We start from the raw sequence: 121,896 nt of genomic DNA on the forward strand, positions 1-121,896 counted from the left end.
TTTATGGTTCTACCACTTACCCATGCTCAGGCTCTAAGTCTCACTACCTGTTTGGGGAAATGCATTAGCAGTTCCGTGTTAATCCGGTTATTGATGACCTTGGCTATTTGGCTAACATTCAATTCCCCGGCCGATGTTTGAGGCAGATTTATTCTCCGGGTCACTTCAGCTCTTGGTTTTTGATGTGGTGGTGGCTACGTAGTGGTGAAGTAATCCAGACCGTGCCGTGTGTGCACATACGGAACTTACACTGCACCAGTATACCGGCTCCCAAAGGGGTGGTGTAACCTCTTCTGGGTGGAGGTGAATCTAAATTCACCACAAGAGGTGCCTGGATCCTTCTCTGCGTCGATCATGCTCTGAGTCAAGATACCAAGCTCTTCCCAAGAACAGGGCCCCCCACTGACAACCAGTGCGACCCCAGCTGGGAGGCAGAGCCCGGGTGCCCCACCTGAGCCTAGTCATGGAACATACTGGGGATGAAGGCGACAGTGCAAGTAATTTGAGCAAAATACTCACGGCAGCTGCATTTATTACAGTAAGAAATTAGACATCCCTCACACACCCAACAAACAAGGGAGTGACCAAACCAGGTGATGATGGGACACCATGTGGTCATGAAAATGACAAGACAGTGAGCTCTGCCACCCTGAAGATATCTGCATGAGTGGATGTTAGGTGAAAGCAGGAAATCCAGAGGGAGTGAGCCCTGCACCAGCGCAGGGGAGAACTGGGTTCAAATCCGACCTCATCGGTTAATGCTGTTCATAAGCCTCGGTTGTTGCATTCATAAAAGGTGATCAGCGCCCCTGCTCGCGGTGTCGTGGGAGGGTTAGATCAGGTCCCAAACCTCCAGACCTTTCAGGTAACAAAAAACACCCCCGAAGGAAGTAAAAATCCAGAAAGAACTGACCAGAATGTGACCATTTAGAAATTAAAGTACTTGGAATTCCCTGGTGGTCCAATGGTTAGGACTCCGCACTCTCACTGCCTAGGGCCCAGGTTTAATCCCTGGTCCCTGGCTGCGGAACTAAGATCCCACAAGCCTCACAGCGTGGTCAAAAAAAAAAAAAAAAAATTAAAGTTCTTTAGATCCTTTTTGGAGTAAGTCCATTTAAGAAAAAACACAGAAAAAAAAAAATGAAAAAAGACAGGACATGGTTTGGGAGGAGGGGCTCTGGAGCTTTGAAGATTCCCTGTGGGGGACTGGAGGCCCATGAAGGATGGACTGGGTTCTGGAAGAAAGGAGGGAGAGAGAAGTGTGGGCTCCCTACCCACCCCCTGGGCCCCCAAAGAGGACCAAAGCCACACTCAGTGGCTGGGCATGCGCAATCCCAAGCTCCGTCTAAAATGAGAAGGAACAAAAAATCATCTCCACCCCGTGTAGCTCTCAGGAAGCACCAAGGAGCCTAAGGAGCCACCTGGGAGACGGGAGAGAGAGGCAGAGAGAAGGAGGGCGCTAGAGCCGGAAGCAGGGAGGGAGAAGGGCCCAGCGCGTCCTCCAGTAGCCCACGTTCTGCCTCCTGCCTGCCGTCCGTTAGGGACAGGCTCTGCCAGCCTGCTCCAGAACAAGAAATAAAAGAGCAGCTCTGGGCTTCCCTGGTAGCGCAGTGGTTGAGAGTCTGCCTGCCGATGCAGGGGACGCGGGTTCGTGCCCTGGTCCGGGAGGATCCCACATACCGCGGAGCCGCTGGGCCCGTGAGCCATGGCCGCTGAGCCTGCGCAACGGGAGAGGCCACGTCAGTGAGAGGCCCGCGTAGCGCAAAAAAAAAAAGGAGCTCTGCCAGCTGGCCACCGCCTCCTCGCCCTCCTTCTTCCGTCTCTGCTGCCCAAACACCATCTCCTTCCTTGGGTATCCATTTGAAGAACGAAGAGGGTAGCAAGCCTGGTTTAAGGTAAATCACTCGACCTGCGTATTTCTGGTAGAGAAACAGGGTCCTCCCTGATGTGTATCTGCCGTGGTGGCCCAAGGAAGAAACGTGGCCCCGGCCATCTCCAGTGCTAGGCTGTCCCTCCGTATTATCTGAGGACAGCTTGGGGACCACCTGTTCCTCCCCCCATCTCCCTCCTGCACCACCTTCTTTCTTCAAGGAGTGGGAATGGGGTTAAAGACACAATGTGAAGCTGAAGGAGACGAGGACAAAGAAGGGAAACGGATGTTCTTCGGGAGACATGTTCCTTCATTGTTGTTTTTTAAGCCTCCATTCTGGAGGGAAAGGGGGAAAAAAAAAGAGGTGGGTCACCTTGACGGAGCAGATTCCTCAAATGCAGGGATTTGACAGAACAGTTTAGTAAGTATCCAAATAATGCAGCCTCCTACTCTCTTCCCAAAGCATTCCACTTCTGTTTTAATAATCCAGGAACTGGGGACAACGTCCTTTCAGCTTCATCTCACTAGCCCTCTGCCCTAGGAAAGCAGCCTAATTTGCAGTTTGGTGGATGTGTCCCCAGCTTTTCAACCTCTAGGCCTCTGCCCACGCTAATTCCCTCCGCCAGGCACCCCTTCCTTCTCCACCAGCTGGAGTTTCATAGCACTTCCTCCTTCACAAGCCCAGGTAATCTCCCAACCAGAAAAGCCCTTTTTCTTCTCTGCCACCTCAGAAAGGAAACACACTCTGGGATTTTCCGCTGCTCACACCCGATCCCCCAACTGAATGGCATCTTGCTCGTTCCCCACGATGCCTTTCACCTAATTAATCAATCAATGAGCTAAGAAAAGTAATTGGGGCAGGGGGATGGGAAGCCACAAAATTGCCCAAATCCCAGTTAACTGACCCCATCAGCGAAGCTTGGATTCACAGTCTAAGGCACGTCACACAGGTTACCCCCTGAAAGTTGCATCTCCCCCTTACGGAGTAGATCCTACCGCCATCCCACCTTGCCCAGCAGGTAAAGGATTGGAAGCTGGACTGGCTGACCCCAACATCCATGTTCTTCCTACTCTTCCACACTGCCTCTTACAGCTCATTTCCTGGGGGAGAGGGAGCTGCCCCCAATCCTAATTCTCTCAGATGGGAGACTCCTCTCCCAGTTCTTTGCTTCTTCGGCCCCATCCAAGCTGAACCCTGACCAACTCCAGCACTCAGCCAGCTGTTGGGCAGGCGGGGTGGGCGGGGGTTCGGGAGCCCACAGCACTAACAGCACTAATGGAAGTGACCAGGCACCTTCTTATCGGCACAAGGAGCTGGGAGGTGCAAACATCAAGAACCTCTGGGATAGAGCCCCACTGTATTATTGATATGTACCCCTCGGTCATTCTATAGTTGGGCAGCAAGAATTAGGCCTGGAGGGAGAAGTTAGTGGGCGGAGTGGGAGGTTCACTCAGAAGAGGATGCTCACAGAGTGGGGAGAGGACCCCCTGACCTCGGCAGACAGGCCCGCCAGGCCCCAGCCCAGAACTGGGGCGGGGAGAGGGGTTCATCCTACCTCAGTCTCTGAGATTTCTCTCCTGACTTCCCTAGGCCTTTGGAGAAATGCTGCAATTCTCAGCCTGGCCCTCATCTCTACATCTCCACCCGCACCTCAGTCCCAGCCCCAAGGCTCCAGGAACAGATGTCCTGACATGAACTGCCAGGTACCACGCAGCCATCTGATGGCTTACCTGAGCTCCGGTGGCCTGCAGGATAGATAGAGCACAAATGCTGGGGTCTCTGATACACCCACCCACATACACACACACACAGTTTAAACTGACCCTTCCGGGCTTCCCTGGTGGCACAGTGGTTAAGAATCTGCCTGCCAATGCAGGGGAGACAGGTTCGAGCCCTGGTCCAGGAAGATCCCACACGCCGCGGAGGAACTAAGCCCGTGCGCCACAACTACTGAGCCTGCGCTCTAGAGCCCGCGAGCCACAACTACTGAGCCCTCATGCCACAACTACTGAAGCCTGCATGCCTAGAGCCCGTGCTCCTCAGCAAGAGAAGCCACCACAATGAGAAGCCCGTGCACCACAACGAAGAGTAGCCCCGGCTCACCACAACTAGAGAAAGCCCACGTGAAGCAACAAAGACCCATAAATAATAAACAAACTGACCCTTTCCCATGCATTATCTTAGTTGGTTTAAACCTCACAACAGGGTCCTGGGAGGTGGGCAGAGCAGATGTTTTGAACCCATTTCTTAGATGAGGAAGGTTCAGGGAAGGGAAGGAATTGAATCCAGGTCACACTCTCCAGAGCTAGTGACCATGATAATACCGACAATCCCACAGTCGTTCGTATTGATTCCGTGCCCGGCCTGGTGCTCAGCACTTTCCAGGCATCTGACGTTCACACAGTCCCATGGGGGAGACGTTATTATTATCCTCATCTCCCCATTTCACAGATGATGAAACAGGCACTTAGAGATGTTAGGCATTTGGGGGAAGCCACTCGGAGCCAAGCCCCAAGCCGCCTGACTCCATGGACCCTCCCTGGGGTGGGTCCCCTGAATTCCTAGCACCTGTGACAGTGCGTGGCCCACGAAGGGCCACTGAACATTTGCAGCATGTTCCTTGACTGAATAAGTCCGCCCCCACTGCCCTTGCCCTTGGCTGCTCCTCCAGGACCGTTCCTGCCCTCTCTCCTGGCTCCTTGCATGGCTCCAGCCAGATGGTGACGCATCTCCCCCAGGAGGTTAGGGTCGCAGAACCCACAGGCCCCCCAGGGAGGCTGGGAAGTTGATCCGCCACCTCCCTCTCCACACCTACCAGCTTTCAGGGATTTGTGCTTTGATCCAATGGCTCCCCCTTGCCTCAGTTTCCCCACCTGTGCCAGAGCTGAGGAAAGGAGGCAACCAGACTACCCGAAAGGAGGCCCCTTTACTTCCTTCTGCCCCAAGGGGGTGCTGGGGATCCCCTTTCTCTCTAGATCCCACAGAGCCCCAGACACGCAGTGAGGGGCCTGCAAGGGGAGAGACACAGGACAGGTATGTGGAGCAGTCAGGCCCAGCTCTAAGGTGTGCATTCCTAAACAGGCAAGACGCTAAAATCTATGGGCAGGGGTCTCTCAGGGGTGGTCCCCCGAGGGGTAAGGTTTGAAGGCCCCTTTGGAACACTGCCAACTCCAGCTGCCTCCAACCCCAGGCGTTAATCAACCAACATCACTGAGAATTTACTGGGCCTTCAGACAAGGAAAGGATGCAAGATGCCACTCCTGCAAACCGACAGCCAAGAGGGACACCTCACCTGGGCACACTGAGCGCCTCTGCGTGCACAATCTCGTTTAAGCTTCCTAACAACTCTGAGAATCATGCCCATTTCACAAAGAATGAAGCAGAGGTCTCAGTGGCCTGCCCCTAGTCCCATGGCTAGGACACAGATAAACAGAGACCTTTGAATTCAAGGCCTTTGGTCTTGTGCCTGCATCTTGCCCTGGAGCAAAGCTGTTCCCTTGCCAACATCTCTCAAGGCTTCCCTTTTTTTTAAAAAAATATATAAAATTATTTATTTATTTATGGCTGTGTTGGGTCTTCGTTGCTGCTCATGGGCTTTCTCTAGTTGCAGAGAGCAGGGGCTACTCTTCATTGCAGTGCGTGGGCTTTTCATCGCAGTGGCTTCTCTTGCTGCAGAGCACGGGCTCTAGGCACACAGGCTTCAGTAGTTGCAGCACACGGGCTCAGTAGTTGTGGCGTACGGGCTTAGTTGCTCCGCGGCATATGGGATCTTCCCGGACCAGGGCTCAAACCCGTGTCCCCTGCATTGGTCGGCGGATTCTCAACCACTGCACCACCAGGGATGTCCTCTCAAGGCTTCCTTTCATAGAGGCTGGAGGCCTTAAACATACTGCTTCCTCCCCAGCATCTTACCTGCCCTGGGCTCCAACGGCAGGTAAGGTGGGCAAACCCCACCTCCAGGTGGGCCCTGGGTTTAGAACCCTGGGCTTTAGTGGTCAATGACAGGACACCCAGCTCAGGTCCCCCCTACACAGCTGGGCTCCTCCGGCCTCACCCCCTGACCTCCATCCCCACACAGCACCTCTGGTCTCTCTGTCCCTCCCACTGCCACTGTTCCAGTCTCTACCGCTTGGGGCCCCGTGCATGACCAGGAGTCACGAGTGGGAGGGACAATGCTCCTGACCCCGAGCCTGGCTTCTGACTTCTCCAGTGCCCCTCGCCTAGCCCTAACACCGGCGTCAGGTCCCGTGTGACCTGTTTCCCCCTCAAAGTCACTCCTGCCAGGCCCTCAGGCCACAGCACAGCCAGGAGCTCCGAGGATTGACCGATGTCAGAGCGCCACCTAGTGTGCCCGGCGGGCGCCCTGGCCTCGGCCTGACCCTGCCCTGTCTATTCACTTTGTCTGGAGCAGGGGCTCTCATGGGGGCAGGGGTGAAGACCAGGAAGGGTCTCTACCCTGGGACTCATTTCCCAAGGGCCTCAAATCCAGCCTGCTGACATTCTGTCCTGTGACACTATTCCTCCGGTCACAGAGAGACCCCAGAACCTAGTGAGAACCTCACAATTCGAAAGTTTGCCCCATCACAGGAGACCACTGCCCACAAAGCCCTGATCTGATAATTACTGTAAAGCTTTAAGCGAGCTTTCCAATAGCCTAATCACGTTGCATTATGTTGTGTTCACTGGTGAAAAGTCCTAGCCACCATTTTGGTAACCCCTCTTTATTTTGAACAAGAGCGTCACGTAATGAACAGTGTATGGAAACCGTGTTCCACCTCTCTCTGTCTCTGTCTCTGTCTCTGTCTCTCTCTCGCTGATAAAGTCGAACGAGCACTGAGCATGGGCAGGGAGGTCAGGCAAATTTGGGTTTGAAGCCTTGCTCCATACCAGCTGTGTGACCTTGAAAAATTCACTTAAACTTTCTGAGCCTTACTCTTCTCACCTGTGAAATGGGGTTGTAATGAGCATCATGTGAGATGACAAACCTGAGGCATTCGCCAGCGTCAGCCACTTACCAGAGGCTCAGCACTGGCCAGTCTCGTCTTCCTCGTCTCCCACGGGGACTCAGCACCTCGAGCTGGGTCCCCGCCGTTTTCTTGGTCTCAGAGCACGTGTCACATGCATGTTGCATCTCTGTTTTCTGTGGATGTGTCCATCTCTGCAGCCCGGTGGCAAGCCAAGGGTGTGTATCGACCAGCAGCTGAACTGAATGTCCCCAGGCCAAACGGCCACACCTGTGAGGACAGCCCATTCTCCAGTCCAGGGGCAAGACCAACCCAGATTTCCAGCCCTGTCCAAACAAACATTTCCTCTCCGAGGGCCTCAGTCTTCTCCCCTGTGAAGCGGTACTGAAGCTCCTGGCTTGATAGGGAATAAAGAGGACATATTTGGAGGTACTTGTAAAGTGTGTAACACCCAGCAGGCCCTCCATGAGTAGCATTTATTATGCTGATAGTTGGGAGGGCGGGTTGGTGTTCAAAGCTATGTCGAAGGAAAACAGAAAGAGCAGTGTCATCTCAATTCTGCAACAGAGACATCGGGGCAAGGAGGCTGAGGGCAAGCTAGGGAGGGTGAGATGCTTAAAACAGGAAAAATTAAAACCAAGTCAGGGTCTGGGCCAACAACTTATCTACCAATAAGGTGTCCCACAGGCCAGGGGTAACTGGGTCCGGGAGGCCTCTCTTTCCCCCAGGCTGGGAATGGGGAATGGGCCAAAGCAGGGTGGGGGACAAGGGGGCGAACAGCCTCTTTATTAACACAATTATTTTATTTGCTGAAAGGTAATCATCCTAAGTGAGGTCAACGGCGGCTGGACCGAGTTGCCATGGCAACGGAGACCTATCACTTCCAGCAGCTGCAAGGGCTGGAGGTTCCTGAGGAAGGAGCCCCCCAGACCTCTCTTCTCCCCCCAGAGAAGGGTGGAACGAGACCTGCAGGTGTTTGCTCTTCCCCCTCCCAGCTCCAGTGACAAACCAAGAGTCCCTGGGAGAACATCCCAGTGCAGGTTCGCGGGGGGTCCATCCTAGGGGAGAGGGGCCTCTGCGTCCATCATCTCTTTGCATCCCATAATAACCTTGCAAAGAAGTGACTAAGCATCGCCTGACCATTTCACAGATCGCTGTGGATCAGAGAGGCTAGTGACTTGTCCAAAGACACACAGCTCTTGAGGATTTGGGGGCTGGAGTCAGAAGACTGAGGCACCATTTGCAGTTGCCTCAGAGACAGGGGCTGTGACATTGACAGGGAGGGATTGGACCAGAGTCTTGAATGATCAGAAAAACTGGTGTGGAGGAAAAGTTGCTAAACTAGAAATCGAAGACGTCTGGGTTTGAGTTCCAGTTCCCCCCTCACAGGTCACGTTACTCTCAGCAAATTTGCTCTGAGCCTCGGTTTATCCAAAGCGTTCTGCATCTGTGACTTGTCAGACTCTGAAAGATTAAGCAATGACCAAGACATGTTTCCCCATCTGTAAAATGGGCCAACAAAGGCCTGCCCTGGGGACCCAGGACGTCAGTGGTGCCTGGTAAACTTGTCCCAGTGTACAAACAAATTAAGAAGCTAGTTCTGTCATTTTCATCCAACTCGCAAAGGGTGTTAGCTCTGCAGAGAAGGGCACAAAACACGCCCTGCCCCCAAATCCTCCAGCCCTGAAGTCCAGGAGACAGCACAGCAGAGGTAGGCCCAAGGAGGAGTACAGCCAGGGCGGGAGGGGGGCGGGGGTCCATTTGGCTTGTGCCCACGGCGTCTATTGCCCCCTGGTGGAGGAGTCTGACACAGCTACAAGGGACAACTCTGCAACCAGAAGGAATTCAGATGGGGGTGGGGAAGGGACAGACAGGTTCAAAGGGAGCATCTGGGCAGGATCTGTGGGGGCCAGGGGCAGTGAGACTCGAGCTGGGTCTCCCAGAAGGTGGACCCAGGGATGGGAGCAGGAAGGAAGACATTTCAGGTAGTGGAAACCGCCCACAGTAAAAGCCTTCAGACTGTCAGGTGCCACGGGGGCTTGGGGGAGAGGGTTTGGGTAGGGGGAAGGGGTAGAGCAAAGGGACTTCAAGGGGCCCAAGAGGACGTGGGAACCAGCCTGGGGCAGATTGTGGATAGCTTTGACCTTGAGGCTAGGAAGTCTGCACTTTCTCCTGGAGGCAAGGAGGCGCCATTGAAGCTTTCTGAGCCAGGACAAGAAAGATCTGATTTGCATTTTAGGCTTATCATTTGGACAGGAAGTGGAGGCAAGAAGGCTCTGGGAGCCACCTCCTTCCATTAACAAAAGTTAACACCTCATGGCCTGACTGGAGACCTTACAAGCCCTTTTTTAACCACTGCACACGGGCCTCAAGCTGCGTGGGTTCCCTGCCTGGAGGCAGGTGCTGGGGAGGGTGAAGCTCCAGGATCTGCTTCCCACTCTGGCCTCCTTCAGTCAGGGCCCCACCATTGACTGAAGAGCTATGTAAGTCCCCTGAAAGACGAAGGGGGGCAGGGAGGGAGCCCCCTTTACTGAGGGTCTGCTCAGCTCCTTACCTTTTACCCCAGGTCCTCGTGACCGTGGGGCAAGTGCCCTGAAGTAATTATCTCTGCTCCAAAGAAGGAAACCAAGACCTGTCCTAGTTAGGAACAGCCCAGGACCCCCAGGGCCGGGACACAAGCCCAGGTGGGTCTGACCTCAAAACTCCTCAGACCACAAGCAGGAAGAGAAACCGAGGCCTCAAGGAAGCAAGGCCCCCTCCTCCCGGAAGGAGGACCACGCTGGCCCAGCTACCACGGGGAGGCATTCTCAAGACCCCTGTCCCCCTCCTGCACACCCCCCAGTCTCTCCACCAGCCACGTCAGGATCCCAGCCTCCCATGGACACACGCTCACACACGCTCATGCTGAGTTCTGGCGTATCGAAGACATTCACAAAGAATGTCACAGTTCACCCAACTTCCCGGTTTAGATGCGCCAACCTCGTCTAAGGCTACCGATCGGAGTCCCTGTCCTGTGCCAGATGACATTGATAAAAGCAGGAAACAGCAGAGGGGCCGCCCAGGATGGGGTCCATGCCCCACCAGCCCTGGGGGACCCCGAGTGGGGGACCTGGCAGACAGGAGAACCTCTGAGGAAAGGGTGGGCCCCTGAAGGGGGACAAGGACAGCAGGTCTCAGAGAGGCATCTGGGCAGGAAACAGACTCAGAGGCGAGGAGAGAGGCAGAGAGGAAGCAGACAATTCTAGTTCATAGCTGAGCCTGGCAGCAATGCCCAGGGCGCTGGCCACACTCCAGCCGGGTAAGAGCGCCAGCTCGGGCCTAAATTTTAATCAGTGGATCTAAGCCTTGGCCACAGTCAGCAGCAAGGAAGATAAGCAGACACCTGGGAGGGAAGGAGGAGGGTGCACATGGAATCTATCTGGGGGGAAGGGGGGCTCAGCACCCCTTCCCACTCCCTCAATCTCAACAAGCCTCAAGTGAGACACCAAGAAGAACTTACCAACCAGTGAGACCCAAGGATGCCTGAGCAGGGGAGGCTCAGAGCGTTCAGGTCGTCCTTAGCTGAGGAGAGAGGTCTCAGCAGGGGAGCTCCAGTGTCCCCATTGTCCCCTTCAGGCCAGGCTGTTCCAGGGGTGGAGAACACATTCCCGCCCCCCAAGTGCTCTGGAGACGGGGTGGAAAGTAGGAGGCGACAAAGGGAATCAGCTGCCCAGCATAACTTATTAGCATCTAGGTGAGATTAATCAAGCCCAGAAACCTCGAGCACACCCCTAATTAGTTGCTACTGATAACTATATTTGTCATGCTCTCCAATTATTCCACTGTAAATTTCAGAGTTTAATTGCACCTTGTTCTTCATCGAGGTGTCACTGTTTGCACATGCTCCCCTAATTCTTTAGCAAATTTGACAAAATTCAGCATTAAATATAGATTATCTTTAGATTTCCATAATTAACACAACCAAACTGTCTTGGGCCTAAATATTTCTCCCAGCACCATAAATCTGGCCTGTCCCCGGAACCCGGAGAGCCGCTCCCAGCTCTCCTGGCAGAGGCCGTGGTGAGAACACACATGCACATCTGCGAATTCACGTGACATGCCTGTGCAGGGCTGGGGCAGAGGTGGCGGGCGAGGCTTCATTGAGGGCACACACCCAGGGCACGTTCCACCCCCAAATGCGTAGGAGGCCCCATCGAGGCTGCTCGCTGGGGCTTCTCAGCTTTGTCCCAGGGCTTAGAAGGCCAGTCCAGCACCACGGCTGACCTCTGCCCCTGGCAGGTGGGCTAGAGGCCAATGGCCCAGTCTACAGTCAGGCCATAAGCCACTTTACCCCACGAAGGCCAAAGGGCCCCTGGGTGACCTTTACCCCCATTGAGGCCATCCTTGACGTTGGATGTTGCGCTAGGAACATGGCCCCGGCAGACAGAAATGCCCTCTGTGCCCACCCTCTCCCTGGCACCCTCCCTGCCCAACCTTCTCTCCTAATCCACTCTCTCCAGACTCACCAGGTGCGTATATGTCCATTCAACGCTAAACATTTACCTGGGGCTCTTAGTTCAGGGGGAAGGGAGGGGAGGGAAGAATTCATGCACCGCCCCCTAACATCAGGCTGTGAATCTTTTCTACCAGCCCCCCAAACCGCAAATCTAACACCCCAACAAAGCCAGCAAGGTGTCCCATTTCCAAGATGACAAAGGGGCAGCAGGGGTAGGTAGGAGAGGACAGGGAAGCCTATGCCCGATTCAGAGCCCTCCCGGCCCTTGGCCCCTTGGAGGACCTAGATCCATATCCTGGGTTTACCCCAAGTCAAGTCCCTTCCCCAGGTTGCCTGGCTCATGGGCAGCAGAGCATCAGGAGTTCAACTGCCAGACAAGCATCATATCCCCTGCTGCAGCCACACACACACACACACACACACACACACACACACACACACACACACACACACTTAGATCTATACACAGATACAGAGACAAATGGACACAAAGATGCACAGAGACACACCACCGACACCCAGGGACACACACAGACACCCAAAATCACACACTGACACACAAAGACAGACATACACAAACAGAAACACACACCCCTCTGCCCCAGCCTTGTAGGAAGATGGGGGCAGCCAGACAGAGAAATGACTCCCTCCCCAGAAATCAGTGGCATATCCAGAACCTCGCTGTGCTGAAGGGCAAGAGCGGGCTGGGGGCTCTGGCAGACAGCTCTTCAGTCCTCTCACCCGCTTAAGAATCCTCAAAGTGTACTAGCAGCAAATTTGCAGGAAAATCAATGGCCTTTAATGAGATTTGATTTTTTGCCCCAATGGTGGGTGCTGGGCTGGGGGTTACATGGGGGATCTCTGGGTACAGCATACAAGGAGATGGGCCCAGGCACAGCTTGCAGGGCTGGGAGGGACCAGGCAACCAGCCCTGAGGAGGCTCCAGGGCCAGTAGACATCAGGACAGGCATTGACAGAGGACCAACAGAGGGGAGATGAGGCTGCCATCCAGCCCCACCCAACCAGGCTGAGTGGGCCCCTGGGCCGGCTTGGGCGTCTCCAATGGCCAGGCTGGGTTCTGGATCTGGATCCAGGAGTGTGGATTCCCAGCCTCAGAAGGAATGAGGGGCCGAGGTCCTCCCAGGTCAGAGGGGCTGGCCAAGGCCAAGAACAGTGGGAAGCAGCACCGGAGGGTGGTGGTGGTACAGCCCACTCAAGGTCATTGGCTTTGGAGGGTGGTGAAAGGCAATTACGGAGCACCAGCCAGCCTCCAGGCACTTATCGTCATTCTGCAGAAAACGCTGCAAGAGAGGCAATGGCCCCTTGCTCAGCTGAGGAAAGGGAGGATCACAGAAGTTAAAGAAATTGCCCACAGCCACCCAGGCTGCAAGTGCCCAAGGCAGCACCGGACCAAGGTCTGCCAGGCCCTGAACTCTGTGTTCCCTCAATTCATTCTGCTCGTTAGCAGCACCTCGCAGGTGATGAAGGTGCCACATCTTCACCTCTCTTCTCCTCTTCCAGCCCAGGGCTCCAAGATCCTTGGGCCATCCAGGTCAGAGCTTGGATTCAGGCTCCAGGGTGACAGGAACTCAGGGAATCTCCTCCACAGCTCAACCCCAAATTACAAGACTTCCCCAGACACAGAAGAGAGGACACTTGTCAGGTGGAATCCTGTCTACCCCACCCCACAGGCTGAAGTTCCCTCCTTCCTTACTGAATCATAGAAGGGATCAGAGGCCAACAACCCAACCTTAACATCATGTGCCTGAAGCCCCTGTGCCACATCCCGCCTGAGTGGTCATCTGAATGCTTGCACGCCTCCAGTGACGGGGAGCTCACTACCTCCAAAGTACCCCATTCAACCTCTGGAATCCTGTTAGATTGAGCTGCTATCTGACTCCCCGAGCCTCCTACTGGGCCCAATCCTGCCCTCTGGGTCATTGCTCTGCTCCAAGAAAGCGCTTCTGTAATTTGAATACTACGGCCACTGCTCCTACCACTACCACCCACGTGCTTCCGCTCTCCTGGCTAAACATTTCCTCATTCCCTCAACTGTTGCAAACTGTCCTTCCCTATTCCCTCCCACCCACCCACCCAAAGGTGTCAGCAGAATTGTTGACTGCAGAGAGGAGTGGCAATGGATTCTTGGATATGACACCAAAAGCACAGGCAATAAAAGAAAAAATAGATGAATGAGACTACCTCAAAATTTAAAACTTCTATAACAAACTAGTGATATTGCAGAAAAGAAGCAGACTCAGATATAGAGAACAAACTAGTGGTTACCAGTGAGGGGAGAGGGTAGTCTAGGAATGGGGGAGTGGGAGGACAAACTACTGGGTGCAAAATAGGCTCAAGGATGTATTTTACAACACAGGGAATATAGCCACTATTTTGTAATACTCTAAAAGGAAAGTAGTCTATTAAAAATTGTATAAAAATGACATTAAAAAAATTTTTTTAATGTAAAACTTCTGTGCATCAGAGGACACAATCAATAGAGTGAAAAGCGCCTACAGAATGGGAGAGAATAATTGCAAATCACTATCTGATGAGGGATTAATATTCAAAATATATGAAGAACTACAACTCAACAACATCAACAAAAAAATAACACAGTTAAAAATTGAGCAAAGGACTTGAATAAACATTTCCCCAAAGATGATTTACAAATGGCAACAAGCATATGAAAAGACGCTCAGGGACTTCCCTGGCGGTCCAGTGGTTTAGCCTCTGCGCTTCCAATGCAGGGGGCGCGGGTTCGATCCCTGGTCGGGGAACTAAGATCTCACATGCCGCCTGGCGCGGCCAAAAAAAAAAAAAAAAGACGCTCAACATCACTAATCATTAGGGAAACACAAATCAAACCCACAGTGGGATATCACCTCACACCCATCAGAATGGCTACTATCAAAAACAAACAAACAAACAGAAAATAACAAGTGTTGGTGAGGATCTGGAGAAACAGGAACCCTCATGCACTGTCAGGGGGATTGTAAAATGGTGTGGGCACTGTGGAAAACAGTATGATGGTTTCTCAAAAAATTAAAAACAGAGCTACCATATAATCGAGCAATCACGCTTCTAGGGGTATATCCATAGGAATTAAAAACAGAACCTCAAAGAGATTTGCACACTCGTCGTGTTCATGGCAGCACTATTCAACAATAGCCAAGAGATGGAAGCAAACCAAGTGTCCATCAACCGATGAATGGATAAACAAAAGGTGGTATACACATACTGTGGAATATTATTTAGCCTTTAAGAAGGAAGGAAATCCTATCACATGCTACATGGATGAACCTTGAAGACATTATGCTAAATGAAACAAGCCAGTCATAAAAAAAAATACTATATGATTCCACATATATGAGTAAAGTTGTCAAATTCACAGAAACAGAAAATAGAATGGTGGTGGGGAGAGGAATGGGGAGTTGTTTAACGGGTGTAGAGTTTCAATTCTGTGAGACGGAAAGCTCCACAGATCTGTTGCACAACAATGTGAATATACTTAACTACTGAACTGTACGCTTAAAAACGGTTAAGGTGGTAGGCAAAAAGGAAGGAAAAAGCAAAGATTTTGGAATTAGACAAAACTGGGTTTGAGTCCCAGCGCTGCCGTTTCCTAGCTGCATGACCTGGGGCACGTTGCCAAATGTCCCTGAGCCTCAGTCTCCCCAACTTACCAAGGACTGAGAGATTCTTACTGAGAGGGCTGCTGTGAGCATTATCTGATTGACAAAGCCCATGAAGGACCTCGAACGTGGTCACCGCTGGAGGGATAAATTAGGAGGGTGGGATTAACATATACACACTACTATATATAAACTAGATAACCAACAGGACCTACTTTATAGCACAGAGAACTATACTCAATATTTTGTAATAACTTATAAGGGAAAAGAATATCTACCTACACACACATATATATGTATCGCTGAACCACTGCGCTGTATACCTGAAACTAACACACTGTTGTAAACCAAGTATACTTCAGTTAAAAACAAAAACAAAAAAAGAACAAAAAACCCCCCAAAACAAACAAACAAAACCTCCGGGCATGGCTGGAGCATCGGAATCATATTCTAGAAGCTACCCTTGTGTGGGAGCTGCTCGGACCTCTCAGATTGGAGCTGGGGCAGCTGACAGCCCTGGACTGACTGTCCACCCCCAGCCATGCACACGCCTACCCACCCCCCCCATTCTCCCTCCCACCCATTTCCTCCTGCTCTCCTTATTCCTCACTCCACCACCAACCTCCTTGGGAGCCTAGAGCACACCAAGCCTGCCCCCACCAGAGGGTCTCTGCTCATACTTGGTGTTTCCACTGCCCAGAATGCTCTCAGAGGGCTCACCCCTTCTCTTTCTTCAGGTCTTTGCATAAAGGTCACCTTTTCAAGGGGGCCTATCCCTAACTACACTATTCAAAATGGAGCCTTCCCCCAAACTACTTCCATCCCCCTTCCCCTGCTCTATTTCTTGCATAACACACTATATAATTTTACTTATTGATTTTTGCTGACTCACTCACTGCTGTATCCCCAGCTGGCATATAGTAGATGCTCAATAAATACTTGTTAAATGACAGCATGAGCTAAGCCTTGGCTGTCTGTCCTCAGAGGCCCTCTGCCCCGCCCTCTATTCCCATCCTAGCGGCAGGGTCTGCAGCTTTAAGGACTCCCACTCCCAGGTCCTGGCAGGAGAGGTGGGAGCCCTTCTTGCCTTGCAGCCCCAGGTTCTACAACTGCCACTCCATCAGCCTGGGCACCGATCCTGTCCGTCAATGTTGGCCTCCGGCAGCCACACTTGGATGCCCACCCCAATCGATAACTAGCGGCTGCCATCGATCTGCCCTACAGGGTAGAGCCAGAGGAGAGGAAAAGAGAGGGACATACAGGATGTGGAGACACAGCCCCAGAGAGGGAGCAGCAACAGGGACCCCCCCAGTGACAGGCAGACAGGATGGAGATCATCAGAAAACAGAGGCAGAGCTGAGAAGGAGAGAAAGAACCAGACCCTGAGCTAAGAAGGGTAAAGAGGCTGACACAGAGGGAGGCCCCCAAGAGAGACAGAAGAGGGGGGCAAGGAAGAGTTCTGAAGGCCTACCTTGTACCCAGGGCATTTTTTCTCAACTCTGGGAGAAAGCCAGTTTGGGCACCATTTTACAGGGAGGAAACTAAGCTGAGAGGTTCAGAAACTCAGCTAAGGCCTGAGCCTTTAGATGTGGGAGCGGAGCCAGGATTTAAACCCAAGTCTGGGTGTCTCTAGGACACATGCCACCCACAGCAGCCCTGGGCTGTTACTCTGGCCTCCCAGCCTGAGCATAACACCCACAACTGAGCCGGGAGCTGGTGGAGGTGCTCCCGCACTGGGATGACCCACTGAGAGCTTGTCGAGATGGTTGGGAAGAGGTGGTGTGGGGAGACAGGGTGGGGTGCTGCATGGGGGAGGGGCCTGGTGTTGGGGTGAGGGAGGGTGGCTGTGTGCAGATGTGGCTTGGCCTCCTGAGCAGCAGCCTGCTAGCGGACGCTTGGGCTGCAGGTCCTCTGCTGCCAACCCCAGCTCCCCACCCTCTCTCCCTTCCCTCCTTCCCTCCCTCCCAAACCCTTCGGACTGCCACACCAGGACCCTGGGCCAGTTACTCAAGCCCTCAGGGTCCATTTCCTGTCTATAAACCAAAGGTAGTAACAGCGCCCACCCCAAAGCATCCTAAGGATTAACGGAGATGAGGCACGTAAAACTGCAAGCGCGTGGCACATACATACTAAACATTCGTCCCATCACCACCATCATCATCATCATAATCATCATCATCATCACCCTGCTGCCAGCACACCGCTTGCGGGTCCCATACTCACCATGGCGAGACTGTTGTGTATGTGTATTGGTCTCAGGGCTCTGACTTAAACAAGATCCAGCCCCTGGCAGTGCCTGACCTGCAGCTAGTACCCCCATCTACGGGAGGGGCATCTGTGCAAGGCCTGGATGCAGATGGGTCTCAGCAGGGCTGAGGGCTGAGGGGTTCTACAGAGCATCCCCTCAGCCCTCGATTAGCTTCTTTGTTTCAGAGAATCAAGAGCAGCTGTGGCTGGAGGACCATTTGCATCTTGCCTCCTCTGAAAGGTGAAAGGTCAGGACCAGCTGGAAACATGCTGAGAGATTTGCCCCCCACCCCACCATAGAGAAGAGGAGGGGGAGGCAATTAGTCTCCCATCTCAGGACCTATTTGCTTGTTCATTCATGGTTTTTAAACCCCCAGTATGTGCCTGGCCCTGTGCTGGGACCCAGGAATACAAAAGGAGTAAAGCTAAATAACTCCTGCCCCAGAGTCTAAAGGAGGGGAGTGGGTGTTCCTAGGCAGTGGGAGGGGCTTAGTGTCTGCAGAGGCCTGCGGGGAGGTCTGTGAGGCTGCTTGCGAGAAGGGACCAAGCCCACTGTCTTACTGTCTCCCTCGTTCGCTGACTTGTGTCTCATTTTCTTCTTTCTGAAGGAAGCTGTTTAGCCCACTGACGTTTTTTTGAGGTGACAGATAAACCACAAAAGGTACCACTTTTTAGAGTCTCCCTTCTGACACCCACAAACGTCAGCAAAAGGCAGGGTGTCTGAGGCGGACCAGGGTAGGGGCGCAGAGGTAGCAGGAGAACGCAGGAGGGGCCAAGTTCAGCCAGACTGCTGAGTTTGGGGGCGGGGGGGTGGGAAGCCCGGGCCCAGCCCCTCCTCCCGGCCCGCCGAAGTTGGCGAAGGGTGTCCTCTGAAATGGAATATTGTGACAGAGAGGGCACGCAGGGGGCAAAGGACAGGCATTTCCATAAGAATCCTTCTTGGAGTGTAGTGGAGGGGAACCTTGTTTAGAAGCAGCCTTCCCAGAGCCCGAGGTATAAATCTCCCCGTCCCAATTCAATGACCAGCCCCACTCCCTTTCCCAGTCTGGGGAGGAAACTGGGACAATTAACTGGGGCAAAGTTCACGCCCTTTCCTGCTTCTTTGAACCTAATGGTCCTCGGGGCTCCTACCCCAGTTGGCTAAACAAAGTCCTGCGGTTTAAAATGATAATTCTGAGAGCAGTTGTTGCTCCCTGTAAAATAACAACAACGACTGCCATTGTAGAGAGTTTAACAATTTACCAGGCTGTGAGTATCGTGTCCCCATTTTACAGAACTGAATAGATGTCCTACAGGACGGCCACTTGCCTTAGGTCATCCAGCTAGGAAGAGGTGGGTCAGGATGCGAACCCAAGATCAAGCTATGTTCACACCGAGTCACGGGAGATTCGAGATTCAAAAGGAAGGAAGAAGCGGCCAGGCTGGGATGCAGTGGGGATGAGAGGTTGATGGGGGAGGGGAGAGGAAGGGGCAGCTTCAGGTGCTACACCCCCTGACCAGGCCCCCAGCACCTTGGGGGGAGGGGACAGTGACAGCCTCCAAGCCAGTGGACACCTCTCTCCCACATAAAACTCTCTGTATGTGGGTCTGAACACAGACCCAGGAGTGGGGAGCGGGGAGCTCTAGGAGGCACCTCCCCCAGCAGGATGAGCTGAAGACCACCAGGGAGGTGTTAATGAAACAGAGAAGCTGCGAATAGACCCAGGAGTGATTCCAATCTGACACCTCCACCCAGCCCCCACCAGTAATGAGCTGGGACCTGCCCTTCTCCCCAGAGAGGGGGACTCCTTGGGCATCTCTGTGGCCTCTAATGCCTCCTTTGATCATCATCATCATTATTCTTATCATTGTCATTACTTTCACTGACATAAAAAAGTTCACATTTATTGAGCACCTACTGTGTCGCCGGCACCGTGCTAAGTCCTTTTTATACATCCAATCGTTAATGCTCACAGTGACCTCTATGATAGGTACTGTTCCTATCTCCATTTCACAGATGAAGAAACTGCGCTTCAATCAGGCTAAGTGATTGGCCTGAGGCCAATATTTGGACCCAATATTTGGACCCAGGACTGTCTGATTCAGAAGTGTGTGATTTTGTTTTCTTTTTTTTAATTGATGTAGAGTTGATTTACGATGTTAATTCCTGCTGTACAGCAAATTCTTTCCCATATTCTTTTCCATTATGGATTATCCCAGGACATTGAATATAGTTCCCTAAGAAGTGTGTTCCTAACGCTTTCGCCACCGGGCCTCTGACCAGACCCACACAGTCCTCAGCAGGAAGGTGGGAGGGGTGTCTGGGGAGAGGCTGGGAAGGCCAATCCTTGGGGCACTGGGGACTGGCCCACACCTCCACGAAGGGAGGTATGTGTGTGTGGCCCCGGGGCTAGAGCCGGCCTGGTGAGTAAAGGCAACACCGTGTGTCCTGGAAGTTCCAGAACTGGGAAGAAAGAAGAGCAGGATCCCAGCCTCCCTGGGCGCTCTCGCTGGGTCTCCTTTCCATCTGTGTGCAGTTAAGAGTTGGGCCAGGGGGCTCTGAGGAAGGCCCTCCAGCCCTGCTCACTGCCTGGGGAAGGGGATGGAGAGGGGTGTTGGCTGGGGAGGCCTGAAGTAGTGGGCTGGGGGTGCTAGGAAGACCCCTGCCTCCCGGCCCAGGAGGGAGGGGCTGAGCAGCTCTGAGAGTGGAGTCCCATGTTTGTAAACATCATTAATCAGGGATTAGCAGATGGGCATGCTAACTGCACCTGTGGAAGCCAGAGACCTCAAGCTTGATTACATTTGCAAACTGTGGGGCCCCCTGGTGCCTGGCCCTGCAGGAGTGGGGAGGGGGTCGAGTTTAGGACCCCAGCCTGGGGGAGGGTACTGGCCATTTAAGCTCCTGCCAAAAAAAGAAAAAGATGCCAGCCCTGGAGGGGGGCAGGGGTGCTGGCCACAATTGAGCTGCTCTGGGAACACCAACCTTCTGAGACCTGTCCCCTCTTGGCTGGGGGACCCTGACAAAGGAGGGTCCTGCAAATGTCATTTCAACCCCCGCCCCTCCCCCAACTCCCTCTGTTCTTGGCGGTAAACCATTGTGTATTGCAGCTGAAAGGGGCCCTAGAGCCTATGGGGAAATTGAGGCCAGGCTGGTAGGAGGGCAGAGCCCAGTGCCCTGACCTCTAGGTTGGCCCCCAGGTGCTGTGAGAACACCTGGAAGTCTGAGGGCGTGGGGCTGAGGGCTTTACGTGCACCGTCTCATAATGATCCATACCACGATCGTCCAAGGTGGACACTACTGTCCCCATTTACAGATGAGGAAAACCAAGGCTTGGAAAAGTTAAAGGACAGGTCCGCATTTACACCACTAGCAAGGGTCAGACTTGGAACTCAAAGCAAACACTGCTGAATAGCCAAGGTCATGTTCTCAGCCACCACCGTGCTCTCCTCTGGCTGCATCCTGTCCCTGCCGCCCTTCATACCCATGGCCACAGCCACCCCAGCTCCTGGGCTTTTAACCGCGCTTGCTGAGCTGAGCAGCCTCTATGAAGCCAGCACAAGAGGCCGCGTGCTAAGAGAAGCAGGCCTCATCCTCGGCCTTAGGGCCTCAGGTGCACTTTCTTCGTCTTGGGAGTGCCTGGTTTGCATGACATAACTACACACCTGTGTGTACCTGGCAGGTAATTAGGGCCTCAGTTCCCTTTGGTCCAAGTGAACCTGTCTTCCCAGAGTACAGCCAGCCTGCTGCCCAGGGGGTGAAGCAGGGAGGAGCCGCCTGGGCCTGGCTGTTTGCCCAGGGGAGTGGCCCTCTAGGTGGCCCAGACCACTGGGAATCAGAAAGCTGATGACAGCAGGCCCAAGGCAGGTTAGATAGGGTTCCAGACACCACGGAGGAGTCCGTGGGAAGGAGGGGGCTCTGGACCCCAAGGACACCAAACCCCAACTTCTAGGTTCCATGCTGGGTTTAGTTCTAGAGAGCAGAACTAAATTCTGTACCCACACATGCAGGGGAGCACCAGGACACCTCAGTTTGTTTTCATCAGGTCTATTAGTCTGGGTTCTCCAGAGAAACAGAACCAGTAGGATATATATATATATATATATATAAACATCCACATACAGATACACACTATGTATGTTATAAGGAATTGGGTCATGTGATTACAGAGGCTGACAAGCCCCAAGTTCTGCACGGTGGGGCTAGACACCCAGAAGAGCTGATGATGTAGTCCCCATCTGAAGGCCAGCCAGCTCGAGACCCAGGAAGAGGCCATGTTTCAGCTCCAAAAAGCAGGGAGAATTCTCTTACTTGCAGAAGGGTCAGCCTTTTTGTTCTATTCGGATCTTCACCTGATTGGATAAGGCCCATCACACTGGGGAGGGCAATCTGCTTTACTCAGTCTACCAATTTAAATGCTAATCTCATCCAAACACACCATCACAGAACCACCGAGAATAATGTTTGACCAAATATCCAGTCACCCCATGGCCCAGTCAGGTTGACACATAAACTGAACCCTCACATCCAGGTTTATTTTTACAACCTCCCTATTAGGGAGGGGGTAGCTGGAGCAGGTAGTGATGGCACTATCCCTATTTTACAGATGAGGAGACCAAGACACCATCCAGATAGGAAGCTACAGAGTCAGGGCTGGATCCAGCATCTTCTGAAGAACCTTGGGGACAGGTGAAAGGTTGCTTGGCCCAAACTCTCAGGCATGCACTCAAAAGCATAGGTGTGAATGATGTGGAAGCAGCTGGACACCTGCAGGTGGTTTGAGAGCCAGTGATTCTCGAACTGGTTGCACGCTGGCATCAGCTGGGGAACTCTTAAGAAATCCTGGGGCCTGACACCTTCCCCAGAGATGCCAATCCAATCAGCCTGGTGCCTCTGGGTACCTGGACTATTAAAGTGATGCCTCCACCCACCCACTCCCTGATCCCAGGACACTACGGCACAGCCACAGTTAAAAACCACACTAGGCTCTTGGTCAAGAGTGCAGCAGGGATATGGGAGGTGGTGCAGTACAGCCAAGATGGACACGTGCCAGCAGAGGTCAGAGCCTGTGTGGCAGTCAGGGGCAGAGCTCAAGGGGGGACCCGGGCAGTGGAGATCTATGGCGTTTATGAAGGGATTTCTTCCTCCTTCTTGAGAGGAATAACTTTGAATTTAAAGCCATCTAAGGCATTTTTAAAACAAATTCAAATGTCTTTCTAAACTGGCATCACCATTAGAATCCCAAGATAAATCCATCCCACAGAGAAAAGGGCAGTACTACTTACCAAGCACCTATGATATGTAAGGCACTGAGTTCCTATGACCCTCTATATCCTCCCGGCCACCCAAGAAGGTACGATTATCCCCCTCTGACGGAGAAGGGGGCTAAGGCGCAGGTGGGTAATGAAATGGCCAAGGTCACACAGCATCGGGATCGGCACCTAGGGCTGCTGTCCTCCAGATCCATGCTCCAGAGCACTGGTTCTCAACCAGGAGCGATTCTGTCCCCCAGGGGACACGTGGCAGTGTCTGGAGACATTTTTGGTTGTCACAACTAGGGCGAGAAGGGTGCTACCAGCATCTGGGCCTCTGGGCAGAGGCCAGAGATGCTGCTAAACATCCTACAATGCACAGGACAGGCCTTCACAACAGTTACCCAGCCCAGAACGTCAGTATTGCTGAGGCTGAGAAAACTAGTGGTTCCCAGTCTGGGCTGCACATGAAACCCATCTGGGAAGCTTTAAAAATTCAGATGTTCATGTTGCACACTGACCAATTACATCAGGCTGGGAGGGGTGGGTCCCCGGTGTCACTTGTTTTTTAAAGTTTGCCAGGTGGTTCCAATGTGCAGCCAACACTGCTCTAAGTTACTTATCCTAGTGGCCTCTGCTCCACTTGTGGGACCCTGGGGGAGGAGTACCAAAGTTGTCTGGGTTGTACAATAAACAGCAATGCTGCGAGGTCCTCACCACCTCCCAGAATCAAAGGCCAAGGCTCTGGTTCAGCGGGTCCCTCCACAGAGGCAGACTGACTGATGACTCACCCATGGGGGTTATTGGTGGGCCAGTAGGGTGGGAGATATTTGTTAATCGTTCCCCTGCCTCTGGGTGGGGGGGGGGGGCCGGGAGGGCCACAGCCAGGAATCTCCCCAGGTGGCTGTGAAAGCGGCCCGAAGACTATGGACCAAAGAGCGAGGCTGCCACCTAATGGAGAAATCAGATATAATGGCTCACTGGTTGAGGGCCTGCTGGATACCAGGTGATGTTTTATTGGATTCTCACAACAGCCCTGTGAGAGAGGTGGAGTCAAGGGCCCCGAGACACAAAAAGATGAAGCCACGTGCGCAAGGCCCCAGTAGGGCAGGGTTTGAGCCTGGATTTGCACCTGTCTGGCCCGCAAGAGAGCCCCGGGCTTCCCTCTACATTCTCACGCTGGTCCAAGAAGAAGAGGACCCCTGGACTGGGCCACTTGATTCCCTTCTGATGTCTGAACTTCCCCTTGACTTCCAGGCAGGGCCTGGAAAGAAAGAGACCCTCTGTCCCAGCACACCCTGGAAATTAACAAGCTGCCATCTCCAGCTGCAAGTCCAAAGCCAAAACGGGAAACTGAACTTCCTCTGGTCTCCACCACAAAGCTCCCAGCCCCGGGACAGCGGTTTCTAAACATGGGCCTGGGTGCACATACTCAGGCAAGAAGGCAAGCGTGTGGATGTGTGTGCCCCCACAGCACATACACACCTCGGACGGTCCAAGTCACCCCCGTCTTGCCTCTCCTCTTCTCATCCCGAGGACAGTCCTGGGTGCTGAGCCACTCTGGGCACTTCAGACGAGGCCGAGGGACCTTGGGGGCCTTGAAGAGGTTGCTCTCTCTTCCCTTCCACCGGGAAACCCGTCCTCTGGCTGCAAATGGAGTGAAGAAGAATTCCTGCACAGACAGAAGGACGACGATGGAGAAGAGGAGGGACCATGTGCCAGGCACTCCCTCACCCCATCCTCAAGAGGATGTAGGTATTTTCCTCATTTGGCACATAAAGCAACAGAGACACAGAAAGACTGAGAAACTTGTTTAGGATGAACCAGCTGTACATGTGTGATTAAAGGGAGAGAAGTAAGGGGAGGGGAGACTCACCTGCAGCCACGGAGACATTTAGAGATTCGAGTCCAGGAGGCAGCTGCCGGCCGGGCCGGATGCTAAGGAGAAGCTGGCAGGAGGCCTGCACCTCCCGGGACAGACCAGAGCCCTCGTTCCCTGCAGGGTACGGGGGCCAGAGTGTTAGGGAGGCCCCAGCTGTTCACACAGGCACTCAGAAAATGCACATCTGAGCACAGAAAAGCAGGGGCATCCACCTACCCAGCACTAGAAGAGTAGGCCGGTCCCAGAGGAACTCCAAGCAATTAGTGATGGGGATCTCAGAAGACAGGGAGATCTCAGGCCCCGGGCAGCCCACCGTGCCAGCCACGAGCCAGCCCTGCCGGGCTTTGGCCTGAAACAGGGAAGAAGATATCATGCTCTAGCTTACCAAACCTTCATTAGAGCCCCGGCCTTGCCCATATATTCATTCCCTCGCTGAGCCACTAGATTCAGTCAGTAGTTATTAAGCACCTAGAACGGGCAGGTTCTGTTCTAGGCACTCACATAAGGCAATGAACAAAACAGGCCCAAATCCCATCCTCGTAGAAGGGTGGTCAGGGAAGGCCTCACTGAAGTGACATTTGAATTTAGACCTGAAGGAGGTGAGGGAGCACCACGTAGACATCTGGGGGAGGAATATTCTAGGCAGAGATCAGTAAGTGCAAAGGCCCAGAGGCAGGTGCTTACCTGGCATGCATGAGGAACAGCAGAACAAGGTGGCCAGTGGAAAGGGAGCCACTGAGACAGGAGAGGAAACAAAGGGCCACGTGAGGTAGGACCTCAAAAGCCACTGGAAGGCCTTTGGCTTTTACTCTGAGAGATGCAAAGGCTTTGAAAGTTTTTTGAGCAGAGAACTAGTAACATGGTCTGACTTATGTCTCTACAGAATCACTCTGCCTATGTTGAGAGCCACTAGCAGAAACAAGCAGACCAGTTAGGTTTCTGCAATGATACAGGCTAGAGATGATGGTGGCTTGGACCAGAGTGGTAACAGTGGAGATGGTGAGAAATGGTGAGAATGTGGAAATAACATCAAGGTAAAAACAAAAGGATATGCCAACAGGTGGGACATGGTGAGAGTAGGAAGAATCAAGGAGGGTGCCAAGGTTTTGGGGTGTAAGCAACTGAAGGCATGGAGGAGTTGCCATCAATTGAGCTGGGTAAGTCTGCAAAAGGAACAGGAACAACATTTGGAAATCTTGTTTGAAATGACCATAAGACACAAAAAAAGAGCTGTTGAGCAGGCAACTACATATGTAAATCTGAGGTTCCGGAGCAAGATCCAGGAGGGATACAAGTTTGGGAGGCATTCGAATATACATGGCATTTAAAGCCATCAGATTGGATGCGGCCAACAAGAAATGAATATATACAGAAAAGAGATCCAAGGACTGTGACTTGGGAGCCCTGGGAGAGGATGGTCAGGGAAGCTGCTAAATACAGGGCAGTACTGCCCCCTTGTGTCCATCAAGGGAAGCACAGCTGAAGAAAAATGTGCATGGACCAGGAGAGGGGTTTTATTAATACTTAGGTTTGCCCCTTCCTTCTTAGGTATCGAAGTGGTGTTTTTGGTGGTGGTGGTGGTTTTGAGGGTTTCTTTTGTTGCTTTGTTTCTTCGCTTGTGGGAGGGACGAGGGGAAAGGCATAGACTAGTCCCTGTTCAGGTTGCCTTTCAAGCCGCGCCCCTCCTGGAGGAACCAGGAGCCATCTGTTCCTCACAGCTGAGCATTTACTGAATACCTGCTTACTGGGCAGTGAGGCACTGCGTAAACCCGCAGGAGGCGCAAAGATGTACGCCTCGTAAGGGAGTGCAGTAAAAGTCCCTAACATCGGATTCTGCTCCGTGCGTGTATGCTTTCCTTTTTTTTGGCCGCGCCGCGGGGCGTGTGGGATCTTAGATTCCGACCGCGGATGGAACCCGCCCCCCCTGAATTTGAAGCGCGGAGTCTTAACCACTGGACTGCCAGGGAAGTCCTACCATGTGTGGTTTTTAAAATTCCGGATCTTTCTCTTCCTAAAGGGATTTAGAAGGATGTAGGAAGCGATACCGACACGCCCTCTTCTCTCCCTTTCGTCCATCAGCTGCTAGCTGGGGGCCCTTGGAGAGACTTAACTTGGCTCATTTCTTCTCCTTTACTGACACCCCGCCTCCCCTCCTTCTCCGCGCCATTACCTGTAAAAAACCGGCCAGGTCATCAGTGGAGAACACGTCCATCACCTCCATAGCCCCGGCGCTGGCCTTGCTGACTACAGGACTGAGCGGGCAGCTGCAAGGTTTCCCCATGCCACCGTATGAGGCTGGGTGATCTCAAGCCCGGTGCCGTGCCCTCCCCCCAGCCCCCAAGAGTTAGGGGTGAGAATTTTGGCGTTGGGGAGGCCTGGCTGAGGGACCAGCCAAGGGTCAAGGTGCTTAGGAACTCGGCTGCGACTCCAAATTGGGGCACACGGGGAATAAGGGGAGGCCATGCCTGTTTCTCCGACTGGTGATGACTTTATCCACTCCGAGAAAGTGAGCGGAGCGCAGCACGGCCCCAAGATTCCGGGGATCCTGTAGCCCCTCGAGGACGAGCCACAGCTGCTGGGGGTCGTCTCCTGGCCGAGCCTCCCCGGCCTCAGCCCAGGGCCGGGGCCGCAGCGGGCTCACTTCCATGCAGACGCCCTGGTGGACCTGGTAGCGGCACAGGACGTCCAGCTTCCGCCGACTGGGCCGCAGAACCGGGATGTCCCGCGCCTCGGCCGCGCGCAGCAGCTCGGCCCGCTCCCCGTGCAGCCTGGACCTACCGGCCTGGAGCAGGAGCCGGGCCACGCGGCGGCGGGCGGCCCGCAGAGCCAGGAGACACGGGGACAAGCCAAACAGAAGCTCCAGCCCCCCGGCCGGCCGCGGAGTCGGCGCCAGGTCATCCAGGAGCAGGCGGCTTAGCTCCTCCCCGCCAGGCCGCTCCCCACGCCCCGACGCTTGGGAGAAAGGACGCGTGACGAGGCGACCGCAGCAATGCCAGGTCGCGCCCCCGACGGCCGAGAGCAGTGCCATGGTCGATGCCCCAGCTGCGTCCTCAGGAGTGGTCAACCCCGCCGGGGCCCGCTGTCAGGCCCCGAAAGCGGGTGAAGGGGACCCGAAGGCTGCTCCCGGCCCACCCCCTCAGATACAGGAAAGGCCAGGATTCCCAGTCGTGTGCTGGCCAGAACCCGGCCGCGGAACCTAGACAGGCCCCTCCCGGCCCCGACGTGAGCCACTCTGCTTCCGCGTTCGGACGGCCCCGCCCCCGGCCTGGAGCCGCACGGCGCATGCCCACAGCGCCCTCTGCAGGGCCGGCTGAGCGACGACTACCGCTCAGTCACTGGCCCGAGGGGTGCTCGCCGGGGAGCTGACCCTACTGTGGGCTGCGTTCTGCACCCTTCAAGGTCCCAGGAGGCTGGAGGACCTCACTTACCCTGGTACCAGCAAAGGACACTTTAAGGGGATGTACTGGCTTTCCTATTCAACCTGGTTAGTCGTGGTGACTCCCTCCCCACATCCGGTCCTCCACCGGGCGCTGGTGACTTTCCTCAGAAGATTCTCCCACATCCAGCCCCTCCTCTACACCTCCATTGCCTGTCAAACCATCGGCACCAGTCAGCAGGACCCCACCAATAACTTGCTGTGCCATGGTGCTGATTCTCTAAGTGACAGCTCTGTGCCTGACCTGCACCTGCTGACAAACCAACCGATGCCCTTGGCCCACAGGTAATGGCCAGACTCCTTGCTCAGCACTCAGGCCTCCGGGGGATCCAGGCAAGGAGCTACCTTTTCAACCCCACCTCACTCCTGCACTAAGTTCTGTGCTGTTCCCACAACACCGCATGCTCTTCCGGGCCTCCCCGCCTTGCAAGCCCTGTTGTCTTCTTTTCTGGCAGGCAAACTCCTACCCATTTTCAAGACCCAGCTCAAAGGTAATCCACACTCCAGGAGTGATGCCCCCAATCCATCCACCTTCCCACTCTCCTGGAAGAAACTCTGAGACACAACCATTCCTGATCACAGCAAGGGGGAAGACCTGAAAGACACTTCTGAAGCCAAGGCAGGTTTTCGTAGTTTTTCTTTTTTAATGATCACAGTGAAACCCACATGGGAGGCAGGCCCTGGTACTCTGCTGCCATAGGGTGGAGTGAGGACCCCACCGGGGGCTGAGAAGCCACAGTGGGGCTGGAGAACTGGGACGGGGAATAGATGGGGTGGGGGGTGGGATGCAGGGAAAGGAGGAAGCCCAGAGCCCCGAAATCCATTCAGATGGAAGGTGAGGGCTTCCCTCTGCCGCCTCATCCTGAAGGGACGGGGGTGGGGTGCAAGAAGATAGGGGAAAGCCCACTTTTGGCCACAGCCCCTTTCCCAGGTCAAAGGGAAGAGACCAAGGACAGCAAACAAAGGCCAAGGAGCCCAAGAAGGAGACCAAGAATGAATCAGTAGGGAAAACAAACACCTCCTCTCCCCTGCCCATTTTTCAAATTCGGTGGAAACAATTTGACAAGATTATATGAAATCTCAAACAAGTTTTCTAGCCCCTGCTGGGGGTGGGGAAAGGAAGTGGAATCCAAGGGTCCAGAAATCAACACCCCAAATCCAGAGGCAGGTGCCAAGCCTTGAGGGGCAGGGAGGGAAGGAGGAGCTCCCCACAGGAAACTAGGTCACCTGCTCCGTGGGCCTCATCTGGATGTCTCCGATCTGCAGAAGGCACAAGGCTTGAGGCAGCCAGGACCCTCTCCCCACCCCCTTAAAGCCTCCCTGCTCTTCGCCTCTGGGGACGGTCGGGCTCCTCTGGGGGATGGACATCCAAGGCCAGACTCACCTGGACATGTGGCGGGGTGCTGAGGACATAGATGACAGCCTTGGCCACATCCTCAGGTTTGAGACACTGAGAGCACCAGGGGAAAGGGGTGAGATGAGGGCAGGATGGATCCAAGTCCCCTCCCACCACTGAGGTCCTCTCCAGCACCGCCATTCCCATCCCCAACCTGCAGGAGGGGCGACAGGCTGGCTAGAACGGCGAGGTCTAAAGGCCAGGGTTCCCTCTGCCTTCATTTAGGAAGTGAATGGCTTCACTGGGCCCCACCTTCATGTGTTCATAGGTGGCAGCTGCCTTCTCAGGGTCCTTGTCATGGAGTTTGAAGGCGAATTGTGTCTCCACCACTCCTGGAGAGATGCACTGGACCAACAGAGACAGCCTGCTCAGGAGCTGAGCCCCAGGCCTTGGGGAGGTTGCAGAGAAAGGATGGAAGCCAAAGGGCCCCAGCTTCACAGTGATGGCTGCCCGATGTCCAGCAGCCACCTCCTCCCTCCAAAGCTGCCACTGGGGATTATCAGAATGATTCCTACCAGCTACAGAGCCATTACTATAAGCCAGGTCAGTTTTACAAAGTGGTGTCCCTTAAAACCTCAAAACCTGAGAGGTATTATCATCTCCACTTTACAGATGAGAAGACTGAGGTTTGGGGAGGTTGAGCGAGTCACCCAAGGTCATACAGCCTTCAAGGGAAGAGCCCAGAGTCCCCCTTTCCAGCCGTGGTTTCCCACAATCCCTTGCTTTCCCTCAGTCTCACCCCACCATGTTCCCTTCAGGTCACCCGCCTCCCACCTCAAAGTCTGAGAAATGCGGGAACTCGGGTACTCAGCAGGGCCATGCAAGTAGCCGCAGAGCCCAGTAGATGTGGGCCCAGTACAGACCCGGGAGCTCTAAGCAGTACAGCCAGGACATGGGCCCCCGGGCCGCGAGTGTGTGGAGTGAGCGGGCCTGTGCCTCTCAACCCCCACCAGGACCAGGCCACCCCTCACCGTGGCTCGGATGTGGGTCTGGGCCTCCCGAAGCTCTTGCCTCAGCCCCTCTGTCAGCGCAGTGACGGCATACTTGGTAGCACTGTAGAAATGGGCCACGGACTGGGGTGGCACTTGGTGGCCAGACATGCTGGGTGGAAGGAAGGAAGGGGAAAGGAGAGAGTGAAGCAGTGCCCCCTGCTGTACCAGCCAACCCCACCCCCTGGACGCCTTCTAAGCGGGACCTCCAGAGGCCATCCTCAGGGCCACTGGCCCAGCTCCTGTAATTCAAGCAGCATCTGTGAGCCCCACTCTTCCTAGAAGTCCTCCCTACGCCGACCACAGCATTCACTCTCCAGTCCACGCAGGTTGTCAGAACGCTCTCGATTTCATCTGTGTGTTCTCTGATGTGGTTCTATTGGGAGATCTGTGGGACAGAGGCCACGTCTCCGGGGACTCCCCAGTGACACAGACTGTGCAGTCTTTGTGCCACAAGGTGAGGTTCATGCTGCGGCCTGAGCAATGGAGAACCTCAGTCCCAGGAGAGCCCCCAGGCTTCAGCTGCAAAGGGGCTGAGCTACCCCTTCCAGCCTACTAGGGGCTGGCATTTGACACATACTAGTCTTCCCCTCACCACAGTCGTGCCATTTGGATATTAACTGGGTGTTAAATCCCTGTTCTACCACCCAGGAAACTGAGGTCCAAGAGGTCAAATGAGCCGCAGCAGATCACCCAGCTTGGAGGGTGCGTGGTGATCTGAACTCTAGCCCTCGGCCACCGGCCTCACCTGTTGATGTTAATGATGTGCCCGTCATCCACCTTCCGCTCCCTCATGGACTGGTAGGCTTCCCGTGTGCAGATGCTGAGGGCCAGCACGTTCACCTGCAGGCCAGAGGGGCAATGGGTTGTCTCCAGCTTGGGCCCATCTGAGCAGGTGATGGAGCCACAGAGCACCCTGCGGTTGGGGGGGCAGGTGGCATCCAAAACAGAGTCCACATCCTACCAGAGACCAATGAAGGGGACAGGGCACCTGGCTTTAGGTTCCTCCCCCTCAAGTCACCAGCCCCAGCTGACAGCAGAGGAAGCACCTCTCCCTGGACGATGCCCCCCAAACGCACCCACGACCCAGGAACCCTCCCTGTCTTGGCCGTCTCCTGTGCAAACAGCAGGACCTCTACCTTAGGGAATCATCTTTCTTCTCCAAGTGCCCTACTCTTCACTGGCTCGCCTCTCTCCTAAACAGCCTAAAATCCATCCAAAAAAGACTTTAAAAACCTCTCTCCTCAGGACAGATCTTAGCCTCTCCCCACCTTACCCACTAGTCTCTGTGCCTTTCCTGTCCCTCCCCTGAGACTACAGTGGAGAGGAGAAGGCCTGATCCTCCTTCATTCCACGCCTTCCTTTAACCTCTGTTCCATCTGTAAGACTAGACACAGAGACTCTTCAGAGCGTGGGGTAACTTGTCACAGGATGGCAAGGGACGTCCCAAGGGCATGGGGGCTTCCTGCCTTCCTTGGCCCCCTCCCACTCCTGCTCCTCTGGCAGAGGTGACCCCAGATCCCCGCCCTTCCTGGAGCAGAGGCCTGAAGAAGTGTCGCTGCTCTAAACCTGCTGCCCAGCCCCACCCCTTTAGCCTCACCCACGAGGACAAGCTGCGATAAAGCTTTCAGCAGCTCTTCGCTCTCTCCTCTGGGGAAGAGAGGAGACCAGCCGGGAGATTAGATGTTTCTCTTTATCGGGTGTCAGAGCCAGGCATCAGGACAAATACTTCGGTGTAAACCTGCCCCAGCATTCACGGCAGGACATAAGAGGTTTCCAGCCCTGCTTCTGGTCCTCTTAACAATGTGGGTTTCTGGGGCAGAGAACTGAGCTCCTGAGGACAGATGGATGGAGTAAGAGAAACAGATCCCCTTGGGCCAGGGGAGTGGATTCTCCTAGGTACAGGGGTCAGGGGTTCCCTGTGTGTTCAATGATGTGGTTCTATTGGGAGATGCCTCATAAGACGATCCTAAGAGAATTACATAGTGTTCAAGCTGAAAGGGGTCTCAGGGATTTAATATATGTGCCTCGCTTTACAGATGGGTAAGCTGAGGCCCAGGTTTAAAGACTCCCTTACTGCAGGTGACGACCGCAACTCGGATCTCCCAGAAGGCTCTCTGAGGGCAAAGAGAGAGAGCCTTTATTTATTGTTTCAACTTCCATTGCATATTTCTGGGCCCAAGCCCCTGTTAGGTGCTAAATCTATTGTGAGCACATGTGAAAAGGATTGTGAGGGGAAAGAAGCATCCCATTTACACAACGCTTTCGACGTCTCGGAATATTTTCTTACCCCAATATCGCCTCACAATACAGTCTAGAAGTTGAAAACCCACGTCCTGAAGGCTGTGTTTGGTCCACACATGGTTTTGAAACATTTTAAAATTCACTTCCAATATGTATTGGAAGGTTTCATATATTCAAAAATTACCTGTGGAGCGTTTGCAGGCTGAGGCTATGACAGAGAGTACAATAGACAAAACTCCTCGCCCTCCTGGAGCTGAGGTTTGGGTGAATGGGTGGGGTGAGGTTCCACATGAAAATCTAGGTCCCCTCTGCTCTCAGAGAAGTCACAGGATCTGCCCGCACTGCCCAGACTGCAGCGCAGCCACCCCCAGACATCCATGTGCTTTCCCATATGACCCGCCTCCCTCCTTTATGGACCTACCCAGCCCCAGGGGACACTGGAGTTTGTGACCCCGGATATTGATGGTCTAGGTGTGTTTCATCCCAATTAAATGTGACAAGACTGAAGCTCAGACAGCGTAACTACCTGCCTGAAGCCACATAGTTACTGGCAGGGCTGAGTGAGATCATCATCTTCTTCATCTCCTGTCTCTCGGTTCCTTTTCTTCCCATAAGACCATGGTCCCAAGCACTCAGCACAGTGCTGACACTTGGGGACGTTCATCCCCTATCCATATCTCTTCCAATAGAAAGAAATCAGCCTAGACTTTAAGAACTGCCCCCAGGGGCTCAAAGGAAAGAAGAATGAAAAAGATATGGCCATTCATCCACTCTCTCTCCTTCAGGGGAGGAGAAGCAGGGGAGAGTGCCCCAGGTAGGAAACTGAAGGCCCCTCTCAGTAGATGTCTATCCCCAGCAGCCCCCTGGCTCCTGGCTCCCCGCTCTTCTCCCAGCCTCTCCCCCATCCCTGTCATCCCCAGCCACAGGTCTGCAGCCCTTACATTGAACATGTCCTTCCAACCGCTGGTGCTGCCTGAGAGCAGGGTGTCAGGCCGGGCCAAGCCAGCGTTGTTGATACAGATGTCCACACCACTGTGCTGAGAGCGGACCGCCGAGAACATGGAGAGGATGTCCTCCTCATTTGACAGGTCACATCTGTAGGGCATCAAAGTCCCGGGGTAGCCTGCACTCTTACATTCGGCAGCCAGCTCCTATGAAACCCAACAGGGGTCTAACTGAGGTGAGCCGCTCACTCCACGCCTCCCCACCCGGAGATAACCTCCCACCGGTGTCACTGCTCACAGAACTCTCGCCTTTGGTGGCCAACTTGCAGCCACAGAGATGTTGGGACTGCCCATCCCCAAAGCGTGTCCCCTTTGGTCAAAGTCCCGGGGGTGGGGGGTGGTGAGAGCACTCCCTGAGGGAGGGAGGGGAGGCTGAGACCATCCATGGAGGAACCTGAGGGATAAACTCGAGTCTTCAGGTCTAAAAGGGGAGAAGGGCTGAGGCTGTGTGTCAGGGAAGGGGCCCAGGGATCCTGGGAATGGAGTGATATCTCTTTTCTGACTCTCTCCCGATAGGAACACACCTCCACTCATAGGGGAGATGCAAGCCTCCCCTATGTCCCTCTCCGGACTCAACCCCCTGCTGCTTCTGCCAGTGCCAAGAGTCACTGAGCTGGTTACACCAGGGCCTCGATTCTCTTCTCTCCCATCACTCCATCCAGTCCCTCCCAGAAGGGCTTATATCTAAACTATCGCCCTCCCTCCACAAACTGCAGCCAGTTGGCTCAGAGTCCTCACACGTACTTTTCAGTTGAGCCCAACTGCCAGTCTCCCCTCATTCCGTCTATAGAAAGGGTCAGGAAGTCGGGACGGATTCTTTCTCTCTGACCCACGGTGCACCACCCTCCACCCCAAAGTTTCTCTGGATACCATGAGCCAATCCAGGTGGCAGGTGACATTGGGTACCCCTGTGCATTGCCAGGGTCCTCAAGACACTGAGGATCCCTGAGAGAGAAAGATCTGAGAAAGACGGGCCATTGAGAGATGGCTATGAGGGAAGCTGCCATTCAGAATCAGGAAGAATCAGGAAGAAAACAAGCTGTGTGGTAGCCTTGGAGGCCAGTGACCGGGCACCCGAGCCTCGTGAAGGTGACTATGTACATGTGTGAGAGGGAGAGGGTTGGCGGGTGCAGGGTGCCCTAGAGGAAGGCCGGCTTGGCCAGCCGCCCTGGAACACCTTCCTTCCCCCAGACCAAGCTGAGAGTAAAGGGTCGGGTCAGGTGACATAGGAAATTCTTTTCTGCTTTAACTTGCCAAGAGCTTAAGAGGTACAGTCCTCAGGGACCCAGAAGTCCCCTTTCACCTGATTTCACCTACTCAAGACCACCTCACGAAATAGGGCTTCTCACTGTAGGAGGCCAGAGCTCAAATTTTGTTTTAGTATCGATGAATGAGTGAATCAACCAATCCATAGAAGCAGACCGTGGCCAAAGAAGCCTGGAATTCTCCCCTCCGCTGGCATTCAACTTCTCCCTTCCTCCTCCGGACTCAAAGCCCTGCAGGAAAGCCAGAATGGAGGGACTCCCTGTCACTGCCTTCTATGCTCTACCTGTCCTCATCTATCCTCAAAAATGACCCGAAATCATGTCAGTCCCGTCACAGCAGAACCATTCTTCCCTCATTAAAGGAGATACCCTGGGGCTGAGTGATCAGCCTGGGGATCTCCTTTGGGCTCAGGAACCCCTTTCCTGGCTGGTTTGGGGTCGGGAAGTGGTAGGAAGAGAAGGCAAGAGTGGCTTTAGAATTAGGGAATCAAGTGGTCTAATCCCTGGTCTGATCCTCTAGGCTCCAAAGTGCGGGCTGGGCCCTGAGCGCCTCAGGAAAGGAGAAAGGGAGGGGCAGAGTGGGGCAACAGTATAGCCAGGTGACCTTGGGACTATCTAGGAGGCTATAAAGTGCACCTTTGGTCAGCAGCAGGGCGGCGGGGTGGGGGTGGGGAACCGGGGGGAACCGTCCTCCTTCCGGTACACCTTCCCGCTCTGCCCCCACCCAAGGCCTCCTCACCCTCTCCCAGCCCAGGGACTTCAAGCAAGGGTGGAGAGAAAGCTAAGCACTAGCCCAATCCCTGAGAGGGGTCTTGCCAGGGGCAAATCCAAAGTGATCCTATGATGGAAATTGCTTGTATTCTTCCTCCCTGCTCCAACATAGCCAACTTCATTTCAGTTTTCTCTGAGCTCTTATCGCTCACAACTCTTGGGGCTCCCAACCCATGTTAAGACAAAAAACAGGAGGTTCAGTTCCACAATGCTTTGTCCCCCAGGGCTCACATGTTCAATGCCCCATTTCACCTAGTCAGTCCCACCTGGGACAGTGAGATTGCAGAAAGGTCTACCTATATATCCCATTTGTTCCTTATGTCCATCGGGTAGGGGCTAACCCTCACATTTCGGGGGAAGATGGAGCTGAGCCTCTTCGGAAAAGTTCCACTCCCACCCCAACCCCACTCGCAGTCCTGGGTGAAAATGATCATGATCAAAACCTGCTCACTTTGCTTGGCTTTGCGGGCTAGGTCTGGGGACCAGAGGAAGCAATCCAGTAGCCAACTTAGCCACTGAGGCGGGAAAGCTTTCTTTCCTTCTCCCTGGCTTAGCCCCTGATCTCTGGCTTCTCCTTCCTCAGCCAACCCGGGCATGCAGGTCGGAGAGAAGGAGAAAGATGCCAGTGAGTCAGAGATTTGGTATACTGGAGTAGAGGCTGTCAGGAAAAAAGGCTCCTTAAAAGACTGGACTTTGAAAAGCGAAGGTGGAGTCCTGCCCTGAGGGGTCCAAAAGCACCTAGGTCCCCTCCACCTAGGCATCCGTCTCTCTTGCCCCTGAGCCTGCTGCAAGTGACCCTGGGGTGGCGGGCAAGTGAGGGCAGCGTGACAGCTTGGCTCCGACCACTCCCCATCCCCCACCTGGACCCTAGCGCGGCCTAAACGACGCCACCCAGAGCGACCCTTTCCCCAGCAGGGCCTTACCTCGATGTTGCTCACGGTGCGGGCACAACCCACCACCTTCAGTCCCTGCTGGACCAGGGCTCGGGCCACAGCCGCGCCGACGCCCCCCGAGGCTCCCGTCACCAGTGCCAGCCGGTCACGCCACCGCTCCATGCCGGCCCTGGCCAGGGTCCCGAGCCACCCGCCCACCTCTCTTGGGGAGCCGAGCACTTGGATCGCAGAGCTCCGCCCCGGGTCGTAGGGACCCGGCCACTCTCTTGTCACCACCGCGGCAACCACCCCCGACCTGCCCCAGTAACAGCTGCGCCTGGACCTGCCTCCACTCTGGCCTGCCTCCGCCCCCGGCTCCACCCTCCGCTGCTCCGCAGTTGCCAGAGGACCAACAGCGGCCTGGCCACCCCGCCCCCTGCGCGTGCATTGAGGGCACGACCCCGCCCCCTCCGGCCCCGCCCAGTCTGCGCCGGGAGGAAACCGCTCTTCGCGGGACAGGGCGGGAGGGTGCTGGGAGCTCGCGGTCCTGCTTTCCTGGTGAGCTCCTACCCTCCGGGGAGGAAAACGAAGTTTCGCGGGGGCTTGCACGAGGCCCGAGAACGCACGTACTCCTGCCTCCTGCTCGGTCTGCCTTCCCTGTTCCTGACCCCTAAGGCCAGGAAGAGAAATTAAGGGCACTTAAGGTGACTCCAACGCCTTCCTAAACCAGCCGGTGGCTGATGGGAAGGATTCAGCTCAGAAAGGGCTGAGTGTCTCAGCCATAAACGCTGGGTGACCTTGGGAGGGGCTTTCAACCCTACCTGACCCCTTGGCCTTACTAACCAAGGAGAACTGATGGTTAAAAATGCAAAGACCCCCAAGTACACGGGTATTGGGGGGGTTGTGTCCCTAATGGCCTACAGTCTACGACTTTCCTAAGCCTTCCCACTCCCATTGGAGCAAATGTATCACTGTGTATGTAAGAGATTAAAGCAATAGCTAACATTTATTGAGCGCTTACTGTGTGACAGGCACTTTTATAAGCACTTTAAATATATTAATATGCCCAAGAGCCATATGAGACAGTACCTATTAACACTTTCATTCTATAGACTATACTGAGACAAATGTGAAGCCTGGCTTGGATGGCAAGCAGTCCAGTATTAGGCCAGGGGATGTGCTCCTAAACTGCCTTCACTCCACTCTCCTTTGTCTCTTCTTAGGTTGTTGGTTCTGTCCAAAGTAGAACTCACTTTTCTGACCACTAAGGATATTCCATCAAAGCATGAAAACTGCTTCACTTCTGCATTCTTTATATAGCCATCCTTCCAAAGAGAAAACATCTCTGCATAACTACTGGAATCCTGCTACTGCAAGCAATGGAATAATCAGTGAACGTGGCTGGTTTATTCATTCAACAAGCACTCCTGTGTTTGGCCCCAGAGGCAAAGATTAAAACAAAATAAAACCAGCCCTTGCTTAATTTAGGGATCTCAAGAGAACCTGACTGCGACAGGGTGGTGGAGAGGGGTATGGGCTCAGAGCCAAGGGCTGTGGGAGACCCTTAGTCATTTTTTATGGATTCCAGGATGAAAGCAAACAAGAGTCAGAAAGAAATGACTCACTTTATCTGCCCCAATCCCTATACAACACTTTGATTTGAAAAGACAACTCAGGGGTGGATCAAAAAAATGCCACCAACTACAAAAGTTAAATCTCACTAAGCTTCTGCTGTTGCCCATTTGAAATCTGATTAGTAGTCTGATTAAGTGGTAGAAAGCCTATAAAATTCACTCCATCCCCACCGCACAGAGGTATTGGCCGTCCCACTATTTGTCTGCTGCCCACCAAGTATCAACCTGTAGACACAAAACTCTAAGCACATGAGTTTACTGAATTATTGACTCAACCTTTTAAATGGCAGCCAAATGCTACTCCTAGGGGAATCTCTCCTCCTTTAGTACTCACAGACAGCTTGTGAAAGCAGTAAACTGTAATGCCACAGTGACCTTATTGTTGGAAACCAGATAAGGAACAGGCACTTATACAGACTGCAGTGTGGTTAGCCCTCAGTGCTCTCAGTTCTCTACATGCTGAGTAATTACTTATCAGCAAACCTTTGGTTGAAATTCTGCCAAGTTTTGTTCTCATTCTTCTAGTTCAATATGAACCTCTGAATTTAAGGTGCTTTGTGTTATGTATCAAGGAACTTTATTAATAACAGCAATTAAAAGTCTCATGAGGAAGTAAGATGCTAGCCAGTATTTAAAGGTATCGCAGCAAACTTATTCTTTCAAAGCAGAAGCCTGGAAACTGCTTTTCTCGGTTGTCAACTCTGATGAAGGGAAGATTTTGTCTTCAGCAATCTGTCTCTCTCTCCTCATTTGCTCCTCATCCTCTCTAACATCAACACTGGCCAAGTACCAAGACCACAGGTGGCAAATTAAAATACTGCCACACATTAAGCAGAAACATGTACACCAAATTTTACTATGCGTATTAATAAATATTCTTTATTTTAAATTTTGCACATTGCGCTTTAACATTACATCCAAACATTTCGCAAGTGGATGTCTACTTTGTAAAACCATATATTCAGCTCATTGTCATTTCTGTACAGAAGTATAAGTACAACATTACTTTTTGCCACTAAGTTGCTTTTTAGTAAGTCTCACAGGAAGAGAAACATTTAATGAAAAGGGATGGCTTAAATCATACGGCAGGCCTGCGCAGCCACACAACTAAAGACACAAGCCTGAAGAAAGAACAAACTAAGGAGGTTACCTCCACCGTCTCCCAAAACAAGAAAGAATCACATTGATTTAAGATAAAATTTTGCCATAAGTCACTAAGAGTTTTTTTTGAAAGAGAAGGCGCAGTAGTCATCTTGAGTGTTTCATTGAAAGACAGAGCTATTTTATTTATTTAATTTGCTCCAGCTGTTGTCAACCAACCACTACAAATGGGGCTCTTGTGATCATTTAAGCGGCAGTATTTATTAAATTTCTCCTTCAGATGCTGTCGGTATTGTTCTCTATTGCTGTAGAAAGACTGGTTATTAGCCATAAATGACTGTATTTCATCTTGTGAGATAAAGATTTCCTCATCTGAAGTACATTCAGACTCATCCTGCAAATTAAAGCAGTAGTTAAGACTATGACTTAAATTAAGAATGCAAAAGCTATGGTGATGGAGGACAGAGAAAAATTAAAGCAGTCTAACCTTTAGTTTAATTGGAATGTTTACAGGATAAGCATAATGTCATTCTGTCTTAGAAAGTACTAAGTAAGAATAAAAGGCAACTCAACTTGGTTTAAAACTCTGGATCTGTAATTTGTCTTAGAAGCCTACAAGCAGACTCCCAACACACTTCAGCCTTCAAAAGTGATTAGGGATGGTTACAAATAGCTACCAAACTTTAAATAACCTGACTTATCTCTGGCTGGTTCTATGTTGAAACTTTTATCTCTACACATTAAGTAAAATATAACGTTTTTTAAACTTATGAAATACATAGCATCACCATTAAACTTTACAACCATATAAAAAAGAAAAAACCTAATATTCTAAAGGATTTGGTTCCCTTGGGATCCCATAATGACTACAGAAAAGATACCACCCTTCTCCTTCTTTGCCCCTCCTCCAAGTCCCACACAAACTATGCACTGGGTCACTTGCAATCAGGTATAATTCATCTGAAGTATCAAGAATTGGAGTCAGTAATAAAAGATTTTCCAGGTTCAGTTATATGCTTTTATCCTACATGACACCTAAAGGAAGAAACCTAGAAAGTGGGCTCTAGTTCAGATTCTATATTCTTTCCTGGTCTGGAAGGGTAGCTACCATAAATTGCCACTCAGAAAGGCAGTCTGCTTATAATAACCCTCGTCAAGGAGTCAGACTCCCGGACATAATGCTAACTCTATCCCCGTCTCCCAAGTAATCTTTTCTACCTCTGAGACAAAGGAAGACGAGGAAATGTGCTCCAGAGTAGTTAAGTGGTAGAGCCGGAATGAAGTCACCAAAAAATAATAAAATACTGCCCTTAACTGCTTAAAAGCCTCCTCCCATTCCCAACGTTAAACCCTCAAATACGTTCCCTCCCACATCTACCCCGTGAACAATCAGTTATCCACAAAAAGATAATCATGGCTTACTTACAAGGAGTTCAACTAAGCTCTTGGCACCTTTTCCGGAATCAGGACCAAACGACGTTTCTGTATGTTCTGCAAACTGTGGTACATTTTTCCTATGCTCAAACCAAGGCAGTGGCTGCCCACCCTTTTCAGAGGTACAACAGCTTTCAGGATGTGTATCTTTGGTCTTGTCACGGTGAAACACTGTGTGCACGGTATTTCCTGAGGCCTCTCGATTACCTGGATCTGTAATACAGCTTCCAAGCTTTTGGATCTGAAACCACAGCAAAAGGACTTCTCAGGTAAAAAGGCAGGGAATAATAGCAATTACTATTTTTTAAAGAAAAAAAATACCCTGAGAGTGTGTTAAGATTTTAGCAGGAATACTGAATAACAGCAACAGCTGGCAGTTACCAGGCATTTACTGCACACCAAACACTATGGTAACCCACCAATATAATTTCACTTCATCTTCACAGAACCTAATCTGACAGGGACTATTATCTACATTTCACAGATGGGAAAACAGATCAAGCAAACTGCTCAAGATTACAGAGCTAAGGGGCTTCCCTGATGGCGCAGTGGTTAAGAATCCGCCTGCCAGTGCAGGGACACGGGTTTGAGCCCTGGTCCGGGAAGATCCCACATGCCACGGGGCAACTAAGACCGTGTGCCACAACTACTGAGCCTGCGCTCTAGAGCCCGTGAACCACAGCTACTGAAGCCCACGCACGCAGACCCCGTGGTCAGCAACAAAGAGAAGCCACCACAATGAGAAGCCCGCGCAGTGCAACAAGGAGTAGCCCCCGCTCACCACAACTAGAGAAAGCCCGCGCATAGCAACGAAGAGCCAATGCAGCCAAAAATCAATCAATCAATCAATCTATTTTAAAAAAAAGATTACAGAGCTAAAAGATTAAAAACTATTATGAAAAGAATGAATTGGATTTATGACCCACATCAACTGTTGGACAAATGACCACATCAGACATACACATGCATATAAATTCACAAGATGAGCAACCAATGGAACTACATAAGTACTCATTCTTAAAAAAAAAAAAAAATCCTGGCAGCTAAGCTGCACACTTGCCACTCCAAGGAAAAGAACAAAGGTTTAAGGATTCCAGGTTATGACACTTACATGTTCATCACATTTCAACATCTTGCTTTTCTTTTTCTTCTTTTTATTTTTTCCTTTGGTGGTGTTCTCTTCAGAATTTGCCCAACATTCAACACAACTATCGCCATCATCCTCTTTATCTTCACAGTGATGAACACAGGAGTCATCACCTGCAGAAATCAATAATCTCTTATTTGGGTGTTTAAATCAGCCATGTAGCAGAAATAATTGGGAGGCTTAATCTGAACCTACCGTGTTCATCATGATTACAAATGCCTTCAGTGCAGGCAACGTCCGAACCCTCCCGAGAACCAGTTTCACTCCCTTCCATGCTAGATGAATATCCACAATCACTACCATTACAGTGTGGCGATAAGCCTGAGTATAAATCAAGTGAGAGTTACAATTAACATGCCAATAAATATATTAAGACAAAGAATGAACCAACTGGGGACCACAGAAAAATTTCAAAATTGATGGCTTACTGAAAGTAAAAAGTGCATTAAATAATGAAAATATGATTGGAGCTTTACAATTTTTGATTTTGTTATTATTTAACAAATCAAACACCATAAAGAAAAAGGAAAGACTAAGTGTCTGACTAAGTTTTATGATATTCTTAGGGCTGTAAAGCAGTTCCTAAGTTCTAGGTTACAGGATCTCTAAAAGCTCTTATACTAAAAAAAAAAAAAAAAAAGAATAAAGAGTTAATTTTTTAAAACTATTTACTTACCTTTCTTTATTTTAGGAGACCCCAAAAGACTGCCACTGCTAGGACAGGTACATGATGTATTTTCATTGGTAACAATTACTTCTACACAACTATTACCATCTTCAGTGCTGCCACAGGCTTTGCAGCTGTTTTCTATGAAGTCTGTTTCCTTTAAGGATCAATATTAAGAGATAGTAAAAAGCTTTACCTCCATAATGGCTATATTTTAATTTTCTTAACCTAAGATAGGAGTTACAAGGTTAAAAATTGAAAAAAATTATTCTCATGAAAAATCACTAATTCATTTCAAGACCAAGAACCAACAAAAGTAAGTTAAGACTTAATGGTATCAGGGAAGTCTAGGAGAGCTATTCTCAAAGTGCAGTCTGCTAACCCCAGGTCAAAACCATTCCCTAGGTCAAAACCATTTTCATCATAACACTGAGATGTGATTTGCCTTTTTCATTGTCTTGACACTTACACTGATAATATAAAAGCAATGGTGGGAAAAGTTTCTTTAGCACAAACCAAGGCAGAGGCAACCAAGTATGTACTAACAGTCACCGTATTCTTCACTTGTCAAGCACTCTCATCAGGAAATAAATAGATAAAACGATATTTCACTTATGAATGTCGTTGATGAAGCAGTAAAAATGCGAATTTTATTAAATATGAACTCATGGCGTAGAGGTCTTTTTATTACTCTGTGATAAATGGGAAGAATGCTTAAAGCACTTTTGATGCATACCAATGTATAATACTTGTCTCAAGTAAAAGTACTTGTGCAACTGTTTAAGTTGCAAGCTAAACTAGCTGCTTTTTCCTGGAACATCAATTTCACTTGAAAGAAAGAATAAGAGACAAATTATGGTTATTCAGACTTGGATATTTAAAAGACATTTTCTCAAAAATGAATGAAATCAGCCTATCTCTTCAAGGAAAAAAATGGACAGTCAATGATAAAATTCAAACTTTCAAACTACAATCAGAATTTTGAAAACTTGCATACACAAGCACAATGAGCTTGAAGCTTCCCAATACTTAAAAGACCTTTCTGATCAGATGAGTAGTGGTTTTAAGATGATTATATGATATTATATAATGAATGTCAATATCTGGAAAGATCTGCATAACTCAGTGAACCATTATCTTTCAAATGACCAATGCATGATGTTACAGAATAATGCATAAATAAAATCTATTCAAAGTGCCAAGACAGACCAATGGGTTTTAATTTAAAAGTATGAAAAGGTCACTGATAAGGTGTCATGTTCCACATTGCAACTAATCTTTAAGAAACTACCACCTGTCAAGTTATAATGCCAAAGAAGAATATCCACAACTATCTGAAAAGGTTTATATTAAAATACTCCTCCCTTTTCCTACTATATATATCTGGGTGAAATCAGACTTTCTTCACATGCTATAACCAAGCAACATATGCTAACAGACTGAGTGAGAATTTACCTGATTCCTTTTAAGCCAAATATTAAAGAGATTTACAAAAACATAAATTAATGCCACCCTTCTCAATTTTTTCTAGTTATTTTAAAAAAAATGTTCATTTTAACATATAGTGGGCTTATTATTTTTAAAAGAATAATAAATAACTTTAAATTTGTCCATTTTAATTTCTAATACACTAAATGCTGATAAGTATAACCCACATAAACAAAAGCTCACTGGGCTCCCCAATTTTTAACAATGCAAAGAAGGGAATTCCCTGGCGGTCCAGTGGTTGGGACTCCACACTTCCAATGCAGGGGGCATGGGTTCGATCCCTGGTAGGGGAATTAGGATCCCGCATGCTGCGTGGCACGCCCAAAAAAACAAAAACAAAACAAAACAGAAAAATGCAAAGGCGTCCTGAGACTGAAAGTTGAGAACTGCTCTAGGTCATGCATGGAGTTAACTTTTCACATTTGGACTATGATCTAGCAGAATACTAAGGTCATGTAATAAGTTAACTAGCCAACATTGTCTCTAGAAAACAAACAAACGACATTAAAGATTTTGGTTTATACAGATTAGAGTAAGAAAAAAGCCAATAAAGAAGCCAAAGGAGCCACATTCTGGGAAAGCACAGTAAAAGTGCTAAAATCTAGAAATAAGCTATATATTTATGAGTCAATATCAAGAAATACTACCTTCTCTTGGCTTACTTCCTTTTCATCTGCTGTTTGTAAGGGAGTAGGAATATCACATACACATTTATTTTTTCGTCTATTCTTCCGTTTTTGGCGTTTCTTTTCTTGCTTGAGTTCTCTTACTCGTTCCTCCTCTGAAAATTCTTCACAAAGTTGTTCCAATCGACTGATACCCTGTACTTTTTCCACAGTCATCTATTATAAAACAAAGCTGAGACTGAATACTGGCCCAAACTTCCCTTTATTTTCCATGGAAATTCTCACTTGTTAATTTTAAATGATATCACACACATAGAAACTGGTATTTCATGCTGCAATTTTGTCAGGTTAGTTTTCTCATTGTATGAAGAAATGGATGAATATTTACTTTGCTGTGTCTTGTCAGGCAGTCCCCACAAAGAATTTTAAATTTTAATACCTTAAATGATGACAGTCTTAAAATCTATTCAGTAAATGAATATACAACTAATTCCTACCGGAAAGGTAGACTTACACATACTCCAGTTTCAAACCAGAAATATTCTAGTTTCAAATTTCAGAATTTTAACACAGCAAAGTAAATATTCATCTATTTCTTCATACAATGAGAAGACTAACCTGATTAAATGATCTAGTTTCTGAAGACACAAACATTCAAAGAGAAAAGGAATAAGAAATCTGTTCAGCAAAAACTAGCACAAACCTCCTCAGACTCCCCAGAACAGTGTTTAAAGTTCATGGATGGGCTTTTGAAAAAGGGTTTATAGCTTTCGTACCATTTTCAAAAAGGACTGGTGACCAGTTAAAGAGTTACAACCATGCCCTAGAATATAACAAAATATTCACTAGCCAAAACTTTATGTTCTACAGAGTATAACTGAAAATAATGTTACCAAATGACAAACATGAAACCCAATACCAGCATTATAAAGAGCCTTCAGTGTGCTTCTAAAAAGTAGCTCTTATATCATGGCATTCAGACACCATTTACTCCATATGATTGGAAAGAAGCAGGCAAACTGGGACTCATTAAATGTTTCTAATTTTGATGCTTATTTTTGGGTTGCTTTTAACTTGTCAACAGTTATGTTTCATAGCAGCTTCTCATTAAATAATCATCAATTTCAGTTTTCTACTTTCAGAATGTCTAAAAATCAAGGCTGGCAGAGGAACAGGATTAAAAAACAAAGAAAAAAAATCCATAAACAACTTCTAAATTTCAGTTCCCCAGCAAACTCCTCTCCTAACCCCCCAAAAGCCATGACCAGTAGATCACAGCTAAGGCAAGGTAAGAGTGGTGATTAAGATTCAGTCCAATAACTTAACTAAGCAATCTGGACACTGAAGCAGTCCACTGTTCTTACCTCAAAACTCTTGCGTAAAGCATCAACACCAAGATAGAAAAGCATCTGCCACGTCTGCTCTTCTGCCCGTAGTTTTTGCCAGATTCGATGCAGTCTTTCATAAAGATGAATTCCCAAGCAGGTCAGAACTTCTTCTTGAGCTATATCTATTGTCTTAGCATGCCTTTCTCTTCTCCTATAAAGGAGAATAAATCACACATATTTCCTAATACCCTTAAGCTGAAACAGTAAAAGATGGATAACACCTGTGCAAGTTCAAGTTTTAAACACAGTCTGCATGCCTAGTAACAAACTAATAACAAGACAGTTATACATTCAAACTCAATGTATATATAAATACACGAGCACACATATATAAAACCAATGAGAAATACACATGCAGGTAGAACTCAGCCTTAACATTGCTAAACATAAGGTAATTCAGGAACTGGCCCTAAAGAGATGTTTTCCGGAGCACAGAGAAGTCATCATATGTTAAGTGTCCAGCTCAAGTAGGCATGACAGTTCACCTTCCAATTACCGCAAATGCCTGTTTGGTTTTTGTTCTTTTTTTTGAGGAGAAAGACAATACCACCAAAGTGATTCAATCATGGGCAAAAGCCCTCTAGGCCAGTCTTCAGTAGAAGTGTTCATGAACTTCAGTGATAAAAGGAGTGTTTGTATTCTGAATGCCTAGCAGAAAGTAGGCACTCAAATGAGAGCTGATACACAAAACACAAGGGGAGGTGGGTTCAATTTATTGTGAATAACTTTTTTGATTTTCTTTTTACAACAAAGCCAGAGATAAAATTTCAGCTTCCTATATAATTTAGTAATAATATACACAGTTCATGAATTACATTCAATGAAGTATTTCTTAACCCCCTGCTGCAAAGATCTCACTTCCTATGCAAAAACCATCATTATAAACAAAATTTAAACATGGAAACGCATGGATGGAGGGGGAAAAAAATCCCTTCTAATCATTTTCAAGTGAAAATGATAAGCTATAATAATGAAAGCCAAAAAAAGCCTGCCTACTTCAAGCAACAAGGAGAAGACAACTGATCGACATTTTCTCCCTGTTTTTACTCAGTCAACTAAATGCATATTTTAAAGAAAGCAAAATCTTTACAGGCACACTTTAATTTATACATGTATCATATGTACTGAGGCAGAAGGATAAAATGAAGCAAAGCGCTAGATAGCCCATTCTAGCAAATTACATACTCATACCCTCCTGCGAACTCTGGCTCAGCACGACCCAAAAGATGTGCAATGAAGTCTGTCTCACAGCAAACATGTATGTGTCGCTCATGTGGACAGCACCGCAAGCCTTCATAAAGTGCAGCACAGTAGCCCTTCTCTTTGCTGCAATCAAGTTCACCAATAAGGATATTGTATGCTCGGAGGACTTTATTTTTGCAATCAGTGCAAAACCTGTTGAAAAGAAAAACCTCAAAATTAAGAACTGGCTGTGTAATTATTTCATGAGGTATATGACAGTGTACTAGACAATGACACTCCCCTCCCATATAGAGCATTAAAAAAAGCCTCCATACACACATGGAAAACATACACATATAAGGTAAATACACATTTAGGAATTACATGGGTATAGCTAGATCTCCATTTGCAAATGCTTTTTAAACTAGAGAAACACATGGGCCTAAAAGAATGAGGCAGATAAATACCTGTTAGTGCATAAAATACATGGCCAGAAAATATTAGTTGCCAAGGACTAGCTTATCTTCACTTCAAGAGCTATTTGTGCAGGTCAGAAAATAAAACAACAGAGGCTACCAACCAATGACTCTAGGATCCCTCTCCTTTCAGCCCCTGAAGATAGTTGGTATCTTCAGCCAGTACACCTTGATTCAAATTTTTACATTTTAATACATCACCAGCTAAGTATGTGGGGTGGGAAGGGCAAGAAGAATGGGAAAGTGGTACATGTAATTTTTACTTTACTGGTAATTTCCAAAATGTCAAATTCTTTCCTCCAAAAGAAAATGCATGTTTCTCAACACTCAGTCATAATATAGACAACATATATGTAGAAATGTGGTTTAAACTTGACTGTACAAAATGTGGTAAAAGTACAGAAGAGCATGTGAATGTAGAAGGATGTAGAAAAGTTTTCTTTTAGAAACCATTTTTTTTTAAATACAACTTTATAAACAATTGAAAATAACTCACAAATAATAGAATTAGGACTACGACCGAGCAATTTACAGAGAAGTAACTTAAGGTGGTGGGCAATATATTCCACTATAAAGAGCATCAATAGTAATCAAAGAAATGCAAATAAAATCAACAGTAACATATCATATACATATAATTCACTATTCAATCAGAAAGAAAAAAGAATAAAGCCTGGTTTCTTTATTTTTGAATTCCTGAAATAAGGAAGAATTCGGTCTGGCGAAAAAGGCAGGCTCACAATATTCATAACTCTGAGAAGATCAGCTGTGGTGGAATGAGGAAATTTTGCTCTCTTTGATTTAGATTCATCTACCCACATGAGCTTATCTATTCCCATAGCTTCAGTCAACATGTCTGACTCTCGACTCTACAGCTCTGCTCAAGTCTCTGTCCTTGCCTGAGGACCAGACCCATATAGAAAAAATGGGCAGCAACACAGATGTCCAAAAGGCAACACATTAAATTTGTTGTCCAAACCCAAGGGCAACACGGTTCCCTTCTTATGTTCCCTTCCATCTGTGTTAAGAAATCACCATTCAATATGGGGATATATGTATACATATAGCTGATTAACTTTGTTATAAAGCAGAAACTAACACACCATTGTAAAGCAATTATACTCCAATAAAGATGTTAAAAAATAAATAAATAAATAAAATAAAATGCAATACAAAAAAAAGAAATCACCATTCACACAGTCACCCAGGATGAAACCTCAATTAATTCCAACTCCTCCTTAGGTCCTGCTTTTAGGGGTGGAGCCAATTAGTATCAATTCTTTCTAAAATTCCCTTGAAGGTCAATTCTTTTCAATTGCCTAGACAGTTTTTAAAAATGCTTAACAGGTTTCCCTGCTTCCACTCTTACTAGCTCTAATGCATCTCTCATACCAAAATAATTTTTTTAAACAAATCTCATTACCTCAATCTCAGCTTAAAAAACTCCCCACTGTTTATGAATAAAGTTCAAACCCATTAAGGCCTTCAATGACTTCTCTTACCCAATCTACTATTTCCAGCCTTATGTCCCAAGATTCACCTCTCCCTTCATGGTCCCTCTACTCTACCCCGCCCCCCTATACACACCAGATATATAATGGACTTTTTTTTTTTTTTAATTGAAGTACAGTTGACTTACAATGTTGTGTTAGCTTCTGGTGTACAGCAAAGTGATTCAGATATATAAATATATATATTCTTTTCGATTATGGTTTATTACAGAATATTGAATATTGTTCCCTGTGCTAGACAGTAGGACCTTGTTTATCTATTTTATATATAGTAGTTTGTATCTGCTAATCCCAAACTCCTAATTTATCCCTCCTCTATTCCCTTCACCCTTCGGTAACCATAAATTTGTCTACGTCTGTGAGCCTGTTTCTGTTCTGTAAATGTTTCACTGTATCATATTTTAGATTCCACATACAAGTGATATCATATGGTATTTGTCTTTCTGATTTACTTCACTTAGTATGATAATCTCTAGGTCCATCCATGTTGCTGCAAATGGCATTATTTCATTCTTTTTTATGACTGAGTAGTAGTCCACTGTGTGCGTGCATGCGTGTGTGGGTGTGTGTGCATGCACGCACACAGGAAAGTTGAATTCTAGTTATGGGAATTGCAGAAGGCTTCCTTAAGGATGGACGTGAAATGAAATGAATATATGTTAAAACAGAAGCTCTAAGCCCATTTTGTGAACAGAGGCAATAATGTTGACAAGTAAAGTTAAATCATTATGTTTCACTAATGCTTAAAAAACAGACACAGAAATATACAAAAATTAACCCAAAATGGGTTAAAGACCTAAACATTAAGACCTGAAACTATAAAAGCCCTAGAAGAAAACATAATAATGGAATAGATGATGATTTCTTGGATATGGCATCAAAAGCACAGGGAACAAAAGAAAAAATAGACAAATGAGACTATATCAAACTTAAAAACTTCTGTGTAGCAAAGGACACAATGAATAGAGTGAAGGACAACCTATGGAATGGAGAAAATATTTACAAACCATATACTGGATAAGGGGTTAACATCCAGAATAAATAAAGAACTCTTACAACTCAATAACAAAACAAACAAAAAAAGAACCTGATTAAAAAATGGACAAAGGACATGAATAGACATTTCTCCAAAGAAGATATACAAATAACTAATAAGCATATGACAAAATGCTCAACATCACTAATCATCAGGGAAATGCAAATCAAAATCACACAATATCACCTCAAACCCACTGTATGGCCACTATCAAAAAATTAGAAAATAGCAAGTGTTGGCAAGGATCTGGAGAAACTGGAACCCTTGCACACTGTTGATGGGATTGTAAAATGGTGCTGCCAGCATGGCAAATATTATATTGGGTTGGCCAAAAAGTTCGTTTGGGTTTTTCCGTGACATTGTACAGAAAAACCAGAATGAACCTTTTGGCCAATCCAATAGTATAGCATTTCTTCAAAAAATTAAACACAGAGCTATCATATAATCGAGCAATCCTAGTTCTGGGAATATATACAAAAGAATTAAAAACAGGATCTCGAAGAGCTTTTTGCACACACTCATGTTCACTGCAGCATTGTTCACAATAGCCAAGATGTGGGAACAACCTAAATGTCCACTGACAGGTGAATGTGGTGTATATATACAATGGAACATTATTCATCCTCAAAAAGAAGAAAATTCTGTCATCTGTTACAACGTGGATGAACCTTATGGACATTATGCTAAGTGAAATAAGTCAGACACAAAAAGACAAATACTGCATGATTCCACTCACGTGAGTTTTATAAAGTAACAAAAAAACAGAATGGTGGCTTGCAGTGGGTGAGGGGAGGGGTAAATGAGGAGTTATTGTTCAATGGATGTGGTATAGCTTCAGTCATGCTACATGAAAAAATTCTAGAGATCCACTGTACAACAATGAGCAAACAGTTAACAATACTGTACTGAACACTTAAAAACTGTTAAGAGGGCAATATAAGTTATGTTTTTTTATCACAATTAAAAAAAATCTTCCCCTTGGTGGGAGAAATGGTCACGGACACAGAAATAAAAATACTTCCGCGTTTTCAAGCTATAATGTAAGTTTAGATTTTTGAGTAAATAAATGGTTAAATGTCATACAGTACCAATAATGAAACTTGAAATATTTTCCCCATATCTTACTGCTTTAAATCCTCAGTCTAATATGTTTGTATGTAATCATAAGTAACATAAGTAAACAGCAATTTAAAAATTTATATGTAAGCCACAAGAATGAAAGTGATTTTTCCTGTTTTCAAAAGTAACCTTGCACACAAATTTAAAAAACATTTTCTTAATTCAGAGGTTTCAGTTTCCTAACACCTCATTTCTAATAATGTACTATCATAAAATTTAACTGGCTAAATAGTGTTATAAAATCTTTATTATAAAGTGCTCAGAAAAGTCCCCTAAATATAGTAGAAGTGCCAAGAAGGTCCATTATTCAGACGTTTAGAAATCATTTTCAACTGACTGTAACTCAAAAACTCAACCTGTACCTAAAACAACTAGATACACAAGATTAACAAGGACTTGCAAATCTGGCATGCAAAGGTTCACTGATGCGCTTACTGTGTGCCAGATACTGTTCTAAGTAAGTCTTATTATGTATCATCAATCCTCACGACAAATTTAATCTTATAATAAATCCTATTAAGACCATTTCAATCATTATTTTTGTCTTAAAAAAGAAAAACACTGAGGCACAGAAAAGGAACTTGTACAAAGTTATAATCAGTAGAACCCAGATTCAATGCAATCTCCCTTAATTGCTCTCTTAATTGTACTTCTCCCCTCATCCTTAACATATTTATAAAATGGACTCCACCTTTCTTATAAATTACTGCCCCCTAAACACAGGAAATATCTAAAACCAATATAGGAAATTCCAAAACATTAGCTATAGTAACTAGTAATTTATCACCCGAAAAAGCTATCTTTTGGGGACCAATTCATATTGAATACAAGGATCAATTCATATTGAAAGAGAAAGGAATCTATAACAGACCTATACCTTTATGTTTTACGGCTAAAAATCCCCCTCCCAAACTCCAAATAATTGACATATTCTCTACTCTCTTGGGTATAATCAACTAAGGCAAAAAACAAGAAAGTTTGTAATTCTAAAAAAAAAAACACTTAATAAACTTAGTATGCAGGTAAAGTCATTAGCTCATTGCCATATAAACATCAGTGTTGATAATGCCAGTTTTTATTATTTACATGTTTTCTAGAAGTATCCCCAAAGTAATTGTGTATATCTCTCCCAAAGTCAAAGAACACACAACTACAAACCCAACATGTGACAAATTTATATGAAAACAGTACAACTCCCCCCCAAGAACGCCATCTCTAGATGGCTCCCTTACCAGTTTCCTTTCCTACTGCACTCTCCCTCCCTATGAATTTCCAAATGTTAATGACACTTAGAAAATTCCTTTGTAAAGTAGTATTCTAAAAAGAAAAATCTGAAGTTACTTTTATAGTACAGGAAGCACATGAATTCCATTTTTAGGTCTTTCACAATTAAAGAAAATTAATTCAAAATATTACTAAGTAAAAGCTGCTATTTTAACTTTAATTTTGAAAAATGACATCATGAAATGCTTCTATCATAAAAACAAGGAGTACTAGAATTTCCACAGTGATTAAGTACACTTTACTTGATTTACAGTTATTGTGCGTTTCTTGAAAGGCTGGCCTGGAACCAACAGGCAGAAATTACAAAAAATGGAAATGCTGGCCTAACACAAGTCAGCCAACACTGAGAGTCATCCTATAAAGGAACTGCCTACCCTAACATTAAACTCCGCCTCATGTCAGGTATTAACGGGAAGGCTGGAGTACTATTATGTGAAGGAGGTCAGTGACAGGTCAGTCTGGAAGACTTGACAGCTAAGGCGCCTTCCAACTACACCATGATGATCTTTGGACTTACCTGTGTTTTCGCAGATACGTTTCTAGTGTTTCCAAAAGACAACTAGAGTCAATTAAAACTACTTCATCCCTGCATTCTTGGGACATTAGTTCCCATACGTCCATCCAACAACCTCTGCAGAAAGAATCAAATCTTAGTGAGAAGAAGGAATATACAAGGGTAAAACATTTAAAAAGGTGAGTGAAGGATTGCTTGATTTTACCTGGCTGTTCCCTGGAAAGGTCCATAATGGAAAATGATCCTACACTTGCTGTCCTTCCTGTGGTCTTCACTACTTCTCTTATATGTACTTAACTTCTCTGAACTGAAACTGCTACTGCTCCCTTCACTGTAGTACAGTACAGTACAAAGCTTAGTGACACTGAGATAATCTGAAGGAATAATTTCTATAGTCTAAATTAAAATCATGAACTCTTTAATACATTAAGATATTAGTACGGTAAGTTTGCAAATTTGTATATAATTACATATTTAACCATATTAAAATGTTACTTAGACAGGTGCTCATATCTTTATACAAAAACTTCTGCTCAACTATTAAGTTTACCTGATATAATTTAACAACATTTACACTTATCAAGATAGTAACTGGTTAAAATACTAAGCATTTTATGAGCAAATCTACTTGGAATGTTTTAAAGTCAAAAGGGCTGAAAAAAAATAAAATATTTTCACCTATAAACATGGATCAATCTTCCACAAATTGAAAATACTAAAAAGTGTTGATCTACTTAATGCGATTTTATAGCCAGCCCATGGCAACAAAATTCTTATCTACCTTCACATTTACAAGTAACTGAGAAAGTCACAGATTAATCTAATTATAGTAAATAAATTTATTATAGTAAATAAATATAGTAAATAAATTTATATAATAATCTAATTATATAAATAAATATTTATAGTAAATAAATAAATAATTATAGTAAATAAATTATAGTAAATAAATATAGTAAATAAATTTTATAGTAGATAAATATAATTAATCTAATTATAGTAAATAAAAACTTATTTACTATAATATGTTCATACTAAGTTCATACTATAGTTCATACTAAGTTCATACTATAAATGTTCATACTAAGATGAACACTTTACACAGCCTAAATTAGTAGGAAGTACCATACAAATAATTTTTTGAAAACTTACTAAAAACTTCCCAGACTCTCCCTCCCCCACAGGTTGCAATGTGGCACTGGTCATGCATTTTGCTTGGCTGCAGATGTGCATTCCAAGAGAAATATGTTTCTATATTCCATTCAATGATAGTCTGCTTGATTTTTCATGATTCTGAACAACTGGCTCCTGCCTGTTCTTCTGCAGGGTCTCACTACAGTCCTAGAAATTCATTACCTGGGATGCTTGAGATGGAAAAACTTCTGAATCTTTACTTAACCTACTCTATATACCTAAATAAGTATTTCTCAACCCCCTGCCCACCCTATAAGGTCATACGTACAATTCAGCTCCCTACTCCCATCGCACAAGGGCTCAGGCCAAGGATCAATGTTCCTTATTTTTGAAACAAAAACCTCAACTCCTGCTCTGCCCTGCATCTTATATCCTTCTATTCTCATCTCCCAAATTTGCAATTTTCTATGCCTGAGTGATCCATAATCTAAAACTGAGTAACTCTCAAACTCAAGTTCTCATTATTGAGGAAAAGGTTCATGAAATCAGAGCTGGAGAATGATTATTATACCATCAGAATGTGAAAGCATTATTCTAAAAAAAGCTTGAAAAAAAATTCTACAGCTCAAATCAAGATTTTATCCATAATCTCTCCAGACCAAATGTCTTTATATCACTCCTTACTTTCAAGATCAAGCTCTCTAAAAAAGGAAGTCTTTTCACTTCCTTGTTCTACTCCCACACCTTCCACTCATAGTTTAACCCATTACAACCTTGCACTGCATGCACTTTTCTACCCATGCTGATCTAGATTGTTTCCATTCAACCACAGATCTGCTCATCAAGATCACCAATTATCTCAGTGTTGCTATATCCAACAGACACTTTCGGGTCCTTGATAACTCAGCAACCTTCAACACAGCTTACCAACCACCGCCCGCCCCCCCGCCGCCCCACACTCTTTTCCCTTGGCTTCCTCCTACCTCTCTGGCGATTCTTTCTCGAGTTTCTTTAGGCTTATTCTTTCTACCATTAAACTGAATTCCTCAGCATTCTTTTCTACTACTCTACTCTTCCTCTAGGTGATCTTATACAGTTGAACAACATGAGGCTGAATTGCGCAGGTCCACTTATGCACGGATATTTTTCAGTAGTAAATACCACAGTACTACACAATTTGCAGTTTGTGGAATCTGAGGATACGAAGGAACCATGTATACAAAGGGCCAACTAGAAGTTACACAAATTTTCCATTGCGTGGAGGGTCGGTGCTCCTAACCCCTGCACTGTTCCAGTCAACTGTAGGGACTTCCCTGGTGGTCCAGTGGTTAAGAATCTGCTTTCCAATGCAGGGGATGCGGGTTCGATCCCTGGTCGGAGAACTAAGATTCCCACATGCTGCAAGGCAACTAACCCCGCGCACCACAACTACTGAGCCCAGGCGCTCTGAAGCCTGCGTGCTGCAACGAAGATCCCACATGCCCCAACAAAGATCCCACGCGCCGCAACCAAGACCCGACGCAGCCAAATAAATAAATTAATTTTTTTAAAAAAAGAGTCAACTGTGTATCATTCATCAGCTACAGGCCTATAACTCTGGCCTAGACCTTTCTTTCAGACCTCGCACTTACTCCCAGACAGACAATAACTTGGGTTTACTTGCATGAATGTGAGAATACTCTCAAGAAAACTGAACTAGATTGTTACTACTGATTAGGCTAAAAGCTAATTAACTGTATTACACTTTCCCCTGAAGAAAATCTAGAGAGAGAAAGGAGGGAACAACACAGGGAAAATATAAAAAGAAAAGTCATAGTAGCATAGAATGGCAGTGACCATCCAAAGTGGAGGAGAAGTCTTGGCTAAGCAGACTAAACTCTCTGGCCTGCTATCTACATGGCTTGTGGGAATAACTGAAGCTACCTTAGGAGGTGTTGCTTAACTAACTCCACTCACACTGACTGCATAACTCAGCAAACAACCTTGCAAAACATTTGTCTTCCCATGTGGTGGGGCTAGAGCTGAAGCAGGATGTGAAGTCTGTGGAGGACTGTTTTTTATTTTTAAGCTGAAATATAGGAAAACATAGCTGTATGTCAATTTAATAAAAGTAGATAACTGATGAAGCAAAGTCAGAGAGAAAAAGAGAAGAGGTGGAATCCGGAGCAAAAGCGGAAGGACTGGTCTTTGAAGGAAGGTGGCAATGAGCACAGATGTTTAAGATGTTGGGGTAGCTGTTGCTTTTCAGCTCCTCAATGAAGAATATTCATAACAAAAACACAGAAGGCAGCCTTTGTATTATATCATACTACTCTGTGGCTTTAGTCAACAGGTTATTCAGAAAAGGTTACAGTCTAATGAGAAAATTAGAATGGATTCTGCATTCAGAAAGTCAGGAATTCTTTAAAGACATTGGTAAATCAGGTATATGAAATAATTATCCTTAGATAAGCACTTTAGGTTGTGTAGAGCTTTATTGGGTTCAGAGCTGTCACACTTAGAAATCATATAATGTGTGGTTCTTGTTTAGATCTTGATTCTAACAAATCAGTGTAAGAAGACACTTTTAGAGAGAGTTGGGGAAATCTGAATATGAACTGGGTATTAGATTATTATAGTTAAAAGTTTTGTTAGGTGTTACAATGGCACTGTCATGAAAGAAAATATCACTGCATTCAGAGATGAATGTGGAAATATGTAGTAGTAAAATAACATGATGCCTGGAACTTGCTTTAAAATACTTCAGCAGGGCTTGCCTGGTGGCGCAGTGGTTGAGAGTCTGCCTGCTGATGCAGGGGACACGGGTTCGTGCCCCGGTCTGGGAAGATCCCACATGCCGCGGAGCGGCTGGGCCCGTGAGCCACGGCCACTGAGCCTGTGTGTCCGGAGCCTGTGCTCCGCAACGGGAGAGGCCACGGCAGTGAGAGGCCCGCGTACCGAGGAAAAAAAAAAAAAAAAAAAAAAACTTCAGCAAAGGAAAAGGTGAACAAATGAAATAAATGTGGCAAATCTTGATAACTACTGAGTCTGGGTGAAGGTATTTGGGGGTAAGAGGGTCCTTGTATAGTCTACTTTTCTATGTGTTTGACAGTTTTCATAATAAAAGTTTAAAAACTTTTTTGTTCCTGAGTATAGAAAAAAAAAGGATTATTAACTATTAACACACCACCACCTGGTCATCTAGGTCTTTTTACCAGAGCGGAAAATGTCAATTTAACAATGGTGTCAACACTACTAATGAGATATCCAAAATAAACTAATTTTTAAAATTAATTCAGAAGTATAGTTTTACATCATCTCATTCTCTCCCCAAACAAAAGTTACTTCTTAGAAACTCCCTTCAAATTCCACTGCTTTTCCTCACCACCCCCAACCCCAAGCAATTTTGAAGGGGCAACTGTGACACTGTGCTAGGAGATGGGGGAGAAGCAGCCTTGGACACTGTAGCTCCTAACCAAGAAGAAAACTGCAAGTTAGTTACATAAATTCACATTGCTATAACTGATTCAAGATTTTTTTTAAAATCCTTGATAAATTATTAGGGAGACCTAGAGACAAGGAAGACAAGAAAAATAATTTATACATTATGACTATTACATAGATTAAAAAAACGATACCACGACTTTGAAAAATTTAATATTGGCTACATAAATTTCCACAAAGATCTCAACCTCCTTTCTCTGAAACATATTTAATACAAGGAAAAAAAAAACTTAAAAAAAAAAAATCAAACCTATGTAGTCCCAATGCAAAAAGGCCTACAGAACCAGGAGACATTTATTTTGACCAATTAAATGGTTTTTATGTTACAGTGTAAACAATTAATGAAATAAAACTAGCAGGGCTTCTTTTCTTTTCACCAAATGTGATCAACATTTATAATCTTAACACCGACAAAGCATCCTGATAATCATTTCTACTTACCCCAAAGGTTTTGGTTTGTGCGTATCTAAGGAGTGCAACTGACATCTCTTGTTCTTTTTACTTTTTGGAATAGCATCTATCATGTCATTTAGTTTGGACCTAATTAAAAATAAAACATTAAAGGTTTGATTAATATTAACTTTTCTTTAGAATTTTCAAAATCTCTATGCCTTTTAGTGAGAAGTATATGTAAAGGATTAGACACATCACTTACTTTGAAAATTTCTCATCAAACTCTAACCAAAGAGTCAGTACATTTATATTCCCTTTCCATTCCCAGCCTATCGAAACATTGAAGACCTGCCCTATTCAACATACTCTTGCCCCTAGACTACATGTGTCTCATTCATCCCTGCATCTGCATTGTATCTAGCAGTGTGCCTGGCACTCAAATATTTTATGACTGATTGCTACCTGACTCTCAGCCATACTCCCTTGTCCAAACATTAGATATCTAAACATACACTATCCTTGGGAATTCCCTGGCAGTCCAGTGGTTAGGACTCCGTGCTCTCACTGCTAACAGCCCGGGTTCAATCCCTGGTCGGGGAACTATTATAAAATCCCACAAGCCACGTAGTATGGCTAAAAAAAAAAAAAAAAGGAAACAATAAAAGATACACTATATACACTAAAAGATACACTATAAACAATAAAAGATACAGTATATACACTATCCCTGATGAGGAGCCTTCAACAGAAATTTTATGCAAATATAGAAATACATAAGGCTAACTATCCAAACCCTGCATCCAATCAGCAAAGCTTGTCAACTCTAACTTTTAAATATATTCAGAATCAAATCATGTCTCATCACCTCCACCGTTACCACCCTTGTCCAACTCGCCTCTCTAGCTTAATCAACTGCAACAACTGGCCTCCCAAATGGTCTCTTTGCTTCTACAGTTTGCCTTTACACACTATGTTTCACTTAGCAGCTGGAGTCATCTTTTCAAAACAAAAATCACATTATGTTACTTCTCGATTCAAAAACCCTCCAAGGCTTCTTTTCTGAGGGAGAGTAAAAATCCAAAGTCTCTACCACCACCTCAAAGTAGGTTTGGTCTTCAGACCTCTTCTCTTTTCCTATTTACACTTACCCTTTGGTGATCACATCTCATCTCATGGGTTTAAATATACATATAAATACTATATATATGTTGATGACACCAATTTATATCTCTAGGCCAGAACTCTCTGAACTCTACCTGGACGTCCAACTGCTATCTCAAATTAACACATCCAAAAGTGAGTTCTGCAAAAGTGCTCCTCTCTCCTCCAGGCCTACCCACTTCAGGAAATGGAAACCATCTGTCCTGCTCTTTAGACCCCAAATCTGGGAATCATCCTTGATGCCCTCCTCCATATCCAATCTACCCAAAAATCCTGTTGGCTCATTCCTCAAAATATTTCCAGGATCCAACCATTCCTCATTATCTCCGTGGCCACTATACTGGTCACTATTATTTCTTGCATGGACTATATTAAACAAGCCTGTTTCTCCACCCTTCCATGACCCTTCTACTTATTCTCAACACAGAGGTGACAGTAAGCAAAACTTCAAGGGAGATCATGTATTCCTCTGCTCAAAACCTTCCCAAATCTTCCCATCTCAGAGTTAAAAATACAAAAGACCTCAAGATGGCACTCCATAATTAGGCCTTTTAGTACTCCTGTGACCTCCTCTTTTATTACCATTCCCTTCATTCATCTGGCTCCAGCCACAATGGCTCCCTTGCTGTTCTTCAAACATTCCAGGAAAACTCCCACCTCTGAACCTTTACACTTGCTGCTCCTTCTTTGCCTTCCCCCAGATATCTACATGCTTCACTCACTTCATTCAAGTCTATATTCAATGTCATTTTATCAGAGAGGCCTTCCCTGACCACTCTCCATATGAATTCTACCCACTCATTGTCTATCTCCCTTACTGGTTTGTCTTTGTAACTTAACATCCTTGACAAATTATGTATTTGTTTACTGCCTGCCTCTCCCCACATGAGAAAAGAAACTTTACAGTCACTGGCACATAGGAGTTACTCAATAAAAGTGTTGAATCTGGACTCAAGCTTTGCCCCAACCAAATTTAGAAAAAAAGCTGCCACTGTCACCAAGTTTAAAAATTTAACAAACTCATTGTTTCTTAATTGATTATACTCACCCATGTACATAAAATAATGTATAAAGCTTCTTTGCATCAGTCATGCAGCTTCGAGTTACAGATAGGACTCCCTTGGGCCCCACAGTCAGGGGTTCAAGGGCAGGATTTCCAGACTCTACAAGCTGGGAAAAGAGGCGCTCCACACTTCGACGACAACCAACACATGGGACAAGCTGAGAAAGTGCGCTCAAGACTTCACGCGATGTCACCACCATGGCAATACTTAGATCTTGCTGCTTAAGCATACTATGTCGCTGAGAGAAGAGGGAAAGAAAAATAGAGTTTGTAAGAAAGACATGAAATGACTCTTTCACCACTCTTTCTGGTTCCTATCCTTGTGCAGTGAGTACAGCCTGGGCAGGGCTTGCCATCTCTATCTGCAACTGAGTCAGTAAGGCAAGGCAGTCGGCCTTGTCCATGCTGTACTGAGTTTGCTGCACAAATCCCCGTTCTAGAATCTAGGGTATAAAAAACTCCACTTAGGATGACAGGGCTATGCAGTATGTGACCCAGCATAGGAAAAAGAAGCCCTGCATGTGGAAATTTAGTGCCTGTCAAATGTGCATTAAGTTTAGTACTCTCACTTAAAATAAAAAATTTCAGAAAGGAAAGAAAGAAAAGAATAAAGACACAAAGCAGCTTTACCATGTCTTTTTCTCAACCTTTAGCAACACACTACATTTAGCTACACAAGTCAAGTCAGGATAGTGATCATGTAGAGCAGCAATTCTCAACCTGGAGGTATGGGCAGGTATGTCATGGATTAGTGGGAGAGAACAAGGCCTATCTTACCTATGTAGGAGCCTGCAGTGAGTAACTAAAATGCTGGTGCATATGAATGTTATCTGTTGGTTATGACAAGGAAGAGAAATGACTGAGAACCATAGCTGTAGAGAAATGGGCAAAACTCATAAATAACTTCTACTTAGATGGAGTTATAGTTATACTACAAGTAATACCTCCAGTTTACAAAAAAAAAAAAACAGATGAGAAAGTAAGATAACTCCCAAAAAGGATATTCTCACATTTACTATTAACCTTTAATTCAAAGTTTTCTCCAAAAGTTGAAATAGAATTTTGAAATAAAGTAACCATTTATCTTCCTTTACCTTGATCATATATAGTGTATTTACAAAGTATCACACTGTTTAATAATGAAATAAGACTGGGAGTTTTGGGTTAGTAGATGCAAACTATTACATTTAGAATGGATAAACAAGGTCCTACTGTATAGCACAGGGAACTATATCCAATCTCCTGGGATAAACCATAATGCAAAAGAATATAAAGAACATATATATGTGTATAACTGAGTCACTGTGCTGTACAGCAGAAATTAGCACAACATTGTAAATCAACTATACTTCAATAAAAAATTAAATTAAATTAAAAAACAAATAAAAATCAGAAAATTCACTATACAAGATTAATTTTTTTTACTGAACAAAACAATTACTACAGAAAAAAACGAAGTTCTCAATGAAAAGCTGTCTGCTCCACCTTCTAAAAACAGGGAAATTAAATTTAAACTAAATTTAAACTGGTGAAATTAAAGCCTTACAGACATGTAAAATGATAACACACCACCACCAAATCTTTCACATCACAGGTATGTAAATATACCTGGAACAATAGTAAAAGAAAGCAACCTCACTGCAATCTTAAGACCTAAAGAGTCCTAGGTAAAACAAAATTAATACTTACAGGTAAAATTTTAAATGACTCTTTAAAACACACATACATACATACACACACATGCGCACATGCGCACACACACACCATTTAAAACATTAATTTTTAAAACTATTACCTGAATGAACTGCTTTAGTTGTGCACCATTATTTTGATGCCCATCGAGATTTAACACATTGTCAGGAAATTCCATCACCATCTTAATATGCAAAAAAATAAAAATCAATTATTTTATCCTCTTTGAGCACATGATACAGACTATTTTATAGTCTCCTAGGATAGAAATAGACCCCTAAAGCCCAATTTGCTCCCTCCCACTTCCATCAAAAAGTTAAAAAAAATCCAAGTTACAGTTTCTAAAGCTAGAAATGGTATAGTCATTAAAATCAAGGGCACTGAAGTCAGGCAGACTTGAATTCAAATCCCAGCTCTATCACTTACAATTTATGTCATAATTCTGGGCAAGTTATTTAACCTGATTTTCAGCTTCCTCATTTGTAAAATGAGATTAAATAATAATTTTTCGTATCTCTCATCAAATGGGTTGTGAGGATTAAATTATATTTTAAAATGTTTGTTGCAGTAGTTAATAATAGCATTTAATAAGTGAAATAACCTGATATCTTACATTAAATATCCTGATATTTTCAGTTATTCCTCAACTACAGAATATAATAAATCTTACCATGTAAATGACTATATAATGACTTCACTACACACACACACACACACACACACACACACACACTCAGAATAATACCCAGCACATAGTAAATGTTTGCTCTAATCATGAACCGAAAAAAATATACTGTGATATTTATTCGATTATCAAAATTCACTACCAGAGGAAGAGGGATACATAAAGCTTAAGGATGTCGCAGGATGTCAGATAATGGGAATTAGTAATCAGCACATTTCACTGATTTGTGACATCACCAAAGTACCTTAGTTATGTACCACTAGAAAAGAGCCATTATAACTGGAAAATGTCACCAAACGAAAGAAGCATACCAATTTCAGAGATGTTAAATGTGAAAAAAAAATATGCCTTCAAAACAATGAAATAAAGTAACACATTTGTATCTTAACTAAAACACTGTTAAACATATCAAACATACTGTGCTAGAACAAACTTCTATTTCCAGATGACAAGGGGCACAAACTCCTACACACCCAAAGAGTGAAGTCAGGATAAAGAGACCATTTGAGGCAAAACCAGAAAACTAAAAAACCCCACCCACCTGAATGTGATCTTAAAAAGATTCCTCCCTTCACCAACCAGCACCACAAAGACCTGCTTCTTTAATCAAGTGACCATTCTTTCCCCTCCACATTAGAAATGAGAGCCTAAAAACATGCTTGTTCTAGCAGTAAACTGAGGACTAAACAAGTAAGGCAAATATAAGCAACAGATATAAGACATTTTCTTTATTAAGAAGGGACTACTGGATATGTGAACTAGAAAGACAAGTGGATACTAAGGATGGACAATGACGCCAACACCGATTCAACAATCCAGAGGACTTCAGTGTATTTCACAGGCTCAAAAACTGCATGTACAATATGATTCAAATTTTTATGTGTATATTTTCTTACAGAAAAAGAAAATACATAATATATTAGATGTGGCTATCTCTAGGCAGTGAATAGATACATGACTTTTTTCTTTACATGTTCCTATCTTTCCCAAATGTATTATAATACACATATACCACTTATTACCGGGGAAAGAGCTACTGTTCCTTGTTTCCAATTCTATATTCATTATACCATATTCAGAGACATGCTTCCATTTCAATAGCTTTTACTATTCTGGAAGTTTCTTCTTCCATACATACAGACTACATGTCCTTATCTCACAATTTTAGGATCAATTATCCAGTTTTCAGGTTAATCAACTTCTCTCCAGTTTTCCCTCTCAGAGTTGTCTTATCTCCAAAGAGTGGTGGTGATAATAATAAAGACATTTAATGTAGCTTTATGCATACTAGCCATTGCTCTAAACACTGTCATATATTAACTTTGCCAACAGTACAAAGTAAAACTGGTCATCTAGTCATCTTAATAATCCTGGTATTAGAAATCCTGACCCATGAAGACTGAAAAAAGAATAGTGCAATTAACTCACATTATGTTTTCTGGAATCACCACATGGTTTAAAACACAAAGAAATTAACTGTCAAGTCATAAAAAAGGTATAGGATAAACTTTTAAAGCCACATAGCTCAACAGAACACTGCAGGTCACTCCACATCTACCATTTAAGCAACTAATACCTTGATTTGCATTTCCACTTGCTTTATACAAATATACACCATTTCACCACATATTAACTGCCACCATAAAAAAAAACTGAGACAATTACCTATACTACTTTAAGATCAAAGCTACTCAATTTACCAAATCAAGGTCTCTCCAGTCCAGTTCATAGGTGAAATCCTAAATTGACTCCATGTAAGTGAATTATTTTTATTCTGATCAACCATATTTTATTGTTTTAATAATTAAAGCAGGGGCTTCCCGTTGGCGCAGTGGTTAAGAATCTGCCTGCCAATGCAAGGGACACAGGTTCGAGCCCTGGTTCAGGAAGATGCCACACGCCGCGGAGCATCTAAGCCAGTGTGCCACAACTACTGAGCCTGAGCTCTAGAGCCCACGAGCCACAGCTACTGAGCCCACGTGCCACAACTACTGAAGCCTGCACGTCTAGAGCCCGTGCTCCGCAACAAAGGGAAGCCACCGCAATGAGAAGCCCGCGCACTGCAACGAAGAGTAGCCCCCACTCACTGCAACTAGAGAAAGCCTGCGCACAGCAACGAAGACCCAACACAGCCAAAAATGAATAAATAAATAAATTTATAGGAAAAAAAATTAAAGCGGAGGTCAAAAAATACACCTAACATACTGAGACCTACCAGCTGACCTTTAAAATATATATGTATGGGGCTTCCCTGGTGGTGCAGTGGTTGCGAGTCCGCCTGCCAATGCAGGGGACACGGGTTCGTGCCCCGGTCCGGGAAGATCCCACATGCCGCAGAGCAGCTGGGCCTGTGAGCCATGGCTGCTGGGCCTGGGCGTCTGGAGCCTGTGCTCCGCAACGGGAGAGGCCACAACAGTGAGAGGCCCGTGTACCGCAAAAAAAAAAAAAAAAAAAAAATATATATATATATATATATATATATATACACACACACACACACACACATATATATATACGTATATAAAATTTAATGGATAATACCTACTTTAGGAATCCTTTTTAAAAAGTCTATAAACAGGGTTAAAATTTAAAAAAAACCAAAAACCCCTCATTTCCAATCATTTCATTTTCACCTAACTAGTACAGATAAATGTCAAGATCAGGTCTATTACTGCATCTTTCCTGGGTTTCACTGGCTTGGATAATAATAAATTTTCTCTTGTACATACTCAATACCACTGGGTTAGAAACTTTGCACTCACACTAAGTAACTACTGTCCTTGCCTTTCACTTAGGACAATGGCTTTTTACCTTGCTGTTTACTGGCCAATCACTATATGCTCTTCAATGATGACACCACAATAAGAAAAAGGGAAAAAAGAAAAAGAGGAAGATAGAGGATAGCAGCACTATTTTTCCCCATTCTTTAAAACCACTTCCTTGACTTAATCTTCAGATTCTAGGTTACCTAAAGGAAGATGGTCATGTAAAGTATTTCAGGTGTGGTCTCACAGAGGAATCATTAGTGTTTGGCTTCATGATGAGGTTGCCTATCCCTAGCAAGCCAAAGATAGAACAAGTCATTGTCCTGCAATTACTGCTTTATAAAGTGTATTGAATCCATTACCCACTTTCACTCTTAAGTATCTGTCCTGGTTTCTCCTGACCACAAATAATCTGTTCTTAGCACATTCTCACAAGCTCTAACCCAACAATACTAAGCTTGTATTTATTAAAAATCATTGTCCCTTTAGTTTTAGTTTTTTACTTCCTTATCCTCACAGCCACCTGCAACATCTATCACCTTTGGTAAATTAGTTAAATATTTAATCAAGAGTTGAAAGCAAACAATAAATACTAAACTTCTAACTGATGCTAAATACCTAATCCCCAAAAGGATATGCTACATTTTAAAATCTTTTTTAAGTCTCAATCAAAAAACCTTTATCAGAGTTTCTAGTCCCTTTTAGATTGGTTTGAATTAGAAGGGTAAACTGTGTTCCAGAAATATTGTAGCAATCTGACAGTATGCATCAATAATTTTATAAAAGGTTTTTATCCTTTGACACGTAATTTTCCTCCAAAACCCTGAAAAAAAATTGTTAATGCAAAGATTTATGCATTATTTATATTCTTAGAGTATTATTCATAGTAAAAACTAGAACCACCTCTATGTCCAACAAAGGGAGAATGATTACATTATGGAATGTCACACAACAAAGTATTACATGGCCACTAAAGCTGTTTAAGAATGACAAGAGAAAATGTTCTCAATATTACATTTAGTGAGAAAAAAGCAAGATATAAAGTGTTACAGAAAACGATACATCTCAACTCTGCATCTGTGTCTATGATGGGAACTACACCAAATGCTGCTATATTCTTAGCTATCTCTTGGAAGTAGGGTTAAGGATAATTTGTTTTGCAATTATTTTTCAAGATTATTTTATAAGGAGTATATATTTTGACTATTAATTCCTTTAAAAATACTTTAAAAATCTTAATTCTTCAAAGATGTCTTTAAAATAAAATCAGTATTCTGTCCATCTGCTATTCTATAATTCTAATAACACTGAAAAGCATTTTGGCTACATAGCGTACCACTTTCCTGAATATTCCACCAGTTTACTTATTGGAGATTTTCTGAAATACACCTACGTCAGCACTGTACTCAAGTATTCAAACCCACTAAACTGCCATATGAGTCTTTTAAATGCGGCTACAACATACCACATGAAAGAGGAGGCTACTTCCTCACATACAAGCTTGTTAATTTCATTTTACAAATCCAACTTAAAATTGCCCAGTTTACCTAAGTAGAGGTTTCAGCTTCTGTTACTAAAACGACAAATATTTGTAACTGATTGTAAACATTACAACTAGACTTAACATCTAGAAGCTAACAAGATTCTAAGACTACTGGAAATAATGATCACACAATGTTTCCTCAGTGCATTACCTATGGACCCTAGGAACAAAGACCAAACCAAAAGTTAACTTCAGGGTGACAATGCCATCAAACTAACAATGGACCCGTGCATAACCCTCTGCTGCAGGCTTCTCCCCTCCCTCTTCCCCAACAGGTGTTTGCTCTACATTATTCCTTTCAGTAGCGTTTGGTAGAATGGTTCTGAAACTTGTTTCCCTAAATATGATGCATTCTTGACAAGATTTTTCACTAACCAGCATTCAATGACCGTGCATAAGTTCCATAACAAAGCAATATATAGTCTCACTCATTTCCTAGTGATAAAAACCCTTCCACAGTAAAGAAAAACTGCACCTTTTCCTAAATAAAATGCTATTTTAAGATATTTAAGTTGAGTAAGCCTAAATTTTATTTGCCTGGGTCACAAGTCCACAATACAATAAAAATGAAACTCAACCACCAGGTCAGTCCAATCCCAACTTCTCTAGAGAAATAAGTACAAAAACAAATCACAGGGCAGGTTACCTCTTTTTCTTTGGAAAATTTTGGAAATTCATCATTGTATAGAGAATAGAGTATAAAACCCCCCAAGCTGACTATTTTAAAGCACTACATGATGGATGTATCAATGCTACATTCACATTAAAGGTGATTACGTGAGCATAAGGAGAATCAGTGTCTTTTAAATTTTTGTAAATACTCAAACTTATGTTTGATTTCCCCTGTTTTGATAGTATACACTCAATAGTAATCTTATGTCCAAACAAACAGAACTTTTTTTTTTTTTAACTTCAAAGGCTTTCTGGGACAATAAACATAAAAGGTTGATACCAAACTATGTGCTCTAGAAAAGTGTCTGTGTTGGAGGGAGAGAGAAGAAAGAAAATATCAACACATGAACTCATATTAGTTTTCAAACTGAAAAATGCATCATTTAATTTGATCAGTGTTAGTTTTTTAAAAAACTACTTAAAATACAAGTCCATTATACTTTTAATGCAAAAAGTGCAGAAATCATGACCACGGCATACAAATACACTTTCTAATTCAACAACACAAATTCTATTTACCTTATATCAGCCCAAATCATTCTACCTTTTTCCATGAAAAAAAAATGCACGTGGATAATTATAGATGCTTTCACTTAAAAAGTTCTAACAAATTAAGTCATTCAATAGCTCTTCTAATCCTTTTAAAGGTACTGCAGCTCAATTAAGTCTTAACTGAGACTGGCAAACAGAAAGGCATAGACTGGCATCTCTACAATGACTTGCATTTTATACAAAATTTGAAAAAAGTTCAGTAGATATTTGCAAAAAAGAAATTCAGGAACAAAACAGATCAACTGCCTTTGAAAAGGAAAAAAGCTAAAGGTGTTACGATGAAGACACAACACCTTATCAAAGCAGGCAAATGTATAATCCAAAGCTTCAGCATCATCAAAACGCAGATTTCAAGATAGTCAGAAAAGGTTCATTTCATTTCGTAAGAAATTGTGGCAAGTAACTGCACTCATTTCCTGTTCAGATTCAATTCAAATTTCTACCATTTCCTTTTAAAGGAAATACTACAGCAACACAGGGCAGAGGGTCTGTAATGCTGTACCACGCTAAAAAGGAAAACTACTCAGAACTGGGTTTTGACATTCAAGATGAGCAATCAGCTTTTTACAATGCTCTTACACATTCAATCACTTTGCTTCCTTTGAAAAGGCTACCTGTAAAGAATAACTAATGACAAGAAAGTCCATTTTGAAGAGTCATGGCCTAGCAATACAATCATTTCGAACAGTTTTAATGTACGGGCATATTGAAACTATAATGAAATCAGATCATTTTAGTGGAATCTTTACTGTGCAAGAGCATGTCACTCTGCCCTCAGTAATTATGCTTATGAAGAGCTGTAGTATTAAGATAGAAAATAGACAGGTAGCAGTGCAGCTGCGACATTTCCAGATAATTAAGCCTCCCCGAGGGTAGGTCGTTTCTGTAAGGGATAGGCCCTTGACGCCCAATATCCTTCAACCCGTATCCGAGGCGCGTGCTTTGGCAAAAGCACCGTCTGCTAAAGGGAAAGGGTGAAGCTAGAGGGTTGAAAAAAGCAGGGAGAGCTGGGGTGAGGGGCTCAAAGTGCGTACGGAGCGCTAGCCTGGGGCCCCGCAAAGGTTAGCGAGCCACCCACTGCAAAGGCGAGTTTGCGGGGCCTGCCGGAGAGAAGGCCTCGCCTAGGAGTTGCAACACTCTTTCTCCAGTGCGCAGCGCTCGGCCTGGGGGAGGGGGAGGAGGGGAAACAGCTGCCAGGGGAGCGGCGAGCCTGGCCCGGCCCGGCCCGCTCACCGTGAGGGTGTCGTCTATGTAGAGGGGAATCTGCCTCCTCTCGAAGGGGAACTCCTCCTCCCCGTCCCTGCACACTGCCACCAGTCGCGCCATCGTCCCCGACGCTGCCGTTGCCACCGTCACCACCTCCTCCCAGCTGCTGCCGCCGCCGCCGCTCCTGCCGCTGCCGCCTCCTCCCAGCTCCTGCCTGCAACAGCCAAACCCCGCGAGCGTAAGCACCCGCCGCCGCGCAGCACATTCGCCACGGGGGGGGAGGGAGAGGAGCAGGAGAGACGGGAGATCTGAGCTGCGTTTCCCATCACCCGATTCCACACGCGCTCAGCCAATCAGCGCCGAGCAACGCCGGGACCCGCCCCCTCGCGCCGCTCTCCCTCCCCACCCCCCACACCCACCCCGCCGGCCTCCAGTCAGGGTCCAAAGGAGAGGCGCAGGGGACCCGCCGGCCCTGGGGCTTCCCTAGCCCGTCAGCGGAGTCTCGGCTCTAGGACCCCACCCCCGGCCTCCGCTCCGCTGCCCGGGGGCCCTCAGCCTCCAGCTGACCCCTTCTCCCCCTTTAAGGGCGAGCCCCGCCCAGTGAGTCCCCTGGGCTGCAGTTGCCCAGCGCGACCCCGCCCCTGGGAGGGGTCGACCCCGCCTCAGCTCTGCGGAGTCCGAGGTGGGAGGCTCAGACCATTTCCTAGCCATTCTCGGAGGAGCCTCCCGGTTCTGACTTTCACCGTTTTCGTGGTCGCCTCCCTGACCCCCACCTCGGCTCCCCGTTACCGGCTGACAAGGCCCGCGTCAGGGCCGGCCTGGGCGGGAGCGCGGCTCCGAATACCGTTTCCTCTCCAGGCTCAGTCAGCCGCTGGCGCCACGGGGAGTGGGGGAGGGAAGGCGGGGGACGTGGGGAGGGTGGGGCAGGGAGGGGCCGAGAGCGCCGGGCGGGAGCCCCGCCTCCTCTCGCGAGACTCCAGACCCACGCTCCTGAGTCGCGTTTTTCGAAGCCCTAGCGGAGGCGGTGGGTTGCTCCCCCGGGTGTCTCCAACGCGTTACCGGCACCTTCCACTAAGTCTAGCTACTCAAATAAATACGAAATAGGGCTGCTATGAGGAATGAGTAGGCCTAAACTCAGTCCTCCGCTGCGCGGGCCTGGAAACCGCTCTCCCGAGGGCCGAGGGGCGAAGGGAGCGGAGCCGAAGTGACTCAGGGCCGATCCGAGGGTCGGGGCCCAGTGAGGACTTGGGTAAGTGGGCAGGAGCTGAGGCTTTCCAAATCAGTGAGAGCAAAAGGTGGGAGTGAGGGAGTGGAGACGTGCATCTGGGGGCTAAGGGACAAACTCTGGGTCCTTGACGCCGCTTTCCCTGACCCCCTGATCTACCAGGAGCCCCCCGGATTACTGCTTCCCAGACTCGATTCGCGATCTCGCCGAGGGGGCAGAAAATATTTAAGTGCTGACAGCTTTTCGTTGTCGTTGTTACACTAGAGACAAATAGAAGACTATGTGGAGAGTGGCTTGTGTATGCGTCCTGGGCAGAGAAACTTCTTGGACTGGGTTAATATTAACTTAGAGGCTCAGAAAGGACACTGATTCCCTTGGGCAAAGTGCTGGTGCTGGCCAAAGGCCCTTCCCTCTGACCCTCTCCTGAGAAGCAGAGCTGCTGACAAGCCACAGCGTGCCATCATGTACTCGGTTCCTACCCTGAAGGCTTTGGAGGCCAATATAGTTGTTGGAAAGTATTGTGCCTATGAAAGTCTTCACGATTTTAAGGATCAATACATTTGCTGCTCTTACAACTAACTAATCCTGGTAGAATAGGCTAGAGCTGTGATACTGGTCTTTAAAAAGTATTTTGGTCACCACATGAAACCGTAGAGATTCGCAACAAATAACCTCATAGTGCATGCAACCCCTTAGCCACGTTGACTTAACGACATTGTGTGGTCACTGTTAGGTTAGGTAACATAGTAAACTGGAAGAACCATTGTTCAGTCCCAAAGGTGTGATTATCCAGTAAGTATTTATGTCTTTGGCCATGTTAGGAGAGCAGAACAGTGTATGGTCCTTAGCTTAAATTCAATAGGCATATAGGATGTGCATGTAGGTTCTGACAAGTTAGACTACATAGCCAAAACCTGCACATTTTTAGAGAATCTTGTGTTTTATGTAAAACGCTCCCAAGGAAAAAGAATACTGTGGCTTTTAAGATCTGTAGGTGCTCCTCTAAAGACTATGTCGGTTAATGTGCCTACTTTATACCTTTTAAACTTACTTTGGATGACGGTTGGTAAAGGACATTGAAAATGACAAGTTCAATATATAGGTGCTAACTTTAATAACTTTCATTACTGAGTACACACTGGGTACTAGCAAAGAAAGAGTATTCACCCTGGGGGTTTAAATCTAAGTTAGAAAAGGCATTAAAACCCAGATATAAAACGTAACAAAACGAGGAGACCAGAACAGTCTCTTTCCATCTGAGATTACTTTCCCTGATTTGGATTTGAGCACACTGCTTAGTATCTTTGGACAATGTTTCACATACTATAGGTATTTAATAAGTACTTATTGTAAGGTTAAAAAGCTAATTGTGCTTGATAAATTGCTCTTTCTCAAGGAGGTAGCCTGGGCGCTACAACTGTGATAAAACCAACATTTGAGGGGAAAATGCTTAGACAATTACTTCCCTGTAAAACAGTTTTTAGACGTTTTAATTATGTATCTTCATTTTAGAGCAGGCACTCTTTTTCGCTATTGGTCTATTTTCAACTAAGCAAATATAATATTTAGTGCTGCAGCAAATATTTCATGACTAAGTATCTGCCTCAGAGAGCTTACCTTTAATTAACAAAATAAATGATTGCATAAAAAAGCCAGGGGCTTCCCTGGTGGCGCAGTGGTTGAGAGTCTGCCTGCCGATGCAGGGGACACGGGTTCGTGCCCCGCTTCGGGAAGATCCCACATGCCGCTGAGCCTGCGCGTCCGGAGCCTGTGCTCCGCAACGGGAGAGGGCACAACAGTGAGAGGCCTGCGTACCGCAAAAAAAAAAAAAAAAAAAAGCCAGTTGTTGCCTTTTTTAAATTTCGATATTGGCAATGTGAAGGGAAAGGGTAAAGAATTTTAAAGGCCAAGAAAGAGTGGGCAATCAACAGCAGAAGATATTTTGCTGGTACCTCGTAAAGAACAGTTGGTGTGATGGAGATGTGGTAAATTATCAGCAAAATACCATTCTTTTTCTTCTCTGGGAGGTCAACAATGTGTGAGAAGCCAAGCACAAAACTCTGACATAAATGAGATATGACTAGTCTCCAAGCTACCTGAGTTTAAAAGAAAAGAAGAATATTGATTTGAGAAAAAAAAAAAATATTGATTTGTTCCTTATACTCCTATCTTCATAGACTATACACAAATTCCTAGGGAGCAAAGTATGTTTTTGTATAACTTATACAACCTATTGGACAAGGTGCTCAATAAAAATTGTCATTTTCTGAACACAAAGCTATTAATATATATGTGGTAGACATCCCCAGTTTCTAATTGTGTAAAATTAAAGGCATGGGAATGAGTCACTTACTGAAGGTCATAGGATAAGGTCCTAGACTGGATTATATTCTTCCTTTCTTCTCTTTCCCCCTCGCTTCTCTGTCCTCAAAATTGACAGCTGAAAATTCATTAGAATACATACTGTTGTTTTCACTGTAATAACCACATTGTTTTATGTGGTAGCAAAATCAACAGCAGGATGTTATTTAAATTGCCACAGTTGTCCAGATCTGAGTATCTGTGAATTGGGTTTTCTTTTTCATGACCTGACAGTGGGAAGTTGTGTTCTATCTGTCAAAAACAGAGGTACATTTTCCCCACTAAACAAATTTTAAAGGAAAAATAAGATCCACAAGTTAAAATGTAAGCTCCTTGAGGGCTGGATCTTATTTTCTTTTGTCTCCCCCGGGACCTATATCTGGCCTACTGGAACTCAGTAAATCTTTATTGAATGATCTCTTTCTCTTCTATAAAATCAAGTCAGAATGGTCTTTTTTTTCCTTATTAATTTCTGTTTCTATTAATGCAATTTCATTAGCTTTCTCTTACATGACTTCCCTAACTGGAGGTGGAATAAACACACAGTACATTTCATTCTTAGTTGTGATTCAATGTCTGTAACTGGGAGACAAACTTACTGAGAGATATTTAAGACCTAGGACAAGAAGCAGCAGACCAATTAGACACATGCTCATTGTCATCAAATACTTTAAATTACTATTTTTTTAATGAGAGGACAATATGGTTAGAGCCTCTCAGCCTCCTATGAATGCTTTGAACAGGTAAGTTGTAGGATATTAGCACTGTGACATAGCAGGAAAACCAATCACCTTTCCTAGTCATGCTTAATTTACACACTATAATCTTATTGATTAAATTTCAAGTTTTTTTTTTCAGTCTTTATTGAATTCGTTACAATATTGCTTCTGTTTTACATTTTTGTTTTTTTGGCCCTGAGGCATGTGGGATCCTAACTCCCTAACCAGGGACTGAACCCACACCCACTGCATTGAAATTCGAAGGCTTAACCATCGGACTGCCAGGGAAGTCCCTCAAGTTTTCCTTTTTTTTTTTTTTTTTTTTTGCCGTACGCGGGCCTCTCACTGTTGTGGCCTCTCCCGTTGCAGAGCACAGGCTCCGCACGCGCAGGCCCAGCGGCCATGGCTCACGGGCCCAGCTGCTCCGCTGCATGTGGGATCTTCCCGGACCGGGGCACAAACCCGTGTCCTCTGCATCGGCAGGCAGACTCTCAACCACTGTGCCACCAGGGAAGCCCCAAGTCTTCCTTTTTAATTGAAAATAAAATCTGACTTTTGTTTTTATAGCTATATAACTGTTCAAAAGACTGATTTTTTTAGGGGGAAACTTCTTTTAATAATAGATTACCTCCAAATATAACTGATTGTAGTTAGCAAGGATAAAATGCCACATAAATACCAAATTAGCCATCATCAATATAACAAATTGAAGTAAACTAATTAGTATAATAGTCATATTTGCTGTTTACCCCCACCCTTACCAGCATATGCCCCTCTAGTCCGTAGACACACAAACACTAACTCCTCGTCCCATCCATCAGCTCTAGCTCAAAAAATACCATCTGTGGGGAAAACTTTCTTGACTCTACTGTAAAGTCAATTCTTGATTTGACACTCTTGGCAACCTATACTTTATGACTTAACATAGTTTATAACAGTTGTTTAATGTGTTTCCCCCATTAGATTGCAGGATCCAAGATATCAGGAAATTTTTGCTTATCATCCCTAGCAGAAAGTAGGCTAAAAAAATGACTAGTTTTGCCTTGAGGCAACAGCTTTGTCTCAAGGCAAAACTATTGTCTCATTAATTATGAAGTATATAAACCACAACAAATAATTCCATCTATTCTATGGAGGATTTAACTGTTTTCTGACTTTTTAAGTATTTGATTTTAAACATTTGCTTTCTTATACTGAGGTTTCTTAAAGACTAAAATTGAGCAGTAGTGTTGACAGTTCCACAACTGAGATTTTAATGTAAATGTTATAAAATACATACAATAAAAAATACAGAATAATAGGTGATATAAGATGGAAAGTAGGGGCTTCCCTGGGGGCGCAGTGGTTAGGAATCTGCCTGCCAATGCAGGGGACACGGGTTCAAGCCCTGGTCCAGAAAGATCCCACAGGCCACGGAGCAACTAAGCCCGTGCACCACAACTATTGAGCCTGCGCTCTAGAGCCCGCGTGCCACAACTACTGAGCCCGTGAGCCACACAACTACTGAAGCCTGTGCGCCTAGAGCCCGTGCTCCGCAACAAGGGAAGCCACCGCAGTGAGAAGCCCGTGCACCGCAACGAAGAGTAGCCCCCGCTCACCACAACTAGAGAAAGCCCGTGTGCAACAATGAAGACCCAACACAGCCCAAAATAAAATAAATTTATTTTAAAAAAAAAAAGATGGAAAGTAAAAATCCTCCTCCTCACCCTCCAATCTTCCAGTATCACAACTGTAAACACAACAGTTTCTTTAAAATACTGAAATTTATAAATATTCTAACAAGTCAAGAGGCTTTGTTTCTTCTGTATTGGTTTGTTTTACATGGTGTTGAGATACATTTAAAATATTAAGCATCACTACTGTTAGAGTAGGAATGAAAATTTTATAATAAAATACACTTAACACTGAGTTGCCAAAAGCCCATTTTGTATTTATTCTTCCTCATTAAAATAACATTGCTCAAAACATATACTACCTGTACTGATCACCAAAATTTTACCGTCTTATCTTGCAAGTGCAGCACATATATAACTAAGCAGTTGGTAAACATGTAGAGATTGAGTACAAATAAGGCCCACAAGGTACTGCTGTGTAATGTATCTACCAACAGGTTGACTAGGCCAGTTGTTACATTTGACAGCAAGAAAAAAATTAACTGGTTTCTGTTCATTGCTGTGATTAAACAAAGAGTGGGTTCCTTTCTTTCAGCTTCAGAGACTAGAGATTCTGAATACTTTCTATTTGCAGCAGGTGACTGGATAATTTTCCAAGAACATGGTACTGTTGCCCCTTTAATTAGAAATTTGGCAAAATTCAAAATTATATCACCCAGTAATAAACTACTAAGAAGGATCAGGCAAGAAGCAACTATCCAAATACAAAAGGCTAAATTGGCCATTCTTCGAGATGCTACTTCTACATTTACCTGAACTATGTAAAGAGATATGAAGAAGCCAATAGCTGTCAATAGAATACAACATGCTACTTTTATCCAGTCTTTGATATGTGATCTTTTTTTAAGTACGTATGATCCTGTTTGAACACCAGCCATGTGTATTGCCACATACCCCAAGGTAGAGCTTATTCCTTCTCGGTTGGCATTTAATAAACCAACCCTTGTGCCACTGCCATCACTGCCATACAAAATTAACCTTTTCAGTGGGGTAAAATCAAGGGCTAGCTGGTAGAATACAGTAATGCTGATGGCCACAATCCAGGATTTATTTAGGGGAAAAATAATCAAAAGCAGTGATGTTATCAATTTCACAACTATTAAGGTAAAGAAAAAGTTCCAGTGAACTCCATACTCAGTTAAATGTTCCTGATAGCCTATGGATTTTATAATGACTAATCGTCCCACTCCTAGGAAGACTAATGGCCAAACAGAGTACAATGACTTTGTAAGATAAAGTCTGGACCCTTTTGTATATTTTCTCCTAACCTCTGGACAAACCATTGCAGTCCCAAAAATGAAGCCTCCTACTCCAAAATCCATTGCTCCTGTCCCATAGAGCTCGGTTTTGGCAAATCTTCTGGGAAAAAGAGGGAAGTCCACAGCCAAAATGGCAACAGCAGTAAATGCACTGTTAATTACACGGAAACAGGAGATGGCTGGAATGTATTCTGATTCTATACTGATTTTCAAGAATTTTTCAAGGATTTTCCCGACAGGCATTCTGGCATAGCAAGTTCTCCTGCAGTATGTTTCATAGAGCAGCCCTGCCCCAAAGATAATTACAATGAGATACTCAAGGAGGACAAATGAAGCGAAAATGGTCAAAGTGGTCACCAGGGGAACTATCAGGAAAGCAAAGTCAATGAAGAATCGAGTTCTCCAGGTATGTGAAGAACAACATAAGTGCTGTGAGACAATGATCAGGAGCCCTCTACACAGGATACAGAGTGCAGGTAAGCACAAGCCCTCGGTGATTTCCAGCACGCTCGTTCCATTGTGGTTACTGACAAAAGCTTCCTTCATCTGCTTTTGAGACATTTTTTCTTCTTCCTGTGAAAACAAGAGCAAAGGGATGGGGCTAATCTGGCAGTCCAGTAGTTAAAGACTCTTTGCTTCCATTGCAGGGGGCACGGGTTTGATCCCTGGTAGGAGAACTAAGATGCATTTGTGGAAAGCAACGTTCCTGTGGAACTGGCATATATATGTACATGACTTGGTAATTTGCATAAATATGCACCTGACTTGATTTTACTCTTATTCCTGAGTTTCGGAGCAGAACCTAGGACTTGCGATTCCCCTTACAAGGACTGCTGGAAGAAGCCTAACACTAATATCTGAGGATAAGAATGTCATACTAATAGTATGAAATTACTGGATAAAATGTTATAGCTATTCTCAGTATAAGGCAGACTCACAAAGAAAGTGAATTTGAGATACATAACCTGAGAGTGGACTCACGGTAGGATAGAAGTTCCTACTACAAAGTATGTAAAGGTCATGAAGATAATATAATGAAAATTGAATATACCTCACTAATGATTTAGAGTCAAATCTGAGACGGGAGGAGAAGAGGGACAGGGAAAGAGAAGGTATTTAAGTATACTTTGGAGTTGGGGGCCCGGGTTTCTGTCCTGAGCCTCTCTGAACCTCCTGCCTCTAGTACAAAATGCGAATCCTCCAGTTATCTCCTGAGCCCCGGGCTACTCCTTACCTCATTTACAGGTTAAGGTGTAGGTAGGTAGAATGGATGCTAATCGTGGAGGAGGAGTAGGGGCCGTAAAGTACACACTAGTGTTAATTGTTTTAAAGGGATATAAAACACCTCTCTGCCACATATCCATGTCTGAAACGTGGCACCTGGGAAGAACACATTTGTTGGCCAAACAAGAACCATATTGAATAAAAGAACGCATGCATGCGTAATGGCCTATCTGGGCCCAGCAGCATTACCTCCCGAGAACAAATCGATCCAAACCTGCTGGCCTTTAAAAATAAAAGAGCGCTTTTCCCGACAGACACGCGCCCCGGCCGCGCCGGCCGTTATACCTCACGTGTTCCTGGTGGTCTCTGCGCCCAGAGGTAGAGGGACCCGTAAGAGTGCCGGGGCACGGGATACCCCCGCAAGGGCGGGACACGCGCGAGCCAGCCGCTTCCGCCTCCCGAACAGCGCTTCCGGCCGACGCCGGGCGGCCTGCGTTTCTGGGCCGGTCCCCCGCGCGCGTCCCCGCCCACGAGGGTGCGCGTTTCCCACGCCCTGCAGGCTCCCCGTGCGCGTCCTTCCCTGTCAAGGGCTTGCCTAGCCCAGGTGCTCTCGGGCCTTGGCCTCCGGCAGGTCGGTAAGACGAGCTCGGGCGGGAAAGGCGCTTCCCGCACCTCACTATTGGCCCTCAGACCCCACGGCGAGGCCTCGTCAGTGGGGGGTGGGGGTGGCCAGGGCGCCTGGTCTCCCTACGGCGAGACCCACAGCCCCGTCAGGGCCCGGAGGCCCTGAAGCCCTCCCTCTCTTCTCTTCTGCATCTTACCCCAGGTTCTCAGAATATTTTGTCCTGGAGCAAGCCCCCAACTCCGGATGCCGGCGCCCCGGACGAGCCACGTGCGCCCCGCGCAGCGAGTGCGCGCCCCGCCCCAAGGGAGGAGCGTGCCGGCTCCCAGGCACTTGGCCCCAGCTGCAGCCCGCGGCTGCGACCCGGCGTTCCCTGCTTTTCCTCCTTTCCGGCTGGCTCCTGACCCCGCCTCCGCCCACCCCTACCCGGGCTCTTCCCGCCGCCTCACCCGGCCCGCCCGTCTGCCTTTCCAGTCTGGCCGGCGGGGGCCGCACGCTGGGCGGCTCAGGCCGTGGGACCGGTGAGTGCCACCCCCAGCCGGGTCCGAAGCCCTTTGCGTGCCCGAAGGGACAGGGGAGGCCGGTGGGCCCCCGCGGCGCTGGGGAAGAAGGGGGGCGTCTCTCCCTCCCCTTTCCAAAGCGCCGTTTCCCTTCCCTTTGCCTTTTCTTTTTGACCCTCTCGTATCCCAGGAAGAGGTAGCCCAGCTCTTTGCCTTTTTCCAGAACAAGAACCTTTCATAGTCACTCACCACCGAGCCGGCAGGAGGCGGCCCGGGGTAGGGGAAAGGTCCCGCTCCTCTCCTCTCCTTGGCTAGGGACCTGGGAGGGGGCGGCTGGCCCCGGGAGGCGTCGGGGCAGCCGTGCCCTTGGCTGGGGTCACGTCCACCTTCCCAGGAAGGACATACTGTCCCCGTGCCAGGTGCTTCCGGAGCGGCATCCCAGCCCTGGGCCCGACGGGCACCTCGCGGGGACAAGGAGTGTCCGTTCCCGCCGGGAACCTGGGGGCGGGGCTCCCAGGACCCTTACCCTGCTCTTCTTGTCTGCCCTCCCACTGTCGTCTGAGCCGAGGAGAACCGGAGGCTGGAGGGGAGGAGGGAGGGGGAGAGCTGTTGTTCAGGTTGCCACCTGCTCTGACTAGGGGTTTTCATCTATTCATTATCGTCTCCCTCCTGCCCACAGTGGTCACTCCCTTACCAGAAATTCTTGGCTGGTAATCGCGAAGCCGACAGGGAGCAAGAGCTGGGAGAACTGGAGAGAACCGCTCTAATCTGACTTGATTCTGGCAAGAAGTGGACCCTGCGTCATAATAACCAGCATTTGCAAAGCGGTCTCAGAGGTACTATCCCATTTGATCCTTAACTCAGCATTGTGAGGTCTGGGTATTAGTAGTCCTTTTTGCAAATGAGGGAACGGAATAAGGCTGCTTTTGAGGGGTTGTGGGCTTTGGATTCTAACCCTACAACCTGTTGTGTTCCCCTCTGATCCTCTCTCTTAAGATGAGCTTCTAGTTGAGGGAACTTTGTTGGCCTTGAGTCTCTGGAGCCCTCTGCATGGCTGTCCCCTGGATGGGATCCAGCCAGTGTCCAGGGTGAATGTGTCCACCACAGTCCTGATGCCCTCTTCTGACTGAATTGTCGTTTTTCCAGTTTCCATGGCAGCCCCTATCCCTGAGGTCTTTCAAAGGCTGGATGTATTCAGGGGCTCAAGAAAGTCTCCACCAAGGTCAATTCATTACTGACACCCCTCATTCTCATCCTCATCCTTCCTTGCTGGGGAGGTGTGAAGCCTGGGAAATTCCAGGTCTATGAGTCACTTACAGTTTTTCAGAGATTGGCCTAAGCCCAGCTTCACAACACCGGCTCTCTCGGACGGGTTCCCCTCCTCTGAAATCTTTGCCTTCTTAAAGTTGACACCGAACTGTTCCACTTGATTAGTGCTTCCAAATGGATCCTGCATCTTTAGTCCTAACAATATTTCCCCTCTGAATGAATATTCAGAGTTGTACTTTGTAGGGTGCTTTCACCTGGTTGCCCTTCTCTGCCACTCCCTGTGAGGTAGACAAGATGAGGAATGAAGGTGCATGGGGAAGGTGTGATGGCTTACCAGTGAAGGACTGAGCTGTGGCTTCCGTCCCACACAGCAACCCCACTGACTACTGACGGTACTAAGATAGGACATTTCTGTGTGCTGGAGAGGATAGGGCACGAGGCATCTCTGTCTTCCGGTGTCCTCATCCTGCATGGCACGCTGACTCAGAAGATTTGCAGCCCCACCTCACACCCCGTAGTAAAACTGGCCCTGAAGGAGCCCAGGGCGCCTCTGGAGGCTCCTGTAAGTTTCCCCTGTTCCCTCATCGGCAGGGGGCGGCACAGACTCTCCCTCTCTGCCCAGGCTCACCCGGGTTCTCATTTTGGTTCTTCCTGCTTGGTGTGAGGAGCAGGAGTGAGTCACCCTGGAGAAGCCGTCACCTGTGTGTGCCCCTTGTCTTCCCTCTCATGCCACAGGCTCTAGGGTGATTCGTCTCAGAGATTCCTCAAGAACTGAGCCCTTTGCAGGACTCATGCCCCAGCCTGTGCCCCCATGACCAGGTGGATAGCACTCCTTGTGCCTGCGACCCAGAACCCTGGCTGACCACATTGAAGCAGGATGCTCCAGCAGGTAAACCCTCACCCTTCGATAACCCTGGCCCTCAGGCACCTGAGGCACCTCCGCATCTTTCATTTACCTGAATGAAGCTTCCACTGCTCTGACCTGGAAAGAAGGGAAAGACCCCTTAAAGGTCTTTCTTCTTTTCTGTCTTCAGATAGTCATTCCAGTGCCTTTCACCTGTTTCCAAGAAGCTCTTCCTGATACCTAATTTGAATCTCCCCTGTTGTGGTTTTTAGCTCTTTTCCCTGGGATGGGTAAGATGGGCTGGGTGAGGGAATCCTTAGGGCGTTTTGGTGACCTTACAAGCCTGAGCTGGTGAGGGAGTCCTGAGAGATGTCCCTCACAGCCTGAGTTATTAAGGCAAGTGGAAGGCTGTGGCCTCCAAGAGGAGGTGTTCCTTGAAGCTGAGTCTTAAAGAATAAGTAGGAATTGGGACTTCCCTGGCAGTCCAGTGGTTAAGACTCCGCCCTCCCACTGCAGGGGGCACGGGTTCAAGCCCTGGTTGGGGAACTAAGGTCCTGCGTGACATGCAGTGTGGCAAAAAAAAAAAGTAGGAATTAGCCAGGTGGAGAAGGAAATAAGCAGTTCAGGCCAAGAGGTCAGCCTGTGCAAAAATGTGAGAGAAGAGGACCTAGGTGGAAATACACAAGAATTCTGATGAATGGATCATGGAGTCCACGGTGGGTTGCTGTAGGGACTTGAAACCTGCCCTTACTCCAGGCCTCAGCCTCTGAAAGGCTCCTATGGCCCCCGTCCTGCCCTTCACTGTGGAGCCCTATCTCATACCCATATCATCCTTCACATGCACCTCTTGGTCCAAAGACAATGCCAGTAGATATTTGCTGAATTTGTATTTACTGAGTGTTGCCACTGGCCTGAGGCAGATGATTCCTGCCCTTTAGGAGATCATGGTCTAGTGGAGTCCTAGGCAGGTAAGGCAGGATAACTGAGAGTGAGGTCAGCCAGCCTCAAGGGAGTTATGGTAGACTCTGCTACTTGACCTTCTCCCAGCCTTTTGGCTGATGAAACAGGCTTGAAGGCTGGAGAGAAGCATGCAGGACAGTCATCTGCTCTGGGCTTTTTTTATTGTCCATTTTTGACTTATTTCTTATTTAAAAAGCAGTGACATTTATCGTAACTGTACTAGCAGCTGCTCTTTGTTGAGCCCTTGCTGTATAGTAGGCACTGTACTAAGCATTTTACACATATAGTTTTGTTTAGTCCTTGAGAAAGATACCATATTATATATATAGTGCTATTATATCCCCATTTTGGAGATAAGGCTCAGAGCAGTTAAGTGACTTATTCAAGGTCAAGTTCATTATAAGCAATGTGGGAAATATAGGTAAGCAAAAAGAACATTAAAGTTACCCATAATTGTACTGCCCAGAGATAACCGACATTTCAGAGAATATCCTAGATTTTTTTCCGTAAATATGTATTTTTAAAATATTTAAAGGTATCATTCTCTTTGTAACCTGCTTTCTTCCATTGTAAGGATGTACTATAATTTAAGCTACTATTTGGACATTTGGGTTATTTTCAATTGTTTTGCAGTTGTAAATGTTTCTATATATACTGAACATTTTTATGACCTTTGCATAGGATCATGTTCTAGAAGAAGAATTGCAGGCTTAAGGGACATACGTAGTTTTAAGGCCTTTAATATATTATTGCCTAATTAGAAGGACTGCTTTTAACAAAATTATATTATAATAGCTAACTTTTGGTGGAAGAGACCAGATGCCTTTTCTAAATACTTTATGTGCTTGTTAGCATCTATGAGGTAGATGCTACCACCATTCCCATTTTACAGATGAGGAGAATTGAGGCACAAAGAGATTAAGAAACTTACACAAGATTATACAGCTAGGAAGTGGTAGAATCAGGATTCAAACCCAGGCAATCTAGCTTTCAAGTCCAAGTCAAGGACCATGATACTCAGCTGCCTCTCTGGAAGGATAAGAGCTGTTCATAAATTATGGATGGGGGACTTCCCTGGTGGCGCAGTGGTTAAGAATCCGCCTGCCAAAAAAAAAAAAAAGAATCCGCCTGCCAGTGCAGGGGCATGGGTTCGATCCCTGGTCCAGGAAGATCCCAGATGCCATGGAGCAACTAAGCCCGTGCGCCACAACTACTGAGCCAGCGTGCTGCAACTACCGAAGCCCATGCGCCTAGAGCCCGTGCTCCGCAACAAGAGAAGCCACCACAGTGAGAAGCCCGTGCACTGCAACGAAGAGTAGCCCCCACTCACCGCAACTAGAGAAAGGCCGCGCGCAGCAACAAAGGCCCATCGCAACCAAAAAAAAAAAGCAAAAAAAAAAAAAATTATGGATGGTTTTGTGAGTGATTTTCTTTTTTCCCCTAGAGCAGAGGGATTCGCATAGACCCAGTCATGCTCTGACCTTGGCAGTTATCCTGGAGGCCAAGAGCCTGCTCTGTACATTCATCATCGTGGGCCCAAGTTCAGAGAACACGCAACATCTTTGGAAAGAAACTTATTACTGGGCCTCTCAAATGACACTTGCCTCCTTGGCTTGAGGGTTTGAACTCTAAGGTTAAGTAGTATCATTAGAAACCCACACATGTTATATCACGGACCCCTTCCTCCAGAAGCAGATTTCAGCCAAGTTACTGTCTTCTTTTATTATCCACACCATCTTTCCTGCAGCCCCCAGAGAGAAAAGAGGAGCAATGGGATCACAGGAGGAAAACAGGGAGAGGAAACATGTGGAAAGTGTTGGCATCGAGGATGGGCAAGGGAGAGGGAGAAAGGGCCGCTTCCCCTTGGTGCTCGTTCTTGGCCTCATCTGACTTCTGAGCCAGGCTTCTTCTCAAGTAGACCAGGGCAGCAGGAGCTAATTAATTAACCAGGCTAAATTTAAGCCCCAAGAGGCGGCTGCTGAAGGCATGGGGCTACCTCATAGCTGAGTTTTCATCTCAAGCTGAATGGTCTCTTTCAAAAAAGGGCCAACCCATGGTTCTTTTCCTTTGCAGTTCTCCTGTAGCAGCCCCCCACCTTGGGCCCCACCCCTGCCAGCCCAGTAATGCTGGTAGCTGGCCCGGCTAGAAGCTGGAACTCATGGCAGAGGAGAGGGGATTGCATTTATTGATTTACTGAGTACATGTTATGTGGCAGGCACTTGACTAAGTGCTTTGTATATGTCTTCTTATTTTTCTTCCAAATAGCCCTGTGAATTGATTTTATTTTTCCTAATCTACAAATAAAGAAGCTGTGGCTCAGAGAGGTTAAGTAACTTACCGAGTCTCACAGGCCTAGTAAGTGGCAGAGCTGAAGTTTGAACAACCAGGCTATGATACTAGAGGCCTGTTCTCTTTCTGCTGTACAGGCCCCCACCCTTATGTAGCTGCCAGCTGGTCTGAGTCCCAGCTCTCCTGGCCCTGTTACTCCCTCCCAGGTTAATGGCCACAGTTCAGGCTCTGATGCCCACGGCGGGGGATCCCTCAGAGAAGATTTGCAGGAGTTCCTGGGCGGGGAGGCCCCGCTGCACCAGCTGGATGACCTCACCAAGGTGAATCCTGTGACGCTGGAGACAGGTATGGGCCCCCCTCTCCTCGAGTGTGCCGTCTCCAGGGGGTGGAGGTGTGATGAGGGTATTCAGCACTGCTGCCCCTGGCCAGCCTAAGGCAGGCAGGACTCCTGACCTGGAGCCAGACCTCTGCCTGGAAGCTGCCCCCGGGCTCCCCAGTGCAGCCTTTGCTCCAGATGTGGGGCTCGGCTTAATTAGATCTTGTACCTACTCTTCAGGGAGCTGCTGGGATCTAATGGCTCTTGGCTAATTGCAGAGGGAGCGCTGTTAGGCGGGTGTTTGTATGTGCAGTTATGTCTCCATTTGAGCCAGAGTTTGCTAAAGGCACCTCTGCCTCAGTCCTGAGGTGTCTGCAGGCCCGGTACATGGCAGACACGTTCTACACCAGCGCTGGCTGCACCCTGGTGGCTCTGAACCCCTTCAAGCCCATCCCTCAGCTCTATTCACCAGAGCTGATGCAAGAGTACCACGCTGCTCCTCAGCCCCAGGTAAGACTCACCGCTGCCTGTGGCCTCAGGGCTCCCCCTCCTCCCCTAGGCTACCCTGTCCTTATCCATGTATTCACCAGCCAGGTAGTCATTCAGAGTCTACTGGTGCCATGGCCCTGCCCACCAGGAGCTTACAGAAGTTTGGACATATACCAGTAGGTGCAAAGTTGGAGATAAATATTTGTTCAGCTGATTTTGGAACTTAAAATAGGGACATAGGACAGGTGATTTTTATTTTCTTTGTAAGTTTATTAGTAGGAAAGACTTTATAAGGGTACGTTTGTGTATTTAACAAACCACTCTTTTGGGAAAAGGATAAAATGACATGTGATAAGGATTGCCCTAAAAAATTCAGCACATGTTTATCTCCACTGATTGGAATACCAAGTAACTTCTTTTTTATATAAATTTATTTTATTTATTTATTTTTGGCTGTGTTGGGTGTTCGTTGCTGTGCGCGGGCTTTCTCTGGTTGTGGCGAGCGGGGGCTTCTCTTTGTTGCGATGCGCGGGCTTCTCATTGCGGTGGCTTCTCTTGTTGTGGAGCACGGGCTCTAGGCTCGTGGGCTCAGTAGCTGTGGCTCGCGGGCTCTAGAGCACAGGCTCAGTAGTTGTGGCGCACGGGCTTAGTTGCTCCGCGGCATGTGGGGTCTTCCCGGGCCAGGGCTTGAACCCGTGTCCCCTGCATTGGCGGGCAGATTCTTAACCACTGCACCACGAGGGAAGTCTGCCAAGTAACTTCTTGTGGAGGTGAAGATGGAGCTGGTGCGGCAGGGAATAGACCAGTTGATGTTAAAGTGCAGGGAGAAGCAAGAGCAGACTTGCTGGCCAGAGGGAGGTATTGCAGAGAGAGGCAGGAGATGAGATAAGCCAGGACTGTTGAAGGGTCTGATGCACCATAGCAGGCAGAGTGTCCACAGAGGTTCTTCATCAGGCGTGGGGGTGGGGCTGTGAACGGAGCCGACTGTGGGGATAATTACCTTGGAAGTTGGGGGAGTTGGGTTCAGGAAAGTGAGACAGGAGACAGAGGACAGTTGGAGGCTTTGTAACAGTCCAGGTGGGAGGTGGATGGGGTGAGGGCAGGGGGGAGAGAGGGACGGTTCTGACACCATCCAGAGTGATGTCCTATCAGTCATTCCCGGCCAGGTGGTGCTGCGCGGGCTGTGCGTTGTGCAGGTTGCCTGGCTCACGCGTGGTTAGTGTACAAGTGGAAGCCAGGAGAGGCCTGGCCAGAGAGCCCATATCTGACCGACTCTCTGCTTCCTCAAAGGCAAAGCCATGTCCTGGTCCCCTCTGTTTCCTCAGTGCCCAGCACATTGAGGGCAATTAATACTCGTTGATGGAAAGGAGAACAGTGACTTTGGAATTCAAATCACATGGCTGCACTTATTTGCTGTGGGGACTTGAGAAGGTTATTTAACCTGTCTGAACCTCAGATTTCTCATCTATAAAATATAGTTAGCTATCCAACTAATGTACAGACTTCTTAGGCAATACCTTGTAAGAAAGTTCTTGCAAATTGCAAAGTACAATAACATAAAATAATAAATAGCAGAATAAGACTGTTGAGGTAAGATAAGATGGGAGGATAAAGTGTTAATGTCATAGACTGGTCAAGGCCAGCACTGCTTCCAAACTGAGAGAAGATGAATGGGTAAAGCCCACAGTTGGGCTAACATTGTTACTTCCAGGAAATTTTTCTAGACAAAGCCTCTGCCACTGCTGTGGGCAGGCTCCCCATCTCAGCCGTCATTGGATCAACTACTCCTTGAAGATAGGCGTTTGCTCGCATGACCTTTCACCCCTTGATGTTTCAGAAACTGAAGCCCCACATCTTCACTGTGGGTGAACAGACCTACAGGAATGTCAAGAGTCTGATGGAGCCAGTCAACCAGTCTATTGTCGTCAGTGGAGAGAGTGGTGCCGGGAAGGTAAGAGGGCCTCTTTCCCACCCTGTCAACTTCGTGACTGGCTGGACGGGCAGGGAGGCAGAGGAGGTCACTCCTTTTGGATTCAGTGTGCAGCAGTGGGTGGGAGCTGGGCAGGAAGTCAAGAGGCAGGGTTCTAGTCCAGGCTCTTCCATCGGCTCTGCCGTAACCCTGGGTGAGATTCTTTTTTCTCTGAGCCTTCATTTTCTCATTGAAGGACTCTCTCAGCTCTGACACCATTGGAAACAAAAGTCAGTTGTTGGGGGGTTCCAGCATAGTGCTTAAGAGCACATCAGAAAGATATTTAGCTTTTGCAAACCTCATTTCTTTCACGTGTAAAATGGCAGGGAGGGAAAGACCAACATAACTCATGGGACTTCTGTGAGAGTTAAATGAACTAGTGCGCATAAGGCACTTGGTGGCATGCTGGGCACGTGGAAGCACTCCTCCAAAAGTAGTTAGGGTTCCAATAAGGAAGTAGCCCACCTGCATCTCTGGGTTGCCTTTGATGGCAAGGGCAGTGCATTGGGCCAGCTGTGGGGAACCACAGAATCTCCTGATGTGGTCATGTGGTCCCTAGGTGGCAAAATCTTAATAGGTGAGACAGAATGTTGTACAAGGATGAGTGAGGAGTTGCACGGCTGGTCAGAGGAGGCTGCTGGCCCAGGCCTCACCACCTTCTCATCGAGCCTCACCAGCCACCCCACCCCTTCCTCAGCATTACCTTCACAAGGGATTCTTTGGACCATAAAGCCCCTCTGCCTACACTCACATGTGAAAGCATTGCTGAGCACTGAGCACCTGCCAGGTTCTAGGCTCTGGGCTAGCCAGTAAGGAGTGGCAAGGGGAGGAACAGAGGAAAAATGCAACGTCTGGCTTTCAGGGGTCTCTTAGCTCACTGGGAAAGACAGACAAGGAAACAGATGGAGACAGCAAACTGTAGGGATGAGGGCTAGGACTTGGGTGAAAAGGGGATCTTTGAGAGCTATATCAAGGTCGCCGGTGTAGTGGGCTGATGCCCAGCTCCTGGATGAGCCCATTGTCCTCCAGAATTGCTCTGGGCAGCTGAGGCTGGACCTGGCCCTAGACCCGTGCAACCAGAGCTCAGTAACCCTTTATTGAACAGCCACTGTGGTCGTGGGCTGGGCCTGGTATCCTTTTCAATTTTAATTAATTAATTAATTAATTAATTTTTCTTTTTTTTGCGGTACGCGGGCCTCTCACTGTTGTGGCCTCTCCCGTTGCGGAGCACAGGCTCCGGACGCGCAGGCTCAGCGGCCATGGCTCACGGGCCCAGCCGCTCCACGGCATGTGGGATCTTCCTGGACCGGGGCACGAACCCGTGTCCCCTGCATCGGCAGGCGGACTCTCAACCACTGCCCCACCAGGGAAGCCCTAATTTATTTTTGATAAATAGTAACATAGTGACATAGCTCAAAAATCAAGCAATACTACAAGACTTACATAAAAAAAACAGCAACCCTGCCCCATATCTCTCAGTCATGCTTTCACATCTTTTAGCAGTTTGTTTGGGTGTCTCCATCCATATTTCTAAACAACATGCTTATATTATTAGTTATTGATTTTTCAGTTTTGACCTTATCTGTTCATTTCCTACTTTGATGAGGATTTAGCCCTTTTTCCCTGCCCCCAAATACATACATACATATCACGATTTCTGGGTAAGTTAACATATAGTACTTGTAATTACAAGTATGTATGTATTGTTCCCAGCAGAGCCCTGTAACATACTATGATTATATTTCTTTTCTTGTGTAATTTTTCTTTGCCTCTACTTAATAATTGCCCCCACTTTTTCACTTGTTTAGTTTCTATATACCTATTATTAATTCATTATCAAACTTGTCACCAAAACTGGAAAACACCTACCCAACAGGTGCTTTTTTTTTTTTTTTTTTTTAATCGCACCGCTTCCAGGATCTTAGTTCCCCAAGCAGGGATCAAACCCGTGCCCCCTGCAGTGGAAGCACGGAGTCTCAACCACTGGACCGCCAGGGAATTCCCTCAGGTGTTTTTTTTTTCTTGGCGATGCCCTTCCTAGAGTTCTCATGTCTCCTACTCGCATCCAGACTGGTGGCTGCCAAGGGCTGCTGCCACACAGCTATTACCTGGGAGCTGTCTGCCTCACTCTGGGGATCCAGATTGTCCTCTGTTCTATGATAAATCTCTTGCTGTTGGAGCCCAGTGGATTCCTCTTCATCCTTTACTGCCTTGTTTTATGGAGCATATTCTTCAGTAGCTTCCCGACAAAGGTTCCTTGGAGGGCATATTTTTGAGTTGTTGCACATCTGCAAATGTTTATTCTGCCTTAATTTGACATGTTGGCTGGACATTATAATTTCAAATTGGAAATCATTTTCTTTCTGAATTTATAAGTTATTTTCTTATATATTCTTTTGAGTGTTGCTGTTGAAAGTCCCAATCCATAAATGGTGATTTGTGTTTTCTTTCCGAAAGTTTTTAGGGTCGTCTTTTTTATCCGTAGGTATTGAAATTCACAGTGGCGTGTCTTTTCTCACTTGCTGTTCTGGATACTTTATGTGTGTCTTTTTAACCTTGAAACTCATGTCCTTCAGTTTGGGAAAATACTGTATCTGTTGATAATAATTTACTCCCCTTGTTTTCCCTTTCTGGAATTCGTATTAGTAGGAAGTTTGATAAATTGTCTAATATCCTGTTTTTCTCATCTTTTCTTCTATCTCTTAATATTTTGTCCTGTCTTCTGGGAGATATTCTCTACCCTTCAATCCTTTTGAGTTTTGAATTTTTATTAAAAATTTTAATTCTAAGAGTTCTTTCTTGTTCTCTGAATATATTCTCCCCCCAGCATCCTGGTCTTATTTCTTCTCTTATCTTTGAGGATATTTCATGATTTTTACTTGTTTTCTGTTCCTTTCATTTCTATTTCCAAAATTCATTTCTGTTTCCTTCTAGTTCCTTTTCTTCCTTTGTTGTGATATTTGTCATTCAGGTAAAAGAAGTTTACCAAATAGTTAATGATCCTTGAATTTCTGTTCATACTTCAGAATAAGGCATTAAGCAACTGATTAGAATCTCTTATGTTTATGGACAGGAGGCCTCACTATGGATAGCTTTCTAAACTGGTGGGACCCTGAATGTTCATAACTTGTTTTGTGAGCTTGTCAGTATGTCCAGAAAAGATTCTTCCAATCTCTTCATGAGAGAGGTGGAAACTATAGTTAAGTGGAAATGATAAAAGCATGAACAACTCTTATTAGCAGACTAGACATGCAGAAGAATACATCAGTGAACTTGAGAGTGAGTCAATAGAAATCAAAAAATAAAGAGAAATTTGGGGAATTCCCTGGTGGTCCGGTGGTTAGGGCCCGTGCTTCCACTGCAGAGGGCACGGGTTTGATCCCTGGCTGGGGAACTAGGATCCCACGTGCCACATGTTGTGGCCAAAACAAAACAAAAAAGAGAAAATTGAAAAACAAAAAGAAAAGCACATTCAGGAGCCTTGGTACAATATCAAATGGTTTACCAGACTTGTAATTGATGTCCCAGGAGAAGAGAGAATGTGGGTCAGAAGTAATATCTTAGAAAATTAGCAAAAGATAACAAGCACAGATCCTAGAAGCTCAGGAAACACTAAGTAGGATGCATACAAAGAAAACACACCTAGGCACGTTATAGTCAAATTGCTGAAGGCAAACATAAGGAAAAAATCTTAAAAAAAAAAAAAATCTTTAAGGAAGCAGGAAAATATAATAAAGAGGAACAAAGATAAGAATGATAGGGACTTCCCTGGTGGCGCAGTGGTTAAGAATCCATCTGCCAATGCAGGGGACACAGGTTCGAGCCCTGGTCCTGGAAGATCCCACATGCTGTGGAGCAACTAAGCCCACGCACCACAACTACTGAGCCTGTGCTAGCCCGTGAGCCACAACTACTGAAGCCCGTGCACCTAGAGCCCGTGCTCTGCAACGAGAAGCCACCGCAATGAGAAGCCCGCTCATGGCAACAAAGAGTAGCCCCCGCTCACCACAACTAGAGAAAGCCCGCGCGCAGCAATAAAGACCCAACGCAGCCAAAAAAAATGAATGAATGAATGAATAAATAAACTTTTAAAAATCATTCTTTCTAAGGTGAAGATAGTAACAATTTATTGTAGAGGTACAGTGGAATCATAGAAGTACACAATTCAACCAGAGGCAATAAAAGGAGAAAAAAGTAACAAAGATCACATGGAACAACTCAAAAAGAAATAATAAGATGGTAGATTTAAACCCAACCATAGCGATTATTAAATGTAAGTGGACTAAACTCTTCAATTAAAGACAGAGAATGTCAGAGTGGTTTTCTTTAAAAAGGCAAGACTCAAATTGTATAATGTCTTAAAGAAACCACCATAAAGATGTAGATAGGTTCAAAGTAAAAGAATAGGAAAAGATACATCATTCCAACACTAATCAAAGGAAAGCTGAAGTAATTATATTAATACGCAAAGCAAAAACAATTGAAAGAAATAAAATCAAAATTAATAGTTTGATATTTGTGCATTCTTTTCAAGTACACATGGAACTGATATGGGCTATCTTCTGAACCACAAAACAAATCTCAATTTGAAAAGATTAAAATACAAACTGTTCTCTGCCCTGAGTAGAATTGAACTAGAAGTAAATAACAAACATACCTAGAAAATCCCAAAGCGTTTGGAAATTAATACCTTTCTAAATATCCTTTGGGTCAAAGAAGCAATCACAAGGGATATTAGAAAACACTTTGAACTGAGTGAATATTAAAGCAAAACACATCAAAATTTGTGCTTAAAAGAAAAAAGTAGTGCCTAGTAGGAAATTTGTTATAATGTTGAACACTTATATTCGAAAACAATAAACTCAAATAATTGACCTGAGCCTCTACCTTAAACTAAGGGAAAAAGAATAAAGTAAACCCAAAGTAAGCAGAAGAAGGAAATAAAGTTAAAAAAAACCCCAGTAAAATAGAAACAAAAATAATAAAGCAAGTGAAATCTATGGTTATTTCTTTGAAAAGATTAATAAAATCTAGTCAAACTTAGAAAGACAAATTACAAATGTCAGAAATGAAAGAATAGGCATAACTAAAGATCCTACAGATAAGAGGTTTTTATTAACTATTACAATAAATTCTACAATTTAATAAAATGGAGAAATATTTTGAAAGACACAAACTGCTGAAGCTCACATAAGAAGAAACATATAACCTGAATATCTAAATCTATGAGACAAATTTAAGTCATCGTTAAATATCTTTCCTCAGGGCTTCCCTGGTGGCACAGTGGTTAAAAACCCACCTGCCAATGCAGGGGACATGGGTTCAAGCCCTGGTCTGGGAAGATCCCACATACTGCGGAGCAACTAAGCCCGTGCACCATAACTACTGAACCTGCGCTCTAGAGCCTGCAAGCCACAACTACTGAAGCCCATGCGCCTAGAGCCCGTGCTCCGCCACAAGAGAAGCCACCACAATGGGAGCCCACGCACCACAACGAAGAGTAGCCCCCACTCGCAACTAGAGAAAGCCCGCGTGCAGCAACGAAGAGCCAACGCAGCCAAAAATAAATAAATAAATTAATTAATTAAAAAGAACTAAAGGAATAAGACACAAAAACACAAAGGGAACAGGAGAGACATGAGGAGTGAGAAGTAACACAGCATGGATATGCAGGGGGCCCTGAGTCTTCAAAAAAAAAAAAAAACTTTCCTCATAGAAAGCTCCAGGCCCAGGTGCCTTCACTTTATGGATTCTACCAAGTATTTAAGGAATTAATGTTACCAGTTCTATACAAATTCTTTCAGAAAATAGCAGAGAGGGAGCACCTCCCACCTCAGAGGGAGACCTAAAAGAATTTACCAAAAAAGCTACCAAAAAGACCCAAAACCAAACAAAAACAAAGGTAAAAACCTGTAGTGCGGTGTAGGGAGTTTATCAAGGTGACAGGGTACAGTCAGTATATTAAAATCTATTGTTTCTCTGTCCTAGCAATGAACAAATGGAAATTAAAATGAAAATAGACCTCATCTCAGGTGATTAAAAACAAAACAGTGAGAATTTTGTAACTAGATTGCCTTGGTATAAATCAGAGCCCTATCATTTACTAGATATGTACTCTTCAATAAAATTTAAATTTTTTCTATGCCTGAGTTTCATCATTTTGAAAACAGGTAGTATGTAATTGCATCTGTGTCTGTAGGGTTGGCAAGAAAATGCATGGAAAGTCTCCTTAGGTCAGTAGCCTGCTCAGGTCAGGGTGGGTTGTCCTCCTCTGCCCCAGCCCCCCTTATTTCTTAAATGCATCCTCAGGAGCTAGGAGAAGCAGAAGTAAGTGTCCCCATTTCACAGATGGGGAAGTGCCTTGCCCAAGGATACAGTTGAACTCAGCATTCACCCTTTGGTCAGCAACGTACATGGTGGAAAAGAGGGCTGTATCAGGCAGGCTCAGAAGTGGGAGGGAACGTGGACACAGCTCCCACAGGGCTGTTTCTGCCACAGACATGGACGTCCCGCTGCCTTATGAAGTTCTACGCTGTGGTGGCCGCGTCACCCACATCCTGGGAAAATCACAAGATTGCAGAGAGGATCGAACAGCGAATCTTGAACTCCAACCCTGTCATGGAAGCTTTCGGTGAGCTTGGTGTCCTCGGCACAGTACCTCAGTCCCATTTCCTCTGGGATTTGCCACCTTCCAGGGAAAGGAGTAGGGTTCTCTTTAGGAGAGGGGTGGAGGATAGTTTATCATTCACTGCCGTGGATCCCCAACTTCCTCCCAGGTACCCTTAGCCTCCTTCCAGTAGAGGTGACGTCACTCTGTCGTCCCCTCCCTCTAGCCTAAGCAGGTGTAGCAGTGGTGCTGGAGAGGACCTTCTGGCTCACCCAGTCCAAGCCCCATCCTTCTGAACAGCTTCCTGATGGTTCAGGGAAGGGGACTTGTCTAAGGATGCACAGCAATTAGTGTCCATGTTGGCACTCTAGACGTTGTGCCTTACCGTCTGCCTCAATAGTAACAGCTTGTTTTTGATCCTTCTTCAGAGAAAATAGTCCCTGACTGCCTAGATTGGCTCTTTCCACTTCATTGCCAGGAAGTTTTAACTCAGCTGAATCGTATTTGCTAAAGCCCGAGTGCCCAGTCCATAGTCCTGTCCCTTGTGACATGGAAACCAACAAAGGGGCCTTTAGGTGACTTGAGGATAGAGACCTGGCCCCGGCAGACCTGAGGCCACCTTAGCCCCTGGGGACTCTGTAAACACAAGGTGTGATCTGTAGGGAACGCGTGCACACTGAGGAATAACAACAGTAGCCGCTTTGGGAAGTTCATCCAGCTCCAGCTGAACAGGTAATCTCTGCTGCCATTCTCTGTGCCAGTCTGGCTGCTGGGGGCAGGGGAGTGTGACAGTGGCTGGGACAGTGCCCCGCCTGGGCCACCCCTGTGGGCAGAACTCAGCTCCTCCTGGCATGTTTTTATGTGTGATAAGTGAACCTGAGGGTGATCTTTGAAGCTGGAGAACTCTAACTCCTCCAGCCTGAGGGACCCTGGGGCAATGTGCCTGTGGAGCCCATGTGTTCTGACTTCTACCCTTGCTCAGAGACTTCTAGCTAAACTGCCACCTCTTGGCCACACCTCTGAGCTTGAAGCTGGGGCTCTGTTCCTGCCTCGGGATGGGGCAGAATAATGTACAGAGGCCTCGGTCCTGCCCCTGAGCTGGTTGGAGGGCAATGTCCCGGACCCCCAACCAAGGACTTGCTGAGTGGTCCCTAGTCCTCACAACCCCCATTGCCTAAGTGGAAGAGTTGGGGGAGGTTGCAGTCTGGCACACAGTAAGTGCCCAGTAAATGTCCATGGGATGAACAGGCAACTAATGGGCTCCAGCTTGCTTGTACCCAGGGCCCAGCAGATGACTGGAGCTGCAGTTCAGACCTACTTGCTAGAGAAGACTCGAGTGGCCTGTCAGGCCTCCAACGAGAGGAACTTCCACATCTTCTATCAGGTCTGTACCAGGTGGGGCCCACAGCTGCCCAGATGCAGGGCGGAGGTGGGTCTGTGCCCCTAAACCTTCCCCTCCCTGCCTTGCTTCATGCCTGCCTGTCCACCTGGTTTCAGCAATGCCACCACTTATTCCTACAAACTTTATGTAACACTTCTGCCACACACTGGGTCTTGGGTCCCAGGATGGTTTTGGCATGGGAACGTGCTTGCCTTCTCTGTCAGATCAGAAGGTCCTTGAGGCTGGGACTCTCTCCACAATGGACACTCTCACTCTCAGATGGAGGGTTGTCCTCGAACGGCAACTGGGAACAAGGACCTCCCTAGACTGTGCCTCCTCCATCAGACTGGGGGACCCCCAAGGCATGGGTAGTACGTCTCCCTGCTCTCAGATTGGGACTGGGGGCTCCCCAGGTGGAGTTTTGCTTTCTTCATCAGACTGCAGACCCCCTCAGTGAGTTTTTTTGCATCGGGTGGAGACGCCCAGAACTGTTCGCTGCTGCTTTTGCCCCCCTGCCTGCCCTGGGCTCTCTACGGGAACCTCTCAGCCTTGTGACATTGCTGCCGTTTCTCACTGCTCTCATCCCAACCCCAGGCTTACACAGGCCTAGGCTTCCCCAGCACCCCCAGCTCAGCCCCTGTCCCCGTCCCCACAGATCTGCAAAGGAGCCAGTGCGGACGAGAGGCTCCAGTGGCACCTCCCTGAGGGAGCCGCCTTCTCCTGGCTGCCCAACCCAGAGAGGACCTTGGAAGGTAGGGGGAGCCTTACCCAGCACCCTGGGCTGGCCCGGCAGCACCCACCCATCCGACAGGGCCTGCCTCCCTCACCCCTTGCTGCCCCTGCTGACCTCTGGTCCTGACTCTGGGCTGTGACTTGGATTCCTTTTCAGAGGATTGTTTCGAGGTGACCAGGGAGGCCATGCTTCATTTGGGCATCGATGCCCCCACCCAGAACAACATCTTTCAGGTCAGAGGAAAAGCCACACCACTGACATGTGGCAGCGGTGATGGGCAGCCCCTTTCATAGGGCCCTTCTCTCAACGTGTGAGACTCTTTTCCTGAGGATCTAAGATGTTAGGCCCCACTGCACAATCTCCAAGGAGTCGCCCGCCTCTCTGTGAGGCTGAGCCTGGAGACCGAGGGTCAGGGTGGACGGGGGCAGAGAGGACAGTGGCAGGGCACATAGTGCTATAGAACAGGCCAGCACAGTGACCCACAGAGGTCAAAGGGCAAAGTGCCTGGGTCAGTTATTGCTCCATTAATCAGAATAGAGAAACGATGCTGCCATGTGGTTGTCTAGTGTGTTAAAAGTTTTGAAATCATGTTCACACCTCTTAGCTCGCTTGGTTTTTTTCAACAGCCCCATGGGTATGGAGATTATTCCCATTTAATGCTTGAGAAAACTAGAGACCTGCCCACGGCCAGACAGCACTGAGTGCTGCAGATAGAGTTTGTACTGGACGTAGTAATTCCGACTTCCCACCCTCTTCCTCTTCCTCCTGGGACACAGTGCTCACCCAGAGGAACTGGGCCCCTCTCATCCCCACTGGTAGTCTCCCTTCTCCCATCTTTCTCCTCACTCCTGCGGAGCGGCGGGAGGGGATCTGTAGGATTGGCTGGCAGCAGAGACAGGGATGCCGCTCCAGGGAGACGGCAGTGCAGTGGAAGGAGACCTCCACCTCCACAAGGGGGCTGCTCAGGCTGTAGGGGGAGATCGCAGCCAGTATGGGTACTGCCAGCCAAGAGCTTGGCCAGAGGGACAGCACATAGGACAAGTTGACAACAATAGGAGTCTGGACAGGAGTGCTGTCTTGAGGGTGGCATGACCTTGTGTCCCAGCCACACTGCCCATCAGCACAGTAGTTTTCTCCTGAGGTGGGTTGTGGCCTGAAAGCCAGTAGCATATGGGCACACCCTTTCTGGGACCAGACAGGGATGGTAGCAGAGGCCCTGCTCTACCGATACCAGGTCCAAAGGTTTCCAAGTTGCTGGACCCAGGGGTCCCCTTTCTACAGCCCCTGGAGCCTCATCCATGTGGGTCATTGAGTGCGAAGGCAAGGGAGCACCCACTGGACAGAGACCAAGATCACAGATCCTGCCCTAGGCTGGGCTGTCAGAAGCCCAACAGTGCTGAGAAAGAGCCAGAAGGAGCCAGAGCCAAGCCCCCAGCAGCCACACAGAGGTGGGGCCGGTCCACGAGGAACAGGAGTGGGCTTCCCACACGGTCTGCCCCTGGAGTCGGGGGGCAGGGGCGCAGACTGTGGGTGACGTGGCGGCCCCGGTGGCTGCCCCGGGAGGGGTCTGAAGTTGAATTGCCTGGGTTCTCATCCTGCCTTTCTCCTTTACCAATTGTGTGGCCTCGGGCTTGTGATTTAACCTCTCCCCATCTCATCTATTATCATGGGCACCACCATAGCACATGCCTCATTGGTTGTTGAAACGACTACAGGAAATGATGCATGTAACTTGTGTAGAATTGGGTCTGGCCGAGTCATGGAGTAAGGGGGCAGTAATTGAGAGCTGTTATTATTCTGTTATCATAATTCTCATATTCAGCAGGAGAGAGACCCTTCCCAGGCTGGGCTCCAGCCCTTGAGAAGGGGCCCACTTCGTGTCCTCTCCTGCCCCCTCAGGCCCTAGCTGGACTGCTGCACCTCGGCAACACCCGGTTTGCTGACTCCGGGAACGAAGCCCAGCCCTGCCCACTGATGGATGACGCTAAGTGTGAGTGCAAGCATGGGGGCCCTGCACCTCAGGCTTTGGTCAGACACCCAGGGAGCAAGGCAGGCCCTGCCGGAAAAGAGGCAATATTTGGTGGGATCGGGTGGGAGGGAGGCCAGAAGGTGAAATTTGGAATCAGTGCCCTTGAAGCCATAAGCTATAGGGCTCTGCCCTGGAGAAGTTACTCCTCACCCCATCTCTGCTGCAGCAGATAGCATCACCCACATCTTACAGATGAGAAAACGGGAGTTGCAGGGTTTATAAGGTGGTTTATCCCACTCATGGCCGTGTGGACTCGCACACAGAAGCCCTGGGTTCAAGTCCTGCCTCTGCCTTGGCCAAGCCTCCTCACCCACCTGCACCTGGGTTCACTCTGCCCCATTGGGTGGGTCGTGGTTCCACTGTGATGACTTCACGGGGCCTTGTGCAGAGGGATGTTTGGATGGAGGGTGTTTGTGCCTCCCAGGCTCTGTCAGGACATCGGCCTCACTGCTGCGGCTCCCAGAAGACCCTCTGCTGGAGACACTGCGGATTCGAACCATCAGGGCAGGCAGGCAGCAGCAGGTGTTCCAGAAGCCCTGCTCCCGGGCCGAGTGTGACACCCGCAGAGACTGTCTGGCCAAACTGGTCTATGCACGGTGAGTGCTCTGGGCCCTGCCCTCCTCCCAGGCCCCCCCATCTGGAGTTGGAACAGACCCCTTAGGCAGTACGGCTGGGCCCAGGGTGAGGGCTGCCAGATAAAGCAGCCGGGTTCCCTGCCCTTCTCCCCAGACCCTTGGGGCAGGAGGGAGTGGCTCCTGGGCTTTCCCCGAGCAAGGCACTTGGCTTGATTCCGGACTACTCTATGTGGAGAAGTTGCCACCTGGCCTAGATTCAGCATGTTATTAAAGTACAGGAGCCTGCCTTGACCTTGGTGATAGGTGAGGAAGGCCTGCCTGCTCTGCTGGCAAGGCCAGCCCCAGAGGTGATGTGGGTCCCTCCCAGGTCCAGGTGCAGACCCATGGGTGAATAGGCTCCTCTGTCTCTGTGTGCCCTTGTACTCTTGGTAGTCACCTGGGGAATTTGATAGATGGTGGTAGAGCCAGAAGCTTTGCCCACAGTCTTGAGCAACACTGTGCAGCAAGTGGAGCCCAGAACAGGGGGAAGGCGGGGGTCCTGTCCTTTTCCTGTTGGTTCTGTGGCATCTCTACCCTTTGGCCATGTGGTTAAGGAGTGATTTGTTACTCTGGGTTCTGAGACCCTTTGGGGTGCCATTGAGGGTGTCTGGGGGCCCAGGCTCCTCTGAAATTATGGGACAGAACACGTGTGTGTGTGTGTGTGTGTGTCTGTGTGTGTGTGTCTGTGTGTGTGTGTCTGTGTGTGTGTGTCTGTGTGTGTGTGCGCGCGCACGTGCATGTGCTTATAGGAACTTGGGTACCTGTGGAGAGGGTCCCCCTGGTTTCACGAACTTCTCAAGATCTAAGAGCCTGAGAAGCTCTGCTAAGGGGACAAGATCCTCTGAGTGAAAATGGCCCAGGGCAGCTGGGCCCAGACTGAACCCGGTTCAGCAAGGTACTCTGTTCTCACTCCCTAGAAGCGAATTTCAGGTCAGAATTTGAGGCCAAAGATTTTTAAAGCTTTTGTGTCAAATCACTGCAAGATGAGCAGGTAAAGTGTGATGATCACAGACAGTGGGTCTCTAATCATGGATCATTCTACACGCAGCAAACAGGTCATTGTATCACTAGCTCACTCCTTTTTAGTACCTCAAATGGGTATTTGAAGCCCTTGTTGCAAAAATAGGAATCATTTACTGAATTGAAAAAAAGTTGCAGAGCAATTACTTAAATGAATGGGAAGGAAGAAACCCTTATATAGTATCATATGTGTCACCATGTTGTACAGCAACCATCCCGTCATCTCAGGGGCGACGGTTCCAGAGTGCAGGTTGCCATTGTCCACCTCGGGTGACTCGGGCGCTGGCCTCCGCAGGCCGAGGTTTGCAGGGGAGTCCAGTGAACTCAGTTCTTCACAATCCCACCCAGAGCTGCCTGTTAGCCCCTTCTCATCGAGATGCAGCTGGGTGTCGGGCCAGGTGACTGAGGCAGACCCACTCCCTGTCTAGCCCCAGAGGCTATACCGGACCTCAGTGGTATCACAGGTTCAGTTCCAGACCACCACAATAAAGTGAGTCACGAATTTCTTGGCTTCGTGGTGCATAGCAATGTTATGTTTACACTATACTGTAGACTATTAAGTGCGCAATAGCTTTATGTCCAAAAGAACAATGTGCATGACTTAATTTTAAAAAAACGCTGTTGGGAAAATGGCGCTGTTAGACTTGCTCGATGCAGGGTTGCCACAGACCTTCAATTTGTAAAACACGCAATAAAGCAAAGCACAATAAAAAGGGACGTGCCTGCAGTTGGTCCCGTGCTCAGTCTTGCTCGTGGACAGGCCAGGTCTTCGTGTACCCCGGAACGTATGTGACCACAGCCTGCATGTGTAGTAGGTCAAGACAGGATGGGCAGGACACAAGAGTGTTTAGCCCTTGACCTGTCAGGCTCAGAAGACAGGCCCTCCAAGGTGTGGCACCCAGGCTGGAGGGACAGTCTTGCCACCCCTCAGGCTCAGCCTGACGCCTCTCACCAGAGCCCACTCCCCCCGCCCCACCCCAACAGGCTGTTTGACTGGCTGGTATCGGTGATCAACAGCAGCATCTGTGCGGACCCCGGCTCCTGGACCACTTTCATAGGTAGCAGGGAATAACCCTCCTTCAGAAAAAGGACAGGAGGGCCCGGCACAGAGAGCAGAGCCCTGGGTCTACTGCGGGACTCCAGGCAGCTCCTTTCCCTCCTCTGCACCCATCTCCTCACCCTCCACCAGTGTGTGGGCGAGGTCTCTGCTCTCTGGTGCCCGCATCTGACCGTCCCTAGCCCTCCAGGCAGACTCAGCTGGCGGCCGGGCCACGAGGGCCCCTCCTCTCCCCGGAGACCCAGCTCCGGTCTCAGGAGAGTAGTGGGGGACGGTGAAGGAGCTAGATTAGAAGGGACATGGGGGACATGGTAACGTCATTGGAACCTGCTAGGGGAGGAAGTAAAGCTCAGAAGCGTCGGTGAAGTTTGCTCACAGAATAGAATTCTAGGCACCAGCTGAGCGCGTGAGACTCAGGCCGTCCAAACCGGGTTGGACACACAGCGTTCCCCAGGACCTGGTTCCCTGATACCTCATTCGGCCTCTTCCTGCTCTGCGCTCTGAGGGGACAGGAGGCTGCCCTGGGAACCACGCTGGGGTGGGAGGTGCTCTGCTCACCGCTGCGTACCATGCTCGCCCCACCTCAGCTCTGGGCTGCCAAGCATGAGGCTTTACCCTGGGCTCCTGTTGTCCCGCGGGCCCCGCCTCCTCCTGCACTGGCCCCACGGGGTCTCCCCTTCCTGCCAGGCCTGCTGGACGTGTACGGGTTTGAGTCGTTCCCCACCAACAGTCTGGAACAGCTGTGCATCAACTACGCCAACGAGAAGCTGCAGCAGCACTTCGTGGCTCACTACCTCAGGGCCCAGCAGGTGAGGGGTGGGGTGGTCCTGCGTTCTCTCTTTCTCCCTGGCCCCCAGCCCCATCCCTGGATCTGACCAGGCGTCTTCGGTTCCTCCTTTCACACCGCTCTGGAACGGGCTGTGGTGCCGAGGCCAGCCGTGGGATGGCCAGCTGGGCCTCAGACCACAGTTGCCTCTGCCGCCCCACTCCCACCTCTGCCCCCAGGAGGAGTACACAGCTGAGGGCCTGGAGTGGTCGACTGTCAGCTACCAGGACAACCAGACCTGTTTGGATCTCATCGAGGGGAGCCCCGTCAGCATCTGCTCCCTCATAAACGAGGTCGGGGGGTCAGCTAGTGTGCAGAACACCCGAGTGGGGCTTTGGGCTTCTCTGGGACCTTGAAGACCATCTCTGTGCTCTCTGTGTGCCTCTTTCTCTCCATCTGCATAATGGGTTTGCTAGCCCTATAACCCCTCCTTTTCAGGGTCACTGCGATGCTCCCATGGGTCCACGGGGTGGGGACTGTGAGGGTTGTGAGCCCCTCTCACCTTGTGGCTGACCACCTGTCCCATCCCGGCCCACACAGGAATGCCGCCTTAATCGGCCAAGCAGTGCAGCCCAGCTCCAGACGCGCATTGAGAGCACGCTGGCAGGCAGCCCCTGCCTGGGCCACGACAAGCTCAGCCGGGAGCCCAGCTTCATTGTGATGCATTATGCGGGGGGTGTGCGGTACCACACCGCAGGCCTGGTGGAGAAGAACAAGGTGAGGGCTGGGCCGTTGTTGTGGCCCCTGCGTGAAACGAGACGCTGAGTCATTGCTGCATGTGTGTGGAAGCTTCTGTCGTGCGTCCTCCCCTCCTGAACGTCCTCCCGAGTCCAGGGTTGCCTCTTGGGCCCTCCTCTCTGAGGTCTCTGCTCATCAGGGACAACCTGCCCAGAAATGGCTGCATTTCCTGGCTTCTAGGCACCCAGTAGACCAGCTCTGAACCTCTTGGGCTCAGGCCCTGCCCTTCTTCTGGGGCCTGGGTGAGCAGGGCTGGCAGCCCGTGGGCAGCACCACGCCTGCTCTCACCCTTGTCCTTTCCCCATAGGACCCCATCCCCCCTGAGCTGACCAGGCTCCTGCAGCAATCCCAGGACCCCCTGCTCAAAGTGCTGTTTCCTGCTGACCCTGAGGAGAAGTCCCAGGAGGAGCCCTCTGGCCAGAGCAGGGCCCCTGTGTTGACCGTGGTGTCCAAGTTCAAGGTGGGTCCGAGTGCTGATGCGACATGCTTGGTTCACTCATCAATCTCCAGTGCTTACCAAGCACCTCCCAGGATCAGTGCTGTGTGCTGGGAGCACTGAGGAGTCAGGTAGCCGTGGTCCTGGTCCACGGAAGACAGAGACCGGAAACTGACAGAGGGACTGTGTGTGTAGTTGACGTGACAGGAAGCCTAGGGGCGCGTGGGTGGCAGTGCGGCCTTTCGCCCACTGCTGATAGGGTGATCGTGGAAGAGCAGTAGTTACCTGAACCTCTGTGACTGGCCCACTCCCAGTTCCCTAGCTTCCTGCTCAAACTCTGTCCTCGGCCAGAGCAGACGGGTCCCCTCCTGCCGTCACTCCGCCCTTGCACGTTCGGCTGCACCACCCCTCGGCTCCACCCTCACTCCCGCCCTCCATGCCCCTTCTCTTAGTTTATTCCTCGTCCTCCTTCCAACCGCAGCCTTCTCATCACCTCCCATGGGAGGCAACCAGGGGAGCCCAGGTTTGGTTAGCCCTTTCCTGCCCAGCCTCAGACACACCACTGAGAGAGCCCAGCCCACGTCTGCAAGGCCCGTTAAGCCCCGAGCTGTGAGATGACGGCAGACGGCCATGTCGTAGCCCTGGCAAGGCTTCCAGCACACAGGACGCGCTTAGTCGCCCGAACAGCTGTCGCCCGAACAAATGGCAGGGGGTTCTGAGATGCTTCTCTCCTGGAAAGGTTGCTCTGGTCGGGGGCGGCTGAGACCAGATGCAGGGAGACCAACCCGGTGGGGAGGGCCACAGGTCAAGAAGGGTCCCTGGAGGCAGAGGTGAGGAGTGTGCTCTGGGCACACCCAGTGAGAGCCGCCAGGACTCGTTCAGGGCGTGTGAGGATCCAGCTCTCGGGGCTGGGAGGGCTGCTTGGAGGTGTCACTAACCAGGGCCCAGCCGGTGCTCCCCCAGCAGCCTGACCCACGGTCTCTCCCCTCTGCAGGCCTCCCTGGACCAGCTTCTGCAGGTCTTGCATAGCACCACACCCCACTACATTCGCTGCATCAAGCCCAACAGCCAGGGCCAGGCGCAGATGTTCCACCAGGAGGAGGTAATTCACACTGGGCCAGAGCTGCTTTGTGGAGGGTCCCATTCGGCCAAGACCCTGGAGGGGTAAGGGGCAGGACGTCTGCTCCAAATGGAGTGACATTAGGGAGGGCTTATCTCTCCAGCTCTGGCAGGACAGTCATGTACAGTTGTGTGGTCTGTGTACTGCACGGTGGCCCAACCAACCACAGGCAGCAAGTAGGGGCTACAGTGCATCTTGCTCTCTGCTCACCAAGCCATGTGCCCTGACAAGAGACTGAGGCTGCCCAGAGGAATGGGTGTCTTTTGTGATCAGCTGAAAGTCTGTGTCACCTTACAGACCAGACACAGTGCACTCTTTCTGATGGAAGGATAGTTTCTAAAATTTGCACAAAAGCACTCTGTGGCCAGCAGCTGCCCTTTGCCCTTTGGAGGGATGTGGTAGAGATATGAGAGCTGGACGATGCTGGAGAGTGTCCCACAGTCGACTGGCAGATACGACCTTAGGGTTCATAGTCAGGACCACTGCTCTGTGGTAAAGACCTTGGTTGGGTCCCGGAAGCATCTTCACAGTATAACCTCCCCCCCACCCCGCCTCTTAGCTGTGACTCACTCTGTTGACTGCAGAATATAAAATAAATAAGAAAGAGGAACTGGATTGGGCTGCATTGAGAGGCAAAGACGGCAGCGGTGAGACAGCCAGGACTAGCATTGGCCTCAGTTGTACCAGAAGCCAGGCTTCAGATAAGGGGACCTGGGGCCACCAGGACCCTGTCTAACAGGGAGATTTTCTCAAGGCCCCTTGATTTCTCACTGCCCCAAAGACTGCCCATCAGGAGAGCCCGCAGATCCACACCAGCAGGGCCACAGGAGGGGTGGCATTTGGGGCCTGCTGGCCCCATGCTGCAGCCCTGTCTCCCTAACCCTGCAGGTCCTGAGCCAGCTGGAGGCCTGTGGCCTCGTGGAGACCATCCACATCAGTGCCGCCGGCTTCCCCATCCGGTGAGTGGGCCGGTCCATCCAGTGCAGGGGGCAGGGCCAATGCCAGGGTGGAGCTCAGGGCGCAGGTCAGACAAGAGCCTGACCAGCCCAGAGCAGGATGTGGAGATGAAGAGAAAGAGGCAGGTCCACAGAAGTCGGCCTGGAGCTCTAGGGCTGCGCTCACTTTCTGTGGCCTGTTTTGTGGAGGCACGTTGTCTGGTGTGTATCAGTGAATAAGAAAGGTGAGTCTTGCCCTCATGGGATGTACATCGCTGTGGAAAGGAACAAAATGTGCCATTAGGTGGACAAATGGGGAAGGGGTCAGGACTGCTCAGGGAGGGGCCCTCTGAGCAGCTCAGGCCTAGGGAAGCAAAGCCAGTTGGCCAGCCTGGGAAGACTTGGAGGAGGGGAGCGTATTCGAGACCCTGGGAACAGCAACCCCAAAGCTCCCAGGTTAGGACCTGAGAGATGCTAAAGTGACCGGAGCGCACACAACAGACGGGGGGAAGCAGGGAGGCTCTAGGCCACGTGAAGACTGCTGTCTTCCTGAGGGCTGTGGGAGCCGCTGGGCGTTGTAAGCAGGGCGCGCTGCGCGCTCGTTCGTGTTCCGTGGCTGCTGTGTGGAGGCTGCCCTAGGGTCAGGAGAGGAGGTAGGTGAGCGGGCGGCTGTTACAGGTAGAACAGGTGTGATGGTGGCCCAGTGAAAAATGGAGAGACGTGGGTAAAAGTGGAGTGTGGCTTGCCATAGAAATGGGACTGTGAATGGATAGACCGTGGGGTACGGGGCAGGGGAGCAGTCGACTTCCAGGCTTCCATCTGAGGCAAGGGGATGAATCGGGACACAGGATGGTCTGGGGGAGAGGGCAGGCGAGAGTCCGGTTTGAAATGGAGGGGCACGTGAGGGTCTGTCCTCAGTGCCTTTTAACACCGTGAGCAACGAGATCACGGGGGGAGAGGGAGGTCTGAGGCCATTCCCTGAGGAACGCTCACGTTTAGAGAGGGTGGATGACGAGAAACCAGCGACAGCTTGGAGGGGGTTGGGGTGAAGGAGGAAGCCAGGACCGTGGGTGTCCTGGAGGCTGAGAGCAAGCTCTACACGGGAGAGGGGTCAGCTGGGCACCTGCTGCTGAGAGGCTGGTCAGAGCACTGACCCCTGGAGTTGGTGGCCACGCTGGTGCAGTTCTGGGGACAGAAGCCAGACTCAGGAGGAGGAAGTACTGATGTGTAGGGAAGCGCTGCCGTGACGGGGAGCCGAGACCCCGGGCGGCAGTGGAGGGGGCCGTGGCGTCAGAGGGGAGACGTGCTGAGCCCCTGTGCACGGCAGGAGTGACCCAGGTGTCTGGGGAGAGGCTGGCGAGCCCCTTTGGGAGGGGGCAGGCTGCAGATGCCCTCCTAAAAGAGCAAGGCTCCATGTGGGTAGGACCAAGGCTGCAGGAGCAGGAGGCCCAGCATGCACTGGTCTCCACCGGCTTCCCGCCAAGGGGCCTAGTAATGCCATCCGCTCAGTGGGCACAGTCAGGGCAGCACCTCGCTGGTGGCTGAACAGGTGAAACAGTGACTCCTGGCTCACGGCCAAAGTCACTTCATCTCTCCTTCCGCCTGCTTTGGCTTCCAGGGTCTCTCACCGGAACTTCCTGAAGCGGTATGAGTTACTGAGAAGGCTCCGTCCTGGCGCAGCCCCCAGCCCCCATGGCCCACCTCCAGATGAAGGGCGCTCAGGTGAGGCGCCCATTTGCCAGTCACTTGTTCACCCAGTTTCCTGAGCACTTACCTGGGCCATCTCAGGGTGAGGGGCTGGGGCTTCAGAGATGAATAAAACACAGCCCTGCCCTCGTGGCTCTTGGCTCAGTGGGGGAAACAAACTAAAAGAAGACAAACGATGGGGAAAGTGGAGACACAGAGTTAGGAACAGAATGCTGTGGGTGGTGCTAGAGAGGTATGAATCGGGAAGGCTTCCTGAAGGAGGTGGTGTCTGAGGCTAGATGGGATTAGCCAGGTGAGGGGCATTCCACAGGCAGGGACAGCACTGTGTGTACGAGGAGCTCCGGGCTGTTCAGTGTTGCTGGCTCATAAGGGCAAGAACAGTAGTTGGTGAGGCTGGGGGACAGGCAGGCCCACTCGCAGAAGCTGGACTTTCTCCTCCAGGCAGATGGGAGGCACTTCGGGGGATGAAGGGAGTGGCATCAGCCTCATGCTTTCTGGAGGCCACCGTGGGGCGCCCCGTGGTTGGCCAGAGGGCAGATAAGCTAGAGATTTGGGCACAGCCGGGAAATGTTGGGGAGAAATTGGCCAGACTTGGCAAGCGTGTGATTCGATGTAGAGGAAGAGGAGAGGAGAGAATTAGCCACGCCCGGCCAGTGGGGAAGAGAGGTCTGGGGAGGCTGCTGAGCCCTTCCCAGCCAGTGGAGACATCCGCAAGGTACCGGGCAGCTCCCACCTCAGGGGAAAGGCCTGGTCTGCTGGGGTTGTTGCATGTGGCGTCACTGAGGCTGTGCGAGTTGGTGAGAAGGCCTGGGCACAGGTGGAGAGAGAAGAGGCCAAGGACAGGACAGACACACACACACACACACACACACACACACACACACACACACACACACACGGAGGGAGAAGAGGCCAAGGACAGGACACACACGCGCATACACACACACGGAGGGAGAAGACGCCAAGGACAGGATGCACACACTCAAACACGGAGAAGAGGCCAAGGGCAGGACACACACTCGCACACACACACAGAGGGAGAAGAGGCCAAGGACAGGAGACACACACTTGCACACACACACGGAGGGAGAAGACGCCAAGGACAGGACACACAGACACGAAGGGATAAGAGGCCAAGGACAGGACACGCGCGCGCGCACACACACACGGAGGGAGAAGAGGCCAAGGACAGGACACACACACACAGACACGAAGGGATAAGAGGCCAAGGACAGGACCCACACGCGCACACACGCGGAGGGAGAAGAGGCCAAGGACACACACACACCCGGGGCCAGCAGAGCCCAGGCACAGTACTGCTTTGTATTTCCCTCTCTTGGGCACGATCTTGTCACTTTCCTTTCATCCCTTCTCCCCACCTCTCCCGCCCCTTCTCCATGGTGTGCTCTTCTGTTCTGTCTCTTGCCCAAAGCCCCTGGTTGATTTTGCTGCTGTTTCTCGTCTGCGGCGTTTCCTTTGGCCGCCTCCAGAGAGGCACTGGGCAGCTAAAGGTGGTCAGAGCCCTCAGGTAAATCCTCCCTCTACAGGAGCCGGCCCTGCCAGGTGTGGGAGGGCAGGCAGGGGGACCCGGTGGGCCTCCAGGGGACTGGGATTGTTCCCCCTTTTCCCATCAGTGGCGGGAGGGCTCAGGGGCAGAGGGAGTGGCCCGGCTGCCCTGTTTGGCCCTCAGCATGTTTGGGGCCGTAGAAACAGATGCTGGCTAAGCAGCCTGGGAGTCCACGTGGGAGTCAAGGCACCCGGTGCCCTCTGCCACCCTGCCCAAAGGGACCCACAGGAATGGAGGCTGCAGGCCAGTCCAGGGCACAGCCTCAAGTGGGATTTGGAGATTCCTCAGAACAGCCAGGGACCCGAGGGACAGTGGGAGGCCACCTCTGGCCTCCTCCCAAAAGGCAGGAGGTAGAAATGGTTAGAGGCAAGAACAGCAGGAAAGAATCCTGTGGAATGTTAAGGAGACCAGACCAGTTTCTTAAGGCCACAGAAGTGTGCAGACAATGAAGCACTTATGGGACCTCTGTCTCCGTCCCCCAGAATGGTCTCCACACTCCGAGCAGGCCACGCTGCAAGCCCTCCTCCAGGACATCCTCCACACTCTGCCAGCCCTGGCTCAGGCACCAGCTGAGGCCATGCCGGCCCCAGTGCACTGTGGCAGGACCAAGGTGTTCATGACTGACTCCACGGTAAGCTGGCTTGGGATGAGGAGTGGCCAGCCACATGCTGTCCTTAGCAGGACAGGGTCTGGGCCCTCCTGAGGGCAGGGGGAGGAGAGGCTGAGGACCTCAGTGGATGATGCCCTTTCTCCCAGCTGGAGCTTCTGGAACGTGGGCGTGCCCAGGTGCTGGAGCAGTGTGCCCGCAGCATCCAGGGTGGCTGGAGGCGACACTGGGGCCGCAAGCAGGAGAGGCAGAGGCGGGCCGCCGTGCTCATCCAGGCAGGTAGGAGAGGTGGGGCCCTGGGCCGGCAGTCATCACTCCTGGCCAGCAGGTGGGCCCAGGTGCGGCCACTGTCTGCAGCTGCACACAGCCCACGTGATACCTGTTTCTTTCGAAATGCTGCTGCTAGAGTCCCCATGTGTCCCAGCCCCAAGAGGTTAACTGCATGTCTCTGTGGTGCACTGGGATTCGAATTCCCTGTCCAGTTCACCCAGAGCATCTCCAGTCAGTGCATACCAGGCCACACCACAACTAAGGGTGCTTTGTAGGTAGGAGAGGCTCAAAAGTTGCCTTTAATTCCCCTTTCCCAGTCCTAGATAGCTGTTTATGCCACCTTTTTTTCCCTTTATGACAACTCTTATCATTACCTGGGCTCCCGGGCGTGTTGAGTTTAATTAAGGAGAAGGTAAAAACTGAGAAGATCTGATTAAGGAAGCAATGTATGAACCATGACACAGCAGCCTCATTTTGAAAAACAAAAATACTAGAAACAATCCAAATATCTGACAGTGGTGGAGTCATGGCTACATTATGGACGATCCTTATCTAGCTAAGAAGTGTTTTTGAAGAGTATTTTTAATTTACCGGGAAAACATTTCCAACATGATGTTTAAATCTGAATGCTGAACTACACATCAAGGTGATGCCACCTTCATAAGGTGCATTTGTGTGTACAGGCCTGAAAAAAAATAAGGAAATACTGTAGAACTAATAGGTGACTTTTATGCATCTTTAAACTTTATAGTTTTTCAGAATCCAAATGTGTTAGTATTTAGTCGAATAGCCCATTTTCTGAATATGATTGTACCAAAAAGAATCAGAAAATGCTGAAATTTCAAAAGAAGAAAATGAAAATTGCCCCATGATCAGCTCCCCATCCAGTAGTTATTAATTACCTTCACCAGTGCATGGGTGTATGCTGGCATCGTTTGTGGATTCATAATGCACACAAGCAAATTCAATTAAGGGTTTCCAAAAATACAGGTGAAAGATGCAGACAATTCAGACCCCTCTTGTTCCCTGGGCATTACCTCAGACTGAGCCCGAGGTGGGAGGTGACCCCGCGGCAGCTGCCCGTTTGATGTGCAGGTATCTATCTCCAAGTCTGGGCAGTCTGAGCTGTGGTTTGCAGAGCCAGGTCTGCTTCACGTGTTGACTCAGTCCCTCACCTCATGCGGTGGCACAGGTGGCCATTCATTCAAACGTTTACAGCTGCTCTGGTGTTGCTGCAGCCTGGTTACCGAGAGCTCTGACGAACATTTACTCTTATTTCCTGTTTCTGGACAAACCCCTCAGCTGTTCGTTCCTGGTTGACTCGGAAGCACATCCAGAGGCTGCACGCAGCTGCCACGGTCATCAAACGCGCGTGGCAGGAGTGGAGAGTGAGTACTGACCCGAGAAGTCAGGGTGGGCAATGATGGACCCAGGCTGGAGTGCTGGCCCCGCCACTGCAAAGTGGGCGGCCTTGTGTCCTCATGAGTGAAGTGGACACACCGCCTACACTGCAGGACGGTTATGACATGGTAGAGTGGCACAAACAACTTTGGGAATATGCTAAAAAACATGGAACTGTACGCTTTAAAAGCGTGAATCTTATGGTATTTCAATTAGATCTCAATAGGCTATTATTTTTAATTTGTGCTTTTATTTGCCAGTATAACTACAGTAACCTGCAAACTTTTTTATTCTAAAAAGCACATTTTACATTACAGTCCAACAGACACATATATAATGTGTATACATATATAAAAGTGAAACAAAGGTTTTGCCAAAAAGTCTACCCTGAGTGTTAATTCTATTTAAGACTTTTTTTTTAAACTAAGGCTGAACTGCACTGACATCATAATCACCAAAGTCCCTAGTTCATCTTAGGGTTCGCTTTATGAAGTGAATAGTGTTGCACGTTCTATGGTGGGTTTGGACGATAGTATGATGACATAAAATCATTATAGTGTCATACACAGTATTTTCACCGCTCATAAAAACTTCTGTATTCTATGTATTCATCTCCCCTCCCCTGCAAACTCCTGGCAACCACTGATCTTTTTATTGTCTCCATTGTTTTGCCTTTTCCAGAATGGCATATACACGGAATCTATTTTTCTTTTTTCCTTGAAGAGAGGGGTTCAAAGTCTTTATGCCTATAACACCACTCATGGCCCAGCCACACGTGGACCGGACAGGCTCCAGGTGGCAAACTCCCCCACTGAATACTGTAGCTTTCCTTCCAGTACTGAGCCCTGTCCCACTGGTCCTGCCCAGCAGCCACGTGCAGGTGAAGGGGGATATGTGTTGGGTATCTGTTCATAGGAAGGCCACAAGTTTTGTGCCCCTTGTCACAATGAACCCTGATTCCTGTCGGGTGTGTTGTAAACAGACGAGCCATTTCTTCAGACTCCCTGCTCTGAGCACACCCCAAAGGCTGTTATTTTTTTTAAAGCAGCATATGTAAGGCCTCAGCACAGCTGCCTTGGCCATAAAGTTGTGCCACATCAAACCAGGTGCCCTTCAGTTCACCTTGTTAAGCTGAATTATTAAAGAGACTTTTGGATTCTGTTTTGCATAGAGAAAGCTATAAAGTGGTGTTTTCTTTTTAAGATTAGAATGGCCTTCCTGGCTTCTAAAGAACTGGATGGTGTGGAAGAACAACACTCGTCTCAAGTCACCTGTTCCCCGAGCTCCTTGCCACTGCCCCAGGCACAGACCAGGCTCCTGGGGGCAGTAACCCGCTTCTGGCCCCTGGGACTGGTCCTGGCCAACGCCGCCGTGGGTGCTCGTGGCTTCCGGAGGAAGCTGGTAGTCTTCGCCTGCCTCCCGCTCCCCGTGGGCAGCCCCAGCAGCTACACTGTCCAGACAGCACAAGAACAAGCTGGAGTCACGTCCATCCGAGCGCTGCCTCAGGTGAGCCGTGTGACGGGCTGGCCGTCCTGCCAGGACAGCTCCAGATCCCTCACGCCCCACTGTGGAGGGCAGGGGGCAGAGCCCGGGAGTCACAGCAGGAGCAGGAGTGAGGCTGCGAGAAGAGCCTCCTGACCCTGCTGGGGAAACCAGAAGCCTGCACGTCCCTCGCATTGTTACGAGGAGGAGTTTTCCAGAGCCCTTTCACTTTTTAAAAGCTGCCTCTAAATGATCTAGCGTCTCCTCTGAATCGCCTTTAAATTAACCCAACTTCCAAAAAATTGTGGTTGTGATGACGGCACCTTGTTCTCCCCAAGTTGTAGTCTTTGGTTTATCCTATTCCAGCCGAGGAAATGACAAGCACGTGAGTCAGTGGGCCAAGAATTTATATTAAGAGCAGCCAGGGAAAGAGCCAGCCAGCACAGAAAAGGGCTAATACCAACCTTTTACAAGGATTAGGTGACACTGACAAGGCAGAAAGAAGGAAACACTGAATTTCCTAATCTAGATAAAATCTCCATGACAACACACAGGCCAGCCAGAGTGTAACCAGAAGTGCAGTTCTTTGACCTTCCATCTTTAAGAAGGCATAAGAATGTAACAGGCCATACTCCTAGTATGGGGGCGCTCCCTCCTAGTGTTTCCTCATCTGTCTCACATTGAATGGATGTGGAATTTTATATTTTAATACTGTTTTGGACTTTGCCATTGTTTTAGAATAAGGAGAAGACAACAACATTGACTAACTCAATCGTGCTACTGCTGTGACTCTCACTTGGGTACTTACTTACATGTCCCTGCCTCCCTGCATTTCTAGCGTTCACTCTGTCAGGTACCTTTAGCCCTGGCACTCCTGGGAGCTGGGGTTAAGCTGCATCTCTTTCCCCAGGGTTCGATAAAGTTTCACTGCAGGAAGTCTCCACTGCGCTATGCTGACATCTGCCCTGAACCTTCGCCCAACAGTGTTACTGGCTTTAATCAGATCCTGCTGGAAAGACACAGGCTGGGCCACGTGTGATCTCTCCTCACATTCCATCCTCACCTGGCTGGGCCCTCCCTGGTGCCTTTGTTTCTCCACGGCCTTTTCCTGCCAGCTGCCTTGCCAAAGACATCTAATCAACACACAGCTGCCAAACAACTCCCACAGCGACTCGGAGCACACGTCGGGAGCCGCGGCTCCAGCCTGCAGGCCAGGCCGGAGCGGCAGCTGCACCAGTGGCCCGGGGCGCCGATCTACGCCTCCAGCCCTGACAGGTGTCAGGGCTGGTAGCTACCAAACCTGGATTAAGAAACTTTAGGGCCTTCACAGAACCCACTCGGTGGGACAGCAGGCACCCGCTCCTCCAACCCCACAGGCAAAGTCAGCTTGAAATGAGCTCTAAAATTCTGGCTGAAATTTTGCCTTTAGTTCCTTTAAAAGGAACAAAGCTTATTACTATTTAAATATTTGTTGTTTAATGTAATTTCAAGCAACTAGATTATGAATCAAGAATGACAAGCAATGCAATGCACCACAGAACCACCACACTTTAATTTTGAAACACTGATCAAGTTTTAACTCAAATGGGTGTGAAAACCATGTCATTTATGTCTTAATTGTACCGAAAATAAAACATTTAAAAACAACCATCTGAATGTCAAGTTCTCTCTCCATAAAGGGTTTGCCACCTGGAGTACCTCCATCCGCGTGCACCCCAGCCTGCAGCAATGGACATAAGGATGTGCAGGACCTACCTGAGGTCAGCCGCTCAATGTCCGGAAAGCGCCGCCCCTGCTAGGGCCCCACGCGAGCTGGCCTCCTGGGAGGAGCAGGCAGCACAATAATCCACCTTAAGAATCCTCGTTCGGGGACGGTTCCACGATCCTTAAACAGCAGTCAGCAAACTCCAAAAACAAAGGCTCCTGCATGCAGGCTCGCATGAGCTTTGCCTTGTCGTCTGCCTGATCGAGGTTGACCATCAACTGTCTAAGGTGTGGACTGAGCAGTAAGCTTCTCAGCGCTGCAGACTCCCCTTAAAAATGAACAGGGAAAGAGAACCAAGCTGAGTTCAAGTGGGAATAGGCAGAGATAGCTGAAAGCCAAATGTTTCAAATGTAATAAATACCAAGGATGTGGCATCCCCTTACCCTTTAAACCCACAAATTAACCCAGCACTTCACATAAGGTGAGATCAGCGTATCAGATAAATTTCCAAGTTAAACGCTATCAGATTCTTATTCTTTATATCTCTGTAAATATTTTAACTTAATTTTTTCTTAGCTGCAATGGCATTATTTTACCAGCACAGATACAAAGAATAGCAGCATGTGGGCATGTTTTCTCTCCATAAGCATGAAGGTTCTCCGCGACAAGGACAGTTACACCAAATCTCTGAATGATGTTTAAGTGTGTGCTTGATCCAGCACAAAGCAGGATGAGTAGCAGTGAACTGACACTAACGTGTACGGTGCTTTACAGCTTACAAAATCATTCACACATACACCCAGCTCAGCTCCTACCTCAGTCTAACTAATCACTCCCATGGGACTGGCTACAAAGCACCACCTCTGTCAAATGGGAAAAATGAAAATAACACCACTTTTAGGAATTACACTGGCCAGTTAATTATACACATAATAGAAATGCAGCAGTCCTACAAAAATGCTGGGCATTATTAACACTGCGTCCCTCTGAAAAATCAAATCCTGGGATGACCCAGTCTGCATGAATGACTGGACTGTAAAGCGAGCACTGGGATCAGGAATAAACGGAGGCCCCTGGCTGGTGTGAGAGACAAACTACCACAAAACGTGGGGGGTGGTATATCACAGCACACCATGGGAAGCTGAAAAAGTACCTAATTCTGAGAGAGACCAAAGGTCAAGAAAAGTTTAGCTGAGAAAATGTGAACCAAGCCTTGAAAGAGGAGCAGAATTGGGCTTCCCTGGTGGCGCAGTGGTTGAGAATCGCCTGCCAATGCAGGGGACACGGGTTCGAGCCCTGGTCCGGGAAGATCCCACATGCCGCAGAGCAACTAAGCCCGTGCACCACAACTACTGAGCCTGCGCTCTAGAACCCATGAGCCATAACTACTGAGCCTGCATGCCACAACTGCTGAAGCCCGTGCGCCTAGAGCCCGTGCTCAGCAACAAGAGAAGCCACCACAATGAGAAGCCCGCGCACCACAACGAAGAGAAGCCCGCGCTTGCCACAACCAGAGAAAGCCTGCGTGCAGCAATGAAGACCCAATGCAACCAAAAATAAATAAATTTATTTTAAAAAATCACATTCTGTACAATCCAATGTATCTCAATGGTTCACAAAGAAGTAAACAAGCACAGCACAGACTTACCTAAATTCTTTAAATTCTGCAAAGAAACTCTGTCCGCTTCCTCGTCACTATTGAGAAAATCAGCTACAGAGTCATCATCATCATCTGAGGAATATAACACAATCAACTGCTTATGACTGAAAAGGAAACCTAGGTGCCAGGTTTTAATAACTCCTCCAATAGATAAAAAATATATGTGCACACACGCAACAGGAACAGAGATATGCAAGTGGGTACAGAGAAAAGTAACCTCTTCTCTGGAATTTGTGACTAAACCAACACTCCTTTTAGGAAAGCAAAGAACTGGTGAGTAACAAATGCATCCGAGTGTTCACACGCTTACTCTATGTGTTTCCCTGTGGTCTGTGGGCTTTAGGGCCTTATTTTCCAGTTCTTGCCACCCCATCTCCCCTCACCATGGCGGCTCCAGCCCTGTCATGGCCAAAAAATTATATGCTCTGTAAAAACCCACTGACATGATTTCCCTGTGTTTTCAGCATGGGCAGAAATTTCTGAACCCAACAACAGTTTATCAAAGGGCAGAAATGGGCCATCCCCTGGCTGTGAATGTTCAATGCCTCTTTGGTGGTGCTGGGAGGGGCTGCTTCCAGAGCCTGGCATGGTGCATCGCCCGCAGGAGGCATTAAAGAAAGGCTAGATGGATGAAGAGGATGACAGCCCACTCCCACTGTGAGCTGTGAGGGCCCCAGCAGCAGCGAGACCAAAGGCAGCACCCCACCTAGGCCCAGCTCAGGGGAACCTACAGCCCCAGCCAGGCCCAGGGAGGGGGACCCGAAGCCGTGACTGGAGGAGGCTCCCGCCAGCAGTGTCTACCACTCACCCCCAAACCATGGTGATGGCCTTTCTCCCCCTCTGCCTCCTGCCCCCCATCTTTCTTCTCTTGAACCGTCAGGCTGCTCTGTAACATCACCCGTGGTGACGTGTGCCCCCAGCCCCAGTGCTCAGGGCTGAGGAAGATGCTGCTCCCTAAGGAACTTGACTCCTGGCCCCAGCCCAGTCTCCTCTCCTCTCTCCTTTCAACATATTCTATTTGAAACCCTTCTCTAGGTTTGTTTGTTTGGAGTCAACCAACCCACCTGTGTTTTCCACAGGCTTTTTAGTTTTTGCAGTAAGATGCGACCTTATTTCTTTCTTGACAGGACGAGTTTCAGGGTTGCACTGCTCTGAAAAAGACACAAATCTCAGGTGCACATCGCCTCCACTTAAGTGACAAGGCTGCACACGCCACCACCAAGCCAGCCTCTAGGGGGAAGCATATGTATGGGGTAAGGGACATAGGTGGGGGTGGGGATGAAGGAGAGGAAGTGAGAGATCCAGTGAAGGGCCAGTAAAAGCCTGAGCCCCGCAGAAGGGCTGAGGAAGCAGGCCTCGTGCACCCCTAGGGCCTGTCTCCAACCTCCCTGCCTGGCCGAATCGCACAGGGCTTTCACCACGATTCAGTAGCACACTGACTTCAATCAGCATCAAACTGTGTTCTCAGCAGTTTCTGATACCAAATTTGCATGTACCACATGCCACTGGGGACACACAGATGAAAGCCATCAGGCCCTCATTTGCATGTACCACATGCCACTGGGGACACACAGATGAAAGCCATCAGGCCCTCGGAGGGGTTTAGTCGCACAGATGACGGAGATATGGACAAGATAAGGAGAGTCTGATCCGAGTCACCTGAGAGGGCGGGGAGATGAGAGGGGAAGGTGCTGCCAGGTGGAAAGAGCATATGGGGCAGAGGGAAAGGTCCATGGCTGGACCGGACCCTTGAAAGAGTAGGCAGATGCAGGGAGATGGGGGTGAGCAACTGGTAGCTGATGGGCGGGGCAGGCCTGGCATGTGGCCGGGGCACAAGAGGAGGAAGCCGAGCAAAAGAATGCCACACACAGGTCTGTCTGTCTTCCCCAGACCAGTGTCTCTCAGAGAGGGCACTACTGTACTCAGGTTGGAAAGATCTTTAATGGTGTGGGATAACTTCACACACCCCAGGCGGCTTTTGTGAGTCAACACGAATAACCAGAAGTACCACCATCGCCTCCGCTACTGTGAGAACAAAAACACTGTGACCACGTGTCTCTAGGGAGAGCAATACCCAGGTTAAGAACCACCGCCAGAAGACCTAAATAGACAGTCCTCCAAAGAGGACATACAGATGGCCAACAGGCACATGAGAAGATGCTCAACATTGATAATTATTAGAGAAATGCAAACCGAAACCACAACAAAGTATCACCTCTCACTGGTCAGAATGGCTATCATCAAAAAGTCTACAAATAACATGCTGCAGAGGGTGTGGAGAAAAGGGAATCCTTCTACACTGTTGGTAGGAGTGTAAGTTGGTGCGGTCACTATGGAAAACACTACGGAGGTTCCTCAGAAAACTAAAAATAGAATTACCATATGATCCAGCAATCCCACTCCTGGGCATATATCCAGACAAAACTATAATTCAGAAAGATACACACACCCCTATGTTCACAGCAGCACTATTCACAATAGCCAAGACATGGAAACAACCTAAATGTCCATCGACAGACGGATAAAGAAGATACGGTACATATATACAATGGAATACTACTCAGCCATTAAAAAGAATGAAATTATTCCATCTGCAGCAACATGAATGCAACCAGAGATTACCATACTAAGTAAGTCAGAAAGACAAATACCATATGATACCACTTATATGTGGAATCTAAAATATGGCACAAATGAACCTATCTGCAAAACAGAAGCGGACTCACAGACATAGAGATCACTTGTGGTTACCAAGGAGGATGGGGTTGGGGGAGGGATGGAGTGGGAGATTGGGGTTAGCAGATGTAAGCTATTATATATAGAACGGATAAACAACAAGGCCCGACTGTATAGCACAGGGAACTATATTCAATATCCTGTGATAAACCATATGGAAAAGAATGTAAAGAAAAAAGAATTTTATATATACATATATATATGTGTATAACTGAATCACTTTACTGTACAGAAGTTAACACGTTGTAAATCAACTATACTTCAATAAAAAAAAACATAAAGACCACCAGACATTATGCACCTTCTATAGTCATGCCTAAGACCACCTGTAGTTTTGCCAGAGAGACTGACCCTGAGCTCTGATCCAGTCTCTGATCTGTCAATTTGTAAGAAACAGAGGATTGAGGAGTATGCCTAAGTGCACCATGAGCTTGCAATCAGCAAAACCCAGACTGTGGGTAACTGTACAAGTCAAGTGGCTTGAATTCTTCAACAGAGAAATTGTAAAGAAAAAAAAAAAACAAAAAAAAAGGATGGAGGAGGAATTTACAGATTAAAAGAGACTTAAAAGAAATATCAGGGGCTTCCCTGGTGGCGCAGTGGTTAAGAATCTTCCTGCCAATGTACAGGACATGGGTTTGAGCCCTGGTCCAGGAGGATACCACATGCCATGGAGCAACTAAGCCTGTGTTCCACAACTACTAAGGCTGCGCTCTAGAGCCAGTGTGCCACAACTACTGAGCCTGTGTGCTGCAACTACCGAAGCCCGGGCGCCTAGAGCCCGTTTTCCCCAACAAGAAAAGCCACTGCAATGAGAAGCCCACGCACCGCAACTAAGAGTAGCCCACACTCTCCGCAGCTAGAGGGAGCCCACGCGCAGCAACGAAGACCCAATGCAGCCAAAAATAAATAAATAAAATAAATAAATTTTTTTAAAAAAAGAAATATCACATTTTTGGGGAATTCCCTGGTGGTCCAGTGGTTCAGACTCGGCGCTTTCACTGCTAGGCCAGGGTTCAATCCCAATCCCTGGTCAGGGAACTGAGATCCTGCAAGCTGAGCAGCATGGCCCAAAAACAACAAAAAAAAGAAAGAAAGAAAGAAATACCACCTTTTTTAATGGGCAAGACTAAATGATACGCTTTCAGGACACGTATTTACATAATAAAACTGAAAAAGCAAAGAAGTGATTACTATAAAAGTCAGGACAGTGGTTTTTTTTTTTTTAAAGATTTTATTTTTTTGACGTGAACCATTTTTTAAAGTCTTTATTGAATATGTTACAATATTGCTTCTGTTTTATGTTTTGGTTTTTTGGTCCCGAGGCATGTGGAATCTTAGCTCCCCGACCAGGGATTGAACGTGCACCCCCTGCATTGGAAGGCGAAGTCTTAACTACTGGACCGCTAGGGAAGTCCCAGAAGAGTGGTTATTTATAGGAAGCGAGGGCACTGGATCGGGACAGGTCACGTGGAGGGGTTCCCAGAGTGGATGGCAAAGTTCTATTTTCTTCATCTGGGTGGTGTTTGCCTTGTAATAAATAATTCAGTAAGCCAAAAAAAAAAAAAGTCTACAAATAATAAATGCTGGAGATGGTGTGGAGAAAAGGGAACCCTCCTACCACTGTTGGTGGGAATGTAAACTGGCACAGCCACTACGGTGAACAGTATGGAAGTTCCTTAAAAAACTAAAAATAGAGTTGCCATATGATCCAGTAATCCCATTCCTGGACATATATCCAGAGAAAACTCTTAATTCAAAAAGATACACCCCAATGTTCATAGCAGCACTATTTACAATAGCCAAGACATGGAAGCAACCTAAATGTTCACAGACGGATGAATGGATAACGAATATGAGGTATATATACACAATGGAATACTACTCAGCCAATAAAAAAAGAATGAAATCATGCCATCTGCAGCAACATGGATGGACCGAGAGATTATCGTACTGAGTGAAGTAGGTCTGAGAAAGACAAATATCATGATACCTCTTATATGTGGAATCTAAAAAAAATGATCCAAGTGAATTTATTTACAAAACAGAAACAGACTGACATAGAAAACAAATTTATGGTTACCAAAGGGGAAGGGGTGGGGGAGGAATAAATTAGGAATTTGGGATTAACAGAAACACATATAAAAAAAACAATATAGACTTACTGTATAGCATAGGGAACTATATTATCTTGTAATAACTCATAATGGAAAAAAACTGAAAAAGAAATATATATATATATATCACTGAATCACTTTGCTGTACACCTGAAATACTGTAAATCAACTATATTTCACTTAAAAAAAAAAACAAAACACTACTGCCAGAGAGACTGGAGTGTTCACCAAGGGAGTGAATTGCTCAAATCTGCATTTCAGAAAAACTACCCAAGCAGCGGCCAGGTCTCACAGTTAAGAGCTCCAGATTGCCCTAGGGGGTCTTGGTGAGGCCTTACAGGGCTGCAGGACTAGAGGGAAGCGTTCCACACCCAGCTCCCCAACCCTGTTTCAGCAAAGCATTTCTACTTCTTTTCTATCTTGAGCTGACAGGTTTCTTCTGAAAATGCTCCAGAGACATCAGGGTTAAGGAAAAAAGCGGGGCGGGGAGTGGAGAGGGTGGTGCTTGAAACACACAGCTGTAAATCAGAGACTGGAGGGGATGAAACTACAGGCAAACCACCAATGAGGAACTTTAACCGAACAATCACTGAGAGAGAGGTCCTGGGAAAGAATCCCTAAGGACTAAGAGGCGCGGATTGAAGATACTTAAAAAATGCAGGCTTGACAAAGACCTTGCTCCTTATTGTAAACTGACCTACCTCCACGTTTCTATCAAGATATTATGTAAAAGAAAGAAAACGAAAAAAAAAAAAAAGAAAGAAAACGTCGTTAACCTCAGCCAGCGCAGCAAATGATGCGGAGCTGCGTCAGAGCACTAAGAGGAAGGAACAGCTAGGGGAGACTTCTACGGCAAAACTGGTCGACTATTTTTAAAGAAGAAAAAGAGAATAGGGGACTTCCCTGGCGGTTCAGTGGTTAAGACTTTGCGCTTCCAATGCAGTGGGAAGGGGTTCCATCCCTGGTCAGGGAACTAGGATCCCACATGCCACGCAGCACATGCAAAAAAAAAAAAAAAAAAAAAACGAGAGAGAGAGAATGATACGTAGAAGAAAAAGCAGGGCAGAAGAAAGGTTTTGTTTTTGTTTTTGTTTTTTTTGCGGTACGCGGGCCTCTCACTGTTGTGGCCTCTCCCGCTGCGGAGCACAGGCTCCGGACGCGCAGGCTCAGCGGCCATGGCTCACAGGCCCAGCCGCTCTGCGGCATGTTGGATCCTCCCAGACCAGGGAACTAACCCGTGTCCCCTGCATCGGCAGGCGGACTCTCAACCACTGCGCCACCAGGGAAGCCCCAGAAAAAAAGGTTTTGATTGTGCAAAATGTGGAGAGACATTCGCAGGTAGAAGTATCCGCCCTCCCACCCCGCCCAGGAGGAGGAGCTCCTACAGTATCAGGCGTTGCAAGGGCGGGAGGGAGCAGGGGACAACGACGGGACGTGGGGGCTGCCGTGCACGAGGAGGGAACCTTACCTTTGTGCTCCCGGAAGCAGGTCAACGAGCAGCTGTAAAAACAAAGCCACAGGCCGCGTCAGCCCCGAAGGCCGCGCGGACCCTCTCGCCACCCCGCCACCCGTCCGCAGCCCACAACCCCCGGCACTCACTAGGGAACGCGGCAGGCGGGGCAGCGGTATTTGGGTTTTTCCAAACAGATAACGCAGACAGCGGTGCTGCAATTCAGCGACGCCATGGTCTCTCCCAGGACGCGCTCCGTCCCGGCGCCCAGGCCTCTCGCCGCAGGTCCCACGTGCACACCTTTTCTTCCGTTTCCTTAACCAGGACCAATCAGCGCGCAGCACTTATTGGCAGTCAAAAGCAATAGATTGATCCAGCTCATTGTTTCAGGCCTGAGAAGTAGAAAGTCGATGCACTCGATGCGCAACCAGTACCCCCCACCAGAGGTTCTCTCTGATTAGGTCACGGCCTCGAAGAACTTGTTATGTAGCCCTGTCCCTGTCCCTACGCGGCCCTGTGACTTGCAGCAAGTCATTGTCACTCTCCAGCTCTGTTGCCCTGTATGTAAAAAAAGAATACGTGGGATTAAATGTCCTTTACCTTCTGGCTTGGACTTTCTCAGTCTTGCACCGGCGTTGGGTTCTCCCCGCACATCTCATTTGCTTCTCCCTTTGCGGAGCACAGGCTCCGGATGCGCAGGCTCAGCGGCCATGGCTCACGGGC

At 47.8% G+C, this 121,896-nt stretch overlaps 6 protein-coding genes across 14 annotated transcripts; 1 reads left to right on the forward strand and 5 right to left on the reverse strand.

The window, feature by feature from the left end:
* Positions 1 to 23,933: 23,933 nt before the first annotated feature.
* MRM1 (mitochondrial rRNA methyltransferase 1) lies at positions 23,934 to 27,484 on the reverse strand. The gene is made up of 5 exons (XM_082861822.1): positions 26,789 to 27,484; positions 26,494 to 26,587; positions 24,540 to 24,672; positions 24,318 to 24,437; positions 23,934 to 24,113 (listed from the first exon to the last, which is right to left on the reverse strand). The coding sequence occupies exons 1-5, from the start codon at positions 27,349 to 27,351 to the stop codon at positions 23,968 to 23,970; spliced, it is 1,056 nt and encodes a 351-aa protein (XP_082717948.1). The 5' UTR covers positions 27,352 to 27,484; the 3' UTR covers positions 23,934 to 23,967.
* A 1,157-nt stretch (positions 27,485 to 28,641) lies between these two features.
* DHRS11 (dehydrogenase/reductase 11) lies at positions 28,642 to 36,551 on the reverse strand. Of its 2 annotated transcripts, XM_082860357.1 has the most exons (7): positions 36,352 to 36,551; positions 33,330 to 33,539; positions 30,893 to 30,987; positions 30,127 to 30,256; positions 29,408 to 29,500; positions 29,144 to 29,209; positions 28,642 to 29,019 (listed from the first exon to the last, which is right to left on the reverse strand). In XM_082860357.1, exons 1-7 carry the CDS (start codon positions 36,481 to 36,483, stop codon positions 28,978 to 28,980), a joined length of 768 nt encoding a protein of 255 aa, XP_082716483.1. In that variant the 5' UTR covers positions 36,484 to 36,551; the 3' UTR covers positions 28,642 to 28,977. The 2 variants fall into 2 exon arrangements, with proteins under 2 accessions (XP_082716483.1, XP_082716482.1); XM_082860356.1 differs by having other exon boundaries at positions 28,642 to 29,209.
* Positions 36,552 to 38,791: 2,240 nt separating this feature from the next.
* GGNBP2 (gametogenetin binding protein 2) lies at positions 38,792 to 70,109 on the reverse strand. 8 transcript variants are annotated; one of them, XM_082861731.1, is made up of 15 exons: positions 70,046 to 70,084; positions 69,284 to 69,470; positions 61,937 to 62,017; positions 60,127 to 60,380; positions 57,966 to 58,064; positions 53,113 to 53,238; positions 52,911 to 53,024; positions 46,977 to 47,180; positions 45,762 to 45,936; positions 44,419 to 44,613; positions 42,293 to 42,440; positions 41,812 to 41,937; positions 41,581 to 41,729; positions 40,462 to 40,710; positions 38,792 to 39,429 (listed from the first exon to the last, which is right to left on the reverse strand). In XM_082861731.1, the coding sequence occupies exons 2-15, from the start codon at positions 69,374 to 69,376 to the stop codon at positions 39,226 to 39,228; spliced, it is 2,217 nt and encodes a 738-aa protein (XP_082717857.1). In that variant the 5' UTR covers positions 69,377 to 69,470; positions 70,046 to 70,084; the 3' UTR covers positions 38,792 to 39,225. The 8 variants fall into 8 exon arrangements, with proteins under 8 accessions (XP_082717857.1, XP_082717854.1, XP_082717853.1 ...); XM_082861728.1 differs by lacking the exon at positions 53,113 to 53,238 and having other exon boundaries at positions 41,581 to 41,699; positions 46,971 to 47,180; positions 70,030 to 70,109; XM_082861727.1 differs by lacking the exon at positions 53,113 to 53,238 and having other exon boundaries at positions 44,434 to 44,613; positions 46,971 to 47,180; positions 70,030 to 70,106.
* A 4,851-nt stretch (positions 70,110 to 74,960) lies between these two features.
* On the reverse strand, positions 74,961 to 78,161 carry PIGW (phosphatidylinositol glycan anchor biosynthesis class W). Its single transcript, XM_082861131.1, has 2 exons — positions 78,063 to 78,161; positions 74,961 to 77,066 (listed from the first exon to the last, which is right to left on the reverse strand). Exon 2 carries the CDS (start codon positions 77,052 to 77,054, stop codon positions 75,546 to 75,548), a length of 1,509 nt encoding a protein of 502 aa, XP_082717257.1. The 5' UTR covers positions 77,055 to 77,066; positions 78,063 to 78,161; the 3' UTR covers positions 74,961 to 75,545.
* Positions 78,162 to 78,786: 625 nt separating this feature from the next.
* Positions 78,787 to 112,794, forward strand: MYO19 (myosin XIX). Its single transcript, XM_082861130.1, has 26 exons — positions 78,787 to 78,860; positions 79,519 to 79,675; positions 80,844 to 80,997; positions 84,408 to 84,546; positions 84,879 to 85,027; positions 86,844 to 86,957; positions 93,474 to 93,606; positions 94,245 to 94,314; positions 94,864 to 94,966; positions 95,619 to 95,715; positions 95,853 to 95,929; positions 97,596 to 97,686; positions 98,150 to 98,321; positions 100,344 to 100,417; positions 101,104 to 101,225; positions 101,422 to 101,535; positions 101,783 to 101,959; positions 102,288 to 102,440; positions 103,411 to 103,518; positions 104,425 to 104,495; positions 106,090 to 106,193; positions 108,228 to 108,376; positions 108,502 to 108,631; positions 109,925 to 110,010; positions 111,227 to 111,529; positions 112,416 to 112,794. The coding sequence occupies exons 3-26, from the start codon at positions 80,986 to 80,988 to the stop codon at positions 112,542 to 112,544; spliced, it is 2,877 nt and encodes a 958-aa protein (XP_082717256.1). The 5' UTR covers positions 78,787 to 78,860; positions 79,519 to 79,675; positions 80,844 to 80,985; the 3' UTR covers positions 112,545 to 112,794.
* A 9-nt stretch (positions 112,795 to 112,803) lies between these two features.
* Positions 112,804 to 121,452, reverse strand: ZNHIT3 (zinc finger HIT-type containing 3). Its single transcript, XM_082861132.1, has 5 exons — positions 121,323 to 121,452; positions 121,192 to 121,223; positions 115,935 to 116,021; positions 114,859 to 114,942; positions 112,804 to 113,538 (listed from the first exon to the last, which is right to left on the reverse strand). The coding sequence occupies exons 1-5, from the start codon at positions 121,406 to 121,408 to the stop codon at positions 113,357 to 113,359; spliced, it is 471 nt and encodes a 156-aa protein (XP_082717258.1). The 5' UTR covers positions 121,409 to 121,452; the 3' UTR covers positions 112,804 to 113,356.
* Positions 121,453 to 121,896: the final 444 nt, after the last annotated feature.

Source organism: Leucopleurus acutus (assembly GCF_964270905.1).
Source record: "Leucopleurus acutus genome assembly, chromosome: 19".
Lineage (NCBI taxonomy): Eukaryota > Metazoa > Chordata > Mammalia > Artiodactyla > Delphinidae > Leucopleurus > Leucopleurus acutus.

Coding starts and splice junctions, on each gene's coding strand:
- MRM1 (XM_082861822.1), bottom strand. CDS start 27,351: ATGGCACTGCTCTCGGCCGTCGGGGGCGCGACCTGGCATTGCTGCGGT. Junction 26,588..26,788: donor ATCACCAGTCGGAGAAACAG/GCATGGCCTCCC, acceptor GAAACCTTGCAG/CTGCCCGCTCAGTCCTGTAG. Junction 24,438..24,539: donor GCCTACTCTTCTAGTGCTGG/GTAGGTGGATGC, acceptor CGTACCCTGCAG/GGAACGAGGGCTCTGGTCTG.
- DHRS11 (XM_082860356.1), bottom strand. CDS start 36,483: ATGGAGCGGTGGCGTGACCGGCTGGCACTGGTGACGGGAGCCTCGGGG. Junction 30,988..33,329: donor GTTGGAAGGACATGTTCAAT/GTAAGGGCTGCA, acceptor TCTGGCCTGCAG/GTGAACGTGCTGGCCCTCAG. Junction 29,501..30,126: donor AGACCCACATCCGAGCCACG/GTGAGGGGTGGC, acceptor CTGTTGGTCCAG/TGCATCTCTCCAGGAGTGGT.
- GGNBP2 (XM_082861730.1), bottom strand. CDS start 69,376: ATGGCGCGACTGGTGGCAGTGTGCAGGGACGGGGAGGAGGAGTTCCCC. Junction 62,018..69,283: donor ACATAGACGACACCCTCACG/GTGAGCGGGCCG, acceptor TTGCATATTAAG/ATGGTGATGGAATTTCCTGA. Junction 53,239..57,965: donor CACAAACCAAAACCTTTGGG/GTAAGTAGAAAT, acceptor ACTGTACTACAG/TGAAGGGAGCAGTAGCAGTT.
- PIGW (XM_082861131.1), bottom strand. CDS start 77,054: ATGTCTCAAAAGCAGATGAAGGAAGCTTTTGTCAGTAACCACAATGGA.
- MYO19 (XM_082861130.1), top strand. Junction 94,967..95,618: donor ACTTCCACATCTTCTATCAG/GTCTGTACCAGG, acceptor CCGTCCCCACAG/ATCTGCAAAGGAGCCAGTGC. Junction 95,716..95,852: donor CCCAGAGAGGACCTTGGAAG/GTAGGGGGAGCC, acceptor ATTCCTTTTCAG/AGGATTGTTTCGAGGTGACC.
- ZNHIT3 (XM_082861132.1), bottom strand. CDS start 121,408: ATGGCGTCGCTGAATTGCAGCACCGCTGTCTGCGTTATCTGTTTGGAA. Junction 121,224..121,322: donor CCCGCCTGCCGCGTTCCCTA/GTGAGTGCCGGG, acceptor TTGTTTTTACAG/CTGCTCGTTGACCTGCTTCC. Junction 114,943..115,934: donor AAAGCCTGTGGAAAACACAG/GTGGGTTGGTTG, acceptor TATATTCCTCAG/ATGATGATGATGACTCTGTA.